The sequence below is a fragment of the Chlorocebus sabaeus genome, chromosome 8 (assembly GCF_047675955.1).
Source record: "Chlorocebus sabaeus isolate Y175 chromosome 8, mChlSab1.0.hap1, whole genome shotgun sequence".
NCBI classification, from domain to species: Eukaryota; Metazoa; Chordata; class Mammalia; order Primates; family Cercopithecidae; genus Chlorocebus; species Chlorocebus sabaeus.
In genome coordinates this window covers 34,172,238-34,316,416 of record NC_132911.1, presented here as the reverse complement: position 1 = coordinate 34,316,416, position 144,179 = coordinate 34,172,238, and positions in this window count along the sequence as shown.

Here is a 144,179-nt window from a genome sequence, read left to right as displayed (position 1 = left end):
ATTCCATCAGCGATGTGATCATGGTCACTGCAGCCTCGAAATCTTGAGCGCAAGCAAGCCTCCCATCTCAGCCTCTAAAGTGCTGGGTTTACAGGCATAAACCAATGCATCTGGCCAAATTTGCACTTTTAAGGATAACCTGGCCTGTTGTGTCCTGATAGGTGCCCAATTCCCATCGCCATGGAAAATGTACAGCACAAGGGAAGAGTTGCTCCCACCTCTCACCCTGAGGTGCAGAGGACTACTGCATCCATTAGGGTTCTGACTATGCTCACGTTACGCCGTCCAATTCACCTGCATCTGGCAAGGAAATGTCTGATCTGTTGCTTAGCAATAGCATTGTTCGGGAGTCATAGGATTCCAGCAAAGAAAAAAAGTGGGAGGGGGGATGAATCACTAAATAAGCTCCCCACATCTCATTTTTGTGCTTCTTCCAATAGAATGTTACATTTTTAACCTTCTTACCAATGAAGAAAATACATGAGCTTGGCAAGGATGACAATGACATAATATCATCTTTTATTTGCTACAAATTGTTCCTTTTGTTAGACTGGGGATAAGAGAGATGACTGATGTGTCAGAATACACACTTAAAAAAAAAATTCTCAGTATAAGAATAAGACATAGTCTAGAAAATTGCTGCATTTAAGAGCTATTTCTTGCCATTGCTTTAAATGTCCCCCCACCCTTTATTTTCACTGCATTTGAAATTTTCTCTGCAGGGAATTCTACTCTAGGCTCAAGAAGACATCTGGCAGCAGTGTGGAACGAGATCTGCCTTATGGACAGTTGCTGGAAAGATGTGATAATTCCATTTTCTGTCGAACAGCCGAGTGCATGTTGTTAAATGTCAAGTATTTCCACAAACAGCTGGAAAAATGAAGCCACGGAAAGTCTTGTTTATTACCCTACAGCTTCTTATCCTGTACAGGAAACATAACTTTGTTTGACCATGTGGTTCAGAATATTAATAGCAGCTCTATCCAGGATAGATTTATCTTCTCTTTTAACAATAAAAATGTCTATTTTTTCTTCCTCTCATTGTTCTTCCCACCAGTTCAACTCAGAAGTCATCTGAGGAGGATTTACCAAATCAACTTTCAAATTGAGAAAACAGTCCTGCTACAGTTGACTAAAGCATACGATAAATTGTATGTTGTATGAGGATTGATTGAGTTATACAGCAAGACCACTAAATGTGAATAGAATCATTTTGAAAACTAGAACTTAATCACTATTATGATAATGTGGACACTTTCTACAACTCACGAGTTGAAAGTTTATGATTTTTTGAGATACCAACTTATGTAGTCTTTCAGTTCCGTGTTATGGATATGCTACTTTATTTGGGGAAAACATTTTTAGAAAGCAGAGCATCATATTAAAGGGATTATAATCAAAGCTCTCATTTATAGATTATAATATTAAGGCCTCAAAAAGTTAAGTTAATTCAAGTTATAATATCAGAGTTCATATTAACACCAAGGTCTCTTGTTCCCCTGTCAATATAATTCAATTAAACAAATATGTGGTGAATGAGTGAATCATTGAGCCAGGTGTTGTGCTAGGCACTAGGCCAAAATAAACAACAAGGAAAGGAAAAAGGCAATTAAGTTCAGTGAGCTGTGATTGATAAGCCAAGGGCAATGGTGGTGGGGGTGCAAGGATCAGGGAAGACATCTTAGAGTAAGTGTCAGCCAAAGTGAGACCTGAGTGTGAGTTAGCATTTCTTTATTCCTATTTCATCTGTTCCGGTCTGAGACAATGAAAGAGTAAAAGTATGGACTGGGCGCCATGGCTCATGCCTGTAATCCCAGGGCTTTGAGAGGTCAAAGGAGGTGGATTGCTTGAGTTCAGAAGTTCAAGAACAGCCTGGGTAACATAGGGACACCCTGTCTCCCTGTCTCTACCAATAATAATTTGTTTAAAGAATTAGCAGCATGCAGTGGTACATGCCTGTAGTCCTAGCTACTTGGGAGACTGAGACTGCAGGATCTCTTCAGTCCAGGAATTTGAGGCTGCAGTGACGTAGGATCACACTACTACACTCCAGCCTGGGAAACAGAGCAAGATCCTATCTCTCAACAAACAAACAAAAGAGTGAAATTATAGGTTGGAGAGAGACAGAGACAGAGAGAGAGAGAGAGAGAGAGAGAGAAAGAGAAAGCAGTTAAAGAAAATCAATTTCATCATGGCTGGAATAGCTGAAACACACAATGGGAGGGTGGAACTGTAAACAAGTCATGTGTTGTTAAGGATTTAGATGTTATTCTAATAACCATTGGAAACTGCTGAAAAGTTTTTAGTGGAGCAGTTACAGTTCTCATTCCATCACATCACATAAAAACGTTGGACTCGCACTACAAAAGAGGGCAGCAAAGTCAAGGGCAGCATACAAGGCACACCTAGAGTAAAAGGAATGATTTTAGGGATGTTAAAGTCAGGCCCTCTGTCCCCAGACATATCTCTTGTCTACCTGTTACTCTTCTCAAAGTCCTACACTACTCTCTTTATTTAGCATGGTGAGTTTGATGTCTAGATTCTGTAGAAATGATAAAAGACCAAAAACAGTGTGTGAGCAAACACTGCTGGAAAATTCCAGGAACATCTTTCCACTCACTTATGAAAGTTGCCTTAGAATCCCTTCACTTCAGTGTTGTGAGCCCACACTTAACTAGTCTGCTGGTGTCTGGGGTGATATTCAGACCCCCCAATCCACACACCTCTTTTTTTTTCTGTTGCTCCAGTCACCACTTAGTCTAGTAAAATCAAATTATTGCTAAAATTCTCACCTGCCAGATGCTCTGTATGGTCCTGCCATGACTACTAATTTGCAAAGAGAGAGGGGGGGAAAAAAATTTCACATACTTAGGTGCCAAACAAAACAATCAACTTCAACTCACATTTTAGCTTAATCAGATAGTTGAAATGGATTATATTAAGTTTTATTTTTTTCCTCTTCCACTAAAGCAAATGTTCATGCTGTTTCTTTGAATATTTTGTCAGTGTAAATAGGTGCAATATTTTCAAGACCTTGATTTCTAATTCCATTTTTTCCTCTGGGGAAAATTTATTCCGCTCTATGTCTGGCCATACTTTGGGAAGCTATCCCGTCTTCTCCTAGTCTTCAGTATTTGGTTCCAAAAAGTTTCCAGCATGGAATGCGACACAGAAAGAGGACCTAATATATGCTAGTTAACACTGATTGCTTTCCTGTTCTAATTCCAGAAAAAAAAGAAAAATACAGTTGTTGAAGACCTCTAAGCAGGTGTCCATGTTGACTACTGCTAATCTTAAGTTAGGACAATGTGAGCTGTCAATGCCAAGTAAGAGCTCTCGTTATTCATAAAATGGCAGGGATGTCAAGAAGTGCAGCACAATCGTGAAGCAACACAGGCTTCATAATGATTGAATTTGCTTTATTTTTCTTGAGATATTGCACAAAAAGATACTTGCCACTGTCCATTTTAAGCTTGAATTTCCAATGAGCCAGCTCTGGGCTCCAGCCAATGGGCTGCTGATTGATTTGGAAAGAAATTCTTTATGAAAAGTACAAAAAGAGAAAATAAACCTAAAATCTGTCTTCTGGGTATTTTGTGTTTTCTTTCTCCCAGAGATGATCAGGTGGAAATCCTAGCCAGGATTTAAAACCTGTGTTTCACTTGAAGATGCTAATCAATGGAATGCATTTGAGACTTTCTCTGATGATCAGTTATTCATGAGGGAGCAATCACCATGCTCTTTGTTAAAGGCAAAAAAAAAAAAAAAAAAAAAATTTAAATAAAAAAAAAAAATCCTAACATCTAGTGGAGATGCTCAGTGTTTGAGAAAGCTGCACTTAATTGAAGTGAAAATTCAGGGCAGAAAATAAACTTTTTTATTCCTTTCAAGACTAAGGGTTTATGAGCTTTGAAATGTAGAATTTAAGAACTTATGTTTCAAGATTTTACTGTAATTTACTCAGTTACCAAGTATTTGACAAGTGTTCAGACTGGGGTTAGAATGAACTCTATAATAATTGTTAAAACATTTTAGAAAATGAAATATCTGTTAGGTTCAGATCTTTACATCAGCTTCTGGAATAAAGATAACTCATTTATACTTTACCCCTGAGAATTAACATCAACCCAAAGACAAGACAAAGTCTGGTCAGAGACCAAGACAATAGACTACAATGTCTAACCTGAACTCCGGAATCCGCTCCTTTGCACTGGTCTTGACATCGGACAGGGGCAGATTTTCCATTTTACTTGGACTTCACTATAGTAATTGACAGCTGTAAGGATGAGGCTTCCACATATAAGTAAGAAAACCACTATATGACACGATTGATTTCCAGACCCAAAGTTGTAAAAGGGCAAAAGCAAAAGTCAAGGGTGGTAGACTAAGACAACACAGGAAACAGGGGCGTATATATAGCATGTGTTCTGGTTCAGCAGAGATATAAACACCCTTTCTTGGCATCTCTCAGATCTCCTTTCTTTCCTTTTTCTTTCTTTCTTTTTTTTTTTCTTTTTTGATTGAGTTTCACTCCTTGTGTCCAGGCTGGAGTTCTGGAGTGCAATGGTGTGAACTCGGCTCACTACAACCACTATCTCCTGGGTTCAAACAATTTGCATGCCTCAGCCTCCCCCGAGTAACTAGGATTACAGGCGTGCACCACCATGCTAGGCTAATTTTTTTGGTATTTTTAGTAGAGATGGGGTTTTGCCATGTTTGGCAGGCTGGTCTCAAACCCCTGACCTCTGGTGATCTACCCGTCTTGGCCTCCAAAAGTGTTGAGATTACAGGCATGAGCCACCGTGCCCAGCTCAGATCTCCCTTCTTAACGTTTACCTATTGCTCACTGCACCCCAATACACAGGTCTTGCTGTTCCTCCAATATGTAGTCAAGCCTTTGCACTGGCTATTATTTCTTCTGCCGGGAGTACTCTTCCACTGAACCCACTATTTAACTTTCCCACCAATACACTCTCCAATTCCACAATTCCTACTTTTTTATTTTTAAAAATTTCCATAAGATTTAGCATCATGTAATTATAGAATTAGCTCATTCATTGTGATTACTGTTTAATTTCTGCCTCGCCTTTGTTAAAATATAAGTTCTATGATGGAAAAGGTCTCTCTTCTCTTGTTCATGAATATATTCCACGAATGCCTAGAACAGTGGATGGGTCATAGTAGGTACTCAGTAAAATGTTGTGAGTACATGAATGGATAAATGGACAATAAAACAGGCTAAAAAGTTTGGCTGGATAAAGTGTGTGGGTGAAGCAAAAATCATTTTCACAGGTTTGTTGTAAAACTCTTTTTTAACCTTTGCTAATGAAATTCTCTCGAATCAGTTTGAAAAATTAATATTACTCTTTCATCACATATGTTAGCCAAGAGTCAGCTATTACACTTATCTAAAATTGTTAAGAGCATGGACTTTGTACTAAGACAGACCCACACTTGAAACTTAGCTCTGTCATTTGCTAGCAGTGATTGCAGGTGAGTTACTTAATCTTAAGATACAATTTCTTGCTAACATGGGGATAAGAACACCCACTTCACAAGGTCATTCTGAGCGTTAATCATAATGTTTGTAAAGTGCCTAACACAGTGCTAGGTGGAAACTCCGTAAATGTATTTTTATTACATTATATTTAAACACCTTCATGTCCTGGCATTTGTTAAAGCCATGAATACATAACTCTGTGTAACTGAATCAAATCAGAAATGATGCAGAGTGATGTGGAAGGTATTCAGAGTGTACAGCTGGAATATGTATCATTAGGAGTGAACTATGACATCTCACTGGGCCTCAGTTTCTCTTTAGTAGAAGGAGAATGTCGGTTAGCATCTGTGCTTTCAACATCACATATAAAACGTTACATTTAACAACTGGAAAATGAGACCCCTTAGGTTCTGATAAGATGAATGACTTCAAACTTGTAAGTACTTTTGGAGAAAAATGAGCAAGGTAGTATTGATATACGTGTCTTTGTAAGCATGTGTGAGTATGGACACACACACACACGCACACACACACACAAACATAAACATACCTGTAGAAAACTCTTTCTAACTTGATCCAAACTAATTCAAAATTCCAGAATCAATTGCATATATATATGGCAAGGATCCAAAATTTGGAAAGTCATGCCTAGAGAAGTGAAGACTACCAGTATAAAAAAGACAGGGTCACTAACTTTAAGGGATGTGTATGTCTGGAACTTCCTGTAGACAAAAGGAAACACATGTGAAAATACCTACATAAAATGTTCACATTGCAAGTAATTGTTTATAAACAGCAGGCCCTGAAAAGGCTTTATAAGGAGTTAACATATGAATTAAAGCTTGGGTGAAGGAGAAATCTTGGTATAGGTGAAGGAGTATCTTGGTAAATTGATTGACTGTAGGATAAGGGTAATTCTAGGATATGTACAAAGTTAGGGCTAAAAGTACCTGTCCGGTCCAGGAACGTCAGTGATCGGCTGTGAATAGAGTGTGAAAAGTGTGAAAGGAGATTCTGGGGACAATTAAGTTAGAAGGATTGATTGAGACAATCACACGGGAGGCTTTAAACACTAGGTAAAGAGCTTGAACTTGATTGTCCAAGTTTCCAGGTTTTAAGTATTTGGGGAGGAAAAATAACAGCATGAACTGATTTATTCAGATGACAACTCTGATGACCGTGAAGGATGGTCTGAGGAAACACTTATAATTTGAAAGACAAAGAATGACAATCTAATAAACTCTTCAGAAAGGGCAGACGCAGTAGGAATGGAAAAGAGGAGACTGATGTAAGAGGCATTGAGGAGGAGGAGGCTGTGAGCTGCTTTGCCACTGTTGACTATTCCCCTTGTACTGTGACTTCTGTAACACATTTGCTTGGTTTTTCCATCTTCATCTTCATTTTCTTTTTCTCAGTCTTTCCCATGAACTCTTTCCTGCATCTCCTCCTTAACTGTGTTACTGCTGAGAGTCTGCCTGTGGCCATTTTCTTGGGTGGCTTCATGTTAACTTGTGGTCTTCAGGTTGGCTTCAGTGTATGTGACACATACATTTTCATCTTGCAGCCCAAGTTAAATCTGAGCTTAACTTGTATATTTAACTGTTTACTAGTCATTCTCTTACAAAGATGTTTAACCCCAATCTATTATCTTCCCTTGAAAACTTGCTCTCATTTCTTATAGTCCATATTTCAGTGTTAGTTGCATTATATATTTAACTACTGAAATGATTTTTGGAAATCAGTCTTTATCCCCTTTCTCATTTACTCTCCATATCCAGTAGATCACCAGTACTTAATAATAATGGTATCTTTTAAACATTACAGAAACATGACTTTCACTTAATTCATATTGTCACTCTTTAAGTTCTATTTTTATGTTATTCGTGAGTTAAGGTGGAGCTCCAAGGGAGAAAATCCCGGGTCTGTCTGGAAGTGGCATTCTATGAGTAAGTTCAAGGACACATTGCAAAGATGGATAAGCCAATAAAACTTAGAAGGAATAAGGAACATAACTGAAAAAGGCAAAAGAGTACATTAAAATCAAGAAATCAACATTGACATAACAAAACAATGACAAGCACCCAATTTGGTGGCTGTAAAACTGTAGATAGCAAAGCAAAATGGAATATATAGATCAGATCAAGAAATTTAGTAACTAGTCTATAAATAAAAGACACGTTCTTGATAAACAAACTGATTATCAGGTTAATAGTTGATACGTTTTGGCTGGGTCTCCAGCCGAATCTCATCTTGAACCCACATTTTGTGGGAGGGACCCAGTGAGAGGTAATTGAATGATGAGGGCAGGTTTTTCCCATGCTCTTCTCGTGATAGCGAATAAGTCTCACGAGATCTGGTGGTTTTATAAGTGAGAATTCCCCTACACAAGCTCTCTCTCTTTGCCTGCTGCCATCCACGTAATAAATGACTTGTTCCTCCTTGCCTTTAGCGGTGATTGTGAGGCCTCCCCCGCCACGTGGAACTGTAAGTCCATTAAAACCTCTTTTTCTTCCCAGTCTTGTGTATGTCTTTATCAGTAACATGAAAATGAACTAATACAATAGTCTTCCCACCACAAATCTCCTCTTTCTCAATGCATCTTGTACAAGATTGTTGGAATGGTCTTTCTTTAGAATGGTCTTCTTCCACCCTGACGCCCTAAAGTCCATTACATCATTCTTATGCCTTTGCGTCCTGGTAGCTTAGCTCCCATTTATAAGTGGGAAGATAACAATATTTGATTTTCTATTCTTGAGTTACTTTACTTAGAATAATGGCCTCCAGCTCCAAGCTGCCGCAAAAGACACCATTTCAATTCTTTTTATGGCTGAGTAGTATTCCGTGGCGTATATAGATCACATTTTCTTTATCCATTCACTGGTTGATGGGCACTTAGGTTGGGAATTTTCCAATTCTTTACATGGGATTTGTTTCTTCATGTTTTGATCCCTGCTTATCTCTCCTTTCTCATTTCCTCATTGGATACCACTTCACACCCAGAAACTTTGATCTTTTAAAGTTCAACTATTAACATCAGTTTAACTAAACATACTATTCTCTCCCACTTCAAAACTATTTTCACATGCTATTTACCCTGCCTATAATGCTGCCTTTGAGCTAATCTATTAAATTCCTATACGATACATCTTAAACATCTCTTCTTGGGAAGTTTTCTTCTACCACATACCCAACCCACCAACTCTCGTTTGCTCTACTACTATGTGTCCCTTTATTATAGCACTTAACCTGCATGGTGCATAGACAGTTTCTCCAGCAATATTACATGTTCTGTTTTGTTATGTTGTGCCATGGTATTGTATTGTGCTATATTATGTAATATCATATTATATTTCCTGAGTGCAAGAAATACTTTCATATTTGCTACAGTGCCATAAACAATATAGACAATTAATATATATTAGTTGAAGGAATGAATGAATAATTGAATAACTAAGGAATTGATTGAATATAAAAAGTAGATTTAAAAGCTGGGGTCAAACCCTCCTGAGATTTATAGGCTGAATTATTAGGAATTAACTGACCCCAAACACAGGTCAAATCTAATCCATTATCCACATATTCACTGTTTGTACATATTCAGCTGAAGATACTTGGAGAAAAACATGTATCATGTGGATTAGATTTATTTCAATTTTATTACATTGAATCTCAAGCAGTCCTTCAGTGCTGCCCAACAATTCTACCACATTCCCCTAATCAAGTCACTTGCCAACACTCCCAGATTGCTATTTCATGTCTTCTGCCTCATCTCAAATTGTAATACATCTTCTTATCCTCTGCTGTTGCTGACACTTTTTATTTCACTGAGGAAATACACATCCAGAAGAAAAAGTTCCTATTCCATACCTCTTCCCCACACCTTTTATTTTTCTCTTATTTCTTTCCATAGTACTTCTAAGTTCTAATGTACTACAAAATGTAATTCTGTTTTCTTATTTATTTTTATGTATTTATTTTGTTAATTTTAAAATTTTATCTGTTTGATTAGATTTGATTTATTTTGTGTTGGCTTTCCCCGTCCTCCCCTCCACCCCACTAGAATGCAAGCCCTGTAAAGGTGAGGCTGTTTCTATGTCTTATTCACTTCTTCACCCCAAGCTCTTGGAATAGTGCCTCAAATGTGCCAACAAATCAGTACACATTTATAGAATGAAATAATTAACTCTCCCACCAATAAATCTTCCAACCTCTCTGTAACTGTAAGAATGCATTGTATTACCCATTCTATTTCAATATGAACTATTCTTTTTCCCTCAAGACTTGGATATAGGGCCACCATGATAACCATATAATTTGTTTATTGTGAATAGTGCCTGGCTGAGGGGGCAAATGGAAGCTAAAGGTCATCTTCCTAAAGGAAAGGGATTCTTTTCTGAAACATTGCAGCAGGAGATAGTAACAGCTCTAACTAAATGTTAAGTCTTTTACTTAATAACTGTTATGCAAAATGTTTTAACAACTCCTATCTAATAAAAATAACCATCCTTGATTCTACATCCTCTTCTTACTATTGCCTCATCTTTCTACTGCCCTTTATAGCAAAACTTTCTGAAAGTAATTTATATCAGTAGAGATAAACCATGTTATGCCAGGGTAGAAAGCAACTTCCAAGTATCAGTGGTTTAGCACAACAGTAATTTACTTTTAATTCACCTAAAATTTGCTGTAGGTCCAGGAAACAACAAAATGCAGCTCCAGATGCTGATGAAACAGGCAAAAATGTTTTGATCTATTCTACCTTCATATAAACGTATGCTTCCACTTTGATCTAGGAAGGAGAAGAATAGGCCGAAGTTCAAGAATCAGCATTTAGTGATGCCTGTTACTTTGACAGTAGTTCATGGGCCAAAACAAGCCATAAGGCTATGCCTAAGTCCAAGGGGACAAGAAATCGCAATTTTCCTTTGTGCCCAGAAGGGTAGAGAATCAGATTTTGATTAACTATCTACGGCTATATTCATTGTCTTTAGTTTCTCTCCTCTCATTCTATTTTGAACTTACTCTAATTAGTCTTCAATCTTCAGAAAAGCACTGAATCTTTTGTCAATGTCACCATCGTGGCAATTTTTAAAAACAGCTTTAATGAGGTATAATTGACAGAAATAAACAACACATATTTAAAATACACAATTTGACATATTTTAATATAGGTGCATATGTTTTATATGTATATATATGCATTTATTATATATCTTTATATATATAAGTACATATATATATCTACATATATAAGATATATGTATCTACATATATAAGATATGTACATATTTTCTCATATATATATTAAGGTTTTCTTTCATATAGCATGCTTTTGCTGTTGGTGTTGTACCTAAAAAAAAATTTGCTTAATCCAAGTTCACAAATATTTGTTCCTTTGTTTTCTTCTAGAAAGTTTATACTTTTAGGTTTCATCTTTAGAACTAAAATTCCTTTTGCATTTCACTTGTGATCATTTCTATTCTTAGGTCTTCAAGTTCACTAATATTTTCTTCTGCAAATGTCTCATCTGTCATTAAGTATATTCAGCATATTTTTTTCTTTGAGAATTTGTAGTTTGATCCTTTTACATCTTGGTTTTAAACTTTGTAAGGTATAATCAAAAAGGAATGTTATCTAGGGCTAATAATTCCTCCTTACTGAAGCAAGAACCCTCTGAATACTCTTCCTGCGTTCCTGTGAGTTATGTGTTTTTAAGATCTGGTTGGCGGGAACAGACACTATTCTGTATTCTGTTCCTGTATAAGCCCTGAAAACTGTTCCTGCTAGTCTTTTCATGTGGTTCTTTCCCTACTCTCTAGTAGCTCCTCATAGTCATGCCCCAACTCATACTCTACAAGATAATTTCCGCAGGTGTCTCCCAAATTGCTGCTATGTCATGTGTCCAATAAATTCACAGCTTTTGGATTTCTGTGAGGTTCTCCTCGTCTATCTCAAATTTGACTTGGTGTCTGTCACTGTAGATGCTATGCAAGGAAAACTTGTGCCATGTTTAATCAATCCTAGGTAAAATTGCTGCCCAAAGAGTCAACCTGCCAAGGAAGAATATTTTTTTATCTCGCAGAAAATGTATCTACTAAAGAAAGTGTTTCCCACGTGTTGAAGAAAGAGGCAGAGATACTGCTCCGTGTCATATTTCCCAACTCAAACCCATGGCTGTCCTGCTAGGTGGATATATCTCTTCTCTTTGTGTGTGGTTGGTTCCATGACTCACACCTAGTCATACCTGCATCTTCTCTTTTATAGTTCTGCCAACAGTTAGGGGCACCTTATCCTACCACTCTTCGGTGACAATGCTATCCCCAAATGAACTCTTCTATGTTTTCGTTGGAAAGATGATGCTTTTGCTGTACTTAAACCAAAACCATTTGTTGAGTGCTACTGGACTTTGAGGGAATGTAGTGCCCTTATTCCCCACCAGTGTTTGGAGTAATTAAAATATGGGTGCAACAGTTAAAAACAGTCTTAGAATAGATTGAACTGATTGGAAAATATTTTTTTATGAATGGTCACAGTATACTTTCTACTATTTCACCTCAACATACTTCCTAATATTTCATAAACTTAATCTCCTGGGTTTTTTTTGTTTTTTTTGTTTTTTTTGTTTTTTTTTTGAGACGGAGTCTTGCTCTGTTGCCCAGGCTGGAGTGCAGGGGCCGGATCTCAGCTCACTGCAAGCTCCACCTCCCGAGTCTATGCCATTCTCCTGCCTCAGCCTCCCGAGTAGCTGGGACTACAGGTGCCCACCACCTCGCCCGGCTAGTTTTTTGTATTTTTTTAGTAGAGACGGGGTTTCACCGTGTTAGTCAGGCTGGTCTCGATCTCCTGGCCTTGTGATCCGCCCGTCTCGGCCTCCCAAAGTGCTGGGATTACAGGCTTGAGCCACCGCACCCGGCCATCTCTTGTTTTTTTTGAGGAGGATCTTGCTCTGTCTCCAGGCTGGAGCGCAGGTGTGCGACCATAGCTCACTGACTGCAGCCTCAAACTTCTAGACTCAATCCTCTTGAGTAGCTAGGACTATAGTCACATGCCATCATGCCCAGTTGATTTTTTATATTTTTGTTTTAGAGGCAAGGTCTCAATATGTTGCACAACTCCTAGCCTCAATCTTGCAATTTTTAACTGAGTGCCATCTCATGGGGGAGAGAACAAGCCAGAATTCATTCTTTCTCCATAGGCAATAAAATTCAAAAAAGATACCCAGAAGAAGCTTAGTCATGTCCGTCAGTTGTCTAAAATTGCCCCCAAAAGGAATTCTCCTCTTTTTTCGGGTGAAAGACAGAGGGACAAAGTCCACTAAGAGGGCAGGTATGTTAGTTATGTGGAATGCACTTCACATGGGGACATTAATCAGGGCATGGAGATTTCTAACAATTGAGACCATGAGACAGTCAGAAAGAGAGAATCATCTTGAATATTGTTCTATAATTCTTTTTAATTCAGAAAAAAATGTGAACACATTTCCTAATGTTTTACATACTGTGTACCTTATATAATTTTTCAATTTAATAGATCTTTAAAAATGGTGAGGTAAACATGAAATAAATGCCATTTATCTTTCAATTTTATAGTATTTAAGTTGTTTCAATTTTGTTTTTATATGACTAAAAATGTATACTCATATTTTTATAATATGAAAATGCTTAATTACAACAATGTGATGTATTCAAGTATCTAATTTTGAAGTTTGATTCAAGATTGGTTTTTAAACAACTTCATTGAGATGTGATTCATAAACTGTACAAATCATGTTAAGGTGAAAAATTCAATCGTATTTAGTATATTTGCAGGGTTGTGCAACCACCACTATAATAATTTAATTTTAGAATATTCCTGTCTTCCTTAAAAGAAACCCCAGTTGCTTTACCCACACCCACTAGGCAAACACTAATCTACGTTTTGTCTCTCTACATTTGCCTGTTCTAGACATTTACTATAAATGAGATCCTAACATATGTGGTTTGATTGATGGCCTTAATGTGTTTTTAAGGTTTAACTGCGTTATAGCACTTATGAGTAGTTTATGCCTTTTTATTGTTCAATAACATCCTATTGGATGCCAGACTGTCTTTTATTAATTAATCAGTTTATGGACTTTTGATCTGTGTCTACTTTTTAGTGATTATGAATAATGCTGTTATAAACACTTACGTTTAAGTTTTTGTACGGACATTTGTTTTTTTCCTCGTGTGTGTGTGTGTGTGTGTGTGTGTGTGTGTGTATCTAGCAGAGAATTTCTGGATCATATGGTAACTCTATTTTTAACATTTTGAAGGAACTGCTATAGCATTTTACAGAACAGCTACACCATTTTACATAAACATCAGTAGTGCATGAGATTCCCAATTTTTTTATCCCCTTGCCAACATTTGTTATTACTTGTCTTTTCTATTACAGTCTCTTAGTGGATGTAAAGTAATATTTCATTGTGCTTGTGATTTTTATTTCCCTAATGACTAACAATGTTGAGCATCGTTTCATGTACTTACTGCACATTTGTATATTTTTCCTTACGGAAGTATTTATTTAAATTATTTGCCCATTTTTAATTGAGTTGTCTTTTGTTGTAAGAATTATTGGTATATTTTTGAAACGAATCCTTTATTGAATATATATATAGTACATATATGTATATATAATATATGTATATACAATATATATGTGTGTGTGTATATATATTTTTTTCAAGATGGAGTTTTGCTCTTATTGTCTAGGCTGGAGTGCATTGGCGTGATCTCGGCTCACCGCAACTTCCGCCCCCCTGGTTCAAGTGATTCTCCTGCCTTAGCTTCCCAAGTAGTTGGGATTATAGGCATGCGTCAACACGCCTGGCTAATTTTGTATTTTTAGTAGGGATAAGGTTTCTCCATGTTGGTAAGGCTGGTCTCAAACTCCTGACCTTGTGATCTACACGCCTCAGCCTCCCAAAGTGTTGGGATTACAGGCATGAGCCACTGCGCCAAGCCTATTGGATATATTTTTGCAAACATTTTGTCCCATTCTGGGGTTTGTCCTTGTACTTCCCTGATGGTCTTGTTTGTAGTTCAATAGTTTTCCATTTTAATGAAACTAATATTTTTATGTATCCACTAGTGCTTTTGGTTTTGTATTTAAGAAACAATTACCTAACCCAAAGTCACAGAGTTTTACCCACATGTTTCCTCTAAGATTTTTATAGTTTTCCTCTTATATTTAGGTCTATGATTCTAAGTTAATGTCTGTGTATGTTCAGTGGCAGCGATTCAAGTTTAATCTTTGCATGTGGATATCCAGCTGTCCCAGAACTATTTGTTCAAAACATCTTTCTTTTCCCCATTCAATAATCTTGGCACCTTTGTTGAAAATCAGTTGAATATAATTGTAAGAGCTAATTTCTGGACTCCCAGTTCTCTTCTATTGATCTGTATGGCCATCCTTATGCTGTCTGGATTGCTGGATCTTTGTGGTACATTTTGAGATAAGGAAGTGTGAGTCTTCCAATTGTTTTCTTTTTCAAGGCTTTTTTTTTTTTAATATGTATATATTCTCGGTCCTTTCAATTCTCAGATGAATTTGAGCAATAGTTTGGTAATTTCACATGAAAATATCAGCTAAGATTTTGATAAGGATTATGTTAAATGATTTTTAGTGTAAATGGCTGTCATAGATGAAGAAGTAAAGTGACAAGGACATATGAGACCATATTTAAAAGCTGAATTATTGGTTGTACTTAGTAATCATGACACGTATTTTCCAATTCAAATTGCAAATCATGATTCTAAGCATGCTGAACTTTTAATTAAGAAGTTTTGTAAAATATATTACAACATTTTGTTATTTTTAAAACCTCTGATATAAAAGTTTTAAACATAAAACATTTCCCTTTTTTTCAGTAAGTAAGTCATTTAATTAAGAAACACTCCCAATTTACTTTAAAAATAATAATGTCTCCATAGAACAAATTTTATTTTTTGGAAAAATTCATTTTATTTTTGCTTAGTGTGTGTGTGTGTGCTTGTGTGTGTGTGTGTGCATGTCTGTTAATATCTGCTGGGTGGCATGACACACCAATTTTTAGTATTTTTTCTTTTACATTTAAAGTTTAGTAAAAGAAATTTTGAAGCTCTTTGCCATAAAATAAGCAAACTCTGTATGGTATAAAATAGTCCTTATCTTACTGTAAATCATTGTCAGTATTTTAATATGTAATTTTTATATGTTGCTTAGATCCATTTAGGTAAGCATATTTATTAAACCGTTTCTCAAGATACTGAAAATAACTGAATAAGGGAGGCCACCACTTACAACCATCTTCATGGAGGAGCTCCCATTCTCTCAGTTTAGTCCCAAATCTTACATGACCAGTGAAACATAAATAAAATACAAGATAATAAAGTGCTTCAGGATGGACAGAGTGGTCAACTATGTTAAGTGACATAAACAGGTGGAATAAGACAAAGACAAGAAAAAAAAGTCACTAGGATATAAAAATGGAAGGTGATTAGAAGAGCTGTTTCAGTGAGGTAGAGTTTTGGACAGAATTGTGCACCGTGACACCCCAAATTCACAGATTGAACTTCAATGCCAACCATGACTGTTGGCGTTGTGAAAGGGATTTCCTTTCCTTTTTCTCTTCCTAATTTAGAAAGGAAAGAGGTTTAATGGACTCACAGTCCTAATTGGCTGGGGAGGCCTCACAAGCATGGTAGAAGGCAAAGGAGGAGCAAAATCACATCTTACATGGCATCAGGCAAGAGAGCCTGTACAGGGGAACTCCTGTTTATAAAACCATGAGATCTCACGAGATTTACTCACTATTGGGAGAACAGTATGGTGGAAACCACCTCCATGATTCAATTATCTCCACCTGGCCTGCCCTTGATACATGGGGATTATTAAAATTCAAGGTGAGATTTCGTTGGTGACACAGACAAACCATACCAGGCCTTATCTGATAGAACTGGTGTCCTTATAAGAAAAGGAAGAGCTCTCTCTCTCTCTCTGTCTCTCTGTTTCTCTTTCTCTCTCTCTTTCTACACACAGACAGAAAAGGCCACGTGAAGACATAGCAAGAAGGTGGCTATCTGCAATCTAGGAAGAGAATCCTCACCAGAAACCAAATGTGCTAGCCAGTACCTTGAACTTCCAGCCTCCATAACTGTGAGAAAATAGATAGATGTCTACTATTTAAGCCACCTCCTCTGTAGTATTTTTTTCTGGAAGCCTGGGTGTACTCATGAAGGTGGTAAGGACAGAAGCCTGATTATAGTAGGTTGAGGAAATGGTCAGTGGTAAGCAAATCATGACACAAAATTAGACAATTCTTCCTCATTTCACTGGGTAAAGGAGTAAAGACATTGAATGGTAGCTGAACAGGTATGTGAGGAAAGGGAGGATATTGTTTTATTAATCCAGACTATATTTTTATAATGTTATGCTTTGGAGAATAATACAGTAGAGAGGAAAACTTCATGCAGAAGAAAGAGTTTTTAATTTTTTTTTTTTTTATTGTTTGTCCTATGTAGGAGAGTATGGGAGCCAAAGAATGTGTAGAATCACACGAGATAGGGACATAGGCCCCTTTCTTTTCATACAGGAGAAAAGGGAAAGTAGATTGGTGTATAGCCATGTAAACTTGATGGTATGAGAATGATGCAGCATTTTTTCTGAGGTAGTTTGGGAGTTCATAAGTGAAGGAAATATAAAATGAAAAGTTAGCTTAATGGAAACAGAGACTCAAGAATGTTAAAATTTTAAAAAAAAGCTCGTGTGTATGTTTATAAATAATAAAGGGTCATCAGGTTTAAAATTTTACAACTGAAGATTTAATAAAAAGAATAATTGATAAGCCCACCAATTAAACATTTGGCTTGAGAAAGAGTGTGGAAATTCTTTCTCAAGTTTAGGAAAAAATGTAGAAAAGAATGAGTTCAAGACTCAAATAGTACTGGAGGAGAAGAAAATTGAGGGAGACCAAGTTGAAGTCAATTGCTAAGAGTAAGGGGTTGGGAGAAGGTTTTGAAAAAGGGAAGAAGCACTAAATAGTCACCTTGGACAGTAGGTGCATTAAGTTGAGAAAAATAAAACATCTAGATTGATGATTAGCATTAGTAGTCCCAATGCGTGACTTACACAGTATTTAATTGAAGTTATATCAATAAACATATTTTATTCTCTCCATCAGGCAGTAGAATAAGAGAAAATGGGCTATCGATTTTTGTTCTAGATAGACAAAGATAAAAAGTTCTGAAAGTAAAGCAGTTTGAAGTAATATGGGATCTGAATTTAGACTATGTGCTTTTGTTAAACAAAGTGGATGAAACAAGAATTTGGAGAAGACAGAGGATATTGAGAAATCTGATGAACAGGCTGCGTTATTTTCTGGTTTCTGTATAGAAAGGGAGGAAATGTCTTATTTTGAGGGGACAGAGGAAATTGAGTAGTATCTAAGGAAGACAGTAGAGGAAATAATTAGGAATAGTTTAAAAATGTTAAATTGTGACAAATGTAAGAAATAAAGGCTTATTGAGCAGGGCTAGTAGAGATACTGACAAGAAGGAAATGATCAAAACAGTAACTACATGTAGGTTGCAGATGAGAAAGGAAGAATATGAATGTGGAAAGCACATACAATCCCAAAAACTTGCTCCTCCGGAACTGATTAGGAATCGCAGGAAATGAAGACATGAAATTTAAAACTACATTTTATTCCCCACAACTCTTCTGAACTTTGGAGAACATAATTAAAAGCATTTATTCACTTTAGCTCTTTTAGTAATAATGCATTGAAAATACATTAATGGGACATAGTATGTGCTATAAACTGAATGTTTGTGTTCCACACGCAAAAATACATATGTTGAAGGCTAATTTCCAATGTGATGGTGTTTGGAGGTGGGGTCTTTGGTAGGTAATTAGGCTATGAAGGTAAAACCCTTATGAATAAATGAGATTCGTGCCTTTGAATGAAGAGACATAAGATAACTTGCTTACTCTCTACTTGTTCTCCACCGTGTGGGGATACAAGAAGAAGATGGTCACCCACAAATCAAGAAGAGGGTCCTAACCAGACACCAGATTTGCTTGCATCTTGGTCTTGGATTTCCCGATCTACATGCTGTCAGAAAAAAAAAATGTTTGTTTTACAAGCCACTCAGTCTATGGTATACTTGTTATTGCAATCCAAACTGACTAAGATAATATGTTTCATGTGTCTATTGGTACAAATAATAGGCAATAAGATCTAAGGAAAATTGGGAATCGGGGTATCAAATTTATTAACTAAAAGGAATAGGGAGAAGCATCAAATTATGAGTTGGAGAGACCCCTCAGTTCTTTACTGTATTATAATTTTTATACCTATTCTTACTACAAATTAGCTAATCTTTTATCATCCTAGGAAAATATTCTGAGTAGTTTTGAGAACATTTATAAGCTTGAATTGGAGCATTTAAAAAATATTTAAAAGCAAATGACACGTTTAGTATGAAATTGAGCTAATTGACTGTAGAGCAAGCATAGTCAGTTAAAACATTTCGGGTTTCATAAACACAGTAAGAAAAGTGCATATGTAATACGAATTATTTTCATGGTTTGCATCTATCTCCCCTTATTAGAGAACATTGGTTACACAATATCCTCCCTGCAGCTCATATAAACTATGTCTTTGGCAATAATGTACATGTTATTTAACCTCCGAATGGCCAGATTTTGTAATAATGGAGACCTTTCTCACCTGAATGATGAGTATAAAGTGTTCATAGTGAAAGTCTCACCATTAGGTGAGCTAAATCCCCTCACGATACTGGTGTGCTCAAGGAAAGGAGATTGAAATTTTTAAGAAGTTACTTCCTTTTGATGCTGTAACTTAGAGCCTGAAAGATAAAAATGACCCAAGTACTCCCCAAATGTCACCTGTGATGCCTGCAGAGTTTACTGCTTCATAAAACTGCAGTAAAGCCCTACTATTTATAAAAGATCTCTTGCCTTGTCACATGGTGTTTACAGTCTTTGATCACTTTAGATGGAAGAGCTGGCATGCGGCCAGTAGTCAGGAAAGAGCAGGTTTTATCCCTTTCTAGCTATTAAAATATTCTTAAGCATAAGGGGAAAAAGAACAACGCCTCAAACTAGGTAGTTCTGTACAGTGTGAACGTTGCGATTTAATTTGCTAATTTTCAAAACTACCTTGGAAAAGGAAAGACTACCTGTAAGCTCTCCACCTGGATATAAATCTTACTGTTAGTATGCAAGCTTGTGAGCCCACTTTTTAAGATTAGATCCGCTCATTACGTGTGGGTATGTCCTCTGCATATTCTATGCACAAAAGAAAGCAAGAATGTGGCTCTGATGGGCAGGGGCTCAGCAAGATTCCCATGTGGGAGCATCTTCTAAAGGGGCTGTTTCCTTAAACTAACCAGAATATTTTCTGTCGGCTTAATGTGGCTGCATCTTTTATGATAGTCACTCGGTAAGTAAGGTTGGGAATGTAAGAAGAGACTTTCTGAAAGTGGACATTGTCAGAACAGGGAGAGGCTGCCACTTTTGTGAAGCAAACAGATTGTGTTTGGGGCTGATTAGCTAATAGCAGCAAATGTCCCCTGTGAGTAAAGAAAAATTGAGAAGTTTGCTTTTTGGATTGGCCTTCTAGCCCCAAGGCTAATATGTGAACCCATTTAGCAAGGCCACATATATATAGGTAATAGAAAAGCATCTCAACTGAAATACATTTTGGAGCAAAGTAGATAGTGCATAACTATTTAAAGTGCATTTTAAAGTATTTTATCTCTCCCATTAGGTTTAAAATTTCTTGAATAAGATGATGCTAAGTGGTACTGCTCCCTGTGGATTTTTTCCATATATCCTCCTGTACAAGTAATCTTGAACCATCTCCATATCCACAGAGATTTGCATTTTCATCATTTGTTTCATTTGTCAACAAGGACTTCATCATCATCTTATTCAGCCCAATGATGCAATCATCATCACAGTCATCCTTCAACATTTCTTGAATGCTTTCCGCTTTCAGGCCACTCCACTGTTTACTCATAGGAACACCAGGTAAAGTCATCATTTTACTAATCCACTTCATAGTCTCCAAGGATAAGGCTACAAATCTGAGTTTGTGTAAGGGTAGCAATATAGCTTGGGTGACTTAGTTGAAACTGAAACACTACTACTAAGGCAACCTCACTCCTCTCCACCATAAATATCTGTTTATTATTATTTATGACAAGTAGGAGAGAGAATTCCATTTCTGAAAATATAATGCATTACAGTATGTACTTATTAGATAGGCCAATGTTTAGAACACTAACAACACTGAATGCTGGCAAGGATGCATAGAACAGGAATCCTCATTTATTGTAGGTTGGAATGCAAAATGGTATGGCCAGTTTGAAGACAGTTTATCAGTTTCTTACAAAACTAAGCATCCTCTTACCATAACATCCAGCAATCTTGCTCATTGGTCTTTACCCAAATCAGTTCAAAACTTATACCCACACAAAAACCTATCCATGGATGTTGATAGCAACTTTATTCATAATTGCAAAAACTTGAAAGCAAGCAAGATCTCCTTCAATGGGTAAATGGATAAATAAAATGTAAGTTAATGGTATATTACTCAGCACTAGAAAAAATGAGCTATTAAGTCATAAAAAGATGTGGAGGAAACTTAAATGCATATTATTAAGTGAAAGAAGCCAATCAGGATAGGCTACATACTGTATGATTCCAACTATGAGACATTTTGAAAAAAATGCAAAACTATGGAGACAGTAAAAATACTACCAATGGTTGTCAAAGGCTGGAGGGTAGGGAGAGATGAATAGGAGGAGTACAGAGGAGTTTTAGGACCGTGAAGCTACCCTGTATGATATTGTAGTGGTGGATACATTTCTTTATACATTTGTTGAAACTCAGAATTTATAACACCAAAAGGGAACCCTAAGTAAACTATGGACTTTGTGTGATAATCATGTGTCAATGTAGGTTGATCAATTGTAGCAGATATACCACTCTTGTGGGGGATGTTAAACATGAGGAATTTTGTGCATGTGTGAGTGCTAGGGTCAAGTTGGAAATCTCTGTACCTTCTGTTCACTTTTGCTGTTAACCTCAAATTGCCCTAAAAAAGTAGTCTATTAATAAATAAGGAATTAGATGTCTACAAGAAACTTCTTGGGAGCAAACATATAAAAGACTGGATAAATATGAATAGCATATTTTATAGTACATGAACGAACAGTTACTTAAGTAAAGAAAAGCATCCAAGGACATAAATTCTGAAAAAAAGTGGAAATATAGAAAGCCAAATGCACTATGAAACCAATATTCACTCTGAAGCATTTGCTAATCGAGACAGCTGGGGTGTGATCTTAATGGACTGCATGAGGAAGATTCAGGATACAAAACCAGGGCATGAACAAGGAGGAAAACTGGGTTACATACCCCTATGTAAAGCTAAGACTTTCTGCATTCCATCCTACCAAGCAAAACAAAGAGACACTTCAACAGTTTCATAAGGGAAAACAACAAAAACCCTTCCAGTAGAGGGAGACAGAAAGAGGATTAGCTCTCAATCTTGATTTTTGGGGAAGGCGGTGAAGGGAAGAAAAAAAAAAATGTGTCTCATAGGAATTCTAACCACAAACCCACCTGCACCTGCTTTTGGTGATAAAATTCATATAATTCAGTTACTTCCACAACACCAAAATAAAATAATCTTAAATCGAATGCTTAGTCCCAAAGTGGCCTTGGATTGATGGTGTCCTCAGGGTCCAGACAGAAGCAAATTCGAATTCTTTTTTCAAAGAAGACACTCTAGATGCAGAAACTCAGACAGCAAAGATACAGGGGGAAAAGGAGCATGAAAAAAATGATGATAATTGTAATTGCAGAACCAGTTCAATCTGTTTCAGCTTTGTCAGTCATAAAATGTAATAAAATGGTGAGCTGTTTTTCAGTTGCCACGAATCCCCAGGTTACAAGTCAAGCAGCCTGAGGATATGCAGATGAACCAAGCTTGCCCAATTCATGACCCCAGAGTTGGCAAGAACAAAAAGTCAGCCACATAGGGAACCTAAGTGTCTGGATTGGGGAATGGAGAACACATTAAGAAGCAATGGGGAACCCTGTTTTTTGTTGTTGTTGTTGTTTTTGTTTGTTTGTTTGTTTGCAGATTTAATAGCCAAGGACCCATCACTACCTCTTTGCATGATCCAATCAGATCACACCTCCTTGCATTTTCCTGCCTCTCTCATTGCTACTTTCTGCCTATAAAATCTCACCCACCATCCTCAGCTCAGGGAGACAGATTTGAGGGTTGCCTCCTGTCTCCTTGCCAGTAGACTCACAATAAAGCCTTTTCTTTTCTAGAAAGCCACTGCCATAGTATTGGCTTCTATGTGCATCAGGTAGCCAGCCAATTTCTCAGTAACATCATCACAATACTTACACATAAACAGGCCACTGCTAAGGGACAATCAGTGGAAGAAAAGATTATAAAATCAGATGCTCAAAGGATTTTCAGAATTTTACCGTAAAATATGAAGACCTAACATATTTTAGGAAGTTAAAGGGTATAAGGTAATATATGAAAAAATTAAACATCAAGAAAATTTTAAATCTAATAAAACATTTAGAAACAAATAATACATTATAATTGTTTAAAATTTTTTGTAGTTATACAATAATTGAGCATATTTTGGAGCTATTGCTGATGTTTTGATAGATGCATACAATGTGTAATTATCAGATCAGGATACTTGGAATATTTATCACCACAAACATTTATCTTTTCTTTGTATTGGGAGCATTAGAATTTTTCTAGCTATTTTGGAATGTACAACAAATTATTGTTAGCTGTAATTTCCCTGCTGTACTATTGAGTAGTAACATTTATTCCTTGTATCTAACTGTATTTTGCTATCCCTTAGCAGGTTAGAAATGTGTAAAGAGATATTCCGTGAAGTGAGAGATAGATGGGAAGAAATTATCTGGAATTCAGCATAGCAAAAGAGAAAGGATATACAAAAGAGATATTAGGAGAAATGTAGGTGAAAGTCATAAAATCTAGCTTACCTTCTAGACTTCTGAAGTTTTAGAAGGCGAATAGAAAGAAATTGGAGTATATTAGTTGAGTAATAGAGCTATTCTTATAGATATACTTTATCATCTCGGTGGATTAATAGAAGGATTAGTAGAAATTTTTAACGTGATGTGTTAAACAAGTGTTTCTGATTTGCAGATCACCTACCCAGGGAATACTGACTTAAGTATATACATTCTATCATCCTTGAACTGAATCGAGCCCAAGGGGCCCATAGAACCGATAATTACTATTTTTTGGATATACACAGATACTGACTCTCCTCATCTTAAAGCATGAAACTTACATTTGTCTTTTCTGAGTTTCTTCCTCAGGGAACCCACCCTCAGGCATCCCACATAGTATCAAGGAACTGAAACTCACCAAATCACTGCATCCAGGCAATGATCTGTCAGACCCCTCATATATCATGATTCCTGTTTTCCAACTCCTTTTCCTTTCCCTTCCCTAATTCCTGTTTACCAATTCCTCTTCCATTCCCCTCTCTAATTCCTATTTTCCCACATATAGTTACATATCTTTCCTGTGATATAAACCCCTAATTTTAGTCAGTTGAGAAGATGAACTTGAGAATGATCTCCCACCTCCTGGGCTACAACACCCAAAAAAGCCATGACAATACTTATTGTGTCAGTGATTGGCCTTCTGTGCAGCAGGCAACAGAACCTACACTGTACTCCTGGTGTTTTGATAACATAACCATGACTGAAATGTGATCGTGCTTGTTGGTTGGCGTCATGTCAAAAAGAAAATAGCATAGTGTACTATCCATAAATGGGTTTGGAGATACAGGTTTAGAAATTATGTTCATAACCTTCTTCTCAACTTTTATTGCTAGAAGTTTGCTACATGGTCCTACTTACTTGTTAGGGAGGTCAGAAAATGTAGCCTAGCTAAAAGCTGGAAAGAACAGGAAATGAGTTTAATGATTGGTCTGCAGGTTTTGCAGGTTAACACTTCTGGTCACTACATGTGCCTTTCACTCCTATCTCCACACATGAAAGACATTCATACCCTGTCTCATGGAGACAACCCAAGGTTCAAACTATTTTCAGCCTATACCTGGAAATCTAGAATTCAGTTGATTTTCACAGCTTTCCATAGGAAAACATAGATCCTCGCATCATGGAGAACTATTACCTGAAAGAGATAAGTTATGTCCAGCCCCTTCCATCACCTCCAAAATACAGCAGTTAAAGAGATCAAAGACATCACATTAAATATTGTCATTCAGAGTAGGAGAATAACAGAGACACGTGGCAGTTCCTGATTCCAAAACAAGAAAACACATAGTACAGCGTATGGAAACTGAAGGCCAAGCTCACTCATAAATCTAGGTAAATACATCTTAAATGCTGGCAAATCAAATTCTGCAATATATAACAAGAGTAATGCATAATTAACAAGTTATTTTTCCCAGATATGCAAGGCAAATTTATCATTTGATAACAATTAATATAATTGAACACATTGAAATTGAGCGATGCATTTCATAAAGTGAGGAGTAAAATAAGCAAGTCACAGAAGAGCATTTATCATAACCTTCACTGATGTGTAGCTTAAAACATACAAAACTCATAAGGGTACTTTTTTAGGGATATACACATGCATATTTGAACTTTTAAGATGAAAGCAAGGGCATGATACACACAAAATTTGGAGAAATTGTTATTTCTGAAATGTGAGGCTTCAGAGGGATTGGTAATAGTCTCTAATATTGGTGATAGAGTCCCACTTAAATATCAATATAAGTGATCTTTTGTCTGTAATTGATATGTGATTTAAAAATTAAAATACAAGTCCATAAGGGTAAAAGGCAGTTGACTGCGGAAATCTGTCAGAAAGAGCAGTAGAAGAGACGGCACTTCGGAGTGAGGGCCTTCACCCATTTTAGGGACTTGGTCGTAGCTACCAGAATCAGAGGTTTGAGGACCACAAGCTGCCTGAATTCTTTTCATTAAAGATTTTGGGAGAGTCCAAGTATAAGCAAAACAACTTGCTTCAGGGTTTACGTGACAACACATGTCACCAAAATATAGAAGACCATTATCCCAAATTCTGTTTCAAGCTGGGCTTCCTTCTGGCATCCTGAAAACTGACGTCTGAGGGAGGAGGGGTGTGGGAGGCACCAGCCCAGAGAGTGGCCTTTCTCAGTGAATACTCAGTGTCTTTGCCACTGTAGACCTCCTGCCAGGAGGCTCACAAACAGCAGGGAAAACCCAGTGGCAGTCAGGGCAGGAAAGACAGAAAGTGTAGGTGACACAAACTGGCTGATGCTGACTCAGGAGCTTGGGGGCCACATGAAGCACTCATTTTGGAAGTGTCAAAAATAGTACAATGCGGCACTTGAAGAAAGGTGAGATCCTGTCCTGAAATGCCATCACAAGTCTAGTTTTACCCGCAGTCATTTATGCCAGTTGATATTTTGGACACACACATAAAGACCTGCTACACACACATCCACGCACACACACACACCCATCCACCCCCCTACACACAAAATAACACTTCTAAAAAGTGTATGTGCCGGGGCCTGTCATGGGGTGGTAGCAGTGGGGAGGGATAGCATTAGGAGATATACCTAATGTAAATGACGAGTTAATGGATGCAGCACACCAAGATGGCACATATATACATATGTAACAAACCTGCACATTGTGCACATGTACCCTAGAACTTGAAGTATAATTTTAAAAAAAAAAAGTGTGTGCATGTGTAACTGTGTTATATGCTGTATGTCTTTTTGATTTCAGAAGGGAGAATCACTTCTGAAGCAGGATATTTCCCTCACCCCTCGCAACAGGGGTGCCGCGTTTGCTCAGCCTGCTGCTCTCAGCTCCTGGCGGGAGGGAGTGCATGAGCAAATGAGACAGGAATTGGAATGCAGGAGCATTGGAAGTGGCCAGTCGCTTCAGCACACTCTGTGCAGGACTCCCAGCAGCATCCATGTAGGGGTGCCTGCAACCCGCGAAGCCCCAGAGGGCAGGTTGCAGTGCTCTTTTAGCTCTGCCATCGTGGATGGCTTAAATGTTAACAGTTCAGTGGGCCCTTTGCCTTGTTGCATGGGGCAGCTGCCCTCCACCAGCAAGGGCAAAGTGACAGTGTGACAGCCTTTGGTATCCACACTCATGGCTCCCGAGCTCTTGTCCCGAATCCAGGAAAAATGAGGTTGCACAAATGAATTCAAGGATGATAAATGTGAGGGATTTTATTCCCAATGAAAATGGTTCTCAGCGGGAAGGGGAACTGAAAAGGGGATGGAGGTGTCGGGGGGTAGGTAATCTTCTCCTGAAGTCCAGCCGGATTCTTCTCTGAAGTTACATTGTCAGGCTGTCCCTCTGAAGTCAAGCCGCTTCTCTTTGACATCCAGTTGTAGTCCCATCTACCAGGTGAGTCTGGGTTTTTATAGGCACAGGACGGTGCAGGGCGGGGCCATGGCTGGTTTAGGAAAAGGCAATATTTGAGCTGGAATACAGAGATACAAGTTCTCACTTTGGGCCGTGGTTTCAGGCTTTTTGGCTTGGGGGTGGGGTTTTCACTGGGGAACTGTTCTTTTCCTCCTAGAATTTCTCTGCCTCCTGTCCCCATCACTCCTATTGAGTTTTCTAAGAATATATATTCACTAGAAAGGAATTGAAGTATGACATCAAGTTTCTCAGATATCATCCAAAACATTTGATGAAGGGCCTTGGTGCATGTTCTGCTTCATGGCTATGCTTAAATGGGTTCTATTCTTGAAATAAAATGGTGGCATGCTCAGAAGTCTCCAATCTGTAGGACATGCTTATCACATGCTTTCCCTATGGCCTTTGATCAAGCACCTTAGAATAAGTAAGGAGTCTTGTCCAGAAGTCACTTGATTTTCTGAGATTTCAACATATTCGATTGTTTATTAGTTGACACAGCACTCAATAGCTTTGCAAAGTCCTCAGGGCTCCTGTAACCAAGATATGGCAGCCAGGTTTAATTGTATAAAATAGCTACAACTAGAAATTCACTTACTAGAGCACTCACATACACAAAGATAAATGGTGTGAAAATGTTTCCACAATGATGTCAACAAAACACCCTGGCATTTTTTCCTGTCCTTTCTTTCATGTCTATTGAGTCATTCTAAGTTGGTTCCCTTATTTTAGCTTTCCTAAAAATGAAGCATTTCTATACAGTTAAACCTGCTGACCAGGCACATTCCATAGACTTATTATTATATTTTTAAATTAGCTTTTCCTCTTTCATTTTCAACTGGATCAAAAAGCAAAACCCAGCATCCATCAGCTGAGGTCATCTCTGCAGGAAGCCCAATTAACTCAAAATAAAGTCTCAAATGGTAGATGAACCAGAACTCATAATAAGCTTCCCCCAGGGTACCATGACCAATTTGTGCATTAAAATGTTTTAATGTGATGCTTCCCCATACTTTTAGTCTTGTCACCTCTTTTATCAATATGTTCTTGTCTTTAATGTATACCCTATTAGATAAATGCATACATATGAATATAAATTGGTGGTACTTCTTTTCAGTTTCTTAAATTAATTTGTCTACAGTTACCTGGACAGAAACATCTGTTTTTGTCCCTTTGAAAAAAGTAAAGATTACTAGGCTGCATTTTTCAAATTTGTCATTTCACAGTTATTTACAAGTATGATGTTGACAGAGTGGATCCGAGAGGGTAGAAAAGGGGAGAGGGAGAGAGAGAGTGTGAATGAGAGAGAGACAGAGACAGAGAGAAAGGAGACAGAGAGAAACTAATTATACAACAGATGCCAAGAGTGGTATTTATTCACCAAAACTGCATGGGTCATTCATTAAAATCTCAGTTTTAATTAGCAAACACCTGTTTTCTGTTTGATTTTACACTGATATCTACTGTCTGCAATTTGCTTTCTTCAGTGCAAGCAATTAGATAGCACTGACAGTAACAGTTAATCTAATTAGTCCAGAGGTGCCCTGGGAGGCAACTATTGACTTGAAGAAATTGCAGATATAAGTGATCACAGCTTCATTCACCTGGTTGAATAAGATTTGTGCAAAATTATTATTGGATGTCAGCTTTCCCTCACCCCCGACCTTTCCTTTTGGACTTGGGTTTAAGAGGAAGAGTGAACTGAAGAATATTTTTGAGTGCCTACTATGTATCAGTCACCATGCAAGGTCCAGACAGTAGGAAAATGAAACTGTTAGCAGCTTCTAGCCTAGAGGGGGTTTACAGCCTGATGAAGGAGTCAGATGCATAAACAAGTTATTCTATATGTAAGGATCTTGGAAGCTCCAAGGAGCCAAGATGAACCCAAGCATTTACATGCAAGAATTAGGTACTTCTCTAAGAAATTCTGAATGCTACTGAAGAAACAAGATGAAGTTGCCTTTTTGCAAACTGAGAAAGTTGTGTTTGTTTTAAAATTGATAAAAGTTTTCTTGTGAACATTCCATCTGTGGGACTCTATCAGCATCTTATCATAACCTTTATTAAATCTACCTGATGTGCCTCTCTTTACATAGATTATAACATATAAGATATTCTCTTTCCTAATTCTGAAGTGTAGTTAAAGCAGGTTGTCACTGAGTCCAAAGGTCCAGGAAATATGCTTGAAAGAGGAATCAGTTGTCAGACCAAATTCCATATGCACATTTCAAAAATGGTGCAGTTAGATAATTCAGAGTGAATATTTCCACAAGTAAAGCAGAGGCCCAGAAATGGCACCCATAGAGATGTCTGGAAAAACTTCTTTCCTCTGCTCTGGCCTAAGTTTAATATACTTGCTTTGAAAAGATGAGAGCCCTGAGCTTCACTTGGTTCAGTTCACAAATTATGCTCAGATCGAGAAAAACTATCTATCTTTCCAGCACACACAGGTTGATGCCCAAGCTGGCTTTAGGAAGCATCTCCTATGCATTGCACAAACTTAATGCAAGCAGCCTCTGACTCTGTGAACATCACATTATGCTAAACATTGTGAAAGAGGATGGCGGGGGAGTTTTAACAACTGTACTGCAAAAATTAAGTTATGCTCTGTCTAAAACTTCCCAAAGGCTTTTGCTGGAAGACATTCATCTGCTGGTGTGATGATGGTGGTAATTAATTGACTGGAATTGTGTTTCTTCTTTATAGAACAGAAATGCATCTAAAGTGGGCTAGATTTGGACCTCCTCTAAAAGGTTAGTTGTTTACATAGAATGATTGTGAAAAGCTTCTTGTTCATAGACATTGCAGTGATAAAGACAAAGATGATCATTATAATAGAAATTACTGAGATGAACATTAGACAATTTTGCATGTATAAATATCCTGTTACTAGAGAAATAGGGGAAGGATGAACATTTGACAAGTATCTACTATATGCCAGCAATGGCTGGGTAGGAACTTCATATATAATATTTCATTGTAATTTTCATGTTCACCCTGTTAGCTACATTTTTTCTATCACAGACTCAAAATGGTTAAGTGATTTTCCTAAAGGTTATACAGTTAGGAAGTGGCAAGTCATTGTTTTAACCAAAGTTCCTCTGATTCTTTACACTATCTGGTTGTCTCCAAAGAACAACTAATAAATACTGATATTCATATCATGTTCTGCATTTTACAGCATAATTTAAAAATTATATGAAAGGTTTCTACCTAGGACAGTGGCTGGCATTTGCGTTCTATTGTTTGATTCTTATAGTAATTCCAAGACATTGTTGAAACAGGTAATATTTTCATTCTGTTAAAAGCGAAGAAATAAAAAAAAAAAATGGCAAGTCTGGAAATCTTCAGGAGTCTGTTAAATATTACTAAACACTAGATAAATGAAGTAAATCATACACAGTTCTACCTGTACGAAATTCACAATGTCATGGACAAGACATACTATAGGTATATAGAATATAAGATAGAGAAAGTACAAAGATTTATTTTTGGAATATTGATATTTGTTCTCCAAAATAATAGCACATATTTCCATTTCTAAATAAGTCGTGGCCTATTTAATATTTATCTGTCCTGTGTTTTATTCCTCCGAATAACCCAGGTTAGACTGTTCATGGTAGCTTATGCTTGTAGATATGTATATATCACTAGCCATAATCAGTTATGTGCTGGTAAATATGTTATTATAAAACTGATATTCTTTTTTTTTTTTTTTTTTTTTTGACGGAGTTTCACTCTTGTTGCCCAGGCTGGAGTGCAGCAATGGTACCATCTTGGCTCACCACAACCTCCACCCCCTGGGTTCAAGCAATTCTCCTGCCTCAGCCTCCTGAGTAGCTGGGATTACAGGCATGCACCACCACGCCTAGCTAATTTTGTATTTTTAGTAGAGACAGGGTTTCTCCTTGTTGGTCAGGCTGGTCTTGAACTCCTGACCTTAGGTGATCCACCCTCCTTGGCCTCCCAAAGTGCTGGGATTACAGGCATGAGCCACTGTACCCAGCCACCATTATCAATTTTTATGATGTAAATACCCTCAAAACTTCAAGCTGTCCCCATGATGTAACTAACAGGGAGTTGGGAAAAGATGTCCACAACTGGCTCACCGGAGCTAATAGAAATTGGCTTCATCACTTGCTTGGCAGAGTTAATATTGGAGTATGGACTGTGTTTCCTTACCAGATCCACCTTCTTTTTTATAGGGCTTAAAACCGGGGGTATATGTGCACAGGTTTGTTATATGGATGTATTGTAGAATGCTGGGGTTTGGGCTTCTATTGAACCCATTACTCAAATAGTCAGTATAGTACTCAATAGAAAGGTTTTCAACCCTAGCCCTGTCTCTTCCTCCTCCCTCTAGTGGTTCCCAGTATCAATTATTTCCATCTTTATGTCTGTGTGTACCCAGTGTTTAGCTGTCACTCACAAGTGAGAACATGCAGTATTTGGTTTTCTGTTTCTGCACTAATTCATTTAGGATAATGGCCTCCATCTGCACCCATATTGCTGCAAAAAACATGATTTTGGTTTTTGGTGGCTGTGTAGTAGTCCATGGTGTGTACGTACCAAATTTGGTTTATTTACTACACAGTTGATAGGCACCTGGGTTGATTCTGTTATTGTGCTATTGTGAGTAGCGCTGCGATAAACATATGAGTATGGGTGTCTTTTTGGTAGAATAATTGATTTTCCTTTGGGTATATACCAAATAATGGAATTGCTGGATCAGATTGTAAGTTTTATGTTTAGATCTTTGAGAAATCACCAAATGGCTTCCTATAGGAATCTCTGCCTTCTTTGCAGTACTCATTCCCGCCTCCGTGACACCCACTTCGTGTCCACATATGCTCCCATACTGGTACCTCACATCCTCTTCTACTCCACAACAATATATCCATTAGGAGAAAGTTGAACCAATTAGTTGCCTGTTGTAGGGACGTCTGTGTTTTACTACTCAGGGAAAAATGACAGTGAGAATAAGCAGGTAAGGAAGGTATTTCAAAGGTAGAGCCCCATCTCAGGAGTCGTGTAATCATACACACACACAATAAGGGATTTTCAGCATTAACTAGACTTGAAAAGGGACCTAGCATTATTGGCCCTTGTCTCCTACAGGTGAGGCACATTTTTTATAAGACTATTTTAGTAGAATCAATGCATTAACACAAAGGAGCAACTATAATGCAAGAAACCGGGTGAATGAGATACTAGAGAGAAGTGAACCCTTGCGTTATCAATGGCTCTCATCAAAGGCTGCTAATACTTCCAAGACACTGGAAGAGTCTTGCAAGAATTAAGTTGTTTTCATAATGCTGACCTTCTTGTTATTTTATGCTTCAATCTTTACTTCCGTAACATCCCTGCTTCTATCTTTCCCTTCAGCCCAGACCACTTTATTTGTTTCTAAACACTGGCAGGATGCAGAATCCAAGTACTCAGTGTTGTTATTCTGCTGAGGGGTGCATAATAAACTCTGAGTTACTTCTCAGTACACAGAGCTGTGATTGGTTTTGGCTGTCTTTTTTCTCCCTCTAGTCTTGTTTGTCAAACAGAAAAACAACGCTGGCTACTTTCACATCCATATTCAATGACTTGATTTGAGTATTGTTTTAATACTTCATCAGAAAATTATTATTCTCTTCTTCCTTTACCAATGTAATTTTAAGAGATTTGCTGAATTTTAAAACGTCTTTTTGTCCTATCTCCAGGCTTATATTTTGTCATGAAGAAAATACAGCTCCAATTTGATAATAGAGGTCACTAAGGGATTTGTGTTTTGAAATGTACTCTTCAGCAGGTTATTGATTTAATAATAATAAATGCAAACACATATAGCACTTGCTGTGTGCAAGGTATTGTACCAAACACTGTGAATATGCTGACTTATATAGTCCTCATAGCAACCTACTTACGGATAAGTATTACTACTTCTCCAATTTTACAAATAAGGAAACTAAAACAGGGAAAGTTATGGAAATAACAGATGGTGAAGCTGAGCACCATCTGAGTCCAGCATAGCTGTCTCTAGAATATATGATTTAAATTCGACCCTGTCCATTTTGACCTAAAACAAAAATCATGACCTATAATTTGGCCTATCATACTGCAGCACTATAGACATTAAAGGATTCTCAATATTTAGTATCAGCTGCTGTCGTCCTCCTAATGAAGGAATCACAAGATATCTTGTTAGCATTATAAAGCCTATCCTATTCTCAGAACAAAAGAAAATTTCTGATTAGGAGAGAATCTCAGAAAGCACAGTGTATTTGTAGAGAAAAGTCATTCAAATTTCAGAAAATATTAGAATATTTGTGCAACACTCGTGTTATTTCTTAGCTTCTTTTACCACAGCATGCCAAACTCTACTAACACCAGGAGGAAGTTACAGCTAAAAAGAAGGCAACAGCGTACCAGGCACATAGTAGCCTCTGCAAAGAACAGTTAGTGTTTCCTAGAGGTTTGTGGAGTGAATGAAATGCGTGTAAGTGGAATAACTTGCTGCTGTTTCTGAATGTTTGATATTTTATAGCTAGAAGCAGAAAGTGGTTTCTCTTGAGTTGCAGGACATATGATCCCTTATTAATATATAAAATTATTTAGGAGAGTTAATGCATTATACTTCCTTTAGCAGGAATGCATATATTGATGGCAGTTGCACTATATATATGTAATATATACAGTGTATATGTATATATATAATATATATGCTTTCATATTAGGTCATAAGGTGCTCTCCCTAGAAAGAAACTAGGCAAGGAAAACATGAGCCAGGTGATAAGGTTAGGAGTATGACTGGGATAGAAATCAAAGATACATCTACTAGAAATCAATTGTGAGGCTGGGCCCCGTGGCTCATGCCTGTAATCCCAGCACTTTGGGAGGCTGAGGCAGGTGGATCATGAGGTCAGGAGTTCAAGACCAGCCTGACCAACATGGTGAAACCCTGTCTCTACTAAGAATGCAAAAATTAGCCGGGTGTGGTGGCGTGCACCTGTAATCCCAGCTACTCAGGAGGCTGAGGCAGGAGAATCGCTTGAACCCAGGAGGCGGAGGTTGCAATGAGCCAAGATCATGCCACTAAAGTCCAGCCTGGGTGATAGAGTGGGACTTGGTCTCAAAAAAAAAAAAAAAAAAAAAAAAAAGGAAAGAAAGAAAGAAGAAAAGAAATCAATTGTGAAATCCAAATGAATGGAGTTTGGCATGAAGTTCTGCATAGACTTAGGCTTGAAAAATAATGAATTAAGCAATTACTAAGATAAATTCGAGAAGGGAGAAACAGCAGTTACACAGAAAATTGCTAATCCTGAAATGTAAATGTGAAGGTATTGGCAATAAACTCAAGAATTTAATCCATGACTGAGAGTTGAAAGTTGAGAACAAAGACAGTGTATGAGAAAGGGCAAGTTCCTCAAATGGAGACCTTTTTAGCAGATGCAGGAGAGCTGGTAATGATGGAAACACCACAGGGCAATGAGGTCAATGGTTGTGTCCCCAGGCCAGTCAGAGTTCTCACAAACAGCTGCATGGGACAGGAGTTAATTTGTTTGCCTCCTTTTTAAAAAGACAAAACATTTGTTGGAATACTGAAGTGGCTTTCTGGATAAGGATGAGTGTCACTTTTCAGAAGTTCACTGGATTAGCAGCCAGTCGCGGTGGCTCACACCTGTAATCCCAGCACTTTAGGAGGCTGAGGCGGGTGTATCACCTGAAGTCGGAAGTTCGAGACCAGCCTGACCAACATGGAGGAAACCCTGTCTCTACTAAACATACAAAATTAGCTGGGCATGGTGGCACATGCCTGCAATCCCAGCTACTTGGGAGGCTGAGGCAGGAGAATCGCTTGAACCCAGTAGGTGGAGGTTGTGGTGGGCCAAGAGCATGCCATTGCACTGCAGCCAGGGCAACAAGAGCAAAATTCTGTCAAAAATAAAAAAAAAAAAAAGGAAGTTCACTGGATTAACTAAAAATATATTTTGCTGACTATTATCCATCCTCAAAAATGCTTAAAAATATTTGGGAAATGATGATAAATTATAGCTAAAAAAAAAAGCTAATCGCATACTCTTAGTAAAATATTGGTATTGAAAATTATTATAAATTTATTTGAGTGTTTATGTGTGTGATTTAGTGAATGTATATATCAGAGAGAAATGTTCCAGTTTTGTCTCAATGAGCATAACCTTTTACATGTCATAATAAAATTCTTTAGGACCCTCTGGAACCTCCAGGAACTCTTTTAAAAGAAATATTGTATGAATAAGTGTGGCTGACATCAAAGTCCATATTCTTAATTGCTACCATATACTAGTAGTTGAAATAATAATTTTTCAAGGAGCCCAGTCTGGCCAGTCAGTTTTCCTCTCTCATTTTGTTTCCTTTCTCCCTCCCTTAAAGTGCCCATACTTGAGCTGAAGTTGTGTTTTCCTCCATTGGAACTCAGACCCTGAGACTTTGGTTTTGTTATTTTTTTTTTTCTAGGATATCTTCTTTGTATTTTTGTTCTTCTGGAGAGGTGACTGATCCTTCAACTCAAAGCTATTAACTTTTAACCTTTTATTTTCCTAGTTATATTTTATTTCTACATGATAATGCCTGCCTAAGCACTTGTGAAAATATTAGAAGAGACAGTCATTGTTAAAAATTAGCATCTGTATTCCTTTACACATGAGAAACATAGAATATGAAATGAACTTACCTTTAATAGTTCTCTGACAATAACACCGTTGTTTCTGATTGGCTCATAGGAAAAACGTGGTAGATTTTTGGGACACAAAGGCCATGTCATAACCACCTGCTCTCATAAGGCACTTGTGACTTTTCTGATCAAATTTCTAACAATTGCCACTTGCCTTTTGCTCTGTGCCACGGTATGATGTGGTATGCTCTAGTGACTATGTACATGGGATTTTGAGTCAGACTGTCTTGTGTTTTCTCCTGGATTTTTCGAAGCTAGCTGTAGGCTAATTGGGAAAATTACTTAAAACTTTAAACATCAATTATTCATAAAATGAGAATAATAGTATTTGTCTCATAGAACTAGTATAATTAACTTAGCATAGGACCTGGCACATAGGTAAAGGCTCCACGGATGTTAGTACTTATTGGTTGCATATACTTAACTCTTCTATATGTCAACTTTTAGGTTCATTAAGCTGCCACATCTTGCACAGATGGTGCACAGAACGGGCACCATGGTGCTACAGATGGTGGTATAGAACTGGCACCATGTAAAATTGAGACATCAACCCTGAATCTCATGCTTTCAGCTCAGTTTAGCATTGAACCACACCTTAAATGTCTTCTGATATTCTTCCTTGGCTCCTGAATATGTTCCAAATTTTCTCATTTTTAATGTTGAATTCACACTTAATTCTTGGGTTCCTTTCACACATATATAAAAATGCCTTGACCACAGTCAACTAGTGGCTACATGGATAAAGTGGACTAAGTGGCTAAATGTCTAAAAGTGACTTGACCAAGGTCAAGTAGTGGCTAAAAAGGATTTTGACACAAACAGTCTGAACCAGACCTGCACTGTTGACCATTACCCTTTCTGTGATGACATTAACTCAATACCTAAATGCTGTTTATATTACCCCATAAGCTGCATGCACTTAGATCACCTTCAGTGAGTATTCTCCTCTGTTCTCCTTTAGCTCCTGGATGCTATTTCTGACAGACCCAAAGTGTTGTGAATGTCAAGCCCACCTAACCAACCAAGGAAAAGCTTGAATGGAGCTGTGAAGTTCTTACATTTGATCACCAAGGTACCGGTACTGGGCACAAATGTTATTTGGCAAACTGAGAGCATGGATCACACAATTAATGGTCAGGTATAGGATGAAAATTCAATCCTGCAGTTCTTGTCACTGCCCTAGACTCCATCAATACCTCTGGTAACTTTGATAGGATGCTTCTTGGGTTCCTTGTGCAAAATACTTTGGTCAATCAATTTATTCAGTGTTAAGGAGGCAGAACTATGGGAGATTTTGGTAACTTACCTAATATGAAAGTGAAAATTACATCTTTCTTTATATGCAGTCATGCAGCCTCCTCTGAAAGCTTTCTACCAAGATTACAGTGGATTTGTATTCTCTGTATCCATTGGCGGTCAACCACTGAGATACTAGGCTTCAGGTGTTGGTGTAATGGTTTTGCAGAAATAGTGGCACTGCCCCACCTAATTCCAGGAAGGGATTGCTTATTGCTGTCATTACTAAGTGGACAAAAATGCTTATCTAATGCTGGTTTTTGTAAAAGCAGGTACTGAGAACCCTCTCATGATTCACATTCTCAGTTATGAACTGCCTGCACTACCTTGGTATGCACCATTACCCATTTGATTTCTTCTTCTTCTTCCATTTCTATCTTCACTCAAAATATTTGAAGCTCAGCAGTGTTTGCCTGGCTATGACCACAGCTGTTCTTTGTGATCACAATTCAGATTTTACTCCCTGGTTATGTAATCCCAAATAATTCTGGATAAACATGCAGTCTAACATGATCCAGTCTCTGAATCTCTTAGCTCAATACAGCTTCTGAACCAGACCTGCACCATTTCCCCTTTCAAGCCTAACCCATCTGCCAGGTTCTCTAAGACTTAACAAAGTGAGACCTCTTTATAGCATCTGTGCTCCTCTCACTCCTTCCTGTTTCTTCTGACTGTCAGCTGTGGTCCTCACCTGCTGCAATCACGAACACAGGGAGGTATTTACAGCTAGAGTTCACTGGCCCGACAGTTTCCCTTGTGTTATATGCAGCAGTTGCAGGACATGAGGGAGCAGGTGGAAGACTCTGGCTACATCAGCCAGTTTCAAAACCCAAAGGCATAATTTCTCCCCAGCAGCAGCACAAAAAAAAAAAAAAAAAAAAGGAAATAAAGGCAATTGCTAATGCAGTTAAATTGTGTAGCCTAGGGGAGTTGAGCACTGTAATCTAACTTTCTTGTAAGACCACAGGGGAGCCTTTTCCTGATGCTCTGGATGGAATTTGGTAAAGGGGATTGAAGTGATTCCAGTTTTCCTGACTCCAAACAAGTGAAATAGAACCTAATAGAATAAAGTAATTAGACCTAGGAATTGACTCATAGCCCAATAGGATTAAAAAAGTTGTCTACCTGGAACAAGCCCTGAATTAATGCACATCGAAATCCCTCTACAGAGAGCTGAAACATAGATAAAGCAGATCAAAATTAATAAACATTTAAAAATATCTCCAAATTCTGCATTCTCCTCTGCTAGATGAACTGAGCAAACTTTAGAATCAGGGCTAATTAAAAGAATTGTCTAAATATATTTATTTATATATTTATTTATTTATTTGATAATTATTTAGAGTTTCTGTTATATGGCAGGCACAGGTCTAGGTGATGGGATCCATATTGAATGAAATAAACAAAAATTCCCTTTCTCATGCCGGTAGTAGAAAACTGGCGGAAACGAGACAGGTAAAATATATACCTTTTAGAAAGAGATTAAATATTAAAGTGTAGAAAAGGGGGTGAAATTCCATAAATGAGATGGTGTTCGGGGAAGGAGAACAAGACTTTAGAGAAGACAAGAAGGTGATTTTTGAGGAAAAGCATGAAGGAAGAGTGGGGATGAGCCACGAAGGTATCTGAGAACAGATCAGCTCAGGAAGAGGGAACAGCAAGTGCAAAGGTTTGAGACAGGATCCTCCCTGGAAAATCTGAGAAACAGCTAGGAAGATGGTGGAATCAGACTGGAGAGAGCTAAGAGAAGAATATTAAGAGATGAGGCATGTGTGTGCCTGGGGGAACAGGATTAAGTACATAGTAAGAATTTCACTTTTACTCTCAGATGGAAGCTATCTGAGTTTTCAGCCAAGGAGTAATGTGATCTGACATGTTTTAACAGATCATTTGGCTTCTCTGTTTAAAACAGATTTGAGTGTGCAAAGGTAGAAACAAACCAGATAGGAGACAAAGGCAGCCATAGAGGTGGGAGTTGATGGTGGCATAGACCAGAGAGTCACAGTGGGAGTGTGAATAAGTGACAAATTTAGGACATATTTTGAAGGTAAAATCTTCAGATTTTATAATGAACTCAATACAGTACATGAAAGGAAAGTCAAGATTAAAAGCAAGGATTTTGGCCTGATCAACTGGAAGAAGATATGTTAACAGATATGTGGAAGATGACAAAAATATCAAATTTAGAAGACAGAATGTAAGGAACTCAGTTTTGAATATGTTTATTTAGACATCAATAAACATCCGAATGTACTTGTCAGGTAAGCAGTATTGACAACAGAGTCTTTTTGTTTTTATATTTTTATGTATAAGCCTTTTCAAAGACACAGGAAAGTATGATGTAGAATCAGAAGCCTTGGTTGTCCCCAATTTTTGTTATTCTGACTGGCTCTTGGATCATGGCTAATCCATGGACAATGGTAGGAGACAATAACGTTCTTAGAGTACAAACATTTCCTTGAAGTCGCGGATTTATCAAGATGGAATTTTTCTTTTTCTTTTCTTTTTTTTTTTTTTGAGATGGAGTCTCATTCTGTCGCCCAGGCTTTAGTGCAATGGCACTATCTCGACTCATTGCAACCTCCACCTCCCTGGTTCAAGGGATTCTCCTGCCTTAGCCTCCTGATTAGCTGGAATTACAGGTATGCACCACCATGCCCAGCTCATTTTTGTATTTTTAGTAGAGATGGAGTTTCACCATGTTGGTCAGACTGATCTCGAACTCCTGACCTCATGATCCACTGCCTCAGCCTCCCAAAGTGCTGGGATTACAAGCGTGAGCCACCGCTCCCAGCCTCAATGGTGTTTTTTTGAGACTGAGTTTTACTCTGTCATCCAGGCTATAGTGCAGTGGCGTGATCTCAACTCACTCCTCTGAGGCCCAGGTTCAAGCAATTCTTTTGCCTCAGCCTCCTGAGTAGCTGGGATTACAGGCGCCTGCCACCACACCCAGCTAATTTTTGTAGTTTCAGTAGAGACAGGGTTTCACCATCTTGGCTAGGCTGGTCTTGAATTCCTGACCTTGTGATCCATCCACTTTGGCTTCCCAAAGTGCTAGGATTACAGGCATAAGCCACCATGCCCAGCCCTAAGACAGATTTTTTTAAGCCATTATTAGTCTGTGTTGAATAGCTCCTAAGACTTTAGTTTAATATCACAGTTCACATTAATGCAATGATTTGATCTTTCAATCTCAATCATCATTATGCTTCGCTTGCAAAAGTTAAACTCACTAAGATTCATGTTGTAACTTGCTGACCAGGAAACACACAAACAGATTTCTGAACATAAATCTCCACTCAGTGGTACTGAAACAATAAGCTGCAAGGAGACCACAGGACATTCGGATTGGAATGTCCAAGACTTTTCTTTCCTATGAGGCATTGAGTGCAAACTTAGAATTTGTGACTCAAAGGTGGTTTTCTGCCTCTTGGCTATGTGTCTGCCTGCCCCGGTTAATACTACCCGGGGATGTCTCTGGTTCTGGACTCTTCTCTCATTATTCATCCCCTAAACAAGTCAAATGCCAACTTATTCACTTACTACATTGTACACCACAATTCTGTCACCAGGAAGGGATTCCATGGCACTATGCATACTCCAGCTCTAAAAGTGCCCTATTTTTAGCAATTTATAGGTTCCAATGAATAGTCAGCTTTTTATCATTTTTAACAAATGGCAATTATATCCCCTTCAGCACATAATTTTTTCCCATTTAATGCCTACCTTAGTGGCTTTCAGACTGCATTAGCCATTTATAGTTTTAAATTGCATTTTATTTAAGTTTAAAACTGGAACAAGATGAATAAACGTTTGGTCATTTTTTTCTCTATTATACTGCAGCAATATTTCTCAACCATTTATTCATTACTCAAGATGGGAGGAAGGAGCCCTTTAGACCTTTTCCCCCTTAATCACCCCCTCCCATTTACTTTAAATACCACAGATGTTATTATATATCTGTTTATGTCCTGTGACTCCTCGGAGTAATGTTTAAAACTCTTCCCCACTAAAGAAGCAATTTTCACCCCTTTCAGGCAATATTGCCTCCCCTTGAGAGTACAGGTACTACAGTGTTTTGACTTTAGGACTGAAGAGATAAGGAACAAGAGAAGGAAAGAAAGAAAGTGGATCTGCTGTTAACATGGTTGCCACTTCCCTCTTTTTTGGACATGATATGAGGTGGTCTCTTAAAAGTTAACATCGATGAAATTTCTGCATTTTGGTCTACCAGGTGGCTCACTGACATCAGTGTGATCTCAACTAGGACAAGAACACTTGTTACCCTGAATCAAGCAGCCACTATGTGTGGTGTCTGTATAATATAGTTTGGATATTGTTGCCTCCTAAATCTCATGTTGAAATGTAATCCCCAATGTTGGACACAAGGCCTAGTGGGAGGTGATTGGGTCATGAGGGTGAATTTCTTGTAAATGGTTTAGTGCCATCCTCTTGATGCTGTCCTCACAAGAATGAAAAAGTTCTCGCAAGATCTGGTTCTTCGAAACTGTGTGTCTTCCCCCACCCTCTTGCTCCTGCTTTTGCCCTGTGACTTGCCTGCTCCCCCTTCACCTGCTGGCATAATTGTAAGCTTCCTAAGGCCTTCCCAGAAGCAGATGGAGCTATGCTTCCTGTACAGCTTATAGAGCCATGAGCTAATTAAACCTCTTGTTTCTTACATATCATCCAGTCTCAGATATTGCTTTATAGCAATGCAAGAAGGGACAAGTACACTGTATTCATACATGATTTTCTATTTTTGCCATCTACTAAAAGTTTACAGAAATAGTTCTCCTTAAAGGATTAAAAAATAGCTGAGAACTTTGCAGAAGTAGCGTTACTCCAGACCTTTCTTTCTGGTCTTTCCAGGGAACACATTATAACCCAGATTAGGATAGATTAAAAATCAGTAATTAGGGTGACAAGGAATGATGCTGGGTCCGACTGGCTGAGTTTTGTTATATCAACAAAATATTATCTTAGTGAGAATTTCCTCCTTAAAAACTATATGGACGAACCTTAACTTACAGGATAGATGGGCTGGTGTCTTGCTTTACTACTTGCTAATATTGGCTTTTATAACATCCATTGTGTTTTTTAAAAATTTATTTTATAGGCTCCATGCTTACTTTTTGATTATTTCTAGTCAGAAATTTCTTGATTATGACTGTATTACAAAAACATTTACACATTCATTGTGGATAAGGTACTCTAAGATAATATATGTCTGTTACTTATAGTTTTATATAAAAGTAGCTCCATATTAAAATAAAAAATTAGAATTTTATTTATTAGTAACATTTTAAGTGATTTAAACTGCAGTAAATGTAAATATATTTAAGATGTGAAATAAAAGCACCTGCATGTAATTGTTACCTTCCTTATTAATCTTAAATTTTCAATATTATTATATTTTCCTAAGAGAGAAGAAAATGATTATTTTATTTTACATTATTTTTTATTTTTAGAAGACTCAGATCTAGTTTTGATACCAGAATTGCCTGGCATTAATAGCCCTTTCAATAGCTTTTAGTGATCAACATATTTAAAACTCACAATAAAAAGATTTTAAGCTTTTTTAAAAAAATATTTTTGGCTTGGTAATTGGTCTCCTTCTTCACATTGATCCCTGACCGTTCCACTCTTAGTGTACAGTAAAAGTTCTGTATTAATTCCAACCCCCAAAGAAGGAATTTTTTCCCTTTCCATATGAGTATAGGGGTTTAATGGTTCCTTGATGTTTATGTTACATAATTAGAATAATTATTTATAGAGGTACCTCTTTCATTGCTTAACTAATTCATAACTAACTGCCTTACATGTTATTTACTTTCATCTTTATTGAATACTAACGAATATTCTTGGCACTGAATAAACAAACTTCCATTAATTTTACAGTTTAGACTACTTGTATACATTTCAGAATATATCTGGTAAGGCCACACAAAGTATACAATTTTAATACTGAAATATAGTTATTTGTAAGTGTCATATCATAATCACTTTTAAAGCAATTTTACCTCTATATTTCTTTTTTTATATACAACATTACTACTACAAAGGCAGAGGGTATTCTTCCTATTTAACAGCTGAAAAAGCAGAGCTCAGAGACTTTATCACTTGCATAAGGTCAACCGAGTCTGTGCAGAGATGAGATTAAAATCTTAACTCTCAGCCCCTTCCACAATAATATATTTTCTTTGGGAAATAATCATAGGCAATAAAGGTGCACCTTATATGAAAAAATTGTGATATTTGTGGACTTCAAATCACCCGGTAAGATTAGTATTTCTAGAGTACTTCCTATTTCTCAAAGACTGAGCAAGGAGGCACAATGGGGTCACCAACTCTGGCTCTCAGGAGTCCACTGGGTATTTTTAAACAGTATGATAAGGTGATGCTTAACCCCTAAAACAGCAGAAAATGGTCTTTCATCAAATCAAGATTGTAAAGTAAAGACCTTTTATAATACCCTTGTCTGCCTATCCAATGCAAATACCTGTACAAATAGAAGAGTGGCAATTTGTCAGGTGGCATTTTACATTCACCTCATTTGTTAGCCCAATGGGCCAGTAAGAAGCACTATTTTGTGCTTGGTTGATTTCTGTTTGCATGCTTTTTCTAAGGGATCAGGAACTTCTGAGAATTTGAACCAGATAAAATGTAAAGGATATGAGACTACCTATGCCTCAGAAAAAACTGGCTTTATATCTTCTATTGGTAGAGTTATCTTTATTAAAAATTAATACACTGTTCAAGGGTGCTTGAAAATGTGTGCATATTTTATACTGCTACTCTACTCCTATGTTTTAAAGTAAATACCATAATATAATTAAGCAGAAAAGAGAATCAACAAGCTCAAAGAAAAAATAACAACATAATGATGGCCACAATCATTTGTTAGTGAATCACGAACAGGCCATTAGAAATTACCCAGTCAGAAAAACAAACAGACAAAAAAGAGTGAAGAAATTATGGGTCACCATCAAGTCAACCAAGTATATGCATTATTGAAAGAGCAGAAAAAGAAGTACAACAATATTTTTGAAAACAATGATGGGAAACTTGCCAAATCTGTAGAGGAAAATGAACAACCAGATCTATGAATCTCAAAGAACTCCAAATACGTTAAATATAAAGAGAACTTCACCGGGACACATTATACTAAAATTCTCAAAAGTCAAAGACAAAGTAAAAATTTTGAAAGCAACTAGAGAACAGAAACCATCATATACAAGTAAACCCCCACAAGGCTATCAGCAGACTTTACAGCAAAAACATAGCAGGATAGAGAGGTGGGGGACATTATATTCAAAGTGCTGAAAGAAAAGAAGTGGCCATGACGCATACTACATGTGACAAGTCTGTTCTACCAAAGTAAGGAGAGTGATAAGGCCTTTCCCAAACAAAAGCTGTAGTAGTTCATCACCACTAGAGCTGCCTTATAATAAATGCTTAAGGAAGTTCTTCAGGTTGAAATTAAAAGACAATGACAACCATGAAAACATATGAAAGTATAAACCTCACTGCAAAGGGAAGGATATAATCAAATTAATCAAATTCAGAATACACAAATAATGTAATAATGGTGCATAAATCACTTCTTACTCTAGTGTAAATGATAAAAGACAAAACTATTAAAATAATGGTGGCTATAATCACTTGTTAGTGAATATACTATATAAAAATATGTACATTTTGACATCAATAACATCAAATATGTGGATGAAAGAAGTTAAAGTAGAGAGTTTTTATGTGCAACTTAAGTGAATTATAAGCTTAAAATGGACTACTAAAACTATAAGATGTTTTGTGTAAGCCTTATGGTAACCACAGAGAACAAACTGGTATATCTACATGGGAAAAATAGGAAATAATCAAAGCATACCACTATTTAAAAAAATAAAAAGCATCACATTACAAAGAAAAGCAGCAACAGAGGAAGAAAAAACAAACAAAAAACTACAAAACAATTAGAAAACATCTAACAAAATGGCAGTAGTGATTCTTAACCATCAATAATAATGTAAATGTATTAAATTTTCCAAACAAAAAACAAAGTGAGTGAATAGATTAAAAAAATCAAGATTAAACTATATGCCCCCTACAAGAGACTCATTTCTGCTTTAAGGACTTAGGCAGGCTAAAAGTGAAGGGATAGAAAAATATATTTCCTGGAAATGAATATCCAAAAGAGAGCAAGAGTGGCTCTACTTATATCAGACAAAATACTTTGTAAAAAACTATCACAAGAGACAAAGATGATCACTATAGAATGATGAAGGGGTCAGTTCATCAAAAGGATATAACAATTGCAAATATATATTCACTCAACGTTGAAGCACCAAATAATTGAAGAACTAAAGGGAGAAACAGATAGCAAAACAATAATAGTAAGGAACTTAGATACTCAATTTTCAACAACAGCCAGATTATCTAAACAGAAAATCAATAAGGAAACAGCAAACATAAACACCACTATAAACCAAATAGACCTAACAGATGTATAGAACATTCCATCTAACAGCAGCAGAATACACATTATTTTCAAGAGCATATGGACAATTCTATAGTATGTATCACAGGTTAGCCTACAAAGTCAGTCTTAAATTTAAGATGGGAATTATATCAAGTATTTTTTCTCACCACAATGATGTAAAACTAGAAATTAATTTCAGGAGAAAAATAAACATGGAAATTAAACAACACACTCTTGAACAACCAGTATGTCAAAGAAAAAATCAAAAGAAAATTAAAAAAAACTTGAGACAAATGAAAATAAAAGCATAACATTCCAAAACTTATGAGATGCAGCAAAAGCAGTTATAAGAGGGAAGTATATAGCAACAAATGCCTGTAGCAAGAAAAAAATCAAATGAATTACCCAACATTATACCTCAAGGAATAAGAAAAAGATGAAAAAATTAAGTCCCAAATTAATAGAAAATAGTAAATAAAAAATCAGATCAGAAATAAATGAAATACAGCCTAAAAAAACCAATTGCAAAGATCAATAAAACTAAGAGTTAGTTTTGGGGAAAACTATAAAAATTTGACAAACCTGTTGCTTGACTAACCTAGAAAAATTGAGAGAAGACTCGAGTAAATAAAATTATAAATGGAATAAGAAATTACAAATGAAACCACAGAAATACAAAGGATCATCAAGACTACTCTGAGCAAATATAGGCCCACAAATTGCATAGTATAGAATAAATGGATACATTTCTAGAAACATACAATCTACCAAGAGTGAATCATGAAGAAATAGAAAATATGAACCAACAACTAATCAGTAAGGAGATGTAACTAGAATTAGCAAAAAAAAAAAAAAAGAAGAAGAAGAAGAAGAAGAAGCTTCCAACAAAGAGAAATCAAGGATCAGATGACCACAGGGTACACATTCCACCAAGCATTTAAAGAAGAATTAATACCAATCATTTTCAAATCCCACCAAAATATTAAAGACATGGGAATACTTACAAAATTATTTTAATATGCCAGCATTAATATATCCCAAAACCAAAAAGAAGATACTGTAAGAAAAGAAACTAAAGGCAGTATTCCTGATGATTATAGGTGCCAAACTTCCTAGCAAAATACTAGATAACCAAATTCAACAGATTACTACAGCAATCATACTTTAGGAACAAGTAAGGTTTCTCCCTGCATTGCAAGGATAATTCAATATATGCAAATCAAACAATGTAGTATGTGACATTAATAAATTTAATAACAAAAAGTACATGGTCATCTCCATAGATAAAGAAAAAGTATTTGAAAAAATTCAACTTACTTCTATAATGAAAATCTCTCAACAAACAAGGCATGGAAGAAATGTACCTCAATACAACAAAAGCCATATAAGACAAACCCATAATTCACATCGTACTCAAAGACAAAGAGTTGAAACTCCTTCCTCAGGAACAAGTCAGGAGCAAGACAAGGACATCCACTCTCAACATTTCCATTCAACATAGTACTGAAGGTTCTAACCAGAACATTTAAACAAGAGAAAGAAATACAAATATCCTACTCAAAAAGGAATAAATAAAATTATGTTGTTTGCAGGCAACATAATCTTATGTAAAGAAACCTGAAATACTCCACCAAATAAAACACTTGTTAGAATTCTTTCTTTCTTTTCTTTCTTTTTCTTTTTCTTTCTTTCTTTCTTTCTTTCTTTCTTTCTTTCTTTCTTTCTTTCTTTCTTTCTGTCTGTCTTTCTTTCTTTCTTTCTTTCTCTTTCTTTCTTCTTTCTTTCTTTCTCTTTCTTTCTTTCTTTTTCTCTCCTTCCTTCCTTCATTGCTTCCTTTTCCTTTCCTTTCCTTTCTTTCTTTCTTTTCCTTTCCTTTCTTTCTTTCTCTCTCTTTCTTTCTTTCTTTCTTCCTTCCTTTCTTTCTTCCTTTCCCTTCCTTTTCTTCTTTCTTTCTCTTTCTTTCTTTCTTTCTTTCTCTCATTCTTTCCTTCCCTCCCTCCTTTCTTTTTTCCTTTCCTTTCCTTTTCTCTTTCTTTCTTTTCTTTCTCTCTCTCTTTCTTTCTCTTTCTTTCCTTCTCTCTCTCCTTTTTTCCTTTTCTTTCCTTTCCTTTGTTTTCCTTCCTTTCCCTTCCTTTCCCTTCCCTTTCTTTTCCTTCCCTTCCCTTCCCTTCCCTTCCCTTCCCTTCCCTTCCCTTCCCTTCCCTTCCCTTCCCTTCCCTTCTCTTCCCTTCCTTTCCCTTCTCTTCCCTTCCCTTCTGTTCTTTTCTTTTCTTTTCCATAGTCTGGGTCTATCACCCAGGCTGGAGTGCAGTGGCATAATCTACACTCACTGCAACTTCCACCTTCCAAGATCAAGTGATCCCCTCACCTCAGCCTCTCAAGTAGCTGGAACTACAGGTGCTTGCCACCATGGCAAGCTAATTTTTGTACTTTTTGATGTTTCCCAGGCTGATCTTGAACTCTTGAGCTCAAGCAATCTGCCTGCTTTGGCCTCCCAAAGTGCTGGGATTACAGGCATAAGCCACTGTGCCCAGCCAGAACTAATAAGTAATTTCAGTAAAAATTCAGGATAGAAAATCCACTTGCAAAAATTAGTTGTGTTTCTGTACACTAACGAGCAATTATCAAAAAAAAAAGAAAGAAAATTAAGAAAATTCTATTTACAGTACCATGAAAAGAATAAAATATTTGGGAATAAATTTAACCAAGGAGCTGAAAGACTCTTATATTGAAAACTATAAGATATTGATGAAAAAATTAAAGAAGACAAACAAATGGAAAGATATACCATGTTGATGGATTAGAACAATTAATATTATAATATTACTACCTAAAGCCATATGTATATTCAATGCAATCACTATCAAAATTACAATAACATTTTCCCCAAAATATTTACAGAATTCTATAGATTTTGTACAACTACCCAACACCTTCCAAAGCTAAATCAATCTGGAGCAGAAAGAACAAAACTGTAGGTATCACATTACCTGATTTTAATATGTATTACAAAGCTATGGCAATAAAAAAAAAAGGTAGGGTACTGATTTAAAACAGACACATAGGCCTATAAACATAACAGAGAGCCCAGAAATAAACCCACACACTTATGGTCAACTGATACTTGACAAAATTGCCAAAAACATGCACTGGGGAAGACAATCTCCTCCACAAATAGTGTTGGGAAAACTGAATATCCACATGTAGGAAAGTGAAATCAACCTCTTATCCTATGCCATACACCAAAATTAATTCAAAATAGATTAAACTCTTAAATTTAAGACCTGACACTGGATACTATAAAACTAGTGTGAAGGGAAAATGCTCCTTGAAATTGGTTTAGGCCACTAATTTTTGATATGATTCCAAAAGCACAGGCAACAAATGCAAAAATTGGCAAATGAAACTGCATCAAACTAAAACGTTTTTGCACAGGAAGGAAAAGAATCAACAGAGCAAAGAGACAACCTACAGAATGAGAGAAAATATTTTTTAACCATACATCTGATAAGGAGTTAATATCCAAAAAATATAAAGAACTCAACTCAATAGCCAAAAAATGAATAACTGAACTTAAAATGGGTAATGATCTGAATAGACATTTGTCAAAAGAAGAAATACAAATTGCTAGCAGGTGTATAAAAAAACTACTCGGTACCATTAATCATCAGGAATATGCAAATCAAAATCACAATGATATATCGTCTCACACCTGTTAGAATGTGTATTATCAAAACATCAAAAGTTAAGAAGTATTGTGGAAGATGTGGAGAAAAGGCAACCGTTGTACACTTTTGTTTGGAATGTAAATTGGTATAGCCATTATGAAAAACAGTGGAGGTTTCACAGAAATTTTAAGATGAAATTGCTATTTGATTCAGCAGTCCCACTCTTTGGTATATATCTGAAAAAATGAGATTAGTATATTAAAGAGATATCTGCACTTCTATGTTCGTTGCAGCATTATTCACAATAGCTAACAGACAGAATCAATGTTAAGTGTACATTGTTGAATGAATGGATAAAGTGTCACATATATACATAGATATACATACCTACACCTATGGACATACATATACACATATGTACATATATATAAGATATTGTTCATCCTTAGAAAGGAAGAAAATCTTGTCGTTTGTGACAACATGAATGAATCTGTAGGAAATTATGCTAGTGAAATAAGCTGAGCACGGAAAGACAAATATTCCATGATCTCACGTATCTATGGAATCTATAAAAGTCAAATTCGGCCGGGTACGGTGGCTTAGCCTGTAATTCTAACACTTTGGGAGGCGGGGGCGGGCAGATCACGAAGTCAAGAGATTGAGACCATCCTGGCCAACATGGTGAAACTCCGTCTCTACTAAAAATACAAAAACAAAACAAAATAAAACAAAAACAAAAAATTAGCTGGGTGTGGTGGCACACGCCTGTACTCCCAGCTACTTGAGAGGCTGAGGCAGGAGAATCACTTGGACCCGGGAGGCGGAGGTTGCAGTAATTGGAGCTCGCGCCACTGCACTCCAGTCTGGCAACAGAGCGAGACTCCGTCTCAAAAACAAAACAGACAATCAAAATCAAATTCATAGAAGCAGAGAATAGAATGGTTGTTGCCAAGTCACAAAGTGTATGGGAAAAGGAGGAGATGTTGGTTAAAGGGTACACAGTTTCAACTCTGCAGGATGAACCAGTTCCGTAATCTCACGATCTGCAGCATGGTCATTTTACACGTTCACTGAATCAACTTAATTCTCATGCCTGTCACAGAAAAGCTTTATATACAGGAAAAGTGATACAAACAAATCATAGCAAACAGGTCTTACTAGGATATTGTGAAACATCATACAAATGTAAGTATTAACAAACATCAGTGAAAGAAAATACATACAATCATGGAATATCTTTACCACCAGTTTTACTAAACTGAAAAAGTATTATGTCTAAAGTTACTAAAGATGTGGAGAATTGGTACTTATAAATTCTGAGAAGAATTATCAATTGACATAGATTTAGGAAGACATTCTGACAATATCTATAAATATCAGTAGTTCATTTATAGTTACTCCTAACAATGATATCCGAATTATCTGACCTGGGGGGAAAAGTTCACTTCTGTAAATTAGGAGAAAGTTGTTAAATTAATTATAATTGGTAATAAACAAACAAGTGCAGGACAAGTTGAGAAATGACATCATAATTCAGGGAGAAAGCAGAAACAAATGAAAACAATAAAAGAAACATATGAATTTTAAGATAAATGATGGGAGACTCCATCAAGAATTGCTGTTGGGGAAGAACTATTAAAAGTAAGCGCAGTAATAAAAATAAGATAAAAGAAAATTTGGCTGAGTTGGAAATGGGATTCAAGTTTTTTATTTTGTCTTGTTTTGCTTTTGGCTTACTTGGGATGTTTTTAAAAAATTTTAATCCAAAATGTTTAAAACATTCAAAATTCTATCATTCCTGTTACTGAGGATAGACTAGTTACATTTACATAAAACACAGATCCCTAGATTCAGAGGGTGTATTTTATTATTTTGTTTTTCCGTAAATTATTGGGGTACAGGTGGTATTTGGTTACATGAGTAAATTCTTTAGTGGTGATTTATGAGATCCTGGTGCACCCATCATCTGAGCAGTATACACTGCACCATATGTGTTGTCTTTTATCCCTCATCCTACCTCCCACTCTTCCCCACAAGTCCACAAAGTCCATTGTATTATTCTTATGCCTTTGCCTCCTCATAGCCTAGCTCCCACGTATCAGTGAGAACATAGGATGTTTGGCTTTACATTCCTGAGTTACTTGATTTAGAATAATAGTCTCCAATCTCATCATCCAGGTCACTGCAAATGCTGTTAATTCATTCTTTTTTATGGCTAAGTAGTATCCCATCATATATATGAGATATACATATCTATGATATATATATCACAATTTGTTTATCCACTCATTGATGGGCACTTGGGTTGGTCCCACGATTTTGCAGTTATGAATTGTCTGCACTCTACTGATCAACAAAGCAGGAAAAAGAAACAGATTCTTAGGGCTTCTACCAGAAAATGACACGTAGTAGATTATTTCACATCTTATTGGCCAAATCAGGTCACATTGCTAAAGATCTACGTCAAATAATCTAAGAGTAAATAAATATTTGATAAACAATATTAAAATAACTACCCATGGGAATGGTTTTACAAATACTAAAATATGGCTTAATGAAATTTTAAAATTCTGTTGTAAAGAAAAAAATTTCTAAGCATATGGGAAGGAAGCAATTAGTCAGAAACAAATATCAAATTGACAACAAACTTTATCTACATCAATAAATCTCAAATGGGAAAGCTGTGATAAAATGAATAGATTGTTATTTTGTTAAACCTTTCTAGATGGCAGGGACTAGCTGAAAGAATATAAGAGCATGACAATGAAAGTGACAGATTTTGGAGAGAAACAGGGAAGAACTAGTGAGGTGAAATCATTGCTAAGAAAAGGGAAATTGAGGAGTGGGTAGAAATAAACAAAAGAGGACATTTAGACAAAATTTATTGCCTGAAGTGCAGATGTAATGTGTTGTTTGTTTACTTATTAATTACTATATTAGGCCATTCTTGCACTGCTATAAAGAAATACCTGAGACCAAACAATTTATAAGAAAAGAGGTTTAATTGGCTCACAGTTTTGCAAGCTGTACAGGAAGCTTGGCAGCATCTGCTTCTGGGGCTGAATGCAAAGGTAGAGAAGGCACATCAGATGGAAAAGCAGGAGTAAGAGGGAGTAAGTGCCATACACTTTTAAACAATCAGATCTAATGAGAAATCACATCGTGAGTACAGCATCAAGGGGATGGTGCTAAACCACTCACGAGAAATCCACCCCATGATTCAATTCCCTCCTACCAGGCCCCACCTCTTATACTGGTGATTACAATTCAAGATTAGATTTGGGTGGGGACACATATCAAACTTATTTCAATTACACACACACACAGACATACATAAAATGTTTATTTTTAATATTTCTGACACAGTTTTAAAAATCATGAACGGGATGACCTAAAGAAATCTAGTCATATGTATAGATTTCTGAGTGTTCTTAAGTATTTGAACCTGTCCCAATAGGGTCAAGTTTCTCTCCTCTTGCCTCATTGAGTTTTCCAGCAACAAGCTAAAACTCTGCCACTACTGGAGCCTCACATGTACCAGTGAAGTATTGTCTCACAAAGTATCCTCAGATCTGAAAAAGGAAGGTAATGAAACAGTTCCCGTAAGCTCAGCTGACTTAGGGATCTACAGCCATTTTTTGTCCTTTTCCTTCTGACAGACACATTAAAAGTAGGAGATAAATTTATTTATTTATTTATTTATTTATTATACTTTATGTTCTAGAGTACATGTGCAAACATGCAAGTTTGTTACATATGTATACATGTGCCATGTTGGTGTGCTGCACCCATTAACTCATCGTTTACATTAGGTATATCTCCTAATGCTATCCTTCTCCCCGCCCCACTCTAGGACAGGCCCTGGTGTGTGATGTTCCCCACCCTGTGTCCAGTGTTCTCATTGTTCAATTCCTACCTATGAGTGAGAACATGCGGTGTTTGGTTTTCTGTCCTTGCAATAGTTTGCACAGAATGATGGTTTCTAACTTCATCCATGTTCCTACAAAGGACATGAACTCATCCTTTTTTATGGCTGCATAGTATTCCATGGTGTATATGTGCCACATTTTCTTAATCTAGTTTATCATTGATGGACATTTGGGTTAGTTCCAAGTCTTTGCTATTGTGAATGGTGCCACAATAAACATACATGTGCATGTGTCTTTATAGCAGCATGATTTATAATCCTTTTGGTATATGCCCAGTAATGGGATGGCTGGGTCAAATGGTATTTCTAGTTCTAGATCCTTGAGGAATCGCTACACTGTCTTCCACAATGGTTGAACTAGTTTACGGTCCCACCAACAGTGTAAAAGTGTTCCTATTTCAAGTAGGAGATAAACTTTTGCTTACCTATATGTATATAACTTTAAGAAGTCTGGTGACTCAGCTGTGGTTTTCTAAAAATACTAGGCTGGTTATACTAAGCTAAACATAGGTCCTCATCCAGAAATCCTTTCTTAATTTCCCAACAGAATTATGTTCCTTTTCTCTATGCTCTTACTGTAATCATCACTATTTTTATAACTTTATTGAATTTCTGTTGAAGTAAAATAAATTGCACATATGTAAAAGGTACAATTTTATATGTTTTTAGATATCCCTGGAAAGTGAAACCATCATGATAATGAAGATAATGGACATTACTACCATCCCCAGAAGTTTCCTTATGGCTTTTTAAAATGTACTTCTTCATTCATCTTTAACCCTAGACAACTACAGGTGTACATTTTACTACTAAGTACACTCTTTTAAAATCTAGTTTATTTTACTCAGCATAATGATTTTGATATACATCTATATTTTGTGTGTTTATTTATAGGTTTTTTCTTTTTATTTCTGATTAGTATTTCATTGTATCCATATATTACAATTTTTTAATTAATTTAACTATTAATGGACATTTGGGTTGTTTCCATTTGGGGGCTCCTACGAATAAAGCTATTAAGAACGTTCATGAATAAGTCTTTGTGTGGACATATTGTTTTCATTTCTCTGGAGTGTATACCTAGAAACAGATTAACTGGATTGATTACTAATTATTTGCCATTTTAAAAAATCATGCAGGCCCAGCACAGTGATTTATGCCTGTAATCTCAGCACTTTGGGAGGCCAAGGCAGGCAGATCACAAGATCAGATCAAGGCCATCCTGGCCAACATGGTGAAACCCCATCTCTACTAAAAATTAAAAAATTAGCTGGATGGGGTGGTGTGTGCCCGTAATCCCAGTTACTTGGGAAGCTGAGGCAGACAATGGCAGTGAGCCGCAATCATGCCACTGCACTCCAGCCTAGTAACAGAGTGGTACGCGGTCTCAAAACAAACAAACAAACAAATCCAACTATTTTCCAAAGTGGATATAGCCATTTAAAGCTTCCATCAGAATTTTATGGGAGTCCTAGTTGTTCCAGATTCTCACTGACCCTAGGTATGACCAGTCATTTTAATTTTGGTTCATTCTTATATGTATATGTTGTTGTCAAATTTTGCTCTTAATTTGCATTTATGTGATGATTAATGATATTGGACATCATTTTATGTGATTATAGGCTTCCTTTGTGAAGTATCTGATTAACTTTTTACTCATTTTCTTATTTTTATTTATTTATTCATTTTATTATTATTATTTTTACTGAGTCATAAAGGTTCTTTGTATTTTCTGGTTGCAAGTTCTTTGTCAGATATAATGTTACAAATGTTACTTTTTCCAATATCCTGGCTTATGTTTTTCTTAATGGTGTCTTTCAAAGAAGAAATTTTTTAAACACTTGATAATGTCCAGATTATCTTTTATTTTTCTTTTTTGTTTCTATGGCTCATGCTTTTTGTGTTCTGAGAATATGCTGCTTAACCTAAGGTTGCAAAAATTATCTCCTGTGTATTCTTTCAGAAATTGTACAATTTTTTTGTTTTATATTTAGTCTTATAATGTATTTTGAGTTAGTTTTTATGTATGCAGTTAGGTTAACAAATGTAAATTTTTTTCATCTGTATAACCAGTTGATACAGCAAAAATTATTGAAAAGACATTTTTTTCCCTGAATTTCCTTGGCATTTTTGCTGAAAATCAACGTTCCACACATGTATGAGTCTTTTTCTGGACTAATTATGGTTCCATTGATCAATATACTTAACTTTTTGTCAATACCAAACTGTCTTGATTACTGTCTGAAATCAAGTAGGGTAACTCCTCCAATTTGTTCTTCTTATAAAACAATTTATTGGTCATTATAAGTCCTTTGCATTTCTATATCAAAAATCTTGTTAATTTCTATTAAAAGAAACCCAGTGGTAATTTTTATTGGATTATTTTGAGTATATATAGCAATTTGAGAGAACAGCTCTTTCAATTATAACAAGTCTTCTAACTCCCAACTTAAGAACGCAGTATCCCTTCCTATTTGTTTTTAATTTTTTTTTTCTCATTTTTTTTTGGTATAGAGATCTTAGATACATTTGGTTACATTGAGCACTAAGTATTTAAAATTTTTGCAGCTACTACTAATGCAATTATCGTTAAGTTCTATTTTCATTTATTTACTGCTAATCAATAAGAATACATTTTGTATTTCAATAAAACCCATGTATTCCTGAAACCTTGTTAAATTTATGTATTAGTTCTAGTAGTTATTTTTTGGATTCCTTGGGATTTTCAACACAGGAAACTATATTCTTTGGAAAAAAGTAACAGTCTTACTTTTTCCTTTCTGGACTTCATTTCTTTTATTTCACTTTATTGCCTTATTGCAATAGCTAGGACTTCGGATACAATGCTGAATAGAAGTGGTAAAACTTGGCATGAATGTTTTGTTTTTAATATTTTGGGTAACAAATTCAATCTGTCATCATTAACTATGATATTAGCTAAAGATTTGTTATAGTTAACTTTTATCGGTTTGTAGGATTTTCCAAATATTTCTAGTTTGTTGAGTTTTTCAATATACTTGTGCTTTTGATTATGTCCAACATTTTTTTCAAATCTATTGAAATGACCATATGTTTCATTTTCCTTCCTTTCTTTCTTTTTTTTTTTTTTTTTTTTTTGAGACGGAGTCTCACTCTGTCGCCCAGGCTGGAGTGCAGTGGCCGGATCTCTGCTCACTGCAAGCTCCGCCTCCTGGGTTCACACCATTCTCCTGCCTCAGCCTCCCAAGTAGCTGGGACTACAGGCGCCCGCCACCTCGCCCGGCTAATTTTTTGTATTTTTTAGTAGAGACGGGGTTTCACCGTGTTAGCCAGCATGGTCTCGATCTCCTGACCTCGTGATCCGCCCATCTCGGCCTCCCAAAGTGCTGGGATTACAGGCTTGAGCCACCGCGCCCAGCCCATTTTCCTTTATTCTAACAATAATGTGGTCATATTGATTACTTTTAACTAAAACGTAATGTGAAATTTGCATCTCTGGGATAAGTCATACTTAGCCATGACATATCCTTTTTACATATTGTTTGATTTGGTTTATTATTTTAAAATTTTTGCATCCATATTCATGATTAATAATCATGTGCAATTTGTTTTTTTGAGTTGTTTTCTTGGGTGTTGAAATTAAATTTATGTTTTATCTTGTGGCTCCACTACCTCTAGATTATTGCCTTTGTTTACATCATTCAAGAGGGCTCAAAAACACATCATCTTCCAGACAGAAGGAGAAGAAAACAGGTGAAGAGGAGGGCATAGCCCTTTCTTTCTAGAGTACACCCAGAGAGCTGTCCACATTGCTTATATTTAAATCCTGTTTTCCAGAGCAATAGATATTAGTCACAAGTGAGAGTGCAGCTTTTATTTTGAATAGCCATGTAATTCCCTAAAAATGTGGTCTTCTATTATTTTAGAGAACATTAAGAATATATTTTGGGGATACTTGGCTTTCTCTCTCTTTTTTTTTTTTTTTTTTTTTTTTTTTGGAGGCCAAGGCATCACTTTATTATTAATACAGCTGGTGCTAGAGATAGAATAAAGGAGGTACAAACACACTATAATGGAGAGAGGATAGAGAAAGAGAAGCTTGGATAACGGCAGAAAGTAGAGGGAGGAAGAAAAGATTGCAACTAGTATTCTTCCTGTGAGACAAGGACCTTGGAAAGGTTCTCGAGTCTCTGCATTGTTTGTACCTTCAAGAAAAATAGGGCCTTGGAGAGGGATTTGCCAAAAGGTCACAAAGCCTATTGGCCAGCAGGTTTAAAAGCCAAATGTCCACTCCTGGACCAGGCCTTGAGCCAACTTGGTCAATGGCTGCTGGTGGGGAGGAGAAATAGAAAAACATGCCAAAACGTATTTTTAAAAACATATAAAAGAAAACCATAATAAAGATACAACATGACCTAAAAACATACTTAAAACATGAAATACAATATATATATGAATATCAAAAAACTATCAACTTCCATATGACATTTTAAAAGGTATAATAATCTAAAGATGTTTAACTTAAGAAGCTCCTAAAGGTAACACCAACAACTGTTTTCCAAAACTGGAACAAGCTTTCCGAAATAGAATCTTTTGGCCACAGGTGGTGGCTCATGCCTGTAATTCAGCACAGAGGCCAAGGCAGGCAGATCACTTGAGCCCAGGAGCTTGAGAGCAGCCTAGGCAGCACAGTGGGATCCTGTCTCTACTAAACCATTTTAAAAATTAGCCGGGCATGGTGGCATGCACCTGTAGTTCCAGCTACTCTGGAGGCTTTCTCCTTTTTAAAAGTAATTAATGTGTTCAAGATTTAGGAAGATGATATGTGAAAGCATATTCCAAATCTTGTTATATGTAAATTCATTAGGATTTCTTTCAAGTTTTTTTGATGCAGATATTATATTATCTAAAATTAATATTAGAGGTAAGGAACAATTTTTTGATGTTTGTTTTGTGTTATTTTTGCTTCCCTGCAGAATCCCTAGTACATTGTGTGACATCAAATAAACAACAAGAACAAAAAAACCTCAACAAATATTTGGTGAATGATATAAAATGGGGAAACTGAAGAACAAAGAGCTACTCTTTATCTGCATGAAATTGTATTTCACTAATGGTCCAATTTTAAGAAAATCATCATGGGGATACGAAATTATTTTAGTTCATTCATTTATTTATTCCACAACTTTTGTTGATAACTCATTTCCAATATATAGCTTTATGCAAGATACACATGGTAACTGCACTCATGTAAGTCAAGATCCAGTGGAGAATATTTACAAAAGAGAGAGATACTTAGAAGGTAGGTGAATTCTATTGAGGGAATGCACAGATGTCACAGCAAGGAAAATTATTTTAATATTAACATTTGAAGATGTACGATTCATCAGCCAGTGTTGACTTATCTGTCACCTTCTACAGATAATATATACTAAAGTAATCTTGGTATTGATTGAATGAATAACTCACAAATATTTTAGGAAAACTCAATACTTCCTAGAATTTATTGGATGTGTCCAGTATTTTATGTTCCACTCTCTTTAGCCTCTCCATCCTCCCCCAAGGAAGTCATCTGAGGCATATTCAGGTATTTCTTAAGTCCTCAGTGGCTAAGAAAACAACCTCAAATATAAATTTATGGCAAATACTATCCTGACATGCTGCAATCACGATCTCCCAAGTATTAATATTTCAAAATAGTCATTGATGCCATTCTCTCCCAATAAGACCCCAGTATCTTAAAATAAGCTTCCAACATCTGTTTTTCAAATGATAACTTCTGATATATTTTGGAAAAGAAAAAATACATTTCTGAGCAGTAGGGTCAAATCTAAAATCTGAAACCACTTCTTAGATGAGATATATTAATTAATTTTTTTATTATTATTATTATTATTTTTATACTTTAAGTTCTACGGTACACATGCACAATGTGCAGGTTTGTTACATATGTATACATGTGCCATGTTGGAGTCCTGAACCCATTAACTCATCATTTACCTTAGGTATATCTCCTAATGCTATCCCTCCCCTCCTCCCACACCACGACAGGCCCCAGTGTGTGATGTTACCCACCCTGTGTCCAAGTGTTCTCATTGTTCAGTTCCCAGCTATGAGTGAGAACATGCGGTGCTTGGTTTTCTGTCCTTGTGATAATTTGCTCTGAATGATGATTTCTAACTTCATCCATGTCCCTACGAAGGACATGAACTCATCCTTTTTTATGGCTGCATAGTATTCCATGGTGTATATGTGCCACATTTTCTTAATCCAGTCTATCATTGATGGACATGTGGGTTAGTTCCAAGACTTTGCTATTGTGAATAGTGCCACAATGAACATACATGTGCATATGTCTTTATAGCAGCATGATTTATAATCCTTTTGGTATATGCCCAGTAATGGGATGGCTGGGTCAAATGGTATTTCTAGTTCTAGATCCTTGAGGAATCGCCACACTGTCTTCCACAATGGTTGAACTAGTTTACGGTCCCACTAACATTGTAAAAGTGTTCCTATTTCTCCTCATCCTCTCCAGCACCTGTTGTTTCCTGACTTTTTAATGATTGCCATTCTAACTGGTGTGAGATGGTATCTCATTGTAGTTTTGATTTGCATTTCTCTGATGGCCAGTGATGCTGCACATTTTTTCACATGCCTGTTGGCTGCACAAATATCTTCTTTTAAGAAGTGTCTGTGCATACCCTTTGCCCACTTTTTGATGGGGTTGTTTGATTTTTTTTCTTGTAAATTTGTTTAAATTCTTTGTAGATTCTGGATACTAGCCCTTTGTCAGATGTGTAGATTACAATGGATTTACAGCCAGATTCCACCAGAGGTACAAAGAGGAGCTGGTACCATTCCTTCTGGAACTATTCCAATCAATAGAAAAAGAGGGAGCCCTCGCTAATTCATTTTATGAGGCCAACATCATCCTGATACTAAAGCCTTGCAGAGACACAACAAAAAAAGAGAATGTTAGACCAATATCCCTGATGAACATCGATGCGAAAATCCTCAGTAAAATATTGGCAGACGAAATCCAGCAGCATATCAAAAAGCTTATCCACCATGATCAAGTTGGTTTCATCCCTGGGATGCAAAGCTGGTTCAACATATGCAAATTAGTAAATGTAATCCATCACATAAACACAACCAATGACAAAAACCACATGACTATCTCAATAGATGCAGAAAAGGCCTTTGACAAAATTCAACAGCCCTTCATGCTAAAAACTCTCAATGAACTAGGTATTGATGGGGCGTATCTCAAAATAGTAAGAGCTATTTATGACCAACCCACAGCCAATATCATACTGAATGGGAAAAACTGGAAGCATTCCCTTTGAAAAATGGCACAAGACAAGGATGCCCTCTCTCACCACTCCTATTCAACATAGTGTTAGAAGTTCTGGCCAGGGCAATCAGGCAAGAGAAAGAAATAAAGGGTATTCAATTAGGAAAAGAGGAAGTCAAATTGTCCCTGTTTGCAGATGATATGATTGTTTATTTAGAAAACCCCATCGTCTCAGCCCAAAATCTCGTTAAGCTTATAAAATATATTAATTTAATGTAAGATGAATGTGTAACCACATCTTCAGACACATTATATCTTCAAGTAGTTGAATTGCTTCCAGCAGTATGTCACCTTTTTAAACAGTATTTGACTCTACAACAATATAAATGTTCAAAAACCAAAACTTCCATGTCGATCTTTATTTCTGAAATTCTCTATACCAAAAAGCCATGGAACCATTGTCACAGGGAATGATTATTCACCTAGAAATATTTGCCTTTATACAAAGGACTCTAACCCCCAAAACGTTAACCTTTCATGTAAGACTTTCAAGCTGACTTTGCTGTCAATCCAGAGTCAGACTTGGATGAATGTCCCTTAGAGATTAACATAAAATTCTCTCCAGTATACAGTTTTAGGGTCCCAGAATATGTAGTCTCCGAAGTATCAAATATGTGCATAATACCTTTAATGAGGTCAACTAAAGGTTTTGAGATGATCACAAAATAGCACAATACATAACCACCAATTTATAAAATAAATGGGCTCTGAAAAAGCAAAAGGTACTGTGGAATAAAGGGAAGCCTTGAATACTGCTGTACTGAATGCACATTGACTATAAATTAGTACAGCCCTTATGCAAAAATTTTGGAGTTTCCTCAAAAAACTAAAAGTAGAATTACTAGGTGAAAGAGCCATCTTCCTTTGGGGTATCCACCCAAAATATTCTAAGTCAGTATGTCAAAGAGGTGGCTGTACTCTCATGCTTATTGCAGCACCAATCACAATATCTACATATGGAATCAACCAAAGTGTCCATCAGCATATGAATGAATAAAGAAAAGGTGGTATATAGACACAATGGAACACTGTTCAGCCTTAAAAGGAAAAAAAAAAATTGTCATTTGCAAAAACATGCATGAAATTGGAGACTATATTTTCAGGTGAAATAAGCCAGGTACCGAAAGTCAAACACTACATGTTATCACTTATTTGTGGAATTAAAAGCAATCAAATTCAAAGAAGCAAGAGTAGAATGGTGGCTACCAGAGGCTGGGGGTGGGGATGGGGGAACAGGGAGATGATGGTTGAAGGGTACAAAGCCTCAATTAGATGGGAGGAATAAAATATTTTTCTTTGAGACATATTGCAGTGTGGTGAATATAATAATATATTGTACACGTCAAAATTACTGAGTATATTTCAAATGTTCTCACCACAAGAAAAAAAGATAACTATTTTAAATGATAACTATTTGAGGTCATGAATGTTAATTAGGTTGATTTAATTATCACACATTATATTAATAAATTACAGCATCATTTTTTCACCCGTAAATATACAGTTTTATCAATTTATAATTAAAAATTGAAATTAAAATCAAAAATCTAAAATTCCAAATATACTGAGGAACAATTTCATAAATTTGATTATGAAAATTTTGTAACTTCATTTATAGCTGATACTTATACTTTCATGTTAAGTTAATGTGAAAGTGTAAGTATCTACTCAAAATTTCAGTTTCTTCACCTGAGATGCCCACTATCACTTTCTCATACTTTGCATGAGTTTTCTTATTTTATTCTCAGTACATACAAGAGCTGAGATAGTTATTATCTTCCTGTAGTAAATATTCTGGCTTTGGGTTATTTTAGACATTGGCCTCTAATGTTCTGTTTATTGTAGACTCTTTCTAGTTTTCTAAACCAAAAGACACATGTACATTACCAATGATCTAAACTCTAAGAACAAAACTTAAGACAATTCCTAAAATATGCACTTCATAACAGGAAAGTATGAATTACCTCGAATTCCCTGCCATACTCTGCTACAATGACTCAGTCGTGCTACTACCTTTTATTTTTTTGTATTTTTGCAGTCAATACAGCTTCTATCCCTTGTATTTCCTACCACCCATAGTTGTAATCCAAGTACTTAAGTCAACATTAAACATGGTAAGATGATTTCCTGGCCATTTTCTGGTAGATTCATGTTGGTACTGTAAATGGAGGTGTCCCTGTGACTCAATGAGGCAGAGCCCCAGGCAAAGGTTTATATGTTACCAATTTACCACCGAGTGAAATCCTGAGTTACAAGAGTGAAGAAAAAGGGAAACGAAGCAGAGAATGGAGGAGGTTCAGTAACAGGGTGTGCTATCAAGCTGGCCACCACTTGTTATCAAATGAAACAGTAGATCTCTTGGGACTATCTTCTGGGAAGTTATACTAATTAGTGTTTGTAAAATGCTATACTTCATGAAAAGAAGACATGAACCACCTTCTAATTCCCTACAGTGTTCTGTTACAATAACCCAGTTCGTTTTTCATACAGTTTTTGTCCCCCATACTCATACCACCTATAGTTGTCCTCCATGTACTTGATTCATTGAACAGTCCATTAAAGAACAATGGGAGAAAAAATTATGGATCCTGTTTCCCATTGGTTTGTCCCATGGGATAGTAATTCCTCCCTGTCTCCTGATTGCACTTGCATGGGTGCCTAGCAGTCTTGTGCATCTCATGCTTTAGCATCAAGAGAGAGGCTCCTGGGCTGGAGGTGAGAAGCACCTGACAGGTATGCAGCAGGGTGCTTTTGATATGTATCCACATGACATTGTTTGGAGATTTAATATGAAGTATAAGTATCTACCACAAAATGTGAGTTTCATCACATGACATGCCCACTACTACTTTGGTTCGCTTACAATTACTTCTGGAGAGTGAGACCAACCTTGACATTTGTTAATCTTATCAATGTTCCAATTGCTTGAGCCATTCTGCACCCATGTAACTCCTCTACCTGGTGGCTTTTAATGTGTTTCTTCCTTATCTCAGGGAGGGAAGGGAAAGCCTATGCAAAGAACAATTGTGTCATGGAAGGTAACAGTTATTTAAAGCACTCCCAGGTGAGAGCCAAACACAAGCTATGGATCTAATAAAAATGCAAAAGCAATCACACGACCACTATTCGGCAAAGTTTAATCTGGATGAAATCACAGCAAATTGTTGCCAATACCTAGCTCCCCTCCATGTCTCTCAAATTTCCTTGCTCTCTCCCTTCCTTCTTCCTTCTGTTGTGGATTCCTTCTCTAAGGCTCTCTCTGCTGCTTATCTTGCTAACACTCATACCCTCCTATTCCACCAAGCTCCTGGATTGTTCTTCCATATTAACATAACAAACCTGTGCCTGCATTTGTAATGTTTGCTCCCCAGCTCTCCTCTCCCAGTGTGCATCCTGTTGTCAATATTCACAGGCCGAAGGTAGAGTGTGGAAAGTCATGCTAAACGTGAACCAGCATAGTATTTTCCTGACTGGATGCATTTGTTGTTTCACCTGCTGCTACAAATAAAGGCACAAATGCTAGAGCAGTCATATGTGACCCTTTGTGCTCCAATGGGAGTGGCATAATGGCTCACGTGTGTGCTGTGGTGTCTTTCCAAGATCTGTCTCTCAGGACCCTGGATAGTCAGTGTGCTTTTGGCATATTTTCTTTGAATGGAATATTTAAATAGGGTAAATATGGCCATTCTTTTCTTCCACTTAGTGCTGGCCAAACAAATAAGATCCTCCAAATTTATATGCCCAATTACTTTTAGGTTAACAAGCTCTGAAGTGCTGTGGAAATGCTCCCCTAGAGTTTCATTGTGGGTTAATGGAGAATCATCCAGCCTTTCTTCAGGACTATTAGAATAATAAACACCAGGCAGTGCCATCAATTAGATATTTTGCCAGGACCATCACTCAAGTGGACAAGTAATTGAGACCATTCCCCAGGGAAAACTGGCCTCAGTGATCTCTGCTTTTTGCCAAGAGCTGGGTGAGAGACAGGGAAGCATTATTCTTCCAGGGATACAATGTGGAGCCTGTGGGAGAGGCTCTCCCAGGGCCTAGAACTGGAGACATGGTTTAAGAAGGATAAACAGGCCGGGCGCGGTGGCTCAAGCCTGTAATCCCAGCACTTTGGGAGGCCGAGACGGGCGGATCACGAGGTCAGGAGATCGAGTCCATCCTGGCTAACACGGTGAAACCCCGTCTCTACTAAAAAATACAAAAAAATAGCCGGGCGAGGTGGTGGGCGCCTGTGGTCCCAGCTACTCCAGAGGCTGAGGCAGGAGAATGGCGTAAACCCGGGAGGCGGAGCTTGCAGTGAGCTGAGATCCGGCCACTGCACTCCAGCCTGGGCGACAGAGCGAGATTCCGTCTCAAAAAAAAAAAAAAAAAAAAAAAAAAGAAGGATAAACAGGAGGTGCTGATGCCAGCAGAGATCTTGCTCTTACTCTTTAGGACAAAGAAAGTTAATTGACACAGTTCTCTTCTCTGAACGGCAAAACAAAATACAGGAAAACCTCACTATTGCAGAGCTAATGCATATGGACATGTTTGTGTGTCTTTGGGGAGTGGGAGGGGAAGAGATTCCAGTTTGAGTATGTAGAAAATAAAGAAAAACAATGAATTTTAATACACTTTTAAGGTAGTTTAATATCTTTCAAATACATATAGTAGATGGAAATACAGAGTGGCAAATTGTTTTCTAATACAGGTCTTTAGGCACTTTTTTTTTTTTCCACACACATAAGGATGACTTATAAGTAGTGTGTCAATTAACTGCTTATAAATAGTACTTCTCAGGTGCCAGAGGGCCCTTGAAAACAATTGTTTCTTCGAAGTGTTTTAAATATGTCTCTAGCATGCTTATGTATACCATAAATTATTTAGGAAACCCTTTCTCTATTGTAAGCATAAATATAAAATTCACTTCAGTTCTAATAATAATTGTCAAAAAATTTTATATGATGCTATCTGACATGTTTTGTTGCTGGATAACTAGTACTCCACAAACTTAGTTGCCATTATACAGAAACAGCTACTTTATAGCAATGAATTTTTATTTCTGAGAGACAGTAAGAAATAGAAAAACCAGCCAAAGACTGATAGAGTGCTTTGACATTTCCAGTCCTAAAATGATTTTTTTTTTCTAATCATTACTGTAAGGTCACATTTTAAACCAAAGACCAGAACTGGTGTGTGTGTGCATGTGTGTGTGTGTGTGTGTACCAACTGTTTACCTGTTTCACAAATAATCAGGCCATTGGTAACTGCCCATTTTGTTAGTGAGTTAAACTTCATAAACAATGTGGTATTGATACAAAAGATCCAAATTTTAAATTTTTATTCAAATTTTATGGACCTTGATGTGTATATGAACACATACACGTGCACTTTTTCTTTTCAACGTTTAATTATTGAAAGAGAGATCAAATAAGACAATGTTTTTTTTTTTTTTCCTCCCTTGGGTATGAAAGGTAAGGTAATATTCCCATTTTACTGAGAAAACAGGAGCTTCAGATGGCTTTATATTCTTACCATAGGCATAGTGTTTCAGACAAGAATTCCAAAAGCAAATGAAGAATGTTTCTAAATCTTTCAAAAAGAAACAATACAATAATTTATTTTTTCATTCAATACTAATTTATTGAGCACTTCCCAATTTGCCTGACTGCATTGTAGGCACTACAGATATATCAGTGAATAAAATAATGCACTTGCCATCATGAAGCTAACATTCAAGTCCCTCTTTATTCTTTTGCTAGCTTTTAACTACCTAATTATGATAGCATACTACACTTGCATTCTTCTTTACAATTTGCCATACATTTTCACATGCATTATTTCATTTCAATTTTGATTATCACAAGAATCATATGAATTAGACAACATGTTACTAGCTCCAATATACAGTTAAGCAAACTGAAGCTCAGTGAGGTTAATTAATTTGTGCAAGTTTTCCCAGCTTGTTAAGAGAGCCAACGCTCCACCCAGAACTTCTAATTCCACATTTGGGTTCTCCCAAATACAGCAAATAGAATTGCTATTTCTTCACAGAGGCAAAGAGGAGCACGTTCAGGGTTATTTATCTTTTAATCTCACCTCAAGCTTGTAGTGGATTTTGCACTTGGCAATGGCAGGTTTTGATTCTATATTTACAACGCACTTGTCTTCCTCTTACTACCCTATCCCCCTGCCAGTCTTCTATCCCACAGTTTCCAAAATGGCACAGCTATTCAAGTCATCTTTCTATCTAGGCCCACATTTTTCACCATCATTCTGTCTTCTTGGAATGAGAGCTTGTCCATATGGAAATGCCTTCAGTTCCAAATAATTCAAGAGCAGCATCTCTAGCACTAGGATGTCAGCAAGAATTCATCACATCAAAACTCAAGAGTCCGCAGTTGGTGACATTCTGCTTCCCTGTTCAAAGGGACTTAAAATAATGTCTGAAGAGAGTCTTTTGAGAAGACAACCTTGAGTGCTTATATTTTAAAGCTAGCATTTCCACAGTAACACTGACACTATGAATACAGGATGGAAGCTTCACTTTATTGCTTAAGGCTGTTATTTGAAACTATCCCAGATTTAATATATCTAGAATCCACTTCATCTCCCTGGCTTTATTATTTCCACACACTAAACCTTAGCATTTATTTAGGTGGCAGGTAACATTATTCCTGCTAAGAACTAGAGCTGCTTCTCAAGGGTTATGCCAACCTAGATGTCTTAGATATTGCATTTTGGGAGCTTCTGATTTTCCTTAGATTCTAATCCATGGATTTTTAAAAAAAAAAGAATCTGAAAGTACCAGATTTGAAGCCATTAGTACAGCTTTCTCAAAATAGTAACACGTTAAAAAAACAAACTAAAAATATTATTTGAGAAAAAAATTAATAGGGAACAATTACCTTTGCTCCCTTTGAAGCATTTTCTGTTTTTTGTCTCCCCTTAAAACTCAGTGGCAGGTTTCCTAGGCTTCCTGAAATGGGCCCCAAGAGTGACACAGTGGAAAAGTCCCCACTTGATTACAGCATGTTCTTTTTATGTTAAATGGCTGACAATGCCATTAAGCATTGTGCCTTGTGTTATGAGCACAGCTAGATCTGAAGCTGAAATGCTGGGCCCCTGGGCAGCTGGTAATTTCATCCTAAACCCAGGCAGCTAAACAATAACGAATAATGTGTCCATCGTTTGATCTGCTTTAAATGAAAGACCTGGTTGTGTACTCTGATGGAACACTCAGCAAGATTCTAACACTCTTTTCTTAACCAAATCCTCCCCTCTAGCTTTCTCTACTGTGGAAGAAAAACAACCAACAGGGGACTTTTTTTTTTTTTTTTTCTAGAAGAGGAACCTGGAAGTAATTTTGAAATTTACTTTTAAATATTTGGTGTGATTAAAGGAGGGAAACTGGACAAAGAGCAATACAACTTACCTATTTATTTATCTGTTTGTATGTGCCTTAATTTTTTGTGGCATGTACGAATAGCTTTAACAGAAATTTCTATAACTCCATGGCATTTTCTATAGGGATAATGAGTGGACGAGACCACCTGGTACTGATAGTATCCTCAAGGGCTCACACTGGAGGAGATAAAAGGCATAGCTTAGAAGACTTGATGGCAATATTTCATAATTATAAATCATTTATCTAACTCTAAAAATAACAAGATGACAAACTAGGACTTAAGAGTAGATACCACTGTCACACTTGATCGTGCTTTTTTTTTCTTCAATATCTAATTAGAAAACTTTCTTTTTTTTTTTTTTTTTTTTTTTTTTTTTAAGACAGGGTCTTTCCACTCTGTCGCCCAGGCTAGAGTGCAGTGGCACAATCAGGGCTCACTGCAGCCGTAAACTCCAAGGCTCAGGTGATCCTCCTGCCTCTCAGCCTCTCTAGTAGCTGGAGCCATAGGCACACAACACCATGCCAGACTAATTTTTGTATTTTTTGTAGAGACAGGGTCTCAGTATGTTGTCCAGGCTGGTCTTGACCTCCTGGACTCAAGCAATGTGCCCTCCACAGTCTCCAAAAGTGCTGGGATTACAGGAATGGACCATCGTACCTGGCCTAGAAAGCTCCTCTTAACGTGATCCTTTTTCATATTTAATCCTAGTTTGGGGCAGAGACCTAAAGTTTAGATTTGTGTCACTGTCCAAAAGTATGTTTAATATGAAAGCCACAGAATTTTATATGCAAATACAATTACACCTACTTTATATATAAGTCAGGTATATAGTGGTTAGGAGCATAAACTAAGAGTTAGACTTCATATTCCACCACATACGTCACCCTTAGTAAGTTACACTTACCCCACTGTGTCTCAGTTTCCCTGTTTATAAAGTGAGGATGGCAAGAGTAACTAAATCATAATGGTGCTGTGGATATTAAATGTATTAATCTATATAAATAACTGGGAGCAGTGTCTGGCATATAACAAACATCATATCCGTGTTTTCTTCTGTAATGATGGCTGTGATTATGGTTATTTTTGTTATTTTATGGTAATTCACATTTTTTTTCTGACTTCCAGGCACATGTTTCATATTTTAAAAACTTAGCGCCACCCATCAGGTGTATTTTCTTTGTCCCTCTTCTTTTTGATGGTTTTAAACTGGCAGGTAGATAGGGGGGAGTGGTAAGGCTTGAGAAACTGCTGGAGTAATGTCGCTGGGAAAGTAGCCAAAACTGTACTAAAAAAATAAAAAATAAAAAAGCCATTGCTGTTTATTTCTGAGATTTCCATTCCAGATGGACATTGTTGTATCTGATCATTGGTCCAGTAATGTAAAGGTGCCCTTGAATGGGAAATGAGCAGCTCCCTGACAATGGCAATCCTCTGAGAGGGAGCCAGGGAGTCAGCATTCTCACAACCTTTAGGGAGGAGTCTGCCTGCCTCATCATCTCAAAGCATATCTCCATACCCTCATAATAAAACTCCCATTTTCCTTTTTCTTCCTCCTTGTTTTCCTCCCTCTCTTCCTGCTTTCTCCCAGCAATCCTTTGGACTCGCTTCTGAGCTTGTAGGAGATTTTGAAATCTACCCTATGACACTTGGGGGCTGTAAGAAACTCAGGGCTGCGAATGGCTATGCTTTGCTTCTAACATCTCTCATAGCTGCTTATTCCATATCTAGAAATGATTAGCACAGCCTGGTTTTTTCTCTGTTCTCATATCCCTCAATTTCAAAGGAGGCATTTTATCAACACTCCAGTCTCTTCTCCCAGCTCAGTCTTTCGGAAGTTTAAGGGAAGACCACAAAAACAGATCTTTTGCTAAGCTTCTCAAATCCTTCCAGCTTAACTGCATTGCTTTCTCTCACTTGGAGGGCTCTTCCAGAGTCTCAGCGTTTGGTGGAAGGGATAGAGAAAGAAATAAATTGCTGTATCATCCAAGTCTTTTCTTTCTCTCACATACCTTAATCTTTAGCTTTTAAACTTAGTGTTTAGCATCTTTATTTTTCCGTCATTGCTCTAATAATGTTTTCATTGGTGTATGTCAGCCCATGTTGTTTACCTGGAATGCACGTAGCTGGACAGAGAAAATAATGTGCTGATAGTGAATAGAATTTTATTCTGCCTCCAAAAACTTGATATAATCAACACAAAGTAGGAAAAAGGGATTTGTATATTTTCCTACTTGTCACATTCACATTTATAGCAAATTTCCTAAGTCTCCAGAAATAGCTATTTTAAACATAATTCCAAGATTTAAATAAGTTCTGCCAAACTTTAACATTTTGGCATAGATATTCATTTGGGATAGACCGCCACTTAAAGCTAACAGCCCCAACAAAATAAATAATTTGTGGCAAAATTTTGAGCATCTATTATAGACTAGCATCTATGTTGAGTACTTTTACTTTGCCTCTGTTTTTTATTCATTTCAAACTATTTATATGAAGCTATACTAGGTGTCAGCCACAGCTCAAAAAGCTGGAGACAGCATAGGCTGGAGATAGAATATTCTACTGGGGAAAATACATAATAAGTACATTTGCAACCAAAACAATTTCTGTAAATAGACCACTAAAGCAAATAAGCTAGAGTTACAGGACTGGTGTGGCAGCAACTTTGGGTGATGATATGGCTTGGATGTGTGTCCTTTGCAAACCTACGTTAAAATGTGATCTCCAATGTTAGAGATGGGGCTTAGTGGGAAGTATTTAGTTCATGGGAATAGATCTCTCATGAATAACTTGGTGCTGTCCTTACAGTAATGAGTGGGTTCTCACTATGAGTTCACACAAGATCTGGTTGTTTAAAAGGGCCTGGCGTTTCGTCCCCCTCTCTTGCTCCTTCTCTTACCATGTGATATGCCTTCTCCCCCTTTACCTTCTGCTAGGACTGTAAGCTTCCTGAGTCCCTCACCAGGAGCAGATACCAGCAACACATTTCTTATAGAGTTTGCAGAATCTTGAGCCAAAATAAACCTTTCCATTTTCTTTATAAATTACCCAGCCTCAGGTATTTCTTTATAGCAATGCAAAATTGACTAATACAGATAATTAGTCCTGTGGAGTGAGGTGTTACTCTAAAGGTACCTGAAAATGTGGAAGTGGCTTTGGAACTTGGTAACATACAGAAGTTGGAAGAATATGGAGGGCTCAGAAGAATACAGGAAGACAAGGGAAAGTTTGGAACTTTACTTAGAGACTTTGTAAGTAGTTGTGAACAACATGCTAACAGGAATATGGACAGTGAAGGACTGGCTGATGAAGTCTCAGTTGGAAATGAGGAATGTATTGGGAACTGGAGCAAAGGTCACCCTTGTTACACCCAAGCCAAGAAGTTGGCTGTACTGTGTCCATGCACAAGGACTTTGTGGAGGGCTGAATGTAAGAGTAATGATGTAGGGTATCTGGAGGAAGAAACTTCTAAGCATCAAAGCATTCAAGAAGTGGTATGGCTGCTTCTTACAGCCTATGAACAGATATGAGAGCTAAGAAATAATTTAAAGTTGGAATTTATAAGGAAAAGGGAAGAAAAAAGGGAAGAAAAATGTAAAAAATTGAAAAATTTGCCACCTGGCAAGGTGATAAGGAAGGATAGAGTTTTTTCAGGAGAGGAATTGAAGCAGCTATGAAGCAACCACATCCTAGAGAAATTGTCATGACTAAAGGAAAGCCAAGTGCTAGTAGCCTAGACAATGGGAAAAAAGGCCTTCAAGGCAGTTCAGAAAGATTTCTACCAGGCTACTCCTACTATCACAGGTCCAGAGTCCTGGGAGGAAAGAATGGCTTCAGGGAACAGGTTCACGGCAGGACTTCCCTCCTCAGCCTCAGGATACTGTTCCCCGTATCCCAGCCACTCTGGCTCCAGCCTTGGCTCAAAGAGTTCCAGGTATAGCTTGGGCCACAGCTCTGCAGGACTCAAGCCAGAAGCCTCAGTAGCTTCCATGTGGTGTTAACTCTGCAGTTGCACAGAGTGCAAGAGTGAAGGAAGCTTGGCAGCTTCCAACTAGTTTTCAGAGGTTGTATGTGAAAGCCTAGGTGCCCAAACGGAAGCCTCCCACAGGGGCAGAACCCCCACAGAAAGACTCTGTTAGGGCAGTGCTGAAGAGAAATGTGGGGTTGGAGCCCCTAGACTGAATCCCTATCAGGGCACTGCCTAGTGGAGCTGTGGGAAGGGGGCTTCTGCCCTCCAAACCGAAGAATGGTAGAGCCACCAGTAATTTACACCTGAGACTGAAAAAACTGCAGGCACTCAACTCCAACCTATGACAGCAGCCACAGGGTCTGCACCCAGGAAAGCAACAGGTACGGAGCTGCCTATGACCTTTGGAGCCCACCCCTTGCACCTGTGTGCCCAGGATGCAGGACATGGAGTCAATGGACATTATTTTAGAACTTTCAGATTTAAATGACTTCTTTCTGGGTTTCAGACTGGCGTGTCATCCGTTGTCCCTTTCTTTGCCTGATTTCTCCCCTTTGGAATGGGAATATTTACCCAACACCTGTACCATCATTCTATCTTGGAAGTAAATAACTTGTTTTTGATGTTATAGGCTCATAGATGGAACTAACATGCCTTGAGTCTCAGATGAGATTTTGGACTTCTGAGTTGATGCTGAAATGAGTTGAGACTTTGGGGACTACTGGGAAGGGATTATTAGATTTTGCAACATGAGAAGGACATGACATTTAGGGGACCAAGGTCACAATGATATGGTTTGGATATTTGTCCTCTCCAAATCACATGTGGAAATGTAACTTCCAATGTCAGAGGTGGGCCTATGGAAGATGTTTGGGTTATGTAGACAGATCCCTCATGAATGGCTTGGTGATATCTTCATAGTAATAAGTGAGTTTCCATTCTATGAGTTCATGCAAGATCTCATTGTTCAAAAGAGCTTGCTCTCTCCCTTACTCCACTCTGGCCATGTGATACAGCCACTTCTTCTTCACCTTCTAGCATGACTGTAAGATTCCAGAGACTCTCGCCAGAAGCAGATGCTGGCACCACACTTCTTGTACAGCCTACAGAACCATTAGCTCAAATAAACATCTTTTCTTTATAAATTACTCAGCCTTGAGTATTCCTTTATAGTAATGCAAAATCGACTAATATAGGTAATGAGGGGAAAACTGTCTGAAGAAGTGGCTTTGGGATTTCCCTGAATGGTGAGAAGGATATGGCTTTATAGCAACCTGAAGGAAGAACATTCCTAGCAGAAGAGATGCTATCCACTCATTCTGTCTGCAGCCATAAATGTGGTCACTAATATTTCAATTTTATTGATATAGATGACTCAGTGATTTTAGGAAATTTGCCCATGTTTACACAGGTAATGACTAGAAAAATTAGAATTTGAGCAAAGTTCCGTTTGAATCCAAAGCTCTTTTAAATAAGATATACTGCTTCTCATTAGAAAAGCCAGACTACCCATCTGTAGATGATGGAAGAAATATTTACTCTGTCTTCTCTATTAGGTCAGAACCATTTCCTATAGATTATCCCACATTAGGAATACTTTATTTACTTGTTTCCTTCATTTAGAAGTCCTGTTGATAAAGAGCTGTGAGAAGATGCAAGTTTTTAAAAGAACAGAAACCAAGAATGCCTCTTGGGAGTCAACAATTATTTTGACTCTCTTTCTGTAAACCTTTCTCACATTTTGAGTATCTTTAGCAGGCCTGCAAAGGAAGTGAGTTTTAAATTAATTTTCTCCTGGCAGGTTGTATCTGTGATAAATTGAAGAACTCCACAAAACCATCCACAGAGCTAGGGTTTAATAGCTCAGTCACTTCCGTGCCCCACTGGGGTCACTTTGGGTTATTTTTTCCTTTCCTCCCATCGAGAGTAACTTGGGGTCTTAACAAGACTTGGAAACAATTTTGATATCAAAAACTAAGAGACAACTCTACTTATAATAAACTTTAATATTAGGATATCAGCAGCACCTGCAGTGCTATGGCCAGAAATGACACTTTTATTATCTTTTCCTTTGAAACTGATAAATTGGTCCTGGCTAAGGGCAGCCTTTTTGGCTGGCACCTTAAAAAAACTCAAGGAAAAAGTAACTGACTATCACTGGAGTTATTTAAAGCTCTGTAGAAAATTCTAATAGACAAAATTTCACATGGTTGTTGTCACTGAGTGCTAAGTCCCAGATCAAATGAAAAGGGACATTAGGGACATTGTGTGTGTGTGTGTGTGTGTGGGTGGGTGTGTTTGTGTCTGTGTGTCAGAGAGAGAGAGAGAGAGGGGAGAGACACTGAGACCAATAGTGAATATTTAGGTTTGGGTTCACTTTAGATTTTGTCAATTGAACAGTCTCACTAACTTTAACAAATCAAATATTATCTACATATAGCAGGCTGCAATTATTGTTTATCACATTCATATCCATAATTAAGATCATGAGCAAAACAAAACCCTGCAAGAGCATTTTAACAATGTCACATTATTTTTGAACACTATTAGGTACTTTTAAAAGGTACTATTAGATTTTATTTATTTGTTTTATTTAATTTTTCCAGCTTTATTGCGGTATAATTGAAAAATAACAATTTACATATTAAAGGTGTATAATGTGAGGTTTTGATATACATATACATTGTGAAATGATTATCGCAAGCAAGCTACCTGACATATACATCACTTCATGTAATTACCTTTTTTTTGGTGTGGTGAGAACATTTGTCTACTCTCTTAACAATTTTCAAGTATACAATAAGCATTATTAACTACAGTTACCATACTGCACATTAGATTTTCTGAACCATTCAATCCTGCACAACTGAGACTTTGTACCCTTTAACGAACATCTCTCCATTCCCACTCCCCTACCCCAGCCCCTGGCAGCCATCGTGTTATTCTCTGCTTCTATAAGTTGACTTCTATAGGTTCACTCACATGAGTGAAACCATACAGTATCATATAGCTTGTCCAAGAGTGATTTATCCCTGTGGTGCAAAGATGGTTTGACACATGCAATTCAGCAAATGTGACATACTACATTTATAGAATGAAGGATAAAAACTGTATGTTCATCTCAATATGTGCACACAAAGCATTTGACAATTTTTAATATGCATTCATGATAAAAACTCAACAAATTAGGTGTAGAAAGACTACTTCAACATAATAAAAGTCATATGTAGCAGGTCCACAGTTAACATAATGAAGTAAATAGCTGACAATATTTCTTCTAATAGCAGGAACAAGACAATGATACGTATCTTGTCACTTCTATTCAACATAGTACTGGAAGTCCTAGCCAGAACAATTAGGCAAGACAAAGAAATAAAAGCCATTCAGTCAGAAAGAGAAAAGTAAAATTGTCTCTATTTACAGATGACATAATCTTATAAATAAAAAACTGTAAAGAATCTACCAGAAACCTCTTAGAACTAATAAATAAATTCAGTAAATTTGCAAGATACCAAATTAAATAGAAAAATCAGTCGCCTTCCTATACACTAGCAACAAACTCTCCAAAAAAGAAATTAACAACTCCATTTATAACAGCACTAAAAAGAATACAATACTTAGGAAAACATTAACCAAGTAGGTGATGGATTTATAAATTAAAAACTATGTGACATTGATGAAAGAAATTGAAGAAGAGACAAATAAGTGGAAAAATATTATTTGTTCATAGATTAGAAGAATTAAAAATGTTCATAATATCAAAGTGATCTACAGATTCAATATAATCCCTGACAAAATTCCAATGGTATTTTTCACAGAAGTAGGCAAAACCATCCTAAAATTAATATAGAACCACACAAGAAACAATAGCCAAAGTAATCTCAAGCAAGAAGAGCAAATCTGGATGAATCGTGCTATCTGATTTCAAATATATGACAAAGCTATCATAATCAAACAGTATGGTACTGGCATTAAAACAGACATATAGGCTGGGTGCAGTGGCTCATGCCTGTAATCCTACCACCTTGGGAGGCTGAGGCAAGCGGATTGCCTGAGCTCAGGTGTTTGAGACCAGCCTGGGCAACCTGGTGAAACCCCGCCTCTGCTAAAATACAAAAAATTAGCCAGGTGTGGCTGCGTGCACCTGTAATCTCAACTACTCAGAAGGCTGAGGTAGGAGAATTGCTTGAACCCCTGAGGTGGAGGTTGCAGTGAGCCGAGATCATGCCACTGCACTGCAGCCAGGGCAATGGAGCTAGACTCCATCAGAAAGAAAAGAAAAAAGAAAAGACAAGACAAGACAAGACAAGAAAAGGAAAAAGAAAAGAAAAGGGAAGGGAAGAGAAGGGAGGGAAGAAACAGAAGGAGGAAGGAAGGAAGGAAAGAAGGAAGGAGGGAGGGAGGGAGGGAAGGAAGGAAGGAAGGAAGGAAGGAAGGAAGGAAGGAAGGAAGGAAGGAAGGAAGGAAGGAAACAGACATATAGACCAGTAGAGCACAATAGAAAGTCAAGAAATAAATCCACATATTTGTGGTCAATTGACCTTTGACAAAGTTGCCAAGAACACACATTGAGGAAAGAAGTGAGTCTTCATTAATTGGTGTTGGAAAAATTGGATATCCAAATTCGACCTTTATTTTATACCACATAAAAATCAACTCAAAATAGATTAAGTAATTAAATGTAAGGTTGAATACTATTGAACTATTAGAAGAAAACACAGGGAAATGCTTCTTGACATTAGATTGGACAATTAATTTTTGTATATCTCCTCAAAAGCACAAGCAACAAAAGTAAAAATACCTAAGTAAGATTTCATCAAACTGAGAGGTTTCAGTACAGCTTAATTGTTGTTAATTCAACAATTAGCAAAGTGAAGAGACAATCTATGGAATGGGAAGATATATTTGCAAACTATACATTCAACAAGGAGATAACATCCAAAATACATAGGAAACTCTCATAACAACAAGAAAACAACCCAACAAAAATATGAGCAAAGGATTTGAATAGACATTTATCAAAGGAAAAAATATAAATGTCTAACTGGTATATTAAAAATTATGCTTAACTTTACTGACTATCAGGGAAATATAAATCAAAACCACAATGAGATATCACCTCACTCCTGTTAAAATGAATATTATCAAAAATAAAAAAGATAACAAATACTTGGGAGGGTGTTGAGGAAAGGGAACCCTTTATACTATCAATGGGAGTAAAAACTGGTATAGCCATTATGGAAAATAGTATGGAATTCCTTCAAAAATTAAAAACAGCACTGTCCTATAATCCAACAATCTCATTCTGGCTATATAACCAAATAAATTGAATTAGTATTAGTATCTCAAAGAGATATCTACACTTCCACATTTGTTGTAGCATTACTTACGATAGACAAAACCAAGTTCCATCAATGGACAAATAAAGAAAAGGTGGTGTGTGTGTGTGTGTGTGTGTGTGTGTAACGGGATACCATTCAGCCTTAAAATGGAAGGAAATCCTGTCATTGTCATGGATGAACCTGGAGAATATTACGGTAAGTGAAATAAGCCAGGCACAGAAGTAGAAAGACTGATTGTCAAACTATTAACAAGTTTAGCATCATTTCCTCTAAGGGAATCAATGAACATGTTATTATTAATATTTTCCCAAACTGTCTAGAAATTCCTAATTGCAAACTTCAGAAATCCATCTTAGATGTGCTATGATGGTGAACAGAAATACTGTAATTTCATAAATAAGCCCATTTTGCCATGAATATTCAGCATGATATCTTTGGAGATCCAGAGGCATACACTGGCTCTTGTGTGCGCTGGCACTTTGCAACTAAAAGAAGCTCCCCTTTACTTCATCTCTCACTTCTTGATTTCAAAATTAGAGTATTATTTGTGAAAAATCCTCTGTCTCTTCTCTATATAGTTAAACATGTAGGCTCAGATTTCTGGGCACAGCCTGCTTTTCAGAGTATACTACCAATTCTGTGGACAGAGAAGTGTGCTGGTTTTTTCTTTCTCTAACATGGTTCACTTGATTCTAACTTTTGTCATCACCGCAAGTTGTTTGTGAAAGACTTTTAGATACTATAATTTTTAATTTTGGATGAGAGATTTTAGAACTGAAAAGACTAAAAATTATCTAGTTTACTCAGTTACAGGTACAGAGCTGAGGCCTAGGGAGATAAAATTACAAAGATGGAGGGAAGCTGATTTACTACTCAGGACTGGATTTTAATTTTCTTGAACCACTTGATGCTTTTCTCACTATACCATGGTGCCTGTCCTAGTTGATCAGGAAGCTTACGTTTTTAAAATAGAAGAGAACAGCAAGAAGGTGATGGAGTATTCCATAGCTGACAAGGGAGCCTACTGATTCTCCCCAGCACCAGTAGCATCTGCACAATTAATCAGTTTTCTCCAAGTAATTTGAGTGTGCTTCTACTTGGAAGTTTTAATTGATACTTACTACATTTTAGTTGCTTAGTCCTCAGAGTACTGATGTTAATGAGCTACACCAACAAGAAATCAGGTGGAATTTTAGCTCCTGCCTGGAATTTAGGTAACTACCTCAGCAACTCTGCAGTGTCTTCACCCACTTGCGGAAGCCATGTTCTTTCTGAATGAAGCAACACCCAAATGACAAAGGCTCTCTCATAACACCATGAGAATCAGAGGTGGCGGGACTTTGAATCCAGTCTCCACTACTTTTTATAAAACTCTGAACTTGTTTCCATATCTGTAAAACAAATATAATACAACCACATTACAAGGAGTAAATGAGATAATTTATAGAAACTCAGCACAGAAACTGGCATGTACAATGCAGCTGAAAATGGCATTTGAGATGATCGTTCTATTAATATGTCACTCATATCCTAGATCAATAAATAAACAAATATCACCCATGTTGAATTGGATACAATATGTATATATTTTAAAGACAAGGTCTTGCTCTGTTCCCCAGGCTGGAACGCAGTGGTGCAATCACAGCTCACTACAGCCTTGAATTGCTGGGCTCAAGCAGTCCACCTTCCTCAGCCTCTCAATTAGCTGAAACTACAGGTATGCACTATTAAGCTCTGCTAAGATGCAGGATTTCTTAATGTGGTAAATAAAGACAAATTATTCCTCCCCACCAAGTTTACAACAAGTTCCTTGGTATTGGTCAGCTTCATGAAGCTGGTGAAACTATGCAAAGGAAAAAAAGATTCTGTATCAATGATATAAAATTCCCAGTTGTCCTTTTAGTAGATTTTTTGATTAAAATATCACTAAGTTATGTGTAGACACATTTTTGGCATGGAATTATGGAAAAATTATACACTGATGTCTGATACACCTTGGTTGGAGCCTCTGCTCCATGACACTCAGTGGTCTTGGGAAGATTAATTTACCTCTTTAAGGATAGCTCTTCACCAGGATAAGGTTGCTGCAGCCTTCACCCAGGAAAAGGGCAAAGCATTGTTCTTCTACCTCACCAAAGTTGGGTCAGTCATCTTCTTTCCTGCTTCTCAATCTTTAGTTCATCTTCTACTCTAAGGAGGGCCTGTTTTTTATTTGAGGCCCCTAGTTAACAAAGTGGTTAGCAGAAAAAAAAAAAAAGTTACATGTAGTGTCTGCATTCCCCACTGGCTAGCTACACCTGAACTGCTTGCTCGTTCTCACAGAAGCACTTGTCTGTCAAAGTTTCTCATATCAGTTGGGTTTTTGTCTCAGCTCTGACCGACTCGACTCTGCCAAGATTTTCATGGAAACACTGAAGTCCTGTTGTCTTGTTTAAGTCAAAGCAAAAATTGCTAAGCATGTGCACTCATGGGATGTTTCCAAACAAAAATTGTAAAATCGATAATACATTCAAAACAATTTTCTATTTCATACTTTTCATTTGAACGGGGCAAAATCCATTGCACATGAATATTTAGAAGTGAAACAAGGTCCAAAGAAGAGATCTTCAAATCCAGAGAACAAATATTTGTTTTTTCTAAATGAGCCCTTTCATGAAATCACTTCATACTAAGAATATTAATACCAGTTGGCAATACAAATGAGTTGGATCTCTAAAATTTTTGTTTGTTTTTCTAGAATCACAAGTCTCAGTAATGTTAATAAGACTTGAGGCTGTCAATGAACATAACCCTGATTAATGTAGTAAATTCAGATTCTGTCTGGCTCAATATATTATGTAAACTGCAACATTTGCAACAGTGTCACAGGGAAGACCAAGTTGCACCAAACACTATGTGTTCCAGTCTGTAAATATTTGATGCTTTGGTCTTGAAGGTTGACATAGCAATGCAATCAATTAAACAAACAGGCTACAAGGGTACTATTGACTGGAAGCACAGTGCTTTAGCAAATCTGGGCATTGGAGCGCATGTGTAAAAAAAATCCATCTTGCTCTTTCTCAGTCATTTATGTATTCAAAATAATAGCTCAGTATAGTCTGTCTAATATACTACCATTCTCTATAGGCCAAATAAACTCTTATTTTAAAGGACATCTCCTAACACTACACTGCAACAGACACTTAGTCTTACCTTGTGCATTAGTTCTTTTGTTTTTTTCAATGATTAGCCTGTCTCCTCTTGAAGCTTGACCAGACTGTCTCGTTTATCACTTTGGTTTGTTTATTTATTTATTTATTTATTTATTTATTTATTTATTTATTTTGTATGTACACATTGATTTTTCTCTAGCCAAAAGCATTGTTGTTCCTGACTCCCTCTGTGGACATGATCACATCATCAGTGATGTCTGTCAAGTCTGGGAATAGAACACCTGAATAAAGGGGAGAAGGATTTTAGTGTCCTACATCCTACCCCTTGCACTTTGCAGAAGACGATATAGAAGAAAATGCTCTAAAACAGCATCTTGACAATTTACAACACATAATTAAACATTTTTATTAAGTTATACATTTTGATTACAATGCACTGCTGTGTCCTTCCAAATAATATTATCTGAAAGTCAACTTGGGAGTGGAAGAAAGTTGCTAATAATAAACATTTTATTCAAAATTTATCCAGGGTTTTATGTTCTAGAAATACAACTGATTTTGTTTCACTTTGACCAATAGAACATAGCAAAAGTGATATCACATGACTTTTGGTAATATGCCACACGAGGTACTGCAACTTCCATCTGAGTCTTATAGAACACTCACTTTCAGGAGAATCTTATAGGAATCTATCATGCTGCTAGAAAGATACATAGAGATGCTATGTGTACGGCTCCAGTCCACAGTATCAGTCCAGCCTACAGCCAGCTGTCAGCATCAGCTGCCATCCATGTGTGTGAACCTTCTTAGATGTCCAGCCCATTTGAATCTTCAAATAAATGCAGCCCCAGTTGACATCTGACTACAAGCCATGAGTGATCTCAGCAGAGAACCACCATTTAAGACTACTCGACAAACTCTGCTGTAAGATACCAATCAACTTTTAAGCTACTGAGTTGTATATACTAATAGATAGCCAAAACGGGTATTTTCATTGGTACAAGTTTGTTTGATTGCATGAAATCTCTACTAAAAAGTTATGCTTTACCTAAACTTTGTAAATAATGAGCAAATATTCTCATTCTCTTTCATTTTATTCACTGCATTGTGGTTACTTTATGAGACATCCACTGCTCATGTTGATCTTCGGAAGGTCATTTGTGACTTCCTAATTGCTAATCACTTCCTTGCAGAGAAGTCTTGTAATTCCACTCTATCCCCAATCTCTGTAGCTTCTCCATAGCATTTGACATGTCCTCAGTTTTGAAACTCTATTTCTTCTCAATTTAATGGCATACCATGATTCCTTTCCTCATACTAGGAGAAAGATGAGGAATGATGTTTCTGTCCTTGTGAAGGAAAGATCTGTGCCTGGATTTGTGAGGACTAAAATGTAGACAAAGAAATGCAGAAAGGGAAGAAATTTATACAAGATAGACTAAAGAACAATAAGAACTTTAACATTATTTTAATTATTTATTTAATTAATTTATTAGAGTCAGGGTCTCACCAGCTGCCCAGGCTGAAGTGCAGCAGCACAAATACAACTCGCTGCAGCTTCGAGCTCCTGACTCAAGCAATCCTTCCACCCCTGCCTCCTGAGTAGCTGGGATTGCAGGTGTACACCACATTGTCTGGTTAATTTTTCTATTTTTGTAGATATAGGATCTTGCCATGTTGTTGAGGCTGGTCTGGAACTCTGGTACTCGAGCAATTGTTCAACCTCAGCCCTCCGAAATGCTGGGATTACAGGAGTGAACCATTGTCTGGCCATTTTTTTTTATTATTGATTCACTATATATATGGCCCAATTATTTACCTTTGGATACCATGAAGTTCTTATTAGTTTAAGAGTAGAGGTCGAGAGGAGGGATTTGGAAGAAAGAATAAAAGCCTTGATATTTTTCCAGAAGTTAGAATGTAAAGCTGCCATTTTCTTAAAACATTATTTTATATCACTAGTGTTTATTTGCCTGTCTTCTCATCACTTATATTATGGGCTCCTAGCTTACTGTAATCAATGTTTGAATAACAATTTTCCACAATGCAAAACATTCTTCTTAATTTTTGAATCAATGTGAGTAAATAACACAGTCATCATCTCTGTTCGAAAAATTATTGTGTCATTGCTCACACATGGCATAAGATGGGAAGAGAATAATGGACTTGGATCAGGAGGTGAGGTGGATTCCAAGTCTCTACTTCCCAGTGCAATCACACTTATTAGGAGATCTTTTTCTTTCTTTCCCTGCCCTCCTTTCTTTTCCTTTTTCTTCTCTCCTCTCCTTTTTCTGTCTGCATTGCTCTCCTTATCTTCTTTGTTCTCTACATATGTGAAGTAGCTAAGAAAAATAACAGTCAATTTTGTTTTGATCTTGAAGACTTTTCATAAGCAGAACATGATGTTACAAAAATCTGCGGATGAGCAGTGGAAAAACTGAGATATCAAATTGTGCCCATCTGTGTTGTTATACCGAACACTATGAAAATGAACAATTCTTATGTTAGAATATCTGTCAGTTTTCTGGCTTTTGGATCAAATGGGTGTCCTGAGGAGACATTTTGTCACTGCACAGCTGCCATTCCTAAGATCTCTTTAGTTCCTGAGCCACCTCAATAGCAGTTATAGTCATGGCTACTTTAGAGACTTGAAATACACAGTTCACTTCCCTTGAACCACAGTGCTAAGAAAAATTTTTTTCAAAGGAGTAGGAACATTGGAACTGAAGGGTTTTCAATTCTAGTTCTGATGTTTACTAGCCATGGGAATTTATTCAAGTGCATTTACCCATCTGAGTTTCTGTGTTTTAATCTGTTTATTCATAGAATAGAGAGTTTAGCATAAAGAAGAAATCCATGTTAAGTATTAAATAGTACCAAGAAGCACCAAGATTTGTAATGGGAAGATACTTTATTTTTATTTACTTTTAATTTTTTATTTTTTTTGCAGACAGAGTTTCACACGTCTCCCAGGCTGGAGTGCAATGGCATGATCTCGGCTCACTGCAACTTCCACCTCATACGATTCTCCTGCCTCAGCCTCCCCAATAGCTGGGATTACAGGTACCCACCATCATGACCAGCTAATTTTTGTATTTTTAGTAGAGACAAGGTTTTACCATATAGGCCAGTCTGGTCTTGAACTCCTGACCTCAGGTGATCCACCTGCCTTAGCCTCCCAAAATGTTGGGTTTATGGGCATGAGCCACTGCGCCTGGCCAGGAAGATATTTTATAATGAGGCTTATTTTGCAAAGAGTCAAAAGCTTGATCTTCAAGTGATGAGAAGGAGCTGCCTCTGTTGACATTGAATGTTTTTCACAGAGTGAGCTTTTTGGAGAAAATACGTCTTGGCACTGCCTGCACCCCTTTAATTATTAGATCCCTGTGTGTATAAACCATTTTCTCTGTTTTCACTTAGCATAAAATAGAAAAGCTGAAGTTTTCAAAGTACCAAAGGAAAACAAAAATGATGATGGAAACAAACAAAAAAATGTATAAAAAACCATATGATATATATATACATATGGTTATGTATATATATGGTTATGTATATATTTATATATATATAAACCATATGATATATATACACACACATACACACACACACACACACGTGTATCCAGGAATGTAGGGACATAATTTTTAAGGAGATGCGGTTCACAAGCACACACACACACCTCAAAGAGTAGATACAAATTATGTTCTTATTTGTTAGTTTCCAGGCTGTTTACGTGTTTCAGGAGCTATCATTGAACCTAGAACACAAAATCTATTTCCTAGATAAAAATGAGTCTTTAGTCTTCCTCATACCTAGGCTTCTTTTGGATTTTGGGATCACAATTGAGAGAGGCTGTGATTCAAAAAACAAAACAAAACAAAACACAACAAAAAAATTCCATCTTTACATATGATCCTTCCAACTGTATACAGACAGTAATCTTTTCCTAGTATAGGTTTGATGCAGGAGAGGCAGCCCACAAATTGGAGCTTAGCCCAGGAGGGTTCCTGGCTTCACTCAGGAAAGAATTCATGGGCAGGACAATGGTTTTAGGCAGCAATACTTTAATTGAACAGCACTACTCCTTGAGGAGCAGAGATAACACATAGGCAATTTTGCCCAGAGTCCACAACATATGGGTTTCTGTCAACTGTATTTTTACTCATGTAAATCCACTTTAAATTATATGCAAATTAATGGTAGATCAATGTATATTGAGGGGCAGATTATTTAGAATTTTCTAGAAAAGGGGCAGTAACTTCTGAGTCCTTGCCATAGAAAGGGGTAGTAACTTTCAGGTCATTTCCAGGGCACCTGTCAACTGTCATGGTGCTGGTGCGAGTGTCTTATGCCAATGAATAATGAAGACAGCTAGGGGTCACCTTAGCCACCATCTGCTGATTCCTGCCAGTTTTTTCAGTTTATCCTGTCCGAACCAGGTCTTGTTTTGGTCAGCACGGTTCTGACCAAAAAACAAGTCCTCCTATGAGTCTCCTACATCAAGTCCAGTACTTTAAAAACATGAAAATTCAAAGAATAAGTATTACATGTCTAGCATAAAGGGCAGGCAGGGACAGAGGATGCTGTTTGAACAAGTGGGAACTGCTACTTCATAGTTCAGAGAGTGTCTGTGAAGGTTGAGCACTATAGCACACAGAAGATTCTTAGTAAACTATAAAGCAATATACGAAGTCACTTTAAACTTCAAAGAAGATACTTTTATTTTGCATTAAGGTGACTTCTATGTGTGGGAGAAATTTCATCAGGAGCTGGATGATGCCTGTGTATCCTCAGGCACCTCTTGATATCTTGCTCACTTTGCTCCCTGACTTGTTTCATTTCTGGATGCTCATTTTTACTTCTTTCTAATGTCTACCTCCACCCCTGAGATTCATTCAAAATATTTAACAATGTACATTGTAAAGGAATTGATCAGTCAAAATGGGCACCATCTGTAACTACCTTTTGCTTCTGGTACATGGTGTTGGACATCAGGTTAGTTGCCTCAGGGAATGGAGAGTAAAGCGGGTCAATGATTCCATTTTGGTATGGACTCATTCATTATCTGACAAATGTCTAATAATGGAATATGTTTGGAATATTAGCTAACATGACTTCATTTTGGTAGAGATGAGGTCTCACTATGTTGCCCAGGCTGGTCTCGAATTCCTAGCCTCAAGTGATCCTCCCGTCTCAGCCTCCTGAAGTGCTGATATTACAGTCATGAGCCACCATGACTGGCCACTAAAATTTAGATATTTAGAGGGGATTACGTGTTAAGATTGTGTTTGGTGCATTTAAGCAGTGGGAAGAGGGGAAAACACTAGCAGTATCTCGATGAGAAGAAGTAATAATTCAGCTCTTCTTTGGTAGTTTTATTGTTACCCACCCATTATGGCCCAAGTGAGCCACTCAGTATCATCTCACCGACTTTTCACAAAGTCCTTATGAGTTTGATAATTCTATTATTATTTTATGTAAAAGAAATGCAAGGCATGTAGAAATTAAGTTTATTCATTTGTAATACTTGGTACCAGAAATCACTGAAGAACTGAAAGTATTTCTAATGTTGACATCTGCTCTTCTTTTAAAGAAGATTTTAAAAAATCTTTTAATTGGCAAATAATAATTACATATAGTTACAGGGTTCAATGTGATGTCTTAATACATGTTTACCTTGTAGAATAATTAAATCAGACTAGTTAACATATCCTTGAGGTGGTGAATATGGTGAATTGGAACCCGACTGTATTTTTGTGCTGTTCTTAATATTAAGGAAAGAAAGCAAAAACTCGCCTTCAGTTTTAAAGGGTGGAAGTGAAGCATAGATGTAATTTTGCTGCTTCTGAGTCTACTGGTGGACTGTCAGGGTTTACAAGTGTTTTGTTTGTGTTAGCACAGATGTTGGTATCATGTGGTCACTAGCTTCCAATAGATACCAAAGGGAAGGTGAAGCGTATAATATATGCAAACGCAAGTCATAAAAAGTGCAGCATCGTCTATTCGTTTTCTGGTAAGTTTTGTGGCTATAATCACTTCCTGATCAAAGCATTTCTTTGATATCAATAGGATCTGTATAGTGGCAAGAGTAGTATGAATCAGTGACCTGGTTCTGCAGTGTGGTTTCTGGTGTCACTCCTGAACTTTCAATCACGATCTGGTTCTTTAGAACTACCAACAGCTCTAGAAGCCACTTCATAAATTATAAGAAAATTTGCATTTCTCAAACTAGAGTCGCTTCTGTTTTCTAAAACTGAACCCTAATTAACACTTATCCATGGTTTCACTTTCCATGGTTTCAGTTATCCACAGTCAACTGGGGTCTCAAAATATTAAATGGAAAATTCTAGAAATAAACCACTCATACACGTTCAATGGTGTGCCCTTCTGAGTAGCGTGGTAAAATCTCACCATTCCACCCTGTCCTGCCTGGAACATGAATCCTTCCTTTGTCCAGTTTGTCTACGCTGTAGATGTTCTCTGCCCTAGTCACTTAGTAGGCATCTAAGTAGTTATCAGACTGATCATCCCGGCATCACAGTGCTTGTGCTCAAGTCACCCTTATTTTATTTCATAATGACCCCAAAACACAAGAGTAGTGATGCTGGACATTCAGGCCTGCCAGAGAAGCAGTGAAGAAAGGTGAAAGTAGTCCACTTAATAAGAAAAGAAAAATAATTGCTCTGAGGTTGCTAAAGTCTATGGTAAGAACAAATCTTCTATTGGTGCAGTTGTAAAGAAGGAAAAAGAAATATGTGCTAATTGTACTGTTGCACCCCAAACTGCAAAATCTATGGCCACAGTGTGATAAATTTTTAGTTAAGGTGGAAAAAGGTATTACATTTGTGGGTGGAAGATATAAGAGAAGATATGTTCTGATTGACAGCAACATATTGCACCATATTAACTTAATATTAATTAAATTAAACTTTATCATAGGTTTGTGTATATAGGAAAAAATAGTGTATATGAGGTTTAGTGCTATCTGAGGTTTCAGGAATCCACTGGAGTCTTGAAACATAGTTCCCATGAATAAGGAGGGACTACTGTAATTAAAATCAGCAGGGGTTGATGGTAGGAGATTAAAGGAAATGAGAATTTGATTTTGGTTATCCAAACCAGGTAGCTGCAAATGCAAAGTTGATGTTCTGAGCATGGTGATCTATTGGAACAGTGGCAGACATTATATTTAATTATACATAGGCTGATTGAAGGAATAGATCTAGTGGGCAAGTGGCCATCTGCCTCTGTGAATCATTATTGCACAAAATAAAAATGAGAAAATGTGACTGTGATGGAAAGTTTAAAGAAAGCAAATGGTAAGCTTGTGGTTTTAAATATGTAACTGAAGTCAAGGCTAGGATGTTAGAGGAAGCTTCTATGACTGCCTTTAACAAATGTTTTGTCGTTTTGCAACTCAGGAAGACGTATTTAAATCAAAAACAGTCAGATTCGGAGTAATGTTGAATCACAACACATTTGAATGTACAGAGTAGCCAGTTCTTCCAAGTGAAAAGTGGGTAATGTTGGTGAAAGAATTAGATTCCAAGAATTTGCCTAAGCACGTTCAAACAGGTTTGTCTCATTTGGAGTGCGCCCATTCTGAAACCTTGCCAAAATGTTATTGCTGTCAAGAGCAGTTCCTCTTCTCTTCCGGGGAGGCCTGCCCTGCCTGGCCTAAACCCTAAAGTGGCTGCACCCAATAATGGGAGACTTTAACACCCTACTGTCAACATTAGACAGATCAACGAGATAGAAAGTTAGCAAGGATATCCAGGAATTGAACTCAGCTCTGCACCAAGCAGACCTAATAGACATCTACAGAACTCTCCACCTCAAATCAACAGAATATACCTTCTTCTCAGCACCACATCTCACTTATTCCAAAATTGACCACATAGTCAGAAGTAAAGCACTTCTCAGCAAATATAAAAGAACACAAATTATAACAAACTGTCTCTCAGACCACAGTGCAATCAAACTAGAACACAGGATTAAGAAACTCAATCAAAACCACTCAACTACATGGAAACTGAACAACCTGCTCCTGAATGACTACTGGGTACATAACGAAATGAAGGCAGAAATAAAGATGTTCTTTGAAACCAATGAGAACAAAGATACAACATACCAGAATCTCTGGGTCACATCTGAAGCAATGTATAGAGGGAAATTTATAGCACTAAATGCCCACAGAGAAAGCAGGAAATATCTAAAATTGACACCCTAACATCACAATTAAAAGAACTAGTGAAGTAAGAGCAAACACATTCAAAAGCTAGCAGAAGGCAAAAAGTAACTAAGATCAGAGCAAAACTGAAGGAGATAGAGACACAAAAAACCCTTCAAAAAATCAATGAATCCAGGAGCTGGTTTTCTGAAAAGATCAACAAAATTGATAGACTGCTAGCAAGACTAGTAAAGAAGAAAAGAGAGAAGAATAAAACAGACGCAATAAAAAATGATAAAGGTGATATCACCTCCGATCCCACAGAAATACAAACTACCATCAGACAATACTATAAACACCTCTACGCAAATAAACTAGAAAATCTAGAAGAAATGGATAAGTTCCTGGACACGTACACCCTCCCAAGACTAAACCAGGAAGAAGTTGAATCCCTGAATAGACCAATAACAGGCTCTGAAATTGAGGCAATAATTAATAGCCAACCAACCAAAAATGTCCAGGACCAGATGGATTCACAGCCAAATTCTACCAGAGGTACAAAAAGGAACTGGTACCATTTCTTCTGAAACTATTCTAATCAATAGAAAAAAAGAGAAATCCTCCCTAACTCATTTTATGAGGCCAACATCATCCTTATATGAGAGCCTGGCAGAGACACAACAAAAAAAGAGAATTTTAGACCAATGTCCCTGATGAACATCGATGCAAAAATTCTCAATAAAATACTGGCAAACCAAATCCAGCAGTACATCAAAAAGCTTATCCACCAAGATCAAGTTGGCTTCATCCCTGTGTTACAAGGCTGGTTCAACATACACAAATCAATAAACGTATTCCATCATATAAATAGAACCAAAGACAAAAACCACATGATTATATCAATAGACACAGAAAAGGCCTTTGGCAAAATTCAACAGCTCTTCATGCTAAAACCTCTCAAACTAGGTATTGATGGGACATATCTCAAAATAATAATACCTATTTATGACAAACCCACAGCCAGTATCATACTGAATGGGCAAAAACAGGAAGCATTCCCTTTGAAAACTGGCACAAGACAGGGATGCCTTCTCTCACCACTCCTATTCAGTATAGTGTTGAAAGTTCTAGTCAGGGCAATCAGGCAGGAGAAATAAATAAAGGGTATTCAATTAGGAAAAGAGGAAGTCAAATTGTCCCTGTTTGCAGATGACTTAATTGTATATTTAGAAAACCCCATCATCTCAGCCCAAAATCTCCTTAAGCTGATAAGCAACTTAAGCAAAGTCTCAGGATACCAAATCAATGTGAAAAAATCACAAGCATTTCTCTACAACAATAACAGAGGAACAGTGAGCCAAATCATGAGTGAACTCCCATTCACAATTGCTTCAAAGAGAATAAAATACCTAGGAATCTAACTTACAAGGGATGTGAAAGACCTCTTCAAGGAGAACTACAAACCACTGCTCAACAAAATAAAACAGGACACAAACAAATGGAAGAATATTCCATGCTCATGGATAGGAAGAATCAACATTGTGAAAATGGCCATACTGCCCAAGGTAATTTATAGATCCAATGCCATCCCCATCAAGCTACCAATGAGTTTCTTCACAGAATTGGGAAAAAAAACTTCTTTAAAGTTCATATGAAAGTAAAAAAGTCAAAAGAACAAAGCTGGAGGCATCATGCTACCTGACTTCAAAGTATACTACAAGGCTACAGTAACCAAAACAGCATGGTACTGGTACCAAAACAGAGATATAGACCAATGGAACAGAACAGAGCCCTCAGAAATAATACCACACATCTACAACCATCTGATCTTTGACAAACCTGACAAAAACAAGAAATGGGGAAAGGATTTCTTATTTAATAAATGATGCTGGGAAAACTGACTAGCCATATGTAGAAAGCTAAAACTGGATCCCTTCCTTACACCTTATGCAAAAATTAATTCAAGATGGATTAAAGACTCAAATGTTAGACTTAAAACCATAAAAACGCAGAAGAAAACCTAGGCAATATCATTCAGGCCATAAGCATGGGCAAGAACTTCATGACTAAAACACCAAAAGCAATGGCAACAAAAGCCAAATTTGAGAAATGGGATGTAATTAAACTAAAGAGCTTCTACACAGTGAAAGAAACTACCATCAGAGTGAACCGGCAGCCTACAGAATGGGAGAAAATTTTTGAAATCTACCCATCTGACAAAGAGCTAATATCCAGAATCTACAAAGAACTTAAACAAATTTACAAGAAAAAAATCAAACAACCCCATCAAAAAGTAGTTGAAGCATATCAACAGACACTTTTCAAAAAAGACATTTATGCAGCCAACAGACACATGAAAAAAAAGCTCATCATCACTGGCCATCAGAGAAATGCAAATCAAAACCACAGTGAAATACCATCTCACACCAGTTAGAATGACAATCATTAAAAAGTCAGGAAACAACAGGTGCTGGAGAGGATGTGGAGAAATAGGAACACTTTTACACTGTTGGTGGGACTGTAAACTAGTTCAACCATTGTGGAAGACAGTATGGTGATTCCTCAAGGATCTGGAACTAGAAATACCATTTTACCCAGCCATCCCATAACTGGGTATATACCCAAAGGATTGTAAGTCATGCTGCTATAAAGACCCACGCACATGCATGTTTATTGTGGCAATACTCACAATAGCAAAGACTTGGAACCAACCCAAATGTCCATCAATGATAGACTGGATTAAGAAAATGTGGCACATATACATGATGGAATACTATGCAGCCATAAAAAGGATGAGTTCATGTCCTTCGTAGGGACATGGATGCAGCTGGAAACCATCATTCTGAGCAAACTATCACAAGGACAGAAAACCAAACACCGCATGTTCTCACTCACAGGTGGGAATTGAACAATGAGAACAGCTGGACACAGAATGGGGAACATCACACAACAGGGCCTGTTTTATAGTGGGGGGAGGGGAGAGGGATAGCATTAGGAAATATATCTAATGTAAATGATGAATTAATGGGTGCAGCACACCAACATGGCACATGTATACATATGTAACAAACCTGCATGTTGTACACATGTACCCTAGAACTTAAAGTATAATCAAAATAAAATAAAATAAAAATAAATTTGAAAAGCTCAAGAAAAAAAAAAAGAAAATATACTGGTAAGGAGAAGCCATTTCTCTGAATGCCTCACCTCTGTTGCCATCTCTCAGATGCACAGCTCAGCACACTTCAGGGGGACAAGAATAAAGTTTGACCTTCAAGGACAGTTATACACCAAAAAATTTGCAAGAATTTGCTCATTTGTATCAGCAGAAATGTCAGGAATATGTGTGGAAATTGATTTTGTTAGTCTTATAGCATAGTAGAAGAAACAATTTTATATTGAACCAAGATTAGGAAAATTTTGTCAGCGATTCTATATTCAAAGAAGTAATTTATGTATCTGAGAGTGATTATAACAGCTACTCAGATGGTGGACTGAAACCTAGACTGAAGGGTGGACTATGCTAAATGAAGTTAGGTGTCAGAAATGTCTGTGTATAACATAAAGAAAGGAATCTAAATATTTAGGGAGAAATCAAGATATGTTTATCATATACGACCCTTCACATTCAGCCTGAATCTTGGAGGATTTAGAGCATACTCCGTTCACTAACACTAAAGAAGTACATTGGTGAAGAGAGGACCAGCTTCTTAAACATAAATAAAACTATGGTGGCTCCCCTCTAGAAACAAAGGAGAAAATTACAAGCTACTCCACTTCATGGTGTGCCTTGACTTTGGTGGACATGAACAGATCCCAAAGTGCCAGAAGCTACATGGCAGCTCTTCTTTACCAGTAGGGCTCTGATGAGCATATATTTCACTTAAGGAACTCAGTCCCTGGATTTGAGTTAGTTCACAGAATGAGAGTATTTTCCTCAAAGGAAGGCCTCTGAAACATTCAGCAACAATCATATGATAGCACAGAAATTATGACTCCAAATCTTTCCTATAGTCATCTCCAAAGGGATCTGTAAACATTTACTAGGAAATCTGCACACAGGAGAAAAGTCTATTTTCAACTTTTTGCAGCTGTGAGCAAACACTCATCTCTGTGGATTAAGAACATCATGCTGGTCCACTTATTGGAGTCAAGATTGTGGGGTTCAGGTGATAAATAACTTAATATCCTCAGTTAAATTAACTGTAGGTCCAAGGAGTCTGAGAAACCAGGCTCCTGTTATTTTTTTGTTTGCTGAATGCACAGTTGAAATAAGCGACTGTCAGGGTTCCCACACTAGCTCCTGAACCATGAAAGAAGTGATAATGTGGTAGGAAGGTGCAAGTAGAAACCCCTAGAAATAATGTAACACCAAAACAGCATGCAGAAATCAATACCACGTTCCTAGAGAAATAACAAAGATTAGTGCCATCACCCAATAGTTGAAAGATTCAACTCAATGATTCTTAGCACAAACCTGCTAAGTCTCCTTTTTGGATTATATCGCAGATAGAGAGGTATTGGAAAATGACAGCAGATTTCACAAATTTTTATCAGGTTGTGAACAAATTGCAGCTGCTGTTCTATTTGTTGACTCTTTATTAGAGGTAACCATACATGCCCTACTTCTGGAACACAGATATTGTGTGCCTCCACCCCCCACCACCAACACCATCTGTCCAACTATCAGACTACACTAGAATCAGTTTTTATTCACAAGACAGAGAATAATATTTGGTCTTAGTTCAAGACTATATAAATGTTCTGGTTCTCTTTGATGATTTAATCTATAGGAATTTAGATTATCTTACCTTCTCACAGACATTTCACTGGTCTACTATATTGATGTCACCATGCCAATGATCAGGAATAAACTCATACCTTTGCATTTGATAGAAGGTGGGAGATAAACTCTCTAAATATGTGGGATTCTGCCATGCTGGTAGCATTATTGGTGATGGAAGAAATTGGTGGTTAATGGCAATTGGCATAGCACTCACCATAGTGAAAGACAAGCTGCTATACTTTATTATATTTACCACCACGAAAGAGAACAATACTCATGGGGCAATTCACTGGACCTTGAAGGCAAATACATCACATTGATTCATGCCAAGTAAATTATAGAGCCTCCAACTTTAGATGGGACCCCTGCTTCAGCTTTGAGTAGGGCTCTTGATTGAGCTGCAGGGCAAGCTGCTCTATGACTTGACCAGTGCATGGAATAGAACTTGAATGATACGAAATGGGGATGCTACGTGAAGTCTGTGGCAATCACTCATGGGAGAACCACAGCCCAAGCTTGCAGGGTTTTAGAACAGAGCAACATACTCTTTGGCAAGTAATTCTTCGCTCCTTGGTAAAAATCATCTGCTTATTACTGGATGGGCAAAGCAATAGGAGAAAAAGAGAACATTTCATGTTGGAGGGACCAACTTAAGCAAAGAAAAGGCAAAAGTATGTACGGAGTGCTCTGGAGACCATAAGCCTTGTTAGGCTGGAACACAAAGTTTCCGCACATGAGTAGATTTGTTAGCTGGGGGAGAAAAGCTCTTCCTGTTATATTGTGGAAAATATGTCCAAATGAATTTAAACTAGTCTGATTCACTCCTGATTTAAAAATCCTATAGCCAAGAGGGCTGGGTGGAAGACGTTTTTCTCTTTGGGCAGGACAAATTGTTCTATCATGAGCCATGCCTGGGTACTAGGAGATTCAGTACACAGCTTGCCACAGCTGGAAATGACTCCGTGCTGAAATCAACACAGCATCCAGCAGTGGCTTAGAAAACAATATATAGCACAGAGCTTTTAAGCTCATCATAAACTGACAGTTCTCCTAAAACAAGCTTTGTACAAATAAAATGCCCTTTGAATTTATGTGCTTGTGTGTGTGTGTGTATATGTGTGTATGTGTGTGTATATATATATACACACACATACACACATATATATACAGATATAGTTACACACACGTATATTTCAACATGAACTTGAACACTAACAACTGAGCACTTTTAATAAATGCTACATTGCTGCAGACCAAACAATATATGGCCATAATAACTGTATTTAAGTATGTTATGCCATTTGGGATTTGAGTTCTTGGCAGGTGAAATATAAAATATTCATTTTCTTATTCATTCTTTTTCTGGCTCCAGACATAAATTTCAATAATGAATATTTTCTCATCCACCAGCCTAAGCTAACAGTTGGAAAAGAGAAAGTCGGTTTCTCCAGTTTCTCTCTCTTTCTCATTTTTTGGAGATAGAATGGATGAGCTGACTGTAAACTCAGTTTACATTAGTGAATGGTGGATGAGTGAGCTTCAGGTAACCAATTTGATTGGTTCTTTCTTACATTAAATATCCCAGAGGATATAACCCAACTTAACTCCATATACATGGATATATACACACACACACACACTACAGATATATGGATATATATGTGTATATATGTGTATGTGTGTATATATGTGTATATAAAATATATAATGTTATAAATATACAGTAATTTTTCAGTGAACTAAAGGGTGATGTTCTGAGAAACTCATCCTTGGATGATTTTATCATTGTTCAAACATCATAGAGTATATTTACACAAATCTAAATGGTATAACTTGCTACACACCTGGGCTGTATGGTCCAGCCTATTGCTCCTAGGCTATAAAACTGTACTGTGGCTAGGCACGGTGGCTCATGCCTGTAATCCCAGCACTTTGGGAGGCCGAGGCAGGTGGATCATCTGAGGTCGGGAGTTCGAGACAAGCCTGACCACCATGGAGAATCCCCATCTCTACTAAAAATACAAAAAAATTAGCCAGGCATGGTGGTGCACGCCTGTAATGACAGCTACTCAGGAGTCTGAGGCAGGAGAATCGCCTGAAGCCGGGAGGCGGAGGCTGCAGTGAGCTGAGATCACGCCACTGCACTCCAGCCTGGACAACAAGAGCAAAACCATCAAAAACAAACAAACAAACAAACAAAAACCTGTACCGCATGTTACTGTACTTAACACTGTAGTCAACTGTAACACAATGGCAAGTATTCGTGCATGTAAACATACAAAAGATACAGTGAAAATACACCATTAAAAAAGTTTGACACCTGTATAGGGTACTGACCATGAATGGAGCTTGGAGGAATGGAAACTGCCCTGGGTGAGCCAGTGAGTGAGTGGTGAGTGAATGTGAAAGCCCAGGACACTACTGCACAGTACTGCAGACTTTATCAACGCTGTACCCTTAGGCTACACTAAATATATTAAAATGCCTTTTCTTTTTTCAGTAATAAATTAAGCTTAGCTTACTGTAATATTTTACTTTATAAACTTTTTAATCTTTTTAACTTTTTGATTCTTTTGTGATAACATATAGCTTAAAACACAAACACTGCACAGCTGTACAAATGTAATTTCTTGATATCCTTATTCTATAAGATTTGTATATTAAAATTATCTTTCACTTTTTAGTCTTTTTTGTTAAAAACTAGGACACAAACACACACGTTAACCTAGGCTTACACAGGGTCAGGATCATCAATGTCACTATGTTCCACCTCTACATCTTATACCACTGAGTATGTCACTGCCAAAAGAGTGTGCAATTGTTATAAAACCAATGGTCCTGTGTGAGTGTTTGGGATATTTAAATCAACCATCAGCCAACCATGGGCGCTGTCCCCATCTGCTCCAAGGCAGACTTGCTCTGTGTAATACAGATGTACTCCTGGGGGAAATGAACACGCCTTTTTAAACCATTAGATTATCCACAAAGCTAAGCACCAGACTTTACCATACAGATACTCAGATTCTGGCTGTTATTATTATTGTCATTGTTCAAAATTTCCTTTTTTGTAGGTAAAAGAAGCAAATCACTCAAGTTTTTCTTCTTCTGGGTTGGATTAAAAGATCCTGGAAGAAAAATATAATTAACAAAATATGTTTTTCCCCTTTTGATGCAGATTCATTTTCTGGGATGTGTAGGTGGAAAGTAATGTTAAGTTTTTAAAGATCGATGCCTTTTATTTTATTTTTACTTTTTGCCAGACATAGCAGTTGACACACAGCTGCCATTTAAAAACCTCTCAAAGATTAAACTCAAAATCCCAGCACTACTACCAGCAATGTGCTGATTGTGCAAAAGGTTTATGTCTCAACAACAATGCTGCTAATTCAGACCCTCCTTAAAAAAATAGCACTGTTACTATGTAATTAAACACACATAGCAACAATTCCAATAAAATCTCAGGATAACAGTGAAAGTCACGATGAAATCCTGAGGATGAGAGAGAGAAAGAGACAGAGAGACAGAAAGAGAGAGAATATTTAATGAAAATGGGGGAGGGAATTAAACAGCAGTGTTGTTAAAATTTCCTGAGTCACAGTATTTTGACAGTAAATATGTCACTATACATAGCCATACGAAAGGGTTGAACCTTGGACATCCATTCCCCAACCTGGGGAGAAAAACCCGCCAGAGAACATTTTATGTAGAATATATATAGTTAAAATCCATATCAATACTACCCTAGGTCTCCAAAGAGATAAACATGGTGATTTTCTGATTCCGGTTTTAGTTGCCAATTTTAATTATAACTTCAATTTTAAAGAGATTTTTGAAATGTGAATGAAACGTGAGAGAAAACTGAGCATAACTTTTTTCCAACTGTTCTTCCTGTTATTGAAACAATTTCTGGATAGGCAGATGTTTCACTAGTTTCCTTCAGTGAATTAAATGCTGAAAAATTCTATTCTTATATATGTTTTTAATTCATAATTTTGTGTGTTAATTATGGGTTTTTAAATTTTTAAATTTGAAATAATTATAGATGCACAAGGAGTTTTAAAAGTAGTTCAGCATGGACCCCATGTATCCTCACCCAATATTCCTCGGTGGTCATCCTGCATAAATACTGTACAATAGCAAAAACAGAAAGCTGACATTGACACAATCTACAGACCTTGTTCAGACTCCATGTGTACTTCACTTGTGCTTTTATGTGTACTCATGTGAGCGTGTGCTTGTGTGCTTGTGTGTGTAGTACTATGCAATCTGGTCACTTGTGTACATTTTGGAAACCAGCACAATCAACATACGAAACTGTTCTTTCATCACAAAGGGACTCCCTCCAGCTATCTGTTTGCGGTGGCAGTCAGCCCCACGCCACCCCCTGCCATCCCTAACGACTGGTAACCACTATCTGATCTTCATTGTTACCATTTTATTCATCATTGAAAGTGTTCTAGAAATGGAGTAATATAGTATGTAACCTTTTGAGATTGAGACTGGTGCTTTTTATTCAACACTCAACAATTATTTGGGAGAACAAGTTTCCCTGCATCCTTGCTAGTATTTGGTATTGTCCCCCCACCCCCGCCACATTTTGTTTTTTTTGTTTGTTTGGTTGGTTGGTTTTTTTGGCTGTCCTGAGAGGTTTGGAGTCATGTTTCATTGTGGTTTTAATTTAAATTTCTCTAATGGCTAATAATACAGAACATATTTTCGCATGCTTTATTTTCTATTCATATTTCCTCTTTGGTGAAGTAAATGTCTGTTCCTGCTTTTTGCCCATTTTATAATTAGGTTGATTTGCTTGTTTCTGTGTTTGTTGTAACTTTTAAAACATATTCTAGTTCAAGGATTTTTTCATACCTATTTACAAATAGTGTTATCCATTCTATAGTTTGACTTTGCATTTGTTGTGAAAAAATTTACTAGGACTGTATTAAATCCTTAACTTCATTTTCTCCAGGTGACCTCTGTGTTTTAGTAATATCCACACAGGTTTTAAATATGATATTACATTGAATTCTGTTTTCTTTCTTGTAAGTACTATATTTCAATGTGTATTCTATCATCTTTTTTCTTTGAATCCATATACTCTTTTATTTTACTGAAAATTCAAAAGTTGTGTTATTATATTATTTTCTATTTGCTGCAATAAATATTGAGTAAAATATTGTGATCTTGATAATTCTTGATTTCCATAGGGCAATCATGTCCACATAAATTCTAATCCTTTCAAACATCTTCTATAAACCTTGCAGCTTAAATTATCTGTTGCAGAAATGAGCGACTGAAGATAGTATCAACTTCAGATTTATAGGTCATTTGGAAACTAAACACCTGAGATGAACAGGATCATCTCTGAAACCCTTAAAATAGTAGAGTTTGTCAGCATCTTAGTGTTGGGAGAACACAGGAAATATTATCTAGTTTGCACCTGCAAAAGTAGAGAGTACATGCTAGTAAAAAATAATAATAATAGCAGGTGTGACACTAGGGAGAGCAGAGCATTGGATCCAAGACATTTAAAAGAAATGTTTACGATGTACCTAGAATGATAGGTGACAGTTGAAAAAGGCATCATTCTTTGTAGAAGAGGACATCTTAAAAGCTGTAATGTCCCTTGGAGACATGGTGATGAAGGGAATGAAGGAAGCTGCTTCAAAAAAAGATAACTGATTAAAATAGGATAAAAATTAATAATTAGAAAGCAAGAACACTTTCCCCCAACATTGCCATTTTTAAAACTAAGTGCACTTTACTATATCAATTGAAGAATGCACTCTTGAACCTAGAAAACAAATTCGGTACCCAAATCCTTCTTCCCATTGTGGAATTGCTGATAATTGTGACGGTTAAAACAATGTCAAGATAGTTATGAAGATTTATAGCTCCTATTGGTCTACATATATTATATGAACAGAAAAAAAGACACAGTATCCCTAGAAAGCTACTACAACAAGAAAAGAGATAATGATTACTAAAAGTTCCTCTCAAAAAAAGAAGAGAGCTGAAGCATATCACTCCAATATTAATTAAATGCAATTAAACAAGCAATATACAAGATATATGGAAAAACAATATAAATAAAAAATTTAAACACTACAACTAGAAATGAACAGGCATAAGGAGCAAAACAGGAGAAAAAAATTGAAGCAGAAAACAAAATAAACTCCAAGATAAGAATTTAAATGACAAGACATTCAAGGGAAAATAGACATACTTGCAAATATGTAAAGTACACAGAAGAGACAATCGTTGGGACCAAGAAGGAAAAAGAACTAAAGAAAAGAGCAAAAATAACAATAATAATAATAAAACAAAATAAAAGTATAGATTTGACACACAGAATAAAATATTATAACATGAATTACAGGAGTCACTAAAATATTCTGAATAGATTTAATGGTACACACAAATCAAGAAAATACTTTTATATATTAGAATGCCTAATTCTGCATACTAAAAACATTTCCTTGTCACCTGAGACGAATTAACTCTAAAACACATCAAGCAAATTTGTTTCACTTAAAAGAAAAAGAAAAAAAAATACCAGAAACTCTAGGGGAAGAAAAAAATCTCTTGTATAAATAAAATGCTCTTCAAAATGAAAAATAAAACAAAGGGGAAAGAAATGTACAGAAAGTAAAATAAGGTTATTGGGTCACCATAGGTAATAAGTCAAATGTTACCATTTAAAGCTGAAAATTAAATAGTGGAAGTGTAAATAAGGAGAAATCAACTAACAGCTATTTATAAAGGTTTTACTAATATGATGTCTACTAGAATTAATATACTAACTTTATTAAATATCTAAATAAAATAAAAGACTGTAGAATAAAAGCATAAATTATAATATAATATATACAATACCATAAAATAAAAATGATTCAGAGCTAAGATAAAAAATATCAATTTTATTAACAAATGCAAATAATATTTGGTAACCCATAGGTAGAACAACATTGTAAGATATATTCACAAAGGAACGCCTCATGTAAAACATATGTAAACCAAAGTGATTCGGAAAGTCTGAAAATAAAAGATAGGCAAAGTAGACAAGGTAAATGCAAACATAAAAAGCAAACACTATGTCCGAGTGTGGTGGCTCACGCCTATAATCCCAGCACTTTGGGAGGCTGAGGCGGGTGGATTACCTGTGCTCAGGAGTTTGAGACCAGCCTGGTCAACATGGGGAAACACTGTCTCTACTAAAAATACAAAAATTAGCCAGGCATGGTGGCGCATCCCTGTAATCCCAGCTACTCGATAGGCTGAGGCAGGATAGTTGCTTGAACCCGGAGGACAGAGGCGGTAGTTAGCCGAGATCATGCCACTGCACTCCAGCCTGGGCAACGGAGTGAGCCTGGGCAATTGTCTAAAAAAAAAAAAAAAAAAAGAAAGAAAGAAAGAAAGAAAGAAAGAAAGAAAGAAAGAAAGAAAGAAAGAAAGAAAGAAAGAAAGAAAGAAAGAAAGAAGGAAAGAAAGAAAGGCTACAATCTTGATTATTGTCAGAATATAACTCAGCCACAAAACTACTAAATGAGAAAGAAGGACATTTTGTGGATGTCAAAGAGCATTGTTCACAATAACAATATAACAGGTATGAAAGCCTATGCATCAAATATCAAATCAAAGAGCTTCATAAAGCATAAAAGGATAGGCAGGGAGAAACTGACAACATTACACTGATATTAGGATAAAATATATAAATCTTGGTTTAAGATGGTTTAAGTGAACAGAAAATAGGTAAGAATATAGAAGACCTACACTACATAATAAAAGTAGTAGACCTCATGAATATATACCAATTACCTCCTCCTAGTAGAACATATATTTTCTATTCTAGCAAATAAAATATAATCAAAATTGACTATAAATTGGGTCTTTATGAAAGCCTTTGTAGCTTTCATAAAGTGGAAATAATATAAACTACACTTTCAATAACAGAAATTGAAAAAAATTTAAAAACCATTTCATTTTGGGTGGGAATATTGTATTCTAACAGGAGACTTTTTGAATAGTTACTGTTTTGGTAGACTCAGAACTCACTGGTATGGGGCTCTCCAAACCTATTTCAGAAGCCTCTGCAGGCAATCAAATCTTTATCAATGGTTCCAGGAGGACATTCTAAGTTGCAGCGATTAGTTCTCCCATGAAGGTGGAACATGTCTGCTCTGATGCTGCTGACTTCCCGACTCCATCGCATATTCCTAGTTGACCACAGGCATAGCCCAATTTAAGAAAACAAGAAGATGGCGAGATGGTGGAGGAGAGTGAGGGAGTAGAGACAACTCTCCATTCATGATGTTTTCTTTCACATAGAGGTGTCACCAGTGATGTAATACACTTCCTTCTATGTTTTCACTCATTCATTCAGCGGGAAAAGACAATTGGTCTGACTGGTACAACTGTAGAAAGGAAATGGGCATACGTGGCCCACCTTCTTCCTCTTCCTTCCTCTTGAGAGTAAGCTGTCCACAGAATTTATACATTTGGCTCTGCTTCTCCATGCTGAACTTTGGCGAGGGTGAGATTGTGTCTCTGTGTGTGAGTTCTGCCACAGTCCAGAGCTATTGGTGAGAGAGGGATAAGACTGTCCGTAATGAGGACTCTATTAGCACCTATTCACAGGTGACGGCACAAGCTCTAAAATCAACTAGAAAAGCAATGAACCATAGTGTTGAAGAGTAAGAAGCATAAGGCCAGACTGCCAATGTTCAGGTCTGAGCTATGCTACTTACTAGCAATGTGACCTTGGTTAAATCAGTTAATGTCATCTTGCTTAAGTTTTCCTTATGTGAAAAATGGGATAATAATATTACCTACCTCATTGGGCTCTTTGAGGATGAAATGAGTTAACATATGTAAGTCACTTGGAACAATCCCTAGACTGTGGAAACATTCAATATGTTTGAGCTATTATCATGAGCATTATCAGCTATAAGGAATAGTTTGCTCATTACATACCTTTCCTTAGATTGGCATTGGTTTTCAATTCATGTGGGAAAGACAGTGCTGTGTTTTATGTCCTTCAAACTCACATACCATGTGTAAACTATAAATATGCTCAGCTTTTTCTTATTTCCATCGCAGATGTAAAAGTCCAAGTCCTTCATACCCATCTAGATCTGTATTATACAAAAGCTTGTGTGAGAATTTTGGGTACCATTAACGTAACACCTTTCAAACGCTGCTGCTGAAATGAAATCTAATATGACCTTCTCATCTGATTCAGGCAATGAATTTGACTCTAGACTTAGTCTATTTCTCTCTAATTAGATCATGCTTACAATTATAAAAAGTCTTGCCTACTTACATTATACCAATTAAAGAGACAAGCTTAAATGATAATATTCAACTAGGTGTAATTTTGCTCAGTGAAGCTGAGTCTGCATTGTGTCAGAGTCTTCTTGATACACTTCCTGAATACGTTCCTATTTCTCAAGAGGGAGAATATGCATTGACTTTCAGTATCATCACACTTTAGTCTTTCTCATCATCATTATATTTACGTTACAATTTTTTTTCCAAATAAATGTTATCATTGATTAGCTTTTATCTCAGAATCTTCCATTTTAATGTAGAGGTCATTCTACTGCAAATATGGGGATCACATATTATACTTTTATCCTACAAAACCTTTAGATCTAGACTTAATCAATTACCAAATGCTTATTGAGAACCTAATTTACTAGATGTGATGTGCACTGAACAAAGATGTACAAATACTTGCAACCCTCAAGTAGAATACAGCACAGTTAGATATATCAGAGACATTTTAGAAGATAACGAGAATTGTAAAAGAGTGTACATGTCACTGTATCACACACATTAAAACTTGTTAACAGATAATACCTTGGGGGGGAAAAAAGCACATTTCAACTTAAAAATAAAAATCTCCTCACTGTAACAGTGGGCTAGGAGAAAAACGTTTGCTGGTAATTACTCGTGCTTACTTTATGCAAACATTTCCTGAGAAATTATATTAAAATGTCAATAGATAAATAGAATCTAAGACTTTCAGACACTTCAAATATTGAGTCCTCTTCCCTCCCATCTCGTCAATTCTGTATACAATATCCTTTCATTTAAACATTCAATCTTGTTTAAGCATATCCAGTGGGATTCAGTGATCCCAGTATCTTCTAAAGCAACCCAACTTTATTTTGTTGGTGGCTCTATTCACTGACAATGTATTAAGCCAAAGTCTGCTTGTTTCTACTTTCCAATTATTGCCATTAAATTTTACTCTTAAAAAAACATGAAATATGTTTAATGTCTCTTTCACATGATAATTTCTCAAATATTTTGCGTTATGGATAATTAAATTTTCTCTAGGATCAAAGTTTTCAGCTTCCAGTTATTCCTTATATGACCTAACACTAATCTTCCTTGACATCTCATTTTAGTCACTCCTCACAGACATGTTCCATTCTTCTGATATCCATTTTCACATATATGGTCAAAAAATTGAAAGGACAAACGAAAAACAGAAAATATTCTCTGTTCTTAATCAGGGCACTATATGCCCATTGATCCACTCTGATTTAGATTTAGTCTTGAGGTAAACAATGTCACAATTTTACTTAAAATTACTTTAATGTTAACCAATTACGAAGGCATAGAAGAGAAGACACTCCTCTTCTATGCCTTTGTAATTGGTGTGTGGGTCCCCAAATTGGCAAAAAAAAAAAAAAAAAAAAAAAAAGGTAAATCTAGATTAAAAATTTAGAGGTTATTAAGCACAATTTCCTCAATTTATTAATCGTAGTTTTGAAACAGGAAAGGTAAATAACTTGCCAAGATTTTATAGCCTGAAAATTAGATGGAGTCTAATTTTACATCTCAGGTTACTTATTTTCTCTTTGATCTTCCTCTTCGTTTCTCTGAAAAATGTTCATCTGGTTATTTGGGTATTGATAGCCTTCCTGGACAATTTAGCCGAAAATTTCTTTCTCATCTGGCTCATATTTTAGCATCAGAGAAAAGACAAGCAGCTTTAGTAATGGGAATAATAGAAAATGTCTGTTTTAAGAATTGCTTCTGATAAGAATCCCACAGCAGCTAAGCCCTCCAGACACTCAATATCAACTGTAAATGTTATTATTGTTCATGTTTTCTTTAGCTATACTGGATAATTTAAGAGTATCTCTTAAAAAATCATTAAAGCAACCTTACCCCTCAAGTTATAACACCCAAATGGGCTTCATCTCTGAACAAAAACAAATGAAATTCGTTCTGCAGTAAACAAAATTTTCTCACCAGCAAATTGACCTCACATAACACATATTAGTTTTGGAATTGCTTTGTATAGTGATGATGGCTGGCCTGATACAATCTCTGTAGCTAATAGAGAAGAGAGCAAGACCAGATTTTGGCAGATGACTGTCACAACATATATGCTACATACAGGAGAATGAGGAGTGAGAGAGATCGATTGGGGTTACTTAAGGAATTTTCTGTACCATACCAAGCATATTACAGACATAAGGAATATTCAATGAGAGGTTCTCAGCTCTTCTGTTTCAGCAGAATAACTGACATCATCTCTTGTTAGCGAGGTGGATGGTTCAGTTATGGCAGCAGGCTGCACTGAGTACTGCAATCTCAATTAAACCCTCAAACTCTGCCTTAGGAATGAATGAATATTCTTTCCCACTAAAAGGATGTTTCTTGCATTGATAAGGAAAGCTAGAGAAATAGAGGTGGCAAATCAGTGTGAATTTGCCAACATTTATTTACTTGCATCTACTGCTCCTGCATGAAAGAAACAAAGGATTGCAGTAATAAAATATTCTCATATGCACCATCTTAGGAAAACACACACACACACGCACACACACACATACACACACACACACACACACACACACCTTCCTTTCTTAGTTGCTTCTTCTAACTCTACCTTGGTTTATTTTTGTTTCTAACCAGTTCTTCACACTGTGACTTGTCTGACAATCTCTGAGTAATCCCACATGTTCCTTCACTCCTGTGCCCAGGTCGGCTATTTAAACCACCACCTTCTATTACCATAGCATTAGAGCACAAATAGGGGTTCAGCGCCCCATGTCTGAACAACCTTTTCTTCTTAGTAAACCTACTATGCATTTATTTTGTTCCAAATATGACAAATATGATAATGGTTGCCAATGTAAATTTTGTAAAAAACTGGAAACCATTTACTTTCTCTTATATATCAGAGACATATTTTTAAATTTTCTCCCCTAGAAAAAAAATCTATTTTTCTCATATTTTTGCAATCAATCTAACACTCAACAATTTACTTCTAACACTAATCAGTACCTGTATATTGGTTATGTGACTAATTTATGAATTCTTTAGAAGAAACTGAATATCTATACCTTACTTCCTTTCCCCTCTTTACCCACCTCTCCTTCCACACTCTCTTCTTTTCTAGTGATCTTTCATTAGATAACTCCTCTAACACACCATTGTCTTTAGAATTCCATGTTCACAATGGGCTGAAAACATTACTGAAAGGAATCTCCCCTGAGTTGATGTAGTGTCTACAGAAGACACAAATCCCAATTAGTTATTATTTTCCCTAAGTTTTTTAATCTCTATTTTGTTCAAATGTAGGCCCAATAAATCAATACTACGTTCAGAATCATGCAAGATTGACAGGGGAAAGGCTCCAAGATGATTTATTCCCATTTCGGACCACAGTAAAGCCACATCAGCTACCTACTTGATGCCTGGTTATCAGACGCTGTTAGATTTCCTTGCAATGGCAAGCAGTGAGTTTCACAGCATTGCTGGATTGCATTAATTATTAGAAAATTGTTTCTCCTCTTGAACTCATGTCTTCATTACCATAGCTTCCACATACTGGTTCTGGTTTTGTCTCCTGGAATACTACAGAAGCTATCCTTCTCTTTTCCATAGAACGGAATATACAGGAACATGCCAGGTTGGTTTTCTGACATTAGGTGCCTAGTAATGTATTATAATACTTGGCATAAAAATAACCTCTCCTGTCTAACATTGTAGGAGAATGGTGGTGTTGGAGATCAGTTTTCTAAATCTAATTTGTAAGAAGAGGGATGAGTTTTCTGATCCAATTTTTTTCCTTAAGAAAAAATAAATCCTGATATAGAAAATGCATGCATTTTTCTGTAGATATCAAACTTTAAAATGCTTTCAAGTGCTCTCTGAGTGTTGTGATTTGCACAACCAACTATGTTAATATTTATATTGACATGAATCTTATTACAGAAATAAATTCTAGCTTGAAATTGCATTTAGCATGCCACGCATTTTAGATTTTCTTATTCAAGTTTATCTCTCCTTTTCTCTTTTATTTTAATTTTCTTTTCATCTTAACCCAAAAAGTGACCTACTTTCTTGTTCATTGATAAGAATTTACATACTGCATCCTTTAAAAAAGTTTTTAAACCATTTTATTATTATTGTATTTTGGTTAGTTGACATAGGCTTTGAATAAAATATATTCACTACTCATTTCCTGTCCTTAGGGAGCTATACTTAGAAATTTTATTTGGTTATAAGATTATAAGATGATACAGTTTATGAGTAAAATGACCATTTACTGAATGTGACATTTTTTAAGTGCTGTATATGGGAATTCCCAGCATAGTTGTCAGCAGTGTTTGGAGTATCAGAGAGTGTGCACATATATGGGTTTATACAGCACTGGGGAGTTCAATCAGAAGACAGATTAAGAGAAAATACTCCTGGAACAAGGGCAAAGACCCTTATTATAAGCCAATTTAGCTGGTCCAAGAAAAGCATGTTTCCTGAGGACACAGGTACTTAAACCTTCTAGATATTAGAAAATTTGGGTCATGAAGCTATGATCTCAGAGTTCTTAACCCACTTGAAGCTTCTGTCATTCTGGATTCTCTAAACTGACGATCAAAAGTATTTGGTTTCTCTTAGCCTTTAAAGAAAAATCAAGTGTCTTATCCTTTCCATTTAGTATGAGCTCTTTTACCTAATATTTTGCATAAGAAGGAAACCTAGCACTTAAGTAATCAGTTAATGTTGTAATGTAAAAAATAAACAAGGCATAGCAGATATAAATTCTGTTTATAATCACCTATGGACATGATAGTTCATGAAGACAGAAAATGTGAATGATACGTGACTAAATTTGAAAGGTGGTAAGTCTTCCCTATACTTGCAAACAACAAAGAAACTCACAAGTAATGAGCACTATATTTTTCAGATATTGTGTTAATAGTTTTATATTCTTTAATTTACCTCAAACTCACAAAAATCTCACAAAGTAGTTTTTAATTTTGTTTTAGTGAATGTGTAAACTAAAGCTAGTTAAAGTTAACTGACTTGTCCCAGTTTGCACAGCAAGAATTGGCAAAAACAGCAAACAATCTTATGTCTAATGTAGCACTCAGACTAAAAGGCCTTCTATAAATGTAAATATCATGAGTAGAACTAATATCTAACATGGAGGTAAAATTCACTAGGAGAAATTTGGGCTTGTTGGAAATAAGATCAGGTTTTTTTAAAAAAAATTGTGAACGCTAGTCTCTGAGATAATAAGAATAGATCATGCGGCCAGAATCAGTAGAGTGAGTAGGATGGGGAATTAGCTGATAGGCGAGAGTATGATGATCTGAATTTCACCAACTTCCTAATTTTCTTTGAGCTGTCCAACTAAGAAAATGTGAGAAATCTATTTTCTATGTTTTTAAAGGGATTTTATGATTTTAATATAGTTTGAGCATTCACTAGGCAAAAGACAATAATTTAATAATTTCAGGAAAACATTCTGTCAACATAAGGAGTGGTGTATAACTCAGATACTGAAGAACATGAAGGGCAGCTTCAGTATCCAGGATAAAGCAATTGTCAGACTCCTTGTTAAATTCAAAGCAGAATGATGGATGACTGACAGCTGTCTCCAGGTAACATATCGTATTTACAGAAATAAGTCATTATTGAAGGTAAACTTATGTAGATTGAGTAACATGGGGAGACACAGAAAAAGAAAATTCTAGCTAACATTCTCTTTCTAACCTTAAAGAATATTGACTTCTGCAGGGAGATTTTGGAAGCTCAATTTATAAGCAGAACAGCAGCAAAAAAAGTTTTACCTCATGACTACTGAACTGATAATTAGACCTAATACTAAAACGCAATTAATCATTTTTTTGAGACACAGTCTCACTGTGTCACCCAGGTTAGAGTACAGTGGCATGATCATGGCTCACTGCAGCCTCTATTTCCCCAAGCTCACGTGATCCTTCTACCTCATCCTCCCAAGTAGCTGTGATACAGGCACGCACCACCATGCCCAGATAATTTCCACATTTTTTGTAGACACATGTTTTTGGCAGGTTGCCTAGACTGGTCTCAAACTCCTGGGTTCAAGCCATTAGCCCACCTTGGCCTCCTAAAGTGCTGGGATTATTACAGATGTGAGCCACTGTGCCTGGCCAATAATTATTTTTAAATAATATTTGAAAGAATGAAGTGAAACAGCTGTGAAGAGCATCAGGAAACTGCTATGTTTCTAAAAACAAATGGAATTGACTTTAGTTGCTAAAGCAGTTTAAAAGTGAAAAGCAGAGCTATTCATAGTAATTCAAATATAACTTAAGTGGTAAAAATAGGAGGAAAAAAACTATAACAACCATAACCAAAACAAAAACTAATTAACACCGAGTTAAACACTAATTGAAAGCAGTTGGCAGTAGTGATTAATGAGTTAAAGGGAACTAGCTTGGATTCAGAAAGCTTAGAAATAAGGAAAATAGCCACCATGTAGTCAGTGTCTCAGGCGATTCAAGTTGCTATAATAAAGTACCAGACATTGGGTGGCTTGTGAACAACTGATATTTATTCCTCATACTTCTGGAGTCTAGAAGTCCACATTCAGGGTGTCAGCATGGTTGAGTTCTGGTGAGGACCTTCTTCTAGATTGCAGATGGCTGACTTATTGTGCCCTCACATGGCAGAGAACAGAAAGTGAAAAAGCAAGCCCTATAGTGTCTGATTTTATGATCACCAGTCCCATTCAGGAGGTCTCCACCTGCACAACTTAATTACCTCCTAAAAGCCTCACTTTCCAAGATTATCACACTGAAGGTTAGGGTTTCAACATAGGAATTTGGGGAAGACACATTCAGTCAATAGCATTCTTCTCCTGCCCGCCCCCGCCACCCCGAATTTATGTCATTCTTACGTGCCAAATCTGTTTATTTCATCTCAATGGTCCTGAGAATTTAACTCATTCCAGCATCAACTTCAAAGTCAAAAGTCCAAAGTCTCATTTAAATATTATCGAAACCACATACAGGTAAGACTGGAAGTACAGTCTTGGGACAAAGTTCATCTCCCATGAAATTAAACAAGTTATGTGTTTCTAAAATTCAAGAGTGGGACAAGCATTGGATAATATTCTTACTCCGAAAGAGAATAATAGGAAAAAAGGAATGGGTGATGGGCCCCAAGAGAGAAAGGCAAACTCCTAGTGATCTTAAGACTTGAGAATAATCCTCTTTGGCTCAATCTTCTGCTTTCCAGACCCACCTGTGTGGTGGTCCTGCCTTCCAGACACACTGGGGCAGTGATCTCATACCTGCTCTATCAAGGGTTCCACCCCAAGGCTCCACTGGGAAGGGGTTGAACTCCCACAGCTGCTGGCAGCCCTACCCTGAGTCTTTAGGTGGAGGTCATCTGGCCTGTTGAAAGCTTGGCCATGCCTCCATTCCCACTTGTGAAGCAAAGAGGCAGCCCTGATTATCTCTGCTTGTCTTTGGGGTCCTTCTTCCCTTTTCTTAAAGAACATAATTTACACTGAATAGCTCTAAGGTCCCATCCTATAAAATCCAAAAAGTCTGGCAAATTTTCTTCATTCCTTACCATCTTTTTACCCTTCTTCAATTCAAACTAGCAGTATCTGCTGGAGTGGTTGATTAAGCCTCTAGTTCACACCTGTACTTATCAAGCAGTTGCTTGGCCACACCCTTAGTGTTCTTTTCCAAACATGCTTCCCTCTTTTGATTTATTTATTTATTTTTTTGCAATATGAATAGACTGATAATTTTCCAAATCTTTGTTTCAGTTCCTTTTTATTCCTTTTATTCCTCTCTTCTTACATTTTACTACAAGCAGTCAAGGAATGAAGCCACTACTTTAATATTTTGCTTAGACATCTCCTCCACTAATTGGAAATATCCAATTTCACTCTTGAAATTCTACCCTCACAAAACACTAGAACACGAATATAGTTCAGAAAAGTTTTTGCTACTTTATAACAGGGATTACCTTTGCTCTACTGTCCAATAACATGTTCCTCATTTCCATCTGAGACCCCATCAGAATGGCCTTTACTGTCTATATTTCTACCAACATTTTGTATATGATTATTTATGTATTCTGCATGAAGATGGAAACTCTCTACAACCCTCTTCTTTCTTTTCTGAACTTTTGCTAGTATCCTCTTTAAAAATCTTTTTGTGATCACTTCACTTCTTCTAGTATGCAATTCAAAACTCTTCCAGCCTGTTTGCATCGATCAGTTCAAAGCTGCCACCAAATTTTTAGGTATTTGTTGTAGCAGTATCCCATTTCTTTGTATCAATTTCTGTCTTCGTCCATTCAGGACACTATAAGAAATAACCATAGACTGGGTGGCTTAAAAATAATAGAAATTTAATTCTCATAGTTCAGAAGGCTGGAAACCTGAGCTAAGGTGTCTCTGGATGGTTGCATTCTGATGAGAAACTTTTTCTGGGATTCAAATGGCCAATGTCTCATTATGTCCTCACATGCAGCCCAAAACAGAGTGCAAAGCAAGTTCTCCAGTGTCTTTTTATAAAGGCACTATCCTCATTCATGAGGACTTCAATCTCTTGACGTAATTATCTCCCAATGACCCCACCTTCTAATATTATCACGTTGGGGGTTGTTTTTAATATATGAATGGGGTAAACATCATAAATATGTGCAAATTTCTTATTTTTACTTTGGACACAGATACAACCAGGTTTTCAAGTCAAGGCCTTAGGAATTCTAAACAGTAGACATTTCTTGGTACCTTTATCAGGCATAATTTTTTGTCTGGAGAATTTGTCCATATCAAGAAAAAAAATCTTCCAATGTATGGACCCTTGGAAGGAGGAGATACGTGAGCTTTATCTGATACCAACTTGAGTCCCAGTCCCAGAGATGGAGATTAAGTTTCTGAGCAGGTCAATTGATTAGACCTAATGAACAACAGAGAATTCCATGGCATATTGGGCTCCACACCCTCCTTCCTCCATGGAAACAACAATTCTACAGCAATAAGTAAACCATTTCCACTTGTGAGAAATCCAGAATCGAAATAAAAGGCTTCAGTATATCAGACAAGCACAAAACTGGCAGCGTAGAAGCTGTGGGAAAATTTGTGTCACTCACTTGCCAAAGCATAGTGTGATACATTAGAAGGAAACACCCAACACCTGGCTTCTCCCTCAGGAAGGAAAGTAAACATATATCTAATGTTCAGACTTTTCAGGGGCTTGCTTACCTGCAAAACTTGGTTTTTGTCTCATCCAACTCAGAGAGATCCCACATACTCTACATGTCTGGGGCGGGGTGTATGAGGGGGAAGCACTGAGAACATAAAAGAGCTGAGCGAATGAGAGCAGCCCCAGAGAATTCTCAGTACCACAGTAGGCACCAGAAGGAGCAAGAGATTTCAAGCTCCTGACTAAACAAACCAGAAAAACCTCTCTAATCTGGACTTTATAAGCACAAGTCCAGAGAAGATGCATCTGTAGAAAAGTTTTGAGAGGTCCATTGAATCTCTAGCCAAGCTGATTGGTGAAGTTCTTTTCCAGTACAAAGCCGGTCAATAAAGATGGAAAAGGTGACTGGTTTTCAAATGCCCAGATAACATCACAAAGAAACAAGACATTTAAAGAAACTGACAAAGCATTCAAAATAACCATCATAAAGTATTCAACATGCTCAGGAAAATAAGGCATGAACAAAATAAGAATATCAACAAGAAGATAAAAAATATTTAAAAGAAACAAATTTTGGAGACAGAAATAGAGAAAAACAAATAAAATTTATAACACATAAAATAATGAATTAAATGGCAATGATAAGTCCTTTCCTATAAATAACTACTTTCAATGTAAATGGATTAAACTCTCCAATCAGAAGTTATAGAGTGTCTGACTGTGCAAAATAAAAGGGATCCAATTATGTGCTGTCTAAAAGAGACTTACTTTGGATTTAAGGACTCATAGAGTGACAGTAAAAGGAAGACAAAATATTTTATATATAAATGATAACAAAAAGTGAGTAGGTCATACTTATATCAGACAAAGTAGACTTTATGTCAAAAACTATCACAAGAGAAAAGGAAGAACATCATATAATGATAAAAGGATGAATTCACCAGGAAGACAGAACAATATTATATACGCACTAAATATCAGAGCAAATATGTGAAGCAAACATTGACAGAACCAAAGGGACAAATAGAAATACAGTAACAGTTTGAGATTTTAATACCCATTTTCAATAATAAATAGAATAATCAGATATAACATCAGTAATAAGGAAATAGAAAACTTAAGCAATACTCTAGACCAAATTAACCTAATATATATAAAGAGTATTTTACCCAAAAGGAAGAGAATGCACATGATTCCTAATGGCACATGAAACATTCTCCGGGATAGATCACATGTTAGGTAACAAAATAAGTCTCAAAAAATTAAAAATTGGAATCACAATAAGTATATTTTCTGACACAGTGAAACAAATCCAGAAATCCGTGGCAGAACAAAAATTCAAAAATTTATGCATTTGTAGAAATTAAACAACACACTTCCAAACAACCAATCTTTCAAAGAAGAAATCAAAAGGTACATTAGAAAATATCTTGAGACAAACGAAATTGAAAATACAATATACCAGAACTGAGATTCAGCTAAAGAAGTAAAAAGAGGGAAGTTTATTGTAGTATGTGCCTAGACTAAAAGTTTTCTTAAAAAACTACGCTAAAGTTTTCTTAGAAAAAACAACCTAACTTTATACCTCAATGAAAAAGGAAAAGAAAAACACACTGAGCTCAAAGTTAGCGGAAGAAAGAAAATAACAAAGATTAGAGCAAAAATAGGCAAAATATAGAATAGAAAAGCAATAGAAAAAAATCAATAAAACTAAGACTTGGTTTTTGAAAAGATCAACAAAATTAACACATCTTAGCTAGGCTGAAAAAGCGAGAAAACACTTAAATGAATACAATGAGAAATGAAAGAGGACAAATTCCAACTAATGTCACAGAAGTGAAAAAGAGTCTAAGAGACTCTCATGAATAATTATAAGTAAACAAATTGGATAACCTAAAGTAATGGATAAACTTCTAGAAACATACAACTACAACTCACTACAAATGAATCATGAAGAAATAGGAAACCTGAACAGACCTATAACTAGTAAATGTGAATTAGTAATTGAAAACCCTCCAATAAACAAAAGCTAATGACCATCAGATGACTTCACTGACGAATTCTACCAAAACTTTAAAGGAGAAATAATGTAAATCTGTTTCAAACTCTTCCAAAAAATTGAAAAGTAATAAACACTCAGACTCATTTAATGCAGCTATCATTATTCTTATACCAAAGACAGACAAATACACAAAGAAAACCACAGATAAATATCTCTGATGAATATAGATGCAAAAAATCCCCAAGATGAAACTAGCAAATCAAATTCAACAGTACATTAAAAGAATCTTACACCATGACCAAACTGGATTTGTTCATGGGTTGCAAGAATAAATCAACATCAGTCAATGAAAGTGATACAGCACATTATTAGAATAAATTATAAAAATAACGTGATCATCTGAGTAGATGTAGAAAATACGCTTTATAAAACTGAAGACCCTTTCACGATAAAAACACTCAAAAAACTAGGAATATAAGGAAATTACCTCCACATAATAAAAGTCATAATGAAGGCCAACAAAGAAAAGCCCACAGCTAACTTTATGATAATTGTGAAAAACTGAGAGCTTTTCTGCTAAGATCAGGAATAAGACAACAACGCCTACTTCTGCCACTTCTATTCAACATAGCACTGATCCTAGCTAAAGCAATTAGGCAAAAATAAATAAATAAATAAACAAACAAAAGGCATCCAAAGTGAAAAGGAAGAAGTAAAATTTTCTCTGTTTACAGATGGGAAGATCTTATATACAGAAAACTCCAAGAAATCCACCATAAAATTGTCAGAAGTAATAAATGAATTCAGCAAAGTTGCAGGATACAAAAATCGACACGCAAACATCAGTTGTGTTTCTGTAAGCTAACAATAACAATCTGAAAAGGTAGTTAATACAAATAAAAATCTGAAAAGGTAATTAATAAAGAATCAAATATTTAGGAATAAACTTAATCAAGGAAGTAAAAGACTTGTACACAAAAACTACGAAACATTGCTGAGAAAAATTAAGGAAGGAACAAATGGAAATACATCTTGTGTTTACGGAAATAGAAAGAATGACTACCTCAAAAAATCTACAGATTCCAATGAAATTTTTTTCAAAATCCCAATGGTATTGTTTTGCAAAAATAGAAAAACAATCCAAAAATTCATATGAAATCACCAAAGACCCCCAATAGCCAAACAATCTAAACAAAGAACAAAGATAGAAGTCTCATACTTCCTGACCTGAAAACATATTACAAAGCTATTGTAATAAGTACAGTAATAAAAACAGACACAGACCAATGGGACAGACTAGAGACCCCAGAAATAAATCAATATATATGTGGTCAACTAATCTTCAACTTGAGTGCCAAGAATACATAATAGGAAAAAGGATAGTCTCTTCAACAAATGGTGTTGAGAAAACTGGATTATCCACATAAAATCAACTCAAACTAGATTAAAGATTTAAATGCGAGAACTGAAACCATAACACTCCTGGAATTAAAAATAAAGGTAGTACTTCATGACATTGGTATTGGCAATGATTTCCTGGATATGATACCAAAAGGAGAGGGATCAAAAGCAAAAATAGACAAGTGAGACTAAATCAAACTACCAATCTTCTGTGAGTCAAGAAAACACTCAGCAGAGTGAATGACAATCTACAGAATGGGAGAAAATAGCTGCAAACTGTGTATTTTATAAGTGGTTAACATCCGAAATATATATGGAACTCCTACAATTCAATAACAAAACAAACAAATAAATAAATGGCTAACATCCACTTATGAGACATGGGTAAAGAATCTACTCAGTAGTTAACATCCGCTTATAAAACATGGGCAAAGAGCCTGCATAGATAGACATTTCTCCAAAGAAGGCATACAAATAGCCAACAGGTATATGAAAATATGCTCAATATCACCACTCATTAGGGAAATGCAAATCAAAACGACAATGGCATTTTACCTCTTTCCTGTGAGGATGGCCATTATCAAAAAACAGACATACAAACACACACACACACACACAAACAGATAATAACAAATGTGGTGAGGATGTGGAAAAATTAGAACTCTTGCATGCTGTTGATCATTGAAAAATGGTGCAGCAGCTACAGCAAACAGAGTGGAGATTCCTTAAAAAATTAAAAATAGAACAGCCATACAATCCAGCAATCCCAGTACTGGGTATATATTCAAAAGAAAGGAAATCAATATATTGATGATACATCTGAATTTCCATGGTTATTATAGTAATATTATTAACAATTGCCCAAGTTATGACTCATTATTGTGACTCATGTGCCAAAATAGACTCATTCTAAGCATTCATCAATGAACAAATGGATGAAGAAATGTGGCATATATACCTAGTGAAATATTATTCAGTCATAAAAAGAATGAAATCTTCGTATGCTACAACATCGATAAACCTTGAGGACATTATCTAAGCCAAATAAGCCAGCTACTGAAAGGCAAATACTGCATGTTTCTACTTATTTGAGCTGTCTGGAGTGTTCAAACTCATAGAAACAGAAAGAAAAATGGTAGTTGCAGGGGCGGGGTTGGGGGGAAGATGGCATTTTCTGTGAAATGGGTATAGAGTTTCAACCACACAAGATAAAAGTGTTCTACAGATCTGCTGTACAACAATGCATATAGTTAACAGTTCTGTACACTAAAACATTTTTTTATAATGTAGACATTGTGTTATGTGGGTTTTTTAACCACAATAAAAAACATGATCATGATGGATATTTGGGGATGATTAAAGTTGGATTGTGGAGATGGTAGCACAATTATGTCAATTTACTAAAAATCATGTAATTGTACCCTTAAAATTACAATTTTATGTTATTCTGTAACAATAAAGCTACTTCAAGAAATGTCATGTGAAAAAATTTACCATTTTTAGAAGTTAATATTACATTTTATATAAGATATAGGTCAAAAATTATTTTAAAATTTGAAAATATTTTGAATTGACTTAAAAATACAATGTACATAAACGTTGGTGGAAAGCAGTTGGAAATTTAAAGTGTTAAACACTTTTATTGGAAAAGAAGGAAAAAGAAAACAAGAAAAGCTCAAATTAATGACTTATTTTCCATAAAAGTAAGTTAGGAAAAGAACAAATTATTTTCACATATAGCAGGAAAAAAAAGAGCTAAAATCAATGAAATATAAACTATACCAACAATAGAGAAAATCAATTAAACTAAAACCTGATTCTTTGAAAAAATCATCAGTATTTGTAAACCTTGACTCAGATCAAGAAAAACAAATACATAAATTCAAAAATTGCCAAATGTCAGGAATATGAGAAGTAAAATCACAGCAGAGCTTAAAGACGCCAACAGGATAATAAGGAACCATTGACGGTAATCTGATAAAATAAATTAGACAACTTAGATAAAATGGACACATTCCTGAAAGATAGAAATAAACTTTGCTCAAGGGCAAGATAAACTAATCTAGTGAAGCATGTATCTATTAAATAAAGAAGCTTCATATCTAAAATGTTTGCACGATGAAAACTCTAGGCTGAGATAGCTTACTTAATTCATTCTACTAAACACTTAAGGAATAAAGAATGCCTATTCTAAAAAAATATTTTGCAGCAAATAGGAAAAATGAAAACTCTTCTCAACTCACTTCATGAGACCATTATTACCCTGATGCCAAAACAACAGAAAAAAAAAAAAATACAGAAACAATATCCTTTAAAACTCAGATGAGAGATTCTTAACCTGATGGTAGCAAATTAAAACCAATATTATGTAAAAAGAACATAATAGCCAAATAAGTTTACTTCAGGAATGTCAAGTTGGTTTAGCATTCAAAACACAATCAGTTTGATTATCACATTAGTTAACTAGCTATCAAAATACATATATACATAAAATGAAACAGTAAAAATAAATGAAATATAATTATAATAGATGCAGAAAAAGTAATGAACAAAAGTCAACAACCATTCATAATAATAGCTACCATAAACAGGAATAGAAAGGAAATACTTCAAATTAATAAAAAGTATTTGTAAAAAGCCAAGCTAATATTACTGTTAACAGTGAAAGACTTACTGTCTCTTCTAAGTTCTGAAGAAGGCCAGGATATTTTCATTTGCCACTTATCAGTATTTTACTAGATGTCTTATTCAATGCAATAAGGCAAGGATAAAAGATATTATAAATTGGAAGGTTAGAAGCAACACTCTATTTGAAATGACTAGTTTGTTTATAAAGAAATTCCTACAGAATCTTTTAAAAAAAGAACTATGAAATCTAAAAACTTGGTTTAGGAAATTTGCATTATATAAGGTAAATATGCAAAAGTCAATTGTATACGCTAACAACTAATAATTTAATTGAAATGAAGAAAATGAGTACCATTTTAATAGCATCAAAAACATTAAATACCTATGGACAAATTTAAGAAAGTATATTTAAGACCTTTACACCAACAACCACAAAACATCGCTAAATAAAATTTTCAAAGACCTACATGAGAAGTAGACCTAAATAGGAAGATATATTACGTTTGTATATTGGAACACTCACTGTTGTAATGTACCAATATCCTTCAAATTATCTATATTTCTAAATATAATTTCAATCCAAATCCCAACAGATTTTCTTTTTTCTTATTTTGAGGAGGCAGTAGAAGTTGATAAATTCATATGAATATTTATATTGAAATATAAATGATGTATAACAGCCAATAGAATTTTGAAAAGAACAAAACTAGGTACTTAAATTGTTTGATTTAAAGAATCATTCTAAAGCTACAGTACCAAGATATTGTGGTGTTGGACAGGGTAGATATATACATGAATGGAACAAAACGGAAAGTCCAGAAACACAACTAACCAACTCACATATAAAGAGACAATTTATTTGCCTGGGCCAGTGGCTCACACCTATAATCCCAGCACTTTGGGAGGCCAAGGTGGGTGAATCACGAGGTCAGGAGATCGAGACCTTCCTGGCTAACACGGTGAAACCCTGTCTCTACTAAAAAAACAAAAAATTAGCCAGCCACGGTGGTGGGTGCCTGTAGTCCCAGCTACTAGGAAGGCTGAGGCAGGAGAATGGCATGAACCTGGGAGGCAGAGCTTGCAGTGAGCCAAAATTGCACCACTGCATTCCAGCCTGGGCCACGGAGTGAGACTCCATCTCAAAAAAAAAAAAAAAAAAAAAGGTCAATTTATTTTCAGCACAGGTCCCAAGGAAATTCAACAAATTTTGCTCGACAGTTGGCTGTCTATATGAAAAAAAAAATACCTTTTGTCTTTGCATCACACTCTATACAGAAATAAATTGAAATGAATCATAAACCTAAAGGTATAGGCTAAAGTCTTTAAAACTTCTAGAGGAAGTATTTCTCATTTTGACCTTGAATTAAGCAGAGTTCTTATACAAAACATAAAAAGTACACACTGTGAATGAATAAGATGATAAACTGGATTTCATACAATTAATTTTTCCCTTCAATAAAGACTGTTAAGAAAATGAAAAGACATTTTCAAAATGCATAATTAGAAAACATTTTACAACCTGATTTTTAAAAGTAAGAAAAGCAGTTGAAAAGAGATATCACTAAAGTAGATTCAAAAGTGACCAAAACGCCCATTAAAAGGCTCATAACATCTTTATTCATTCACTAGGAAAATGCAAGTTAAGACCAAAATGAGAAACAACAATACCTTCTCTAGAATGGAGAAAAATTAAAAGAATAACAATACCAAGTATTGGTGAGGATAGGGAGCAACTGTAACATTCCTTGTGGGAATGTAAAATAGCATAACCACTGTGAAAACTAACAATTTCTTTTTTTTTTTGTAAGTGAAGAATTTTAAATTTAATTTTCTATGACATAGCACTACATACATTTCCAAGCAGAATCTTTTATTTTTAAGTGTGAATTTTAAAGGTTGCAAAGTATTAAAATGACCTCTGTGGATTTGATATTTGGAATAATATTTCTTTTTTTATTATTATACTTTAAGTTCTGGGTTACATGTGCAGAATGTGCAGTTTTGTTACATAGTTACATAGTTACACCTGCCATGGTGGTTTGCTGCACCTATCAACCCGTCACCTACATTAGGTATTTCTTTGAATGTTACCCCTCCTCTAGTGCCCCATTTCCCACAGGCCCCAGTGTGTGATGCTCCCCTCCCTGTGTCCATGTGTTCTCATTGCTCAGCTCCCACTTATGAGTGAGAACATGTGGTGTTTGGTTTTCTGTTCTTGTGATAATTTGCTGAGAATGATGGTTTCCAGTTTCATCCATGTCCCTGTAAAGGACACGAACTCATCCTTTTTTATGGCTGCATAGTATTCCATGCTGTATATGTGCCACATTTTCTTAATCCAGTCTAACATTGATGGACATCTGGGTTGGTTCCAAGTCTTTGCTCTTGTGAATAGTGCCACAATAAACATACGTGTGCATGTGTCTTTATCATAGAATTATTTACAATCCTTCGGGTATAGGCCCAGTCACGGAATTGCTGTGTCAAATGGTATTTCTAGTTCTAGATCCTTGAGGAATTGCGACACTGGCTTGCACAATGGTTGAACTAATTTACACTCTCACTAACAGTGGAAAAGTGTTCCTATTTTTCCACAACCTCTCCAGCATCTGTTGTTTCCTGATTTTTTAATGATCGCCATTGTAACTGCTGTGAGATGGTATCTCATTGTGGTTTGATTTGCATTCTCTAATGACCAGTGATGATGAGCATGTTTCATATGTCTATTAGCTTCATAAATGTCTTCTTTTGAGAAGTGTCTGTTCATATCCTTTGCCCATTTTTTGATGAGGTTGTTAGCTTTTTTCTTATAAATTTGTTTAAGTTCTTTGTAGATTTTGGATATTAGCCCTTTGTCAGATGGATAGATTGCAAAAATGTTCTCCCATTCTGTAGTTTGCCTGTTTACTCTAATGTTAGTTTATTTTGCTGTGCAGAAGTTCTTTAGTTTAATTAGATCTCAGTTGTCAATTTTGGTTTTTGTTGCTATTGCTTTTGGTGTTTTAGACATGAAGTCTTTGCCCATGCCTATATCCTGAATGGTATTGCCCAGGTTTTCTTCTAGAATTTTTATAGTCCTAGGTCTTACATTTAAGTCTTTGATTCATCTTGAGTTGATTTTTGTATAAAGTGTAAGCAAGGGGTCCAGTTTCAGTTTTCTGTATATGGCTAGCCAGTTTTCCCAACACCATTTATTAAATAGGAAATCTTTTCCCCATTGATTGTGTGTGCCAGGTTTGTCAAAGATCAGATGGTGGTAGATGTGTGGTGTTATTTCTGAGGCCTTCACTTGGTTCCATTGGTCTGTATCTCTATTTTGGTACCAGGACCATGCTGTTTTGGTTACTGTAGCCTCGTAGTATAGTTTGAAGTCAGGTGGCACGATGCCTCCAGCTTTGTTCTTCTTGCCCAGATTGTCTTGGCTATGCAGGCTCTTTTTTGGTTCTATATGTGGTTTAAAATAGTTTTATCCAATGGAGATAGCATTGAATCTGTAAGTTACTTTGGGCAGTAAGACTGTTTTCATGATATTGATTCTTCCTATCAATAGCATGGAATGTTTTTCCATTTGTTTGTGTCCTCTTTTATCTGGTTGAGCAGTGGTTTGTAGTTCTCCTTGAAGAGGTCCTTCACATCCCTTGAAAGTTGTATTCCTAGGTATTTTATTCTCTTTGAAGCAATTGTGAATGGGAATTCACTCATGATTTGGCTCTCTGTTATTGGTATATAGGAATGCTTGTGATTTTTGCACATTGATTTTGTATCCTGAGACTTTGCTGAAGTTGCTTATCAGCTTAAGGAGATTTTGGGCTGAGACAATGGGGTTTTCTAAGTATACAATCATGTCATCTGCAAACAGAGACAATGTGACTTCCTCTCTTCCTATCTGATAACACATTATTGCTTTCTCTTGCCTGATCGCCCTGACTAGAACTTCCAACACTATGTTGAATAGGAGTGGTGAGAGAGGGCATCCTTGTCTTGTGCCAGTTTTCAAAGGGAATCCTTCCAGGTTTTGCCCTTTCAGTATAATATTGGCAGTGGGTTTGTCATAAATAGCTCTTATTATTTTGAGAACATTCCACTGATACCTAGTTTATTAAGATATTTTAGCATGAAAGGCTGTTGATTTTTCTCAAAGGCCTTTTCTGCATCTATTGAGAAAATTGTGAGGTTTTTGTCATTGGTTCTGTTTATGTGATGGATTACGTTTATTGATTTGCATATATTGAACCAGCCTTGTATCCCAGGGATGAAGCCAACTTGATCGTGGTTGATAAGCTTTTTGATGGGTGCTGCATTCATTTTGCCAGTATTTTATTGATGATTTTCGCATTGATGTTCATCAGGGATATTGGCCTAAAATTCTCTTTTTTGTTGTTGTGTGTCTGACAGTCTCTTGTATCAGGATGATGCCGGCCTCATAAAATGAGTTTGAGAGGATTCTCTCTTTTCTATTGAATAGAAAAGTTTCAGAAGGAATGATACCAGTTCCTCTTTGTATCTCTGGTAGAATTCGGCTGTGAATCTGTCTGGTCCTGAGCATGTTGTAACCCATCGCAAGGAAGTTAAAAACCTTGAAAAAAGGTTAGATGAATGGCTGACTAGAATAACCAGTGTAGAGAAGAGCTTAAATGACCTGATGGAGCTGAAAATCACAGTATGAGAAATTCACAAAGCATGCACAAGCTTCAATAGCCGACGTGATTAAGAAGAAGAAAGGATATCAGTGATCGAAGATTAAATTAATGAAATAAAGCAAGGAGACAAGATTAGAGAAAAAAGAATAAAAAGAGATGAACAAAGCCTCCAAGAAATATGGGACTATGTGAAAAGACCAAATCTACATTTGATTGGTGTACCTGAATGTGATGGGGAGAATGGACAAAGTTGGCAAACACTCTTCAGGATATTATCCAGGAGAACTTTCACAACCTGGTAAGGCAGGCCAACATTCAAATTCAGGAAATACGAAGAACACCACAAAGATAATCCTCAAGAAGAGCAACTCCAAGACACATAATTGTCAGATTCACCAAAGTTGAAATGAAGGAAAAAATGTTAAGGGCAACCAGAGAGAAAGGTCAGGTTACCCGCGAAGATGCTAGCTGGTTATTTTGCCCGTTAATTGATGCAATTTCTTCATAGTGTCGATGGTCTTTACAATTTGGCATGTTTTTACAGTGACTGTTACCAGTTGTTCCTTTCCATGGTTAGTGCTTCCTTTAGGAGCTCTTATAAAGCAAGTCTGGTGGTGACAAAATTTCTCAGCATTTGCTTGTCTGTAAAGGATTTTATCTCTCCTTCACTTATGAAGCTTAGTTTGGCTGGATATGACATTTGGGTTGAAAATTCTTTTCCTTAAGAACATTGAATATTGGCCCCCACTCTCTTCTGACTTGTAGGGTTTCTGCCAAGAGATCCACTGGTAGTCTGATGGGCTTGCCTTTGTGGGTAACCCACCTTTCTCTCTGGTTGCCCTTAACATTTTTTCCTTCATTTCAACCTTGATGATTCCGAAAATTATGTGTTTGTTGTTACTGACCTTCTGAAGCCTACTTCTGTCAACTCGTCAAACTCATTCTTCGTCCAGTTTTGTTCCCTTGCTGGAGAGGAGTTGTGTTCCTTTGAAGGAGAAGAGGCATTCTGATTTTTGGAATTTTCAGCCTTTCTGCTCTGGTTTCTCCCCATCTTTGTGGCTTTACCTACCTTGGCCTTTGATGTTGGTGACCTACGGATGGGGTTTTGGTGTGGATGTCCCTTTTATTGATGTTAATGCTATTCCTTTCTGTTTGTTAGTTTTCCTTCTAAACAGATCGACCCCTCAGCTGCAGGTCTGTTGGAGTTTCCTGGAGGTCCACTCCAGACCCTGTTTGCCTGGGTATCACCAGTGGAGACTCCAGAACAACAAATATTGCTGCCTGATCCTTCTTCTGGAAGCTTCATCCCAGAGGGGCACCCATCTTTATGAGGTGTCTGTTGGCCCCTACTGGGAGGTGTCTCCCAGGCAGGCTACACAGGGGTCAGGGACCCACTTGAGGAGGCAGTCTGTCCATTATCGGAGCTTGAACGCCATAATGGGAGAACCACTGCCCTCTTCAGAGATGTCAGGCAGGGACATTTAAGTCTGGAGAAGCTGTCTGCTGCCTTTTTTTTCCAGATATACCCTGCCCCGAGAGGTGGAATCTAGAGAGGCAGTAGACCTTGCTGAGCTGTGGTGGGCTCACCCAAATCGAGGTTCCCTGCCACTTTGTTTACAGTGTGAGCATAGAACCACCTACTTAAGCCTCAGTAATGGTGGATGCCCCTATCCCCACCAAACTTCAGAGTCCCAGGTCAATCTCAGACTGCTGTGCTAGCAGCAAACAAGGCTCTGTGGGTGTGGGACCTGCTGAGCCAGGCACAGGAGGGAATCTCCTGGTCTGCCAGTTGTGAAGACTGTGGGAAAAGCATAGTATTTGGACAGAGTGTAACGCTACTCCAGGTACAGTCACTCATGGCTTCCCTTGGCTAGGAAAAGGAAATTCCCTGATCCCTTGCACTTCCTGGGTGAGGTGACTCCCCATCCTGCTTTGGTTCACCCTCCATGGGCTGCACCCACTGTCCAACCAGTCCCACTAAGATAAACCAGGTACCTCAGTTGGAAATGCAGAAATCACCCGTCTTCTGTGTTGATTTCACTGGGAGCTGTAGACCAGAGCTGCTCCTATTCAGCCATCTTGGAAGCAATCCCCCAACAATTTATTTTACAGTTAACATGAACCTACCTGATGACCCAGAATTCAATTCCTATGTATTCATCCAATAGAAACTAGTACCTCTGTCCACATGAAAATGTGTATGCATACCTGTGCATTCTACTCATTCCTGATAGTCCCACAATAAAAATAATCCAAATTTTCATCAGCAGTACAATTAATTTTAAAAAGTGGTATATTCACACAACAAAATGCTCTTCAACAATAAAAAGTAATGAACTACTGATTAATGCCATAAAATAAATGGATATGCTGATGAGCTCAAGCAAATGAAAAAAGTACATACTGTGTAACTCCCACTTATATAAAATATGAAAAAAACCACATCTAATTTACAGTGATAGAAAGCAGATAAATGGCTGCCTTAAGTTGCATGTGGGGAAAAATTAACAGAGATGGACACAAACTTTTGAGGAGGGCAATATCTTGATTGTGTTAGTAGTTAATGCAGATTACATGTGAGCATCCATTTGTCAAAATTCATCAAATTGCATGCATTTTATGGTACATTAATTATATCTCACTAAATCGATTTTTTTTAAAAGGAGGGATTGTTCAATTGTCAGGTGTCACTGAGCAGCCAAGTAAGATGAGGACCTAGGACAGCCTGTTGGATTCCACAGCATGGAAGTCACTGATACTCTTGATGATGTGTTTCATAAACGAGGCGAAGAGTAAGTCCTAGTTGATATAGTTTTTTGGAAAATTGGACATAAAACAAAACAGTGAGTAAAGACCACTATAGAAAAGGATTTTCTGTAACCCTGACAAGTGCTGTAATGGGGTAGTTGTTGGAGAGGGTGTGGTTTTGTTTGTTTTCATGGCTGGGAGTAACAGCACATTTATATATTGATGTGAATGATGGTGTAGTGAAGGAAAAAGGAGCAGAGCAGGAGAATGAAGAGTTTGTGTGAAGATTTTGAACAGAAAAGTCAAAATGTTTTGACTTAAAACAGGATCGTTGTAAAAGAAAAGGAAGTGGAATTTAAAGAAACAAAACCAAGAGGCCTGTAGACTTGATGAGGAGAGAGGAGAAGGTATGTGATAATCCGATAATCTGGGAGTAGAAAGTAGAGTAGCAGTGCTAGAAAGCATTAAGAAATTATGTACATTTATGGATAAAAAAAATCATTCAAAGTGTATCTAGACCATCGAATACATTCTGGTACCACACAAGTGACTGAGGATATAGTGGTGTACAAAACAGAGGTGCATGTTTTCTGTTCTCAAGGAGGTTGTATCACAATGGGCAGAAAAAAAAATGTATTAGTAAATAACAAACATAATATTTTCATGAATTGAAAAATGTTGTGAAGAAAATGAAGCAGGGTAATGGGCTAAAGAGTCCCTGGGGGATTGTGTGACGACAATTTTGAACAAAGGTATTCAGTGAAGACCTCTCTGACATGGTTTCATTTGACGAAAGACCTGAATAAGTCAGAAGCCTAAAGTAAGTTAACTAGCCACTAGGGAATGTAAATTATCTATTTAAGGGAAATAACAAAGCAAATAATAAGGGTAGTTATTTTAAAGTCTTGCGAGATAAACCACATCCCTGGCTCTCTACAATCTTAACCGTAATGTGATTTCCAATTTTGCAGTGTCCAGACACCGAATTCAATACTGTTTTTCTAAAAGACCCTCCTATCTGGTTGGAAATACACAATTTTAAATCCAGAAGAGAAAAGCACAGTGGTAAAGAAAACATAACAAGACAGAGGCTGGGTTAATTTTCCACCTTCCCCTAGGGCCTTGAGCTCATTCTGTTCTATTTCCTAACAGCTGGTAGGCTTTTGTTCTTTTCCTCTATAACTGTTTCTCCAGCAGGTAAAGTTCCATTTGGCATCCAGGGCATATGATTATTATAAGCAATGTCCCCATGACATTTCATTAAGCTGGTCTTTCCACATTTACCATCAGTCTACTGGAGCCTTGTTAGAAGCACTTAATTGCATCCTATTTTTGAGGCTGTAGCTGTACATCAAGATTCTGCTCTCATGTTAATTTCTTTTTAGTTGCTCACAAGGTCTTCCTACTGATTTGAGTTTTAACAAAGAATTTCTCCTTCTACTTTCCCTTCTTTATCTTTATCTGCCTCCCTGCTTCCCTACAATTTGGGACAATGCTGTCAGCCGTAATAAGCATTGCCTTTTTGCTAATGTGATTAGTGTTTGCCTGGGTGTCAAGAATCTCTGTACCCTCAGGGGTATTGAGGCTGGGGATTCAGATGATGCCCAACTGCACAACTTTCTGAGGGCATTGATCTCTTCCCCTTTCACTGATGAAATAAACTTTTGGAATATAACATTTCTGGGTCCAAAAAAGTGACTCTCCTTTTAAAACAAGCTGCTTCTATCTTTAATTGATCCTCTTGGGATTGCATGTCCACTGGGGAAAAAAATACAGATTATCTGAATGTTTTAGGGTAAGATGAACTATCAATGTGTCTTTGTGATTAATAATGTCTATTGCTGATTTTAACAACTGATTCTTATTCAGACTTTGAGATGAATCAGACGCTCTTCTCAGTACTTTATGTGTATTATTTCATTTAATCCTCATAACATTCTCACTTTTGATGAAAAGCACTGAAATAATTTTCACTTTACAGATGAGCAACTAAAACATAGAAATGTTAAGTCACTTGACCAAGTTGCCCAGGGATAGAAATGGATTGCAAAACATGTGTTTTGGCTCTAAAGGCCAGGGTCTGAAAGATACATATTCTCAAACACAGCAAGCCGCCTTTTTCACAGCTTTCACCTGAAGCTCATGTATGTTTCCCCTCTCTTTTGTAAGACGTGTTCTTGTTTTCTCCCATCTAGTTATATATTTCTTTACCATGACTCAGAGTATTCCAACAGGACTCCAAAATCAAACTTCTGAGTTTAATTAGATGGACTTTCATGTGTCAAACTGCCTCTCTGCCATCTTTCTTGTTTGAGTGTCCAGTCTTTCTCTTGGGACACCACTACTATCTCAACTATTCTCGCTGCTTCCAGTCACACCCTCACGGTCCTCTACCAGCTGCCCGTGGACTTTATAACACCCAGTTCTGGTGATGCTATGCCTGCTCCCAGCCCTTCTTTGACTGCTTGTTGCTAAAGGTTGTGGTTCACAATACTTAGCCATAGGTTTATTTGCAATCTGGTTTTAATATACCATTCAAGGCACATCTCCTGACAGACCTCATCCTTCTTTGTATCACATCCTATGCTTAGCCACATCAATCCACTCATATTTCTCCAACACATCTATGCCATTGGTCATACACATTTCTGTCTCCAGAAATGTGTTTTTATTTGTATTTTATTTTTTATTCTAGCAAAATCCTTTGTGTCCTTTGAAACTCAATTCATAAGTTACCTCTTCTGAGATGGATTTGGTGACTTTTTCCCTGCTTTCAGACATAACAAATGAATGTGGTCCTCTTTCCTGTCCATAACCTGGTAATAAAGTCAGTGTTGCAATTGCCATTTTTCATTATAGTAATTCCCATTTCAACTTCTCACAACAGATTGTAACTTCCTCAAGGGCAGTATCATGTCTTTTACACAGAGTAGGTGCTCATAAATTTCTGTTACATGAAAGAATGCTTGCATAAATGTTATATATTGCTGTATCATAAACCAGATCAGTGAATCTAGTACACAGCATTTACATAGAACACCATGGTAGCAATTACTGAAATTCTGCTCTTATTAGATTGGGCAGTCTTTCTTTAAAAAAAAGAAAAAAAGATACTCTCTAGCATTGACCTGAGAGTGATTATTAATTAAGCTTTTACTGGAATAAACAAAACAACATGTTATAAATTATAGTGGAGTTCTTTGGTAAGGAAAGAAGGACAGAGGCCTTGAATTAGAGGGACAATGCCAGTTGGGGAACTGTTGGTACCACGTATTGAAAATGCCTCTTCCTCGGGTTCTTGCATCATCCTTGCTCTCTTTGCAGCTTTGAGGGCTCTGCCCTCATCTACTAAATGAGCCAGTGTGTTTGCCTTCCACTGTCTTTCTGAGTGCCCAACTCCTTCCCCGCTGTCCCCCCAACCCCCCTGCTATTTCAGCCTTGGCCTTATCTCACTCTTTACTCTTTTCCTCTGCTGTAATTAAATCACTTCCTGAGGTTTTATTAGGTTTTTCTTCTAGAAGGTGGACTAGTGCCTAGAGGTATTGTGGTATAAAAACATTAAAAAGGACAGTGTGGTTATTTTCTATGGAAAAGAGTCTGTGTCCAACACACAGAGCACGCTGGGGGAGAGGAAGAGAGAAGACATTTAAGGATTATGAAGCTCGCATATTTTATTTAACTGCCATCTCCACCTGTATAAATACAATATGTCAAGCAGCGTTAAAGGGAGTCACCGTCCATCTGCACTTATTAGGGAGTGTGTGTGTGCTCCAGAGCTCCTGTGGAACATTAAGAGTGTAGAGCAGGAGCTGGGCAGTGGGCCACGCGTGACTGTAGACTCAAAATCTTCATCTCTGTGTGTAGCAGCCACACTTAAAAAATCTCTAATCAAAATAGCCACTCTCTGGAAAGCCAGAGAAAATAGAGTGGAGAATTTTCTTTGCACAGTTCAGAGTCAAGGTACAAAGTTCTTTAAAATGGTTAAGATGTGTTTTCTAGGCCTTCCTATTTCCTCTTTTCTGTCCCTCCTCTGACATCCTACTGAACCTGGATATCCTATCTTCTCTCCCTTGCCCTAGGAATATTCTGAGCTAGAGCACTCATGATACCATTGGTTTCTTAAAATTCTACCCAGATTGTGCAAATACCCAGACTACCAGTTCCTTCAAGTTCCTGAATTCTAAAATTTTCCATTCTGTGTATATTCAATTCAAGTGCCTAGTTTCTCATTGGGACTCAAATTATCCAGCAGTTTAGTATAATTTTTATTTTGAATAAGCATACACAAACTTTGAAGAACTAATGCTGACTTAATGTTTAAACACTTCCATGTAATTTTCAATTTGTATCCCAGTCTTTATTACTGAAAATAGACATATATCCAGAGATATAAGAGAAGAGTTTCCTGGCACCTTATTAAATCGCTAACATGAAATGCTACTGATACTTGATACATAGATCTGGGATATATTAGTCCATCTAGCTTCTTTTCAAATAAGAAATGATAGAAATCATCCATTTTTTCATATAGTTTATCTTGTGCATCTACCCATGTCTCAGATAAAAAAGAAAGTCAAATAAACATATACAATGATATCTATCTGGCACAATAGAAAGCCAATGTGATATAAATCCTCCAAAGAAATATTGTTAGTGACATGATTAAACCTCTCCACTCTCCAAGGCAGTAGGCCTGAATTGCTACACATTTGAGTTTATATTCTTCTGGCTGTTCTAAATGTGTTAAATTTCAGCACTTTTTTTTGGCATCAATACATGCCTTCTCATCTCAAAAAGTCTATATTAAAAAATAGATGTCTAGGTATTAATTTCTCTTTTTACCAATTATCATATTTAAATTTAACTAGGGCCTCCTAGGGATAAGTCATAGCAATCCAAACGCAAGATTCACAAAGTACAAATTTCTGGCCCCAAGTTTTGGACTTTGATGCTTTGTCAAATTTCCACATAATGAGGACACCTTAAAGGGACATAGCCAACCCCACGAAGAACATAAATGAAGTCCTACCTTTGCAGGAATCTTTATATGCATGGCTCTTAGAACTCACTCTGATATTTCTAAGGCAATTGGCAGCCAGAAATGATCCTTCCATATTGTAATTCAGAGCCTTTGTGACTTGACTTCTTCCACTATAAATAACTTAGACACTTGGTAAAAGTCATTCAAAGTCAGTTTGTGTGAATTCTTCTACTCTGTGTTACATACAAAACACCAAATAATCAGAGAGTGCCCTCTGATTCTTCAGTTCTTAAGACTATTCTTCTATTTATTGCTTGACTCGAGTAATAAAAGCACCAAATTTCCAGTCACAAGAAACCTTGTAGGTCCACATTTAGATCATGTTCCGTCTACAAACACATCCTTTTTACAATGTCTTCCAAGAGTCTATTGGGACTCTGCTTGAGTGCCATTAGGGTGACAAACACTTGTGACTTCTGGAGGTAGCCATTTATAGCTCTACAGGGTAGAACCAAGCCTTCTGGATGGTTGTAATCCATCATTCACCGAGGCATTAACAATCAGGTGTGCTGATCAATTCATTCTCCTTGTTTTTCAGGCATCTTGTGTTCCTTAACCTCTTCCCTCTCCAAGAAATGACAGAAAGAAGCTGCTAAAATCCATCTGTTGAGCTCCTTGAGGGAAGTTGTAAAATATGCATTTGGGATATACTAAGAGGAAGGATTTACCATATGTTTCAACTTTTCAATTATGGACAGATAATCCTATCACTTTTGACCACTTCACACCAAAAACTGAGTAGAAAGGAAACTGACACTGATTTTACATTGGGTATCAGGCCATGTGTAAGGTGCTTTTGTGTTGGGTGTTTTAAATGGTGTTGCTTTCTTTATTTCTCATAACAACACTGCACAGGTCTCTTAACTCCATTTCAACAGAAGATAAGTAATAAATAATTTATGCTGGTACATTGCAGTATTTGAATGTGAATCCAGGGCAACCTGACTGCAAGTCCATGCTCTTTCTATCACGTGATTTTTGCTATGCCTGAAACTAAATGAGATGTTGCAAAGAATGGCTGTGTTTTTTTTCTATATGGTGTAAAACTGTCTGCAAACCATCAACTTGCTTTTGTGGGTGGGCAACGTGAAAAAATTAGCTATTTCAGGAGGCAGAATCAGCCCAGGATATTATGTGGCAGAAAAAAATTTGAAAGACAAAAAAAAAAAAAAACAAAACAACTATCATTGATGTAGGCACTGAAGAGGAAGAATATGTTCTGCAGCTTCTTTCTGTAGAAGCCTGACATGATCAGGTTGTGAAGCCGCTGCCCCTCTTCAAACTTAAGGCTCAGTAAATGGGCAGAACAGAGCTGGGAGTGCTTGTTATGGCCTTCATTCCAACACTCAGATGGGAGTGCTGCAAACCCTGGGCTGCAGTGTCATAATGCTGTTCAGGGCAATTCCATGTGGCTTTATGTTTACCTTGGGCATGTTTTTGTCTTTGTGCAGTTCTAATTAATCCATTATGATCTATAGTGAGAGAAATGCCAAGTAGCTGAATTCGCATTCCCCATTCAAGGCCATGGCTACTGGCCGTTAAGTAGTCTGTCTTCTAATTATGGTGGGCCCTCATCTGTCTAATGTTATGCCTCTTCAATTAAAAGCCCCACAGCAGCATGCACTTACTCTTTTAACAGCACAGCTGTTTCCTCAGACAAGGCCCAGTGATGTGTATCTTGAAGAGTTTGGGAGAGTCTTCAATCCCCAAGCTACAGATTCTATCACAACTACGGTTCTCAGTACTTCCTGCTTTCCCCCTACAGCCTGGAAAACTATAGGATTCAGACTTTGGTGTGGGGTTGTCTCCCGCCAGCAAATGCCAAACTCCCTATCTCACAGGGATGCCAAACTATCTCACAGGGATGCCCTCTGGAGCTATTTGGGAGAATGGACAGCTGGAACCATGGATAAGGCTGTTTGTATGCTATAGAAGCCACTATAAAATGCTTTTGTGTGTACAATAAGGCCATGCTGAGCTGGCCATGTGGCATATCACCCTCTCCTCTGTTTTTAAATCATAATCTCTTCAGTTTGCTTTACTCTTGTTTTAGTTTCCCTTAAGTTTTATTTTAACCAGACCTGCTCAGAGGAAATGTATTCAAGAGAAAGGCTGCAAAACCAAAAGATGAGCTGAATAAGCAGAAATAGCCTAATGGCATGTAAGTGATCACGAGTTCAGTTGTGCTTAATGCTGTGCCCTTGAAATGAAATAAGAAGGTATCATTAACTGATGATAGCTAGGATTACACCAAGCCACAGATCCCACCCTGGCGGCATGAAGGGGGTTGGGGAAGAAATTTTGCTGCAAAACCTAAGAGAGAGAGCCAACCTTGACTGAGGTCAGCGTCTTGTTCAGAATTGCAAAGTGAATTTTAGGTGACAGAGACAAATCAAAGAAAATTTATCAATTTTCTTCAAATTCGACTGGAATCTAATCTCAGATTTTAATATCCTTCCCTAATCTCCCTTCTACATCTATACCAAGCCACTGAGAAACACTTCCCTATATAGTTTTCTTCTTTGCTGAAAGGGTCATTCTCTTTTAGAGAAGGAATCTCCTCTGCATCTAACTGTTCATTCTTATCCCTTTCAGAACACACAAAGATCATCACATGCAGATTAGAAATATATATGTACATGTCTGTAAATGTAGGTTCATTGCAGGTAAGTGATTGGCCTAAACCTAAGGAATTTCACCCCATGGCAAAAAAGATTGATAGAGTCATGGAAGTCAAAAATGAGAGTAGTGAGAGCACTAACTCACAGAATGAGGAGTAGGAACAGCAAGGAGACTCTAAACAGTCAAAAGGAGTAAGCAAAAAACAGAGAAGTCTCAAAAATATTAGAAAACTTGCAGAAAGGTTTAGACGTAAATTCATAAGCAAAGAAATGTCATGAAAACTTTTTGAGCAGAAGGGTGAAATGATCAGCTGTATATAGTATAAAAGCACATTGATGGCAGGGTAAAGGATAGGATTTAGGGGGAAATGAAAGACAGTGAGAACATTGAGGTGGCTATAGTCCCGTCTAGAGGTGATGACCACCTGCCTCAGGGTAGTGACTATGCAGATACAGAAGAGAGAATGAATTTGAAACCATAGATAGGATTAATAGGATTTAGACTATTAATAGAATAGATGTGAAAAGTATGCAAGCTTCAGCAATTCAGGGTGCTTCTCAAGTTTGTGTCAGACAAAGGGCTTCAACTTGAAAAGATAGAAAATCTCAAAGGAAGAATAGAACAGTTTAAAGATTATGGTGTGTGAGGTGTGGGAGTAGGAGGATCTTAATAAGGAGGGTGTGCTGCAGTTCATAACAGCTGTGTGCACCAAATCTTTGCATGCAACAGCTCTGAAGGAGAGCATGATCAAATACCACAGAGACATGGGGCAAGATGAGAACTAAAATATTCTCATGATAGCAACTAGTTGGCCACTGATAATTTTGCTAAGGCATGTGAGCAAAAGAGATTTGTGGTTGTATGAAGAGAGAGTGTGAGGTGAGGCAATGATGATAGTGACAAGGGAAGAAACTGACCACATGGAATAATCAGCAATTATGACAACCTGGTTTTCACCTTCTTCCAGAGCAGAGATATATACTCATAGATGTTCAGCCAAAAGACCCTCTGTTTTTTTGAGATAGGAAGTAGAAGAAAAGTACAAATAAAAATCAGTTATCTTGGGAAGTAGGTTAAGAGAATGGCTTGAATACGGAGAGTGTAGAACTTTACATTGTACCACTTATCACGTACTTACCAACCCTAATGCTGTGTGTATGTCAACATTCCATCCACTTTTGTAAAGATCTGAATGGTTGGCTTAATGTATGGATATTTCCAATGAGCCTAAAAGAAAAGAATAAGGAACAAAATTAGAGTAAGGGTTTCCTTCCCAAACTTAAAATTTAGAGCAAAGCAGGTCTTCCCATCTAATTTTTGGTGACAATGAAAGCAATTAGAACTTAAAGAAAGATGTCTCTGACATCACTAAAAGAGTTGCAACTATACCAATGTTTTTTAAGATGGATACAGATGAATGGATATAAAAATGAATGTTTATATGTATGTACAGGCATAAGTAATGCTCTCTGCTAAGAGGCTCAAAGAGTAATGGCATTCTAGTGCTAATGGGCTTCAGTTCTAAATGCCATTCTATAAGTAAAGGAATAAGGAGTCCTTGGAAAAAATTTTTGATCCTTGTATTTGGGCAAGGAAAGTATAAGAAACATCTGGAACAATTCATGGTACCGCAAAGTAAGGACATTCTTTAAAAATTATGGAAACGTCATAGGACACAGAAGTCAATTCCTGCTGTGAAGTGTATCATTTACCTTCAAAATATGTGGGGGGATTTTCTAAATCTCTTAATGCTCTTGATTCCTAAATTAATGTCACTCTAGGTTATACAAATATTCTGTAAGATTTTAATGCTTTTGAAATGCATTGATATTGGGGGGTTATTATATAGTATATTTCTTGGTTCCGTTTAGAATCAAAATGAATATGACTTCGTCAGTTGATGAAAGTGGTGCTTTCTAAATGTCAAAGTGGATTATTTCTATTGATTTGTCATCAAGTTTACTGTCTTCCATTCTGCTAAGAGAATCCATGAATGCTTCTTTTCACATATTAAGATTTCAGATACAAATTTTCCTTTATACTTCCTCTTTATCTGCCAAAATTCTCCATCTATTTTTATCATCATGATTATGTTTTCCTTTACACCTTTGAAAATCTTTATAACAGTGACTTTTTAGTCCTTGGCTGCTAATCTCAACATCTAGCTTATCTTATGTTTTGTTTCTATGGACTGCTTTTGGGGAAGGGATGCTATCTTCCAGTTTTTTCACATGTGTGTTGATTTTGAAATGCACATGAACATTGTGAATAATATGCTGTAGGGATTTATGATTCTGCTGTCTTCTGTCAAAAGGTTGTAAGTTTTGTTTTACTAAGTAATTTTTTTCACTTAGTTTAATTCTTGTTAGGGAGGATTCACTTAAATTTATGCTTAATCTTAAGTCTTTGTCCCGTGGTCATTATGATGTCCCTGCTAAATAACTGAGGTGTTCAGCAATGTCTCTTTACTTTCACTGAGGCAGAATTCAAACATCTCCAAGCTCTGTGCTATTTCTGGTGTATCGCTTTATGTCTTAGACCTGAAGATATTGATTTTTGATATGTCTCACAGAATTCCTCCCTGCTTATGAACAGCCAGCTATTTGCCACGAAGAATACATGATAAACCTTCATGTGAATTCCTCAGCCAGCTACTCTCCAACTGGTGCAAATTCCTTCTTTCTAACATTCTGCTCTGCAAGTTCCAGCCACTTCACTTGAATATTCAGCACTTCAAACTCTGCTTCCTAAGCTCAGTGAGACTTCAACACTTCTTCGACTCTACCATTCCTGCCCCAGGATAGGAAACATGCTCCAGCGATGAAAGCCTGGAAATATTTTGGGCTCAGAATATCTGTACACCATCTCTCAAGGAACACGATTCAGGACTGCCTGTTATTCAATGCTTGCAGACAGGTGCCTCACACATTTTGTCCGGGTTTATGTTTGTTTATAGTGGGAAGCATTTATTCAGTCTATAACTAGGCTTTCCTAAAAAAAAATTTTGGTGAGTAATGCGTTCTCCACGTAACTATATACATATTAATATTAAATGGAGGACAGAGAATCAAATGTTTTATTAATGGGTAAATAAGAACAATGTGGCTTTAGTGTCATTCAGCCTTATCAAGACGTGTTTTATAATAAAATGCATAGTGACAAAATATTTTTAGCCTGCTCTGGTGGAATAGTGGTTATCCTCATTTTAGAAGGTGAAAACAGAATAATTCCACATTATATTGCAATACATGCTAACTGACAAGTAACAAAGCCACATTACTGAACCCATTCACTTCTCTAACTCTGAATCACTATACCATTAGCCACTTAATAAGTCCTCAATAGCTATTCATTTTATTATAAGCTTATCTTATACTTGAGAATATTTTAGATGTTCAAAATATTTAAAATTAAAACACATTAAACATCTAAAAGTATAGGAAATGGTTGTAAAATGTGATTGGGAAGGGTTTTTTGTTTGTTGGTTTGTTTTTGATGAAGTCTCTCTCTGTCACCCAGGTTGGAGTGCAGTGGCACGATCTCGGCTCACTGCAACCTCCGCCTCCCAGGTTCAAGCGATTCTCCTGTCTCAGCCTCCTGAATAGCTGGGATTACAGGTGTGTGCCACCATGCCTGGCTAATTTTTGTATTTTCAGTAGAGATGGGGTTTCAACGGGTTGGTCAGGCTCAAACTCCTGACCTCATGATCCACCCTCCTCGGCCTCCCAAAGTGCTGGGATTACAGGCGTGAGCCACCATGCCTGGTAATTGGGAAGGATTTTCTAAGCACAATATCAAAGGTTGGAGCTGTAAAGGTAAAGGTCAATATTCTTCACTCTATCACTATCTAATTAAAAATGTTCCATTGTCAAGTATACATGAAAATGTTAAATGACAAATGGTAAGCTTGAAAAAACGGCAAAATATGTAAAAGAAAACCATATATTCTTAATATATATTATGTTCTTACATATAATTTGACGAAAAAAACTGGTAACAGAGAAATGGGCTATAAACCAAAAAGGAAATATATAAACACAGAAATATGTACATTAGGGACCTGAAAAACCATTCAAACTTACTCCTAATAAGAAATACACACTGACCTCAAAATGGATGTATACTTTTCACTTAGGAATCTAAAAAAGATCATGCTGTATTATAATATTATGTGTTTCTAAGAGTACTGAGAAATGAGCATTGTATGTACTACAGTTCATAAGTGCGTGTGTACATGTGTGTGTATACATATATATGTATGGTTCTATGGTACTCATCATATATAGTGTGTGTATATATGTATGTATACACACACATAAACACACACACACACAGAGATAAGAAAAATTATCACAGTATAAATTATGATGGCAAAAATTTGGATGCTACTAAATATCTAACAGTAGGTATGACTAAAGTGGTTTATGACACATCCATATTATCAAAAGTTGTGTGGTAATTCCAAATACAATAAAAACTATCCTGTGTGATGGGAGAACATTTCATGAGGTATTTTAATAAAAAATAAGTCAAAACAAAAGTATATAGACAAAAAAATTGAGGATGGTTGATCTAACTGCTGTCATAATCATACACATATGTCTAGTGGTAATTTCTAGACAGGAGGGGAAATTTTTTTCCTTTTGGTCCTCTTAATTTTTATGGCATTGAATATGTATTACCACTGTATAACATTATTTTAAAAATATGTACAGATGGTCTTGACTTACGATGGCTTGACTTACAGTTTTTCTACTCTATGATGACGCAAAAAAACGCATTCAGTAGAAACCATACTTAGAGTTTTGGATTTTAGTCTTTTCCCAGACTAGTAGTAGGATACTCTCTTTTAATGCTGGGCAGCTGCTGTGAGCCACAGATTCCTGTCAGCCGCGTGATGAGGAGGGTGAACAACTAATTCTTGACATCTTTCTAAAGAATGCTATACCTGCTAAACCATCAACAAGTGTTGATGCCCCCATGCCTTCTACGAAGGATTCTCGAGCTTTATCAGAACAGAGAGAAATTGATGACTCTGTTGTTGTAGCACCCCCATCATCCAGCAATTAATTTTCGCTCAATGCTTCAAACATTCTTCAGGCCCAGTGTGCTTTCAGTTGTGTACATTAATACATTAATGGTGAGTATCCATACACCCATTCTGTTTTTCATTTTCAGTATTCAATGAATTACATAAGATGTTCAAAACTTTAGTATAAAACAGGCTTTGTGTTAGATGATTTTGCCCAACTGTATGCTAACGTAAGTGTTCTGAGCATGCTTAAATTAGGTTACACTAAGCTATGATGTTTGGTATATTAGGTATATTAAATGCATTTTCAACTTAAAACATTTTCAATGTATGATGAGTTTATCAGGATATAAGAACTCCCCTTGTAAGTCAAGGAGCTTATTTATATATGTGTGTATGGATGTATATACACACACACTTACATACACACAAAAGCTTGTGAAATTTAGATCTGAAGTGGTAATACATATTTTGGAAATTTATTTTAATTCTTTCAATATCTGAATCATATCTCGCAGCCTTTTTTTTTTTTTTTTCTTTGATGGAGTCTCACTCTCTTGCCCAGGTTGGAATGCAGTGGCACGATCTCAGCTCACTGCATCCTCTGCCTCCTGGGTTCAAGCAATTCTCCTGCCTCAGCCTCCCAAGTAACTGGGATTACAGGTGCTTGACACCATATCTGGCTAATTTTTTCATATTTTTAGTAGAGATGGGGTTTCACCATGTTGGCCAGGCTGGTCTCGAACTCCTAACCTCAAGTAATCCACTCGCCTCAGCCTCCCAAATTGCTGGGATTACAGGCCTTAGCCACCATGCCTGGTTGACTTTTGTTGCTTAGGATGGAATCTTTTATTTCTCTTTCCTTCCTGGAGCTTCCTACTGGCATCTACACTAGTATCCCTGAACAAAAGCTCGGTGAGTATGACGGTCTATAAGACAGTGCATTACAACTGTTCCTGAGTGAGTGTGTTTATTGCATGTGTATGCATGTGTGTGTATGTGGAGGGGTGCTTATACGCGCTGGGAAAATAGGGGTCATTACTGACTTCCCCAATTCTGCCAAATTTGATGCATGTGTTTGAAATATTTCTAGGAAGTTTTACTATAGGCAGTTCTGTGGGGAGACATCCCAAAGCAGGCAATGAAATGGAAAAAAGCAGACAGTCCTTTTATGATCAATAAGCTTGCTTACAGGAGCCAAAAGACACATGGGGATTATTTGGCAAGCCTCATTTTAAAGAGACTCTGCATGCTTCAGCTTTACCTGCTGTGCATTGAATAAAGTGGTGGCGGGTACTATGAAATCTATCCCAGCACCTTGTGTTGGCAGCCACTTGCCAAGTAAACTCAAGAGCTAACAGCTGCCTTGGAGCAACAGTGTGGCTGCCACCTCCCCAGACCAAAGCAAAAAACTGGAAACCATCATGCTTCTGTTTCAGTGAGCAGAAGGGTCTGAAGCAGGGGAGGTCTGTCCAGAGTCAGAAAATATTTGCCAGCTGAGAAACTGGATCATTACTCTTAGAGCTTCTTTTCTAACCCATCAAAATCTTTGGAGGTTACCTCCGTGGGATCTGCACATTGCCAAGCAAAATTTGAATTAGGCACAGAGTGAGGGAAAACTCAAATGTTTTATTTTGCTTCTAGGCAAACATATGCCTATTTAAAACTTGGTTTCTTCTGTGAATTTATTTTAAAGGATGTTGTGAATTTGATTACTTTTCAAAGGAGAATGAGTTCCAGTTCTTGCTCCACACCAGTATTTTGCCATATTTTGGATGAGAAAGTATCACATTTGCAGACTAACAGCCCTTCATTGTGAAGGTCATTAGAATAAACAGTATCACAGGCAGCACTTTTCAGCATGAGCAATGAGACACTCATTTCTGTGCTACAAACTTACACTCAGGCTAACTGGGTAAGAACTCCATCTTCTCAGCTCAATCCCAAAGGGAACCCCTGTCCCTTAACCCCAAAGAATTCCCAACCTCAGGGCAAATTTTGAGAAGGAGTTTGCTATTCATTGAATTACCTCCCCTCTCTTTGGTACTTGGGGTGAGCTGGAGGAGGTTCATAAATTTTACCTCTTCTGATGGACTACTTAATTCTCCAACTACTGTGGGAAGAGTTCAAGATTTATGGGAGAGAAACTCTAGCAGATACTTTTCTGCAGAATAGTCTGGGGCTTTAGTTAAATCATAGCAGGTTTAGAGAATCGGAGGTAAGGATTTTCACAATTCCAAATCATCATAGTAGGTTGTGGTTTAGCATGCCAGTCCAGGGAATGTTTAGGGGCTGGAGTTGTCTGTTCAATTTCTTGAGCTTCCTTCCATCTATAAGATTCAGTGATATCACTGAGGAGTACCTTGGATTTGCTGTTCTGTGCCTTAGTCTTACCTTAACCCTGGGAAATTTGGGAAAAAAAAAAAAAAGAAAAAGAAAATAAAGCAAACTGATAATGGGCTCCAGAAGATTCTGTGACCAGCTGTACAGCCTGAAATTTGATTTTGTCCTTTTTCCAGATTAATTGCAGTGGTGCACAAGTCGAGCCCACCTGTCTTTGCATAAACACACAAGAAGATAAATAACAACTACAGGAGAAAAGAGTCTGACCCAAGGGTCCTCTCTGGGCACAGATTCTAAGTTGAGGAGGGCTCAACAGCTCCCAAACCTCTGACTTGCTAGGAATGTCGCCCCTGCCACCTTGTAACTAAAATATATTCACTCTTTTTTGTCAAGTTGGTGGGATTGCTATATCTTTGTGGCAGCTTGCTCTTTGAGTTTCTGGGGGAACAGCAGAGAGCTAGGTGCAACAAGGAAACTGCTTTGTTTGATTAATGGGCAAGATACTGCACCATGGTTCTGCCAAAGCCTCATTTCAAGATTCCATGTTGTACATTTGCAAGGAGCAAATATTCAGTACAGCCATCCTCTTTGTAACTTGTCGTACAAAAGAATCAACGAATTCCATGATTGTCAGGCAGGCTGTAAGCGAGGATAATTGCTCTCCTTTGCACCTGCCTCAGCCTCTGCCATCATTGTGTAGCAGGAAGGTCTAAATATTGTGATTTATTTGCATGATAGTATGTCTTTTTTAAATGACTCCCTTTTATACTCACCTGAAGTCTTGGAAATTTCAACAGTGACCAGTGTAGTAAAAGCATGGAAGAACAAGACCCTCATGAAAGGTTCCTCATAGAGAGGACTTGTTTAATATTATTACACTGAGACAATGATTTTTATTTCTATATTTTTTTTTCTTTACTTTTCTTTTTCTTTTGGAGACAGAGTCTCTCTCTGTCACCCAGGCTGGAGTGCAGTGGCATGATCTTGGCTCACTGCAACCTCTGCCTCCCAGGTTCAAGCAATTCTTATGTCTCAGCCTCCTGAGTAGCTGGGACTACAGGCATGCACCACCACTCTGGCTATTTTTTTGTTGTTTTTTGTATTTTTTCATAGAGATGGGGTTTTGCCATGTTGCCCAGGCTGGTCTCCAACCCATGACCTTGGGCAATCTGCTCGTCTGGGCCTCCCAGAGTGCTGGGATTACAGGTGTGAGCCACTGCTCCTCACCTATTCCTGTGTAAGTTTTTCTGAGGGGGTTAGGCAGGATGCTGTGCTATACAAATTCAAGAGTAAGGATGGTAGCACCATTTAGAATAATAAGGAAGTCTCTAGGAGGAGCAGAATGGGCCAGAATGGACCAGAGTGACTCGTTCTGTTTGTATTTGAGGTTAAAAGAAAATACATAGAAGTTGGATTTATCTAGGTTTGGGGATCGTAGACTGAGTGTGCCCACAAGACAAATGATAATGAATTTCAGGAAACTAAGTTCATAATATAAATGGCTAAACATAGAAAATACATAAGGGATTGGAAGTGACCAGGTCTGATTTATTGTCTGTTAATCATTTTGAGGACCATGAGGTTTCTCTCTCTGACTTCTCTTGATAAAATTCAGAGTTCCTTTCCAGGGCTGTTGACAGCATAACAACTTATAACTCTGATTTCAAACATACAGGATATTTGTTCAAGGGATGCGAAAAGTCTGGAGTTCTCTTCCTAGGCCATATTTTCTAAGGAGACTAAGGGCTCTTTTTAGAGGCTGCCCAGTTATTTAGTTCTTGTAATTGTGTTACTAACTGTCTCTAAAATACACCAATGTACATACAAGTCCCTCTTAGCTTCTGTTTTCTGTTTTTTTTGTTGTTGTTGTTGTTGTTTTTATCCCGAAGTCTTGCTCTGTTGCCAGGCTGGAGTGCAGTGGTGCAATCTCGGCTCCCAGCAACCTCTGCCTCTTGGGTTCAAGCAATTCTCCTGCCTCAGCCTCCCAAGTAGCTGGGACTACAGGCGTGCGCCACTATGCCCAGCTAATTTTCGTATTTTTAGTAGAGATAGGGTTTCTATCTAGGGTTTTCTAGGATGGTTTCCATCTCTTGACCTTGTGATCCACCTGCCTTAGCCTCCCAAAGTGCTGGGATTACATGTGTAAGCCACCGTGCCCGGCCAGCTTCTGTTTTTTTCTTAAATCAGGGTTCAAGAATTTCTCAATTAAACATGGTGGCTAAAGAATAAATCTCAATATGCTCATTTCCAGTGTGTGTGAAAACTGCCACCTTGCCCAAACAGGTAATCACTCAAATTTCGATGTCTATAGTAGAAGTTATCTTTTAGGTTAAACAATGAGAATGAGATAAATGTGACAGAATCAATGTAAAGACTTCTGTATTTCAACCTGTTACTCTGGCTGTCTTTGGACAATATCCTGGTCCAAAGTTCTTACTGGCTTCTGAGGTCACAGCCTGCTGAGTCCAAGCCAGCTCTTCTTAAAAGTTATATTTCCTTCTTTATTTTTATTTACAGGCCAACTCTTGATTACAAGGCAGTGCCTGACAATTGATTAATGCCAGGGGGTGTTTGTGAAGATTGGCCTCTTTGGCCCCTACAGGATGTAGAACTTCCTATTTATAAGTATTCTGTGCTTTGTTCTTTGATCGGCTTATATATAGTGCTTTCCGTGAAGTGTCTCCACTGGTTAGTGGCAGCGACAAGCTGGCAAAACTCCAGCAATTGAAATTATATTCCACAGAAGCACAGGAGATAATGTCATATAGTAAATATATACTGGGCAAATGTCACACAGCAAACACATGCTGAACCATCATAGGGAGAGTGCCTGCCCGCTCACTTGGGATTAGGAGCAAGCCAGTTTATTTGACAAAGGAAAATAGCCCATATAATTTGCCTGTGCAAGTGTGTGTGTGTGTGTGTGTGCATAGTTTTTTATTTTTTTTATTATACTTTAAGTTCTAGGGTACATGTGCACAACATGCAAGTTTGTTACATATGTATACTTGTGCCATGTTGGTGTGCTGCACCCATCAACTCGTCAACACTCATCAACTCATCATTTACATCAGATATAACTCCCAACGCCATCCCTCCCCGCTCCTGCCTCCCCATAATAGGCCCCGGTGTGTGACGTTCCCCTTCCAGAGTCCAAGTGATCTCATTGTTCAATTCCCACCTGTGAGTGAGAACATGCGGTGTTTGGTTTTCTGTTCTTGCGATAGTTTGCTGAGAATGATGGTTTCCAGCTGCATCCATGTGCCTACAAATTTAACACAGATCATAATAGGTAGACCTTTCTTACTGGCGCAATTGGACAGACCAAAGAGATATAACATGTGGGATAAATGCGGGACTTGAATTTGATATTATAAGATAAACAGATAATATAGGTGGAGAAGAGGAGAGGATAGAACAAAAGATGAATGAAAAGGAGGGGGAAAGAGAAAATTTTAGATGCCACAAAATACAAAGGATGTTGGAGATCCATCTAGTAAACCAACCTCCCTGGGCTGGAATAGTCATCAATGAGGAGCTTGGGATCTGACAGCTGGATTGTGGACAAACCAAAGAAGCCTCTTGATTCTTATAAAATGTTACCCTATGGGAAATATTCTAAACAGTAGGTGATATGTGGATGAGAGGGCTGGTCAGTAACAAGCCTGCACCAATGAGCTGAGAGGAGTAATTGATTCAACCCTCTTCACCTGTGGTCAAAATATTTTTTTCTTCATTTCTAGAACTAGTTAAAAGAAAAGTGTTAATGTATAAGTCTGTCCCAGGCATAAATGGCTGATTAAGTTTCAGTGTGTTTTACCTTGAGATCACATAGTTTCCTTTTGATGCATGACAAAGGAAGCTGAAGTGCAGGATTCCCTTAGCATCTTAACTCTAAGAGGTGAGGGGATGTGAGGAAATCAAAGGCTGTGCAAGACCAGGGAAGGTGATATGCTGGGTCTTGGAGGACTTAAGGGACATGAGCTCAAGTTTGCATCGTAAAAGAGATGTCTATTCCATTTT